Consider the following 144179-nt stretch of genomic DNA (forward strand, 5'->3'; position numbering starts at 1 on the left):
AGCAAAGTCTGGACAAGAGAGAAATTTAGTCTAACCCACATAGGGAAAAATATGCTGCCACTACCACAGGCGCCAAGAATAGGAACTGCAGGTCAATGGCAGCAGCTGGAGGGAGTCTAAAAAGGAGGTGAGAGGATAGGAGTTACTAGCGTGACCACGGGAGAAATGCCTCTGCATCAACTTGTAAACAAGCACTTTAATCACGTTTGCTACTTCGTTAGCATTTGAACAATTCAGATTGAGATATGAAAGATGTTTTTAGCTCCCTTCTCTTATGCAGGTCCTGGATGGCTTTAAGCAAATCACTTCTAGTCTGAATAATGAGGATAAGAATAGTAACATTTCTCTATCTCAAAGGGCTCATTATGAGAATAAATTAGATGCTCAAATGTTGTAGTAATGCATCCCAGTAAATTAAAAAGAATTTTCAAAACAAAATAATCACATTTACATTATCTTTTAGATACCTACAATTCAAAAATCTCTTTTTGGCAATCATAGCTGTTTGTATGTAAGCAAGGAATTTCTGGATGGTTAACCCCAGAAATGTGAAGAACACTTATTGGGAAATACTTCAGCTAGTTGACAGCAGTATAGATGAAGAGGAGACTATTAAATGATTAAATGACCTACACTACAGCTTCTCATATGCAGTTTTGCAGCTGGAAGAGAAGTGACTGCTAGGATGCTTAGTTTGGTCTCTTCAAAATGTCTACAGTGAGGCTCTGGTTTGAAAAGTGATTATGTAAAAATAGCACTTCCTACTCAGCAGATCTGTTCTTGTGTGCTTTAGTGGGGAGAGAGAAAAAAGAAAAAAATCACTGCATGTCTTCACTGCTGAGCCACCATATCTCTGGGGGAAGAAACTGCATTATACTCCAGTTTATGCAACTTCATCAAAATCACCGATTTAAAGCTATAGTGTACCTAAGCAAAACCCATCGTTTCAAAATTGTGCCCTTTGAAATCAGACCTGCATAACCTCATTACCTTCAGCTGAATGGAAATGAATGAAATGAAAGGAAATAAGTCCTTCAGACTGAAAAATCATGATTGGATTTCCTCCAGCTTCCTATCATCACCCAAACTAATCAAGCCATTTCTCCCCCAGGTGGAAAATGAAGAGAAAGGTGATGATGATTCTTTTTTTAAATATTTGGACAGTAGTCTCAGAGCATGGAGCCCATATAAGTTTCAAGAGGTTACATGAGGACTACAGAAGGCTAATAGTATGATAACAGCTGCTAGCACAGGGATGTAAGCAATGCAAAAACCAGAATCGTGCAGTTTGGCCAGCCTGTTGCCAGGGTTGTCAGACTATTGAGTGATGGAGTGGGCTTTGCCACTATGAGCTGCTTCCAAAGGATCAATATATCACAACAAATGTTCCTCTTTCGGCCTTTCAAAAGAAGTCTTCTTGCTTCCCCAAGAAGAGCAGATGAGGAGGATCTTGTAAAAAGGAAAAAAACAAACAAACAAACAAACTACAATTCTTAACACTGGAAAATGCATACTTAGTATCTGTCTAGAGATTTGAAAGGATACTTTCATCATTCTTGCCAATTACATACCTGTTAGAGGCAAGTATATTTACATATTTAACATTCAGCTAATCTCCAAAAACTTCTTTGATCAAATAGACATGCCATTTATCCTCAAATGCTGTGCCAAAATCTCATCTCTAGATAGCCTAATGTGTGAAGTGATGAATTTGTTTTCAAGTCTTTTACAGAATGCCTTCCATTTTTCACTTCAGATTAAAACACCTACGCTTTTAACAAGTGTATTGCCTCTCCTGAATGCTATCTTTAAATATAAAAGAAATCATACCAGAATCGTTCCCTTAGGGTTTTGCCTTTTGACATTTCTCTACTTAGAAAACCTCTGAGAAGGAAAACTAATGGCATTATGCTTGCAGACACAATCCTTTTCTAAATGAACAGAAATGTCTACATATTTCTCCTTCCCATCTGTGACACATTCTAGTGTGCCTTATAGACATAGATGCTGAATGACCTTCACTAAATCCCTGAAGCAGTGGACTTTTAGAAGCTTGACTAGCCCTAGAACTGAAGTTCTGAGTTGGGGCTTCTGCACTCATTGAAAATGGAAAGATTACTTCAAAGTTTGCAGAAAAAAAGCACATAGGTTCTGACAAAAGCAGGTCCAGCAACAGAGGTTTTGCAACAGAATCTGGACTCAGGTCTGTTATGTTAGACATGACAAATCCCAATAAAAAGTGTCATATTTTTGTGATCAAATTGTGTTCTTACAGAATACATGCTTTCCAAGCAAAGTCTAAGCTTGTAATTCTTCTCATCTTCTTCTTCTATACCAAGCTTTTTCTTAAGACTTTTCAAAAAACTCTCCTAAAATGAAAATCCACCCAAGTGTTTTATTCAACAGAGAGATGCAGACACAGCATCACAATTCCTTTATGTATTTAGAATGCAGTGTTTTCTTGAACCTCAGACTGGGTCTTGGAGACCTTTCAAGCATGGTCTACATGTTTACTGAGGAAGTACTGGGTATTCCTTTCCTTACAGTACCAGGCATTCTAACAGGAGAGGGTTAAGACCTCTCACAAGTAAGGCATACAGTCTGATAACTAAACTGTAATATATCTGGAGTCACTGTCAGCAAAGCATTCCTTGTTTACAGTCCTAAAATTGAAGTACCATGATAGAGTCCCTCAGAAAAAAACACACTGTTAGAGGTGCAGTAAGATTTTATTTTCAAGTCATACCAGAATTACTCTAGTATTTTTTCAGAATACTCCTTAGCATTGCCACTTCGGGGAGCAAGTGTATGAGGTTTCGTATGCAGGCAGCTCTGGTCTATCACACCACAGCAGGCTGGGGTCCACCCATCAGCAGCATGCCCCATCAGCGGCACTCAGGACTTGAAGGAATAACTGATTTTGTATAATTGTTTTCATGGTGTGAGATGCAACTGTACTGACTTATTGAAGCACAGACCGCAGAGCTCACTAGCCTATGGGACGCAAAATAGACAATAAAAATATTAAAGAGAAACATTTAATTACAGAACAAAATGCTCTTTCATAGTGTAGCAACTTTTTCATCCTCGTCTATCACAAAATAATTTTGGAGGTTGTAATGCATTTTTTCTTACCAGTGATTAGATCAGTAAACAGTAGAACTTACTACAAGGATACAAATAATATTCTTAAAAATTTACAAAGATAAAATTAAATAGCCTTCAACGAGACAGTTTTTTAAGGCTTTCTTTCCAAATCACTAGGTATTTTTTTTTCCTTTAGTCAGAAGACTCATTTTCTTTGCAAAAATGTTTTTTCTACCTGGGACAAATTTGTAGAAACAGATTTACTGAGAAGAATTCTGACACTTTCCTGGCAACTTGCAGTGATGCCTGGTGAAAGTAGCTAAATTTTGCTGTAGAAGAAATTTGCAAAAACTCATGAAAACAGCTTTTGAACTCATCCAAATGTCATCCCCCTAAAGACAAATCTGAACAGAAATGTCAGGAATGTAATTTTTTGCTCACTTCAGGAACCCCATTTGGTATACTGCCTATACAGTTTAATATTCAAGTATTTTTTTTTCCACAAAAAACCCACTGACTCTAAGTGTTGATTCTGATTTTTCTTTTAAAGCTGCCTAAACTGGATATCCATCATATAATTTTGCCAGGAGACTGTTTTGCTTCTAGCAATTTCACCTTCAAGTCTCCAAAATCTGGTAAGATTTCTATCAAAGAATGAAAAAAATGGTGGGTATCCCTGTTTTGCCCAACTCCCCATAATCAGACACAAACAAGTAAAAAAGGTCCAAAGAAAAGCTAAGAGCTCTGCCCCTGCATGTCATGAATTACAGATCACTCTCCTTTGCCTTGTAAAAAATGTAAGGCTTGTAGTACAAAAGCTACCAGAGGACATCACCAGTATTTCAGGCTCCTCACAGTAGCAGGAAACTTGGTCTGCTTAGAGGAACCCAGCAGTACCACAAGCTGGCTATTTCTCCTACATGACATTTTTGGTTTTGTTTTGGGGAGCATTCCAGTCATGAAAAGAAAGTCCACAAAAAATCTGCATCCAACAAAACAGCATGACAGGGACTTTAAACTGTGTATACCTGACAAAACTCATCTTTAGTGCAATGACTTGATAGTTTGTCTCCTAAATGAACTTTAGAAGCCTTTCAATTAAATTCTTCATGGGTATAACCTGTTAAAAGGTGCTTCAGATGACAACTTAATAAAGGCTGATCTTGTGAAAACAGAACAGAACAAGATTACAAGAAATTAGAGTACTATTTTTGGTTTTCCTTTTTTTTTTTTTCTAATTCTGAGAAATTTGTTTAACCTTGCTGTGCTTCATTGTACTTTCTATAAAATAAGGATAATGATACATGCCTATTCTACAGAGATCTGGGAGAATAATTATCTTTACATTGAAAAGCTATGGGAATGAGAAGTATCATTACTTCACTGTTATTTAATTGTATTAAAAATTATCCTTCAACTTCCATTAAAGTCTTTGGTATTAAATATAACAAAAGTGGGCAGAAGTAATGAATGCCATAGTCCTTTATTTTCTCTATGGGTAAAGGTGTTTACTTATATGAATTGATTGGCAGATCCAAGTCATTTTAGAGAAACAGAGCCTATCTTCTATTTGAAGGAGGAAGAATCCTTATCAAATTCATATCACTGGTTTAGTTTAGGTTCTTCCCAGCCATTTTGTAGTGTTTCAGGTCTGGGAGCTTTTGGGTTTTGCTAGCATTACAATGCTGCTCTAGTAATTACATGGTGAAGAAAAATAATCTAAAAATAAGCTAAAGAAATCAAGCTCTCTGGTGTTAACATCCCAGATGGGAGGAGAACAACAGTAGGATGCTGACTAAACACAAATCTCTCTGCAGCTTTTTAATAAACTTTTGTCAGTACAGTGCTGACATAAACAAGGTGTTTCAGACAATTTTTTGTTAAATGTGTATCTTATTTTAGGACAGATACAAGGTTCCACTGAAAATTTGTAACAATTAGGAGTAGTGCAACATAACTCCCTCCTTCCTTTGTGCTACACAATGACTGTGTTTTTGAAACCAACTCTTGCAAAATCAGAGTTGCCAGCAGAAAGATTACTACATCAATATCATAAGGTCAGAAGCTATTTGATCTATTAAAAGGGAGCACTGTGATAGCTGAGCTACATAGGAGACATGCAGTAATAAAACCATATAATGACATTCCCTGTTCCCAAAGAATTTACATTCTATTATTAGGCAGAGGAAATAATGTAGATATTTTGGATGTTACTGACCTTTGCAGTAACACCACCTTTGGGTGTTACTGACCCCCTGTGACCATTGCAAAAAAAAAAAAAAAAAAAAAGTGTGCAAGAACAACCCTAAGAATATTTAGAGAGTGCTTAAGTAATAACCATCAAGGAAGAAGTTTACTAGAGTTATTTTTTTTTATATTTATATTTAATAAGCTTTTATGGCTTCAGATAAAATGTATGTATTGAATAAGTTCGTTTGAAATTTTGGAAACTGGATACAGCAGGTCAGATTTAAATCCTAGCATGCTGGAAGGTTTACATTATGTCTCACCAAAAAGGTAATTGGCATTATTCGAACACTGGGTCTTTACCTTTCCATGTTTCCATGTCTTTTCCTTTCTGTGACATGAAGAGCATATTTCATCCTCTAACTATAAATGTCTTCAGACATTACGGTCCCCTGCAGCTCTGAGTCACAAATCAGGTACTTATTACAGTCTGGACTCTCAGTATCTGATTGTGTTTTGATTCCCAAGTTCTGACTGCGATGAATGGTGTCGCTCTTCTGCAACAGCTAAATTAGTCTTAAAAAGCCACACAAACACTACAACCATACACTTAGTTTGTTTCTCTTGCAGAAAACTGATTAGCCAGTGATAAAATAAATTAATTTTAATGTTTGAAGGGGGTCAGTGAATGAATTAAATGAAGATTCTGTAAGACTTCGCTTACATTTAATCACGAGAATAAAGAAGAGCTACTGTTATCTTCTGAAAAGATCCTTCCTGGCTGCAGGGTAGAAAGTCAGAATAAAGAAAGGTAATACATTGATGTTATTAATGTGAGTGATAGTAAAGATAGCACCAAATGAAAGGCCACAAAAAAAGCCTCAGGGTCACTTGCCTAGATGAACTTGCAATGGCAGCATACCCACATTAGACAAGGAATTGAAGCTACCCTGACAGTCAAGGTCTAAAGGGCCCAAAAGTTCTAAGCAAGAAATTTCACAGACATTTTTAAGGATCTGGGTTAAAGTTGGATTGAACAACGTCTAAAGCTGCTTCCATGTCCATAACAGAGATGAAAAAATCCTAAACTAGAATCCAAGAAAGTGTGCCATTTATAAAATTATTCAGAACAATTCTTAGATGTCTATGATGCATCTTTCATTGTGGCTTTCCAAAATCTGTTTCTAGTGGATTATTCCAGAAAATAAGATGCTTCTACCCTCTCCTCTTCACAGCTGAGGTTCAGGAAATTACTGCAGTTCCTTTTTCTTTTATATTCCTAAATATTCCCATAAAGATTCTGGAAACTTTTGGAAGGTAGAAGACTGCCATAAAAATTATGAAGAGCTACATGGTAGCCTTCATATATATATATATTTTTTATATTAAAAGATGTGTACGAAAGTGGAGTGTGATTAAATAGCTCTAGTTGTGTGGGATCTTCTTGTTTTGTGTATTTATTTTTTATATAACTGTGTAATTTTACCCTTAATACAGACTTATATGAAGAAACCCCATGAACCCAGTTGGATACCAAATAATTTTATTTGTCATACAAGTTTTAGTTACGTGCTTATTTACATGCTGGGTAGTTTCTAGTGGCTTCTACTGCCCTAGAGACTTGAAACCATTTAGATGCTATTCTATTTGTAGGTCTTAATCACTAACTTTGTGTTCATTATGGGTTCAGTTTGCTATTATATGCCAAAAATACAGGTGGCTTTATTCAGGTGAATTAAAACACATTGAGAAAAAGTATCAGTTACTTTCTTATAGAAAGGAAAGTTCTTGAGCTTCATTTCCCATTCTGCAGCATAAGCCTTCTTTCTAGAGAACAAGAGTGTTAAATCAGCAGCGCTCTGCAATTACCGACTACTTAGAAGCCAAAGTGAGATTTAAGCGTAAACTTTGTTCATTGATCTAAGTTGATCCTGGCACAATCTAAATATGCATGTTTAGCTGCCACAGATAGATTTACCTGAAATCTAGAGTATACTTTGAGTTCTGTTTTTTCAATAGGAAATGGTTATGTGAAGCACTGAAACACCTAAAAATTAGCTAGATACAGACTTTAAAAACAGGAAAGCCAATAGAAATAAGTAGTGGGCATTCTCTAATATTAACACATTGTTGCCTGTACACTGTAAAACATTTTCACGAGTGCAGATTCTGATTGTTTATATCCCAGAAAATGCAAAAAAGCACAGCAATTCAGTTAAATACAGTTCATTCCTTGGGGGAGGAAAAAGAGGTTTGTATTATCCTTTAATTTTTGCCTGCTTCAGTAGCAGGGTATTAAGTCATACAGAGGCAAACTTAGCACATAAAATAAATAATTGTGTTCTTTTTCTTTAATATACTGAGATTTTAATTGTTCCAGGATCAGATTCTGCCATTGCTATAATGTATAGCATAATGTTAGCAGAATACATTTATACTTTTCTATCTCAGAGTCCACTGAAGACTTTCTTGCCACTGAAAGGCTCAACACACACAAGAAGAAATGCCATGTAGGTATAGCCTCACACTTGCATGTAGCTCTGTTGATTTCAGGCTGTTATTTTACTTGAGAAGTTGCAGACTTTAGCAGAGCAATTTTCACACTGTAAAAAAAAGCAATCAAAAAAATCTTCCTCTCTCATACCTGGATTTTCTTCAATGGATTTTTTTCTTTTCATGTAATTGTATGAAAAAGTAGAGATTGACTAAAACAGCTAAAGGCATATAATCCCTATAAAGATTTCTAATTGTTTTATTGCCAAATACTTGATTATTTAGGTTTTTTTATTTCTTTGGGTTAGTAGAAAATGGAGAACTGCCAGGAATCAAGATGAAACAATCTTTAACGTGATTTAACGGGTAGAGGCTTAGGCACTTACTCAGATCTTCTGGAGTACGGATCTTCAGTCCTATAGGTGCATGCAAGAATGAGTTGACTTTAACAAGATCTTCCGCTATTACCAATATGCAGTAAGGGGAAAACATTGGCCTTCGGCATTTACTCAAGGCTTAACACAAGCACTGGTCAGCTTATTTGTCCTTGTCTTGCACATTAAGATATATGCATTATGCCAAATAAAACAAATGAGAAAGATCATAAACCTATTTCTTATCATAACAGTTAGCCATATAATTTCTACAAGAGACCTAATGCCTACTTAAGGTCATCTGAAACAATCAGAAGCTTTTTAACTTGGTGTACCTTAAACATGACTAATCAGTACAATCTTAATCTGCCTATTACACCCTGTACTCATGTATTCACTGCAAAGTTTGGCCTGCCAAGTTATGGCATGAAAGAGCTCCATTTGGGCTTGATCAGTTTAAAAGCTTGATGTCAGGGCTGAGTACACCAATAGGCTGTAATGGCTCTGACCAGCCCCAACCCCTTCCGGTGGCCCCAGAAGATCCATTTAGCCTCAGGCTGCTCTGTCCTGTAGGTGTATCTACCATCCCCATCCCTGCATCGTTGTTTGGATTTCCTGGATTCACCTTAGATCTGGCTTGTTGCCTCGCTTTTGCCTTATAATCCCTGGACTGTTCATAGGATCTGTTGCTGTTACCACCCTGCTTTGCTTATCCAGTTCAGGCGCTATCAGACTGTGGCCCGGCAATGAAGGCACTGCTTGTCCTCTGCTGTGGCTGCTCTCAGCTCCTGGTTCAGCTTTAACTTTAGAGTCCTGCTCTTGCTGCTCCCTGGTACTCAGTGACCACCATTCCTGCCAAAGTGAATCTCTCTTAGAAGTGAGGCACCTGACAGCACTCAGCATATCATGCAAGTAGGTATGTGCGGAGAAGCCCAAATCTACCACTCTCACTATCAGCATACTTCACTTACAAGATCTGCCTTCAATATCTTTTTTCTTTCTTTTCCTTCTTCAGCTGCTCTTGCATTTCAGAACCTTTCCAAAATGTGCTAGTGACACTTCCTCCATGATGCAGACACTAGGGTCTAGCTGTGCTTCCATCTATATGGCTTTGTATGGGAATAGCTGAAGGCAGAAAATGTCTTGCAGTTAGAGCTAGTGGAAACAGCTGCAGAAATGGCCAAAGAGAGACTTGTGTAGCCAAAAAGAAAAAAAAAAAAAAGTTAAAATCTTGAGCTTTGTTTTGCACTAGTCTCATTAGCGATTTTCTGCAGCCTTCTGTAACTTCTCAGATCCAGCTTTCATGTCATACCCTTTTTCTTCTTTCTCTCTCACCCTTTGGTTCCTGCCTTGTCCTTTTATCCATTTTCTTTCCTTCAATCTTCCTTAATCGTCTCCTAACTACCTTTACATGCCATAAAGTTGTGAAACTAACCCAATGCTTGCTATTGCCATATAGTTCACTCAAATGCATATTGTTTCCTATAGTCATATTCAATTAATTAATTTCAATGGCAGTATCTTACCTAGCTAACCTCTCATAATTTTTACCTTTCTCACCATTGCTTCAAGAGCTGGAAGAATAAAACAGGGTAGAATAGTCAGGCCATTTAATTTCTTCTACTATATACCTAAAGGTGTGGTGTACAACCACAGATGAGGGATTCTAGGAAAGCACTCTAATTAACTGCTTGAGAACAGATCTGTTCAGAGATCCTTCACATCTCTCTTAACAATCTAGTTTCATATAACTTAATAAACAATGTGCTCCTCAGACACAGTTATGAAGTTTCACTTTTACTGCCCCAGCCATCAGCACATGTATCAAAGACTTAATAATAGTCAACTGCATCATCCAAAAAGCAAAACTAAGCAAAAAAAAAAGGTGTAAAACCTCTGCCAAATTTGGAGAAAAATATAAATTGGTTTTTTTTTGAAAGCATCAAGAGTTTGGATGAGGCTAAAAGAAAAGATTATGTTCCATTAGAAGACCTTTAAAAAGCAATCTGCATGCTGAATATTAAGAAGAAATCTTCTGGTAAGTCTGTTGGATCTAATGTATTCTTCCTCTGTTTCTCATAAAAAGTACTTAAAATGTAGAATATTATATCCTATGAACTTAAAAAAAAAAAGCACATTAATTTTAATGATCTCTATACAAGAAAAGCTTGTTTCCTTGTCTTTTTGGTAGCCTGTTGGTAAAGGATGGTTTTATACAGTCCACAACAAGACTAAAATTATGTCTGTAACAACTCAATCCTATTGATCAAAAGATTTAAATTCTCTTAGGAAAAAAAATAATATAAAGTTAATCTTCTCACTTTGCCAAAATATTAAATGTGTTAGAAATGAAACTAGAGACATTTGGATTTTTGACATATTTACAACATGCAGATAGCTTTCCTCATCTTTCCTACTTAAAGATAAAAGCAGCATGTAAGAAATAGATACTTAATAGATTGTCAATCTAACTAGATGGTTGCTCTTAAAAGCTTCTGCAATTATTACACATAGGCCAGATGACTAATGATAGTAAGAGGACTAATGACAGTGTATTATCAGCCCATATACAGAAGAGAGGCTCTACAAGTTAAATGTTAATTCATATAAATTAAATTACATATTGTTCCATGTTTGACTAACAAAATCAGGGAAAATTACAGGCAAATTCCCAATATTTATTAATTTCAGAATAAAAGTTTTGTTATTATTTAAGATACATACAGTAGCTTCCTTTTAACATGACTCATTCAAGGGAAGCTCATAGACTGTTTGGCTTCAAACTATTAATAATGGTGGCATATAATTTTTCTCAGTTCGAAGGACTGTGTTGCTTCTAAAGAAAATAGCATTATAAATTTAGCAAAACACCCTATTGATTTAAGCAAAGGATGACACAAAGAGTCTGTTGTTGACTCACTGTCAGTTACAGCCAGAGACAAATCAACATATTTCCATGGAGAATGTCTCGTGCTTGCAGTTTACAATCAATGAGTAGGACAGAGGTGATAATATATGACACTTTCTGCTGACACATTCGTTTCGTATCCTAATATACCTCTGAGACAAGTTACAAATGGTTGAAAGCAGAAGCACCAAAGGAAAACATTTATTTTCTCATCATGGGGAAAAAAAAAAAGTAATGAAAGTAGGTATCCATAACCTTTTGAAAGAGAAGAATGGCTTAATATACTCTATTATTTGTAAAATATCATTACAGATGAATAGCTTACTTCTATACATGAAATCTGAAAGACAAACACTTGTCTTGGTACCAAATTCTAGAAGATTTTTTTTAACATATGATTGCATGACTACATTTTATTTTATAGTATGTCAACCATTACCTGGATGCGATCAGTTTGTTATGTTTATGAACAACATTTGCTTATATACTTATCAGTGACTACAGGCCACTGGAACCCTTCTGTTGCTACGATCTCAGGCTTGTACTTAACAGAAGAAAAAAACATGAAGACGTGAGCAGTAAACTGGAAAAGTAATCTGAAGAGGACCAGACAGCTGATCATGAGAGACACATCCTTGAGGCCAATGTCTATGGCCACAGATTCCATATAACTTCATTTTTCATTTCATTTCAGTCATTTTCATCTTTCAGTTAAAATATATATTTTTTTTCCTAGCATGCGCTTTCAATGTTTTAAACTATGAACTGAGCATAACTTATGTTCTGACAGCTAAAATACTACTTTCGGTTCTGTGCCTTTGCCAGCAGCAACGTGACTGCTCCAGGGATCCTGAGAGCACTACCACCAACCTAGCAGAGGATTTCATGGCAAGGGAAAGCAGGCCTCCTGCACTCTCCCAACCAGATGTATGCAGGTGTACCACTTTTGGTAATTATCACTGCTATTCCTGCTTACTCAGGGCAACAAAAGACGACCTTTCTGCTACTATTGTATCACATTTCCTCTGATAAAGCAGTTAAGAGTTGTGACCACTTAAATGGCGCTTGAGAGCTGGAATGCACAAACAGATTACAGCCATCCCAAATAAATGTACGTGACTCAAATCCGAACACATTTTATTTGGAACTGATTCTGCATGCTTCAGAGGAGCATGATCATGATCCGCACCATGTGTAACGCTGTTCAATTGCTTAATGGAATTAATGTCTAAGAAGAGTGTATTTCAAAATCTACAGCAATGAAAATCTCTATTCCTAAAAATTACAAATGCCTTAGCAAGGTTACAGTACCAACTGCCTCTATGAAGGGTGTGGGAGAGGGACAGAGTGTGCAGTACTAAAAGAAAATTAAAGTGGTAAGTAAGTCTTAAAGACCAGTAAGAACACTCTATGAAGTAACCTGGCACATAGACATGGCCTGGAGTAAATAATGATTTACTCCTTTTAAAGATGCCTTTTTCAATCAACTAGCTCTGGAGCTTTTGGGAGACGTTATTCTGATCTAAAGCTTGATCAGCATATAACCACTTTTATATAAAACAGTTATGCTGTGTTTGTTTACCCAAATTGCAGATTAACAAGGCCAAAGATGCAGAGACACTAAAGCTTGCATATGTAGATCTTACCAGTCTTACAGGTGAAATCTTTTAATTCTCACCTGTCAAAGCAACACCATACAAATGTGACTAAACTACTTCCAGAGCTAGGCCACACCTGAAAGCAGCACAGCTGCATTCCAGTTTCAGAGGTCCACATCAACAGCCTACGGAGCCAGCTTGATGTTTTGCTGCTCATCAGACCTGGGGGTTACAACGTGATATGTGACTGTGCAGTCAGACCAGTCCATTACAGCTTAACTATGAGGGGGTTGGTGCCATATGTGCAACTGAACGGACTCAGCTTGGGTTTGGCACTCTGGAGGAGCTGATCCAGTTCCCTTCCTGGGAATTTGAACGCTACTTACTATAAATCTTTGGAAATGACTTGATGGCTGCTGGGGTACGGATGAGAGCCACAGAAAGTATGCTCCATATCTGGGAGGAAAAAATGCAAAAATAAAACATTTTAAAAGTATGATAGGCAGGCCAAACATAAAGGGTAAGAGAAACTGCTTTCCAGCAGTTATTTCCTTACTTTTCCCCTTGTGTTACCTACAATTTTCTCAATTGTACACTATTTTTTGCTCTGAGACAAGATGTTAATGTGGGAAGACCAGGTCTGCAAGAGAGGAGAAAGCCACTGCAGCACTTCTCCATTTCAGAGCCCTCTTCCTGAAACAGGCTATGCCAATGACAACATATGATACAGTGTGAAGGACGTGCTCACTGTATCCAATTGCCAGAAGTGGTATCTCCTGTAGGGAGCCGAGGACACTGTCTGAAAACTGCAACTGCTACTTACGTAGCACATGCTTTTTGTGTTCTGCACCAGTCAAAGCTTTTGAAGAAAGAAAATCCACCAAAAATAAAAGAAAGGCGGCAAAGAGAAGAAAAATTAAAAAGACAAAGAAAGAGCTCAATGCATATACTGTATGAAGGCAAGAATATCAGGAAGATCTCTATATGAGAAGTCATACAAAACAGACATAGTACATCAACTATAATTTTAAAATGCTTCATAACTAAAGATGACACAAAAGAGCAGAATGAGATTAGATTGGGGGAAGGAAGTCTAATAAGATTGTGGAAACTAGAAAAAAATTAATTACATGTAAAACGAGTAAGAAACAGGATGTTACACAAAGACTCACCAGAAATTGTAAGTTTTAAATATTAATTAAAAGTATATGAGTGTTCAGTGTATTTTCACTATGAAGACACTAGCTGTATGGATCAGGTTATCTATTTACATTTCCATAGTATTTTGATTGTAACATATTCTACATTGGCTCATCTCTATTTTACTACTCTATTGAGGTATTTTTTTACATGGGCTTTCTGGACTACATGCAGACCCACTACATCCTGTTCTATTTTTTTAATTTAATTTTATGGCCTTCAAAAAGCATCAGTTGAAAAACTCAGGCAGAAGTAACTACCAATAAAGAAGGAATCCTGACTGTTTATCTCTCAGGGCCACCATCAATTACTTTGTAATTATTTTTTATTAAGCTGACTGAACCTCTATATAGCTAGATACTAGTTATAACAAATGTTGTTGAAGAAGTTAGGTGCTGACATTCAGAACACTTCTTCAGATGTTTTTCAGCAGGGAAAACAAATGGCAGGTAACCCATGGAACAGTAAATATCAATTTGTTTCTATGTCTTTGCACACAGTGTCTTTTTCACTCATCTAACACGAAAGCCAAGGCAAAAAAGGAAAGATAGGATGAAAAATTACCAGAAAAATCTGGTTTCATTAACTAAAGAAAACAGCAGAATCAGAAAATGATCACTATTTCGAAATAATAGTAAGTTATGAATATTTTCTAAAAAGCTGGGTCAACATTCAAATGAATGTACCACAATGTGAAATAACAAATTAGAAATAGAGCTAAGGTGTAGGTCTCATATCCTTCTCCTTGTATTAGCTCTCCATAGCTAAAAAAGTGAGTAAAGAAATTCTTACTTGGTATGGATAATGCTTAAGAAATCCAAACCTTAAGAAATTATACTGTTATATCTGAATCTGAATTCTCTCAGTGCCAGGAGGCACACAAGGCGCGAACATCGTTCTTCCACTTCGATCGGTCCGCAGCTGCGTGCTCTGGAGTCAAGGGCCACAGCGCAGTCTTCTGTCGGTTTCCCCCTCAGGACACGACTGATCCAGCTCCATCTCCTCCTCCTCACTTCGTTACCGATTTTCTCCCCACCATTTCTGATGCTCATCATTTCTGCAACTTTTTTTTTTTTTTTTTTTTTCCGGGAGAAGGTAGTTGGCCTCCTGCCCAACCCCCATGACTTGGAGGGCCAGTGGTTTTTCTGTCAGGGTGGCCTTCCCTTAGGCTGCGTTGGTTCGCGGCACCTTCTTCAATTTTATCCGGTGCACCGTCCAGAGAGGGATCCCCTATCCACCACCCAGGGGACGCGCCTTCTAGCCGTGCAGCCCCAGCCGAAGGTTATACTGTTATAACTTTATTAAAATTAGACTGTATTGTACAACATCAAAAATATTTTAAACACTGTTAGCTAAAGCGCCATCAAAAATTTTACAAGTTTAAACTTTATTCAATTATCAAAATGGCATCTATCTCTAAAAATAAATTTTCAAGAAAAATACTTATTTTGTATATATTTCCTGTAGCATTTGAAAATATTTTAAAATGGTTATTCAACGACACAGAACATAAAGTTGAAACTGACTCAAATCACGCCAACTTAAATGCAATGGTACCTAAATGGTTCTCATTAACTAAACTGAGATGTGCAAAAACATAAGCAGTGTCAGTTACGCATTATTTGTTAGTTCCATGTTAAGAGGATTACATTCAAGGAATGCAGTTTGCATCACTCTACATTTAAGCTAATGCAGCAAAAAATATTTACGTTTACTATCTGAGGTAAAGGCATATTTCAATATAAAAATGGAATTTATTTGTTTCTCCTCCCCTTCATTTCTCTCATGCAAGGGGGCATCAGTTACAGCAGTAGCAGTATGGCAATTTGTAGGACTATTTGAATCCCTCAGTCCAACTAACAAAAGGCAGAATTATTTCTCAGTCATAGCCTAGCAGAAACTCTCTCCCTTATGCTTACAATTATCTCCACCTCAGTTGTTGCCACCTACAAACACTGTGTGCTGCAGGTATTAACTAATTCTATCCCCCAACAGAGTAATACTCACTCCTGGCCTCTTACCAGCTACATTTTTGTGTACTTCATTTCTCAGGGCTTTTATGTAGAAATCCTGTTCCACCAGTACTCAAACTTTGGCTAAAGCTCAAAACTTTATGCCTCTCAGCTGCATTTTGCAAAACTCTCAATGCTTAAACTGCTCCAGATTATCACTGTAACTGTTACCAAGTTATCTAAATTGCTGTTTTTATTGTAACATCCACTCTACATCTTCAGGCTTTCATATCCAGTAGCCTGAAATCCATAAACACCACATCTTTTGCCTGATCATTTGGTGAATATGAACTTACTGTTCCATAAGTGCATCATCCATTTTCTGATACTGATCTCTGGTGTTTCTCATTCTTTTCCTCAATGGAAAACTGATTAGGCAAGCCAGTGCAAGTCCTGACAGCTGTGTACTTTTAATTCTTGAAAACACCAAAAGCAGCCTATTTTCCCCACTCTCTGACTCCTCAAATCTCACGTCATTCCTCCAGCCTCCTTTGAAACCAAACATCAGGTAATGCCCTAGAAACCTCACTTGAGACCAGAGCTCAGAATGACCCAATACTTCTGATCACCTCGGGCTTCACCAGCCTGCACCAGGGCCCAAGGCCGTCACGACCTTCACCTACCCCCGTCTATTCCCTTCCACAATACTTCCTCCTTTCCCAAATTCCTCTGAGCTTTCCCTGGGATCTCGCTTCCTCCCTGTACTTTTTCAAACTATCTCATCTTTCACAGCATCGCCAACATCAGAGCCCAAAGTCCCTTCTCCCGGAGGGGGGCAGCGCCACTTTCCGACTCCCCTTGTGCGAGACCCGACAGAGGCGGGATCCGAGAAGATGCCGGCCTCCCCCGTACCCCTGCTCGTCGGAGAAAGGCGAAAACGCCATAAAATTAGGCGGCCCAGTGAAAGCAGAGCAATTTCGGATGGGCACCGGGCACCTTGCCCCATTTTTAATCACCGGGCCTGAGAAACTGCCTGTCCTCCTCCGCCTCCGGCGGTGCTGCTGCTCCTCCCCCCGCGGCCGGCCCCGGCCCCCCGCCCGCAACGCGGGGGGTTGTTTCGCCCCGCCTGTCCCTCCAGTGCGAGTAGCCGGTCCTGTTTTCTTCCCTCGGCAGCTCACGGGAGACAAGCGGCCACCTGCCACTGGCGGCGGGGACACGGGCGGCGGGGACACGGGGGTCGCGGCCGGGCCCGCTCCCCGGAGGGGGTTTCCAGCCTGCTGGGGGAGGGGGGAGCCTGCAGCCGCGCGCCACCGCGAGGACGAGGATCCCCACGTCCCCAGGCGACTGGTGACGAGGGCCGTGAACGCCGGCCTCCCATTGGCTGTCGGGCTGGCAAAGCGCGGCCAATCACGGCTCGAAGCGGAGCGGCTCGCCTCCCTCCCCCCCCTCCATCCGACCCCGTGGCGCGGAGGGGGTTCGGCCGCCTGCGGGGGCAGGGTCACGTGACCCTGTGTTTACATCCTCTCAGCTGTTGGGGCCCCTCCTCCCCTCGCCGTCTCTCACCAACACAAACGGCGGCGGTGACCCGCGGACCGGGGGAGGGTGACTGTGACTGCGGGGGGCACGCCGACCTCTGCTTGCGCCGGCTCCCGCTCCTTCGGCGCTCGCCCCCGCTGAGCGCTCGCCCGCCTACGTTCCCCCACAGGCGGGTCTCCCCGCTGCCGCCCCGCGCAGGGTCCGGGGCCCGCTGTAGAACGGGTGAGTGTCCCGCGGGGGGGGGGAAGGAGGGGGCCGGGGCGGGCAGAACTGCGGTACCCCGTTGCGCGGCGCGGAGGCCGCCGTCAAACAACCGGGACGGTGAGTTGCGGAGGGGGGTGAGCGCGGCCCGCCGGCCCCCTCCCCGCGCCTCCCCGGGCGCTCCGGTTCCCATTGTCCGTTGGCCCCGCACGCAGGCGCGCGCCCTTCTGAGGCGCGGGGGGGGGAGGTTGTTTTCGCGCAGCCGGGACAGGGCGAGGGCTTGCTGCCGCTCGCCTCTGCGGGGTGGGGAGGGACGGGACGGGTAGAGTGTGCGTACGCCCTCGGCAGCCCGTTCCTCCTCCTCCTCTTTCGCCCGAGCCACCCCCCGCGTCCTTTCTTCCCCTGCGTAATAAATAATCTCTGGCCCAGAAAGCGTCGGGAGGAGAGGTGTTTGGTGTAGCTGCCGCGGGCCCGGGGCAGGTGTGAGGGGACGGGGACGAGAGAGAAGGTTCCAGCCTTGAGATCCGGGCGGAGGGGGGGCAGAGGCAAGGTGAGGGCAGTGCTCGTCCCCCGCAGCGGCTCTGCGGCCTGCCTCCTCTCCGTGACGGCTAGGTTTTTACCTTTGAGGAAATGCAGTGGGAACGGGAGTTTATATTCCGCCCTTCCCCCCCCTTGTAAGCTCGGGGTCTTGTTGGGGGCTGCATCTTCAAGGCCGAGGCATTTTGGAAGAGGCAAAAGGGAGCGTGAGACAACATTTCGTTTTGTTTCAAAGAAAAACCTATGGGCTAAGGAAGGGTATTGCCTCTTTCGGGAGAGGAGGTGGTGTGGCAGCAGCGAGGGGAAAATACTTTGTTTACATAAATGAAGTGTGTAAAATGCGCGGTAACTTTGCTTTTCGCCCCGTAAGCCGCGGCGGGTAGGCGGCGGTGGGAGTGGGCGAGCGTTCCTGGCGGCAGCCGCGAGGGAGGGCGAAGGCTGCCTCTGCCCCCCGCTTTGCCATAAACGCACATTTTGTGTCTGTTTACATTGTGGCCTCTTGTTTTGGCTGGGAGCAGCGTAAGGGGAGGAGCAGGAACTCGCTCCGGGGCAGCCACCTCCTCCCCTGTCTCTTTTCTTTGTTGTTATCTCTTCGGGGGAGGCGTCCTGGGTCGCGCCTGCCTGTAGCTGAGCCGCGATCTGCGGTTAATGTGATTCTTCTTCGGCCCGAAACCTCGGGCCGCCTTCTTCTGTGCCTGTGCAGGTCTTGTCTTTCCTCCGTCGTCGCCTCCCCCCCCCCCCCCCCCCCGCCTCGGCAGTTGTCAGCGGCTCGCAATGAAGTTGGAGGAAGGGGAAGGGAGGGCGGAGGGGGAAGGAATCTTGGCATTCATTTGATACGCAGTCAGCAGCCTGGGCCTGCTTTGTACAGCTCTGTCGTCTTTGACAGCAAAAGGGGAAAAAAGAAAAACTTACTGTGGTGGAAGGAGGGGGGACTGTTAATTTTTTCTTGTTGGAAGACGAAGGAAAACATCTTCAGGGTCTGTGAGAAGAGAAGAGATGGGAGTGCTGAACTGCTGCAGTGTGTCGAGAATGCTTGTGTCCTTGCAATGCTTACCAGTACCCATGTAGCTACTGTTCCCCTAGTGGGTATTTTTTACTCCTGTCAAGTAAAAGTCAAGCACAGTTGAACTGCAGACTTTAGCAAGGAAGTAAGGTTTCTTCTGATAATGAGCAGTAAACTTTGAGACACACACAAAAAAGAGACACAGGTAAGGATAGTCATCACTTCAGGGAATTAACGAAGATACCTAGTCTCTCTTGACCGTGTGCCCTCTGTATTACAGAGAATGTTTTTAAGATGCAAAAATCTAATGCTTAAAGTTAGTAAATGATGAGAGTGTATTGTGAGAACGCCTTTGTAACCATAATTCATTATTCTTGCATATGAATCATAATGTGTGATACATTTTTTTCCCCACAGGACCTTTACCTTACTCTGGGTGCTGGGCAGACCATCTCTGGAAGGAGTCAGGCTTGGATAAATGGAGCTGTCTTCTGCAGAACTCCTGCCTGATTTGTTGGGAAAGTTTGAAAAATATTTTGGATATGTAGGTGGACAAATGTGTGAAAGATCTTTTGGTATTTTAAGTGACTTTGGGTGAATAAATGTAATGATAGGAATGTAAGAAGTACGTGAGTGAGGTCAGAGAGCCACAATGAGGGCTTTGGAGATGGATGCTTAGCCAGATGTTCTTTACAACGGTCAGTGTCCCACAGAAATGCAACGAAAAACAATTGGATGTTGTTGGGAGGTCTGCCGTGAGGAGAAAGTCATGAAATCACAGAAATGGAAAAAAGTATGTAATACTGGACAGCCCTGGATGGCCAAATGTTATCACTGGGTCTGTGCAGGATTAGGTTCCTGCCCTGCATAATCTCCAGTCTTCATTCCAGAATTCTTGTAAAAATCTTTCTACCTCTCCTAACTGGCTTTCTCTGGGTCTTCTTCCTCCAATCTCGGACTTTGTGTCGTGACCTGCTTTAGATATTTGACAAGCCAGTTTCAGTTTTGCAGTACTCTACAAATTTACGAAATCTTGCCATTTTTATAGTCCTAATCTTGACAATTTGGTGATTTTTATTGTTCAGTCTTCTGTTTGCTTGTCAGTGACTGCCCTGAGCTGCAGCAGCTTCTTTTGAAGAGGCTTCTGCCTAGTAGGAGACTAAGAATAGAACCTAACTGCCAGAAATGTATTGTAGTTTTCCGTGCCTGTGACAGACCATACCAGAGCAGTCACTTGGCTGTGTTTCCGTAAACTTGAAGCGCAGTTGCTTTGAGATGGTGTGTATTCTGAAGCTCAGGGTAGGCTTAGGCATGATACCAGTGCAGGTGGAAGTCTCTAAGGAGTGTGTTGCCTGTGAGCTTTTTTTAGGCAAACTTGAAAGACGAAACAGTAACACAAAAATCAAATTTGAAGTTCCTACTGCAAGACATGGTTAGTAATACTGTTCCCCCCCCCCCCCCCCCCCCCCCCAAAGATACTCCCAAAACTCAATATAGGCAAGATAATTTTTCCATGCAGTGCTCCAGAAAGGTTTATGCCAGGAGTTTTAAGAGTTCCTCAAAACAAATACATTAAAAGCAATTCTGAAATAGGCAGTATGGGAATGCTCATCCCAGTCTTCAGTGCATGGTGCGAAACAACTGAGAATACAGTCATTGTTTCTGGATGAGAAATGTCTTTACACATACCTGTTCTTTTGATTTCCTGCTTTGTTCCCATTTTCATCAGGAACGTCACAGAGATCTGCTGTTTTACCCTGCTGAACTGAAAGTTATGCTCTGTAGCTGATCATTAATTAGCTCTCTGTGTAAGAAAAGTGCTTGCAGCACTTGGCACTCTTGAATGCAAACATCATTGAATATTATCTAATTTATTTTACTTACTTAAAATGTAAATTCCTCAAAGCAAAAGTGGGAAGATATGTGCCATCTTGTTTTGCAAATGGATAGTCAGGTATGTGACTGGCCTAAGGCACTCCAGGAATCTTCCGGTAGGGTCAGCAGTTGATCTGTATGCTTCATCTTCTCCAACCAACGAGTGTGGATTTTTTTTGTTTGAATAGAGAATTCTTTTAATATATCTGCTTTGCAGAACTGTGATCGCACTGTTCCACTTTTCTTTTATGGAGTTCTAGGGAGTAAAGTCAAGTAGTTTATATTAAATATTATGGGCATAATTACATTAAAACATCAGGAAATAACTACTGTGCTTCAGCTCCTTTGGGACTTATTTGTGTGCACTGGGTGTTAATGAGAGCCTTCAGGCTTGCTTAATGCAAGTTCTTAAAGCAGTTGCTGCTGCTATGTTGTTTAAGAAAATTGGGCTGGACTTCTGGGCCTTGAAGAAATGATAGCATCCTAAGCTGCTACAGATCCTGAATATAATTTTTTGCAGGACTGAAAGATTAGCTGGCTGCAATTCAGAACAGTAGTGTTAGTTCTCTGTCATTTTTGTCCTGGTACATCATGCCAACTTCATGTTTCAGAGTTAGTGTTGCTACTGCAAAGTTGGCAGTGATGTTAACTAAACCCAAGGAGCTTGAAATTCTGATGAATGTATGTGTGTGGATTCTTGTTAAATGTGCTTGTGATCAGAAGCTTACTGGAAACGTTGAAAGTAAGAAGTAAAAATAAACTGAAAGTAAAGATGTCTTTGAAAATGGCAGTTAGTCCTAAGAAACTTATTTCTGAAAGCAAGAAGTATTAGAAGTTGTATCTAGAGAGCAACTGTAGTGTCCATCACTTGTACGTTGTGACTGCAGTTGGTATGTGACTTATTTCTCCACAAATTTTATCAGTCCTTTAAATTGAAGCACAAAAATGTAAGTTGTCCTTCATTGTGAGGAGAAAACGCTAGTTTAGAAGTCACCATAGAGCGTTTTTTTTTTTTAAAAAAAAAAGAAACAAAAAAAACCCCAAACAAACCAACAACAGAACAAAAACAAACAAAAAGACAAAACCCCAAACTGCACAGCCCTAAAATAGTTTAGAGGTGACATCAGGAGTCACCATGGTAACTCTCAGGCTACAGATTCTGATGTGTTCTCACATGGAGGAGTTCTAGGGTGGGGAGGTGACCATGGAGCAGGAGTAAACTTCTCCTCTGGTTAGAGGCAGAAAAAGACTTGGAGCCCACTGCTTAGAAGGTGCACTTAATGAAGGCTAATTTTGGAGTTCTGGCTTTTTGTATAGTGTTTAGCAAAGAAAGGATGTAAAGATTTAGTTTGTTACAAGTGCAGAATGCTGAGTTCTAAGAGTTGCATGGAGTTGGAGGTTTAACATACTGTGAGTGTTGTTAAGGTGATGTAAGATACTGAGGCTTAGAATTTCTCTCAAGTATTGCATTTCACTCCAAATATTCTCAAAGTAGCATTTGCTCAGCATACAGTTGCAAAATAAATGCTGAATTTGGATTTGCAGTGTTTCTAAGATGTAAAAGAAGACAAATGGAATTAATGTTTTAAAAACTTGTTTGAGGAAACAATCCAGAACTTGCCAACAAAAACTTAAAATTAGGTTTAAAAACTAATTAAAAACACTAATAGTGCAAGTGGTTTGATAGCGACATGGGGTGTTTAGAATCTTATGTGAAGGACACTTACATGAAGGTGCTATAGGGCATCTGAGTTGTCAGCATGGGAGCTGTTAGATGCAAGATAAGATTTACTGAAAGGCTGCATTCTTCTGAAGTTAAAAAAAAAAAGGGGGGGGGGACGGGGGAGGGGGGACGGGACGGGACACAGGGGGCGGAAAGGTACCAGGCAGGATAGATCTAAGTAGAGGCAGCTGAGCGGTTAGAGAAGGGACAGCCTTTGTCTTGGCTGCTAACATGCATGTTTTACTGGAGATGGTGTGTGTTTATACACACATGTGTACAAAGAATATGTGCACAACTAACCAGTTGTGCAGCAGCATAGTGACTGTGAACAGGATCTCTGTCCTGAGAGTTTTTAGAGCGTCATGAGGACAGACTGCACATTCAGTTCTGGTTACAAGTCAGGGTGTCTTCAGGTTCGTTCTTTTGGTCTCTTCTCTTAACAGTCTTTTGGCCAATGATGCCTTAACTTTTATCTGGTTGCTTTTCTAGTCCCAACCGTTGTGTTCCTTTCAAAGGACGCATCCCTCAGCTTTATGCAGTTTGTGTTCTGTCTAAGAGTCTTAAATCACACAACAGCAGCTCTTCTTGCTTATTTGCGGGGAAGCAAGGACAGGATGTGGGCAGAAGAGTTTTCTGTTGTGTTACTTAACACTAATTGTTGCCATATCATAGGCCAAGTAGCTTACAGTTATCATGGGCACCTAAAATAGCACTGGAGGTCTGCGTTTAAGCACCTGAATTACATAGCAGGTATCAAAGGCTTGCTGTTACTATTAGAAAAACTTTTCTTTGCATGGTTTCTAAATAGATGCTTATTAAAGCTGTCAGTAATCATGATTATTTCTTCCTATTTTTTAGCAATTGGCTTGTTAAAGTCCTAAATGATAGGTGCATATTTCTAATGGCAAATTAAGCAATCTTGAAACCTAGTTTCAGGATGAATAACAACAACTTTGTGGTACTGGATAATGTTCCACCAGGAGGCATCTGACTGTCATTGGGAAGATTTTTTCTTTTTTTTTTTTTTTTTTCCAGCTGATGTCTACAAATGTTTTTATAGATTTAGCGGTAGGAGTTAGAGACAAATCAAAGTTCTTACAGTAGTTTAAGAAGTAGTGAAAGGCAGTATGCAGTAATATAGTAAACACAAAATACACACACTCCTGAATGTAACTATTCAAAGTATGTGTATTGGTACTATCCTTCAAGCAAAATAAATAGCATTTGCTATCAGTTCCTGTTCTCTTCAGGAGTCAAAGGGAACTAAACTTGAAAGAACATCTCGGAGATGACACGTCTTAATTCTTTGTTCATGCTTTTTTTTAAAAATGACAAAAAAAGCTGCTTCTCAAAAAAGAGATACCTGCATCAATGCATGGCTTCTGTAAGTGAAGTGATAGTCATTGGAATTTTTTTGTGGTAATAGTCAGCTAGTGAATCACATCCCGCAGTTGATACGCCTGTGGTGTCCCTGTCCCAAATGAAAGGCTTGATTCCTATAAATGGTTGTTTTAACATTGAAAGAGGAATTAAGACCATGTGGTTGGGAGAAAATGAGAAGTGGTTACTATTCTGAGAATTTATTGGTGTTATTTCTGTAGCAAATGTTTTCAGGGGATATTCAGGAATTACCATGTGGTTTTCTTGACAAATATTTGAAAGAAAAAGCCAAGTAATACTACTCAACCCAGTCAGGACCACTGTGCTATATAATGGTCTATATATTGAAATTAAAAAAAGATAAAGAGAGTTGGAGCTACTATCCTGGTAATCATATTTTCAACACAATTGTTTCTGCTTGATAGGTATGGCTAAAATGTATGCAAGTTAGCATTGCTGAAAGAATGAACTCTGAAGTTCACTAAAGGAGATGCTTAACTTCAGCAAACAAAGCAAAAGGTTAATGTTCCTGCAGTACTGATAATTTCAAGTAATTAGGAATGCTGTGAGTGTTTCTACTAGGGCATCAGTTTGTCATTAAAGGATTTGATTTCCATCTGAAAATCTTTGCCTGATACCCATAAAGTTCTTGTTTAGTCTTGTTGTTCCTGTTGGATTCTGGCAGGTGGGGTTTTGCTGGCTCTTCTGCTGGGCCATGTGATCCTGCTGTTTATTTGCAAAACTCTCCCCTTTACCCTTTTGAGAGTGAACTGTGGTTTTGTTTCCATTCAGTGTAGTCACCTGCTGTCCAGTTTCTTAAGCTTCGCTGTGTTCTTCCTTCAGGTAACTCTAAATTTGGCATTACTGCAGTCAGGAGGTCAGTGAAACTGGAAGGACACAGAAAAGTAGAGTTGCTGAGTTTATAACTTCTGCTGAGCTGACAGTTGCAACATTATAAATCCCATAGGCCTTAGTCTCTGCTTATTTACTTCAGTTAATTCTGCATTCATTATGACTAAGACTCATTACTGCCGAATTTCCTGAGATTCTGTGATGTTTTCTGGAGTAACTTAGTTGTCAGAAACTAAGTCGGTGTAGGATTTGACTTCGCCATTCTGGGATGCTCTGGATAAACTGGAGTTGTTCATGATGTAACTAAGGCAGGTTATGTGACTGTAGCAGCCTCTTGTGTTATATCTGTAAACTACACTTCTCAGGTGAAAACCACTTGCATTGTATGACTGAAAAAACCCTGATGGGGTAGGATTATGGGCATGAAGATACACTTAAGCTGTGCAAGTGCACGGCTTCTACATCAAGCAATGATAAAAGGTTCTCAACTTACATTTCTTCATGAAATATTTGTATGAATATCTTGAAATAGTCATTGAAGCTTTCCCAAATGCTCCAAATCCCCTCCAGACCACATCTGCTGTTGTTTGTACTGTAAGTAAATCATAACTTTGGAGCCATATTTCTAATAGTACTTGATTCACACCTGGAGACAGAGAAAAACAACAGTGCAGAAACATTTTCAGGTTAAAATGTGCTTATATATTTTGGTTCTGGCTTTTAAAGAAGGCCTATAAGAAGGGTTTTTTTCCAAGTATTTCTAGTTCTTAGTTCAGGCATGCATGGCCTCGGGCCCAGCCATCAGTGAGGCTAAGCACATATTCTCAGTGGCACACAGACATGTATTCAGCACATATGTATAAAAACATAGCTGGCCACCAAATTAATGCAGAAAACACAGCACTAATGCAAGCACAGACAGTGCCAGTGGCCTTATCCTGTTGCCCTTTCTGGATGGTCAAGCTGAATGTCTGCTAGTGGCAAACACATGCGTGTGTGGATCCCTTCCAGTTACTGGGTTTAGACACCTGTTCTACCCTGAAACTGGCCCTTGGGTCCATTTATCCCCCATTGCTTCTTGCACACACACACTCACACCCAGCCACCCCGCCCAAACACCGCAGGTTCTCCAACAGCCCACTTGGACCCCCTTTTTCCTCTAGCAGCCAGCTCCTTCAGTTGCCTCACTTGGACAGTCTACCCCGTCCCTGTTTCCCAGGTCACTCTGGCAGCTTCCTGGCCAGTCCAGCTTGGTACTCCCTGTGATTATACCCTGAGCTGCAAAAGCTCGCCCCCTCCTTTGCTGGCACCACAGATCCACAAGCCTCTGTGACCAATGGTCTGACACCACTCATCACGTAGACACACGTGCACACTGGATAGAGCCGCAGGAAGAGTTACAAAAGGAGATTAATGAGCAGACAGGACAGACAGCCATGATTTGGGGGAGAGCACAGCTAGATATGCATGCTGACCTGCAACCTGTTCACAGGTGTCCTGTCCCTCTTGTAACCATAGCCCTCAGTTTTCCTGTGCTTGTTCATCCCCAAGCCACTTTGACCCCTCCCTTTCCCCCACCTTTGGTTCCCCCCTTACATTTCCCATAACAGAACTTGTGCAATCCCCAAGTGCCTTTCCCCTGCATGCCATGATAAATCTGGTAGCCCTGTAAGCAGGCACACCTCTCAATCTGAGAAGTGCCCTGGTGAGGCCCAGTGGTGGTGGGGACGTGGGGAGAGCTATGGTTCTCCTGTGATAGCCCTGGGAGCAGCTGTGTCAGGGTATTTAGGTGGGTTCCCCCACCTGCAAGTGTGCCTCTCTGCTACTTCGTCTGTGTGCAGAATAGCTTTTTATTGCATAACCTAACAGCATTAATTTTGGTATGTGCTGCCAAATAATCTGTTTACCATTTGCAAGCACAGTTGAAAATTTATGGTAGAAGTTAGTGGCTGGCCACTAACAGTAACAGTTGCTGTTACAAAAGCAATACTTTGAAATGTTGCCTCAAAGTGTAGGGTATTTCAATAGCAACAGGAACAGGGAGAATGCTAGAATGATTGCATGAGACTTTGTGGAACAGGCTTTGGTAACAGTACTAATTCTGTACCTTTTAAATTGTAAAATAAGAAGCTGCTTTTTTTTTTTCTGGATGACTTGCATTTGTGTAGAGGCTTTGGCAGATTTTTAAAATATATTTAGCTCATACTTGATTTGTACATTTTGAAAGTTTTGATAAATCATCACTTTCCTTTGGTAAGAACCATTAAGGGATAGTTAATCTCTGCTTTATATAAAGTAGACATTGGATATCTTAAGAAATAGGGGTTTATGGACAAGGTCACGTCATTTTAGAGTATGTTGTTTATGGTATGTCTGGGGAATGAGGCAGATTATGATATGGGCCTTAAAGTGTGAGGCGCTTGGAGATATGCAGGATTTGGGGATTAAAAAGAAGAAAGTTATGTGCAAGCAGATATCCATCACTTTCTTTGACAAGATAAATTAGAAGTAACTGTTAGTGTGCATGTGTCTTAGTAAACAAGTTACACTTAAAAAATGGTGAATCCAGTGTGATGCTTCTGGAAGATTGCATCGGTGAAAGAATTTTGTATCATGGTTCTGAGGAAGAGAAGCAGGAAACAGTAGGCCTTACTCATTCATCCTTCTTGAAGATTATAGGCCTAAGTAATAAAGTAACTTCTCAAAACATACTGTTGTATTGCACTGGACTATTTTAAGAATCTAGTAAACAGGATCAGGACTTGAATTTTTAATTTATTTAGCATCTCATAAGAAGGGGAAACATAATAAATAAAAGTTGAGATTCTCAGGCTGTGAAAGTAAACATTTTAGTCATACAGTATGAAAAGTTGTTTATGCTGTAATTATTGCATGCTCTTTTGATGCTTTTAGATACATTTCTAAAGATCAGAAAATGCAAAGGCTTTAGTGCACTTGGAGCTTGACAAAGTTGATTGATATTTTTGTTTTTTATTTGGGTCTGGGTTTTTTTTTGTAGAGACTGCAGTAAATGCATACCTCTAAGATGAGGTTTCAAGTGTCAGGAATGTAACCATCCTCTATTTTTACACTTGACCTCATTTCTATTTTCTTTTGCTAAAGGCAACAGGCGTATGTTGTTCTGTTGCTGCTGGAAATGAGTTGTTCAAGTAACTTGAAATGTTTATGTGCAATAAGCTTTTGAGCTTTAGCACTGGCTGAAATAGTGCATGTTTTGTTATGGGCCACATTTAGCCTACTCTAAGTTATATAAACTGTGATTTGATCTGCTTAAGACCGTAGCTGCAGAAACAACATTTGTGGTAAAAGACTAGGAAAGCATGTTTCAGTTCTTGTACTAAACCTGATTTGTATTTCATTATAAAAGAGGCTCCCCCCACACTGTTATTGGTTGCTTTCTGAAAGTGATACTGGAAGTAAAGGAGTATCACATTTTACTGTGGTTTGTTACCTTCTGGTCACCACAAACTAAATTATTAAGCATTTCCTTTCATGAAGAGAAACAGGTTTTGTTTTAAAAACGTTGAGTATTTGACTTGTCCTTTATGTCAAGGTGTCTTAGTTGGCTTGTGATCAGGATAATGTTAAAATTTGCAGAAATGTTTGTCACTTGTATGCCTTATGCTTTTTCAGACTAAAAAGGATTACATGTTCCAAAAGTGGTTTTTTTTACACATCTCTACAGCTTTTCTAATTCTTAACATTTGACTCTTACAGGTTATATAAATCTGCTTGAAATGAGTATTCTCTGTTAAATACCCTTGTACAAAGCTGTTCATTGTGGCAACGAGTTTTGCAGGCTGGTCCCTCTGTAGCTCACTAATTCCTGTGAAATATGTGCACAGACAGCAGTTCCTTTTCTGAAAAACAGGTGCATGATACAGACTCGGTGAATATCAGATGTCTGTTTGTATTGAGCATCACTGATTCATATCTGTCTTACTTTAGTCTCGCCAGTGAGCAAGCCTCTATTCCCTGGCACCTCCTGTTTCTGTGGGTCTGTTAGGCCCTCCAGAGAAGCTTCTCTTCTTTCCCCTTTCTCCCAGCCAGTCTGTGATAAAGCAGTACTCTTCACCTAATTTGTACTGGACAGACTTAAAATAGTTGTAGCATGGGAATGGGCGGAGCTGTAGGCACTCCTCTCAGGAGCCGAGACCTTTAAGAGTGTACTATAAGGGGACTGCCGGGTTCTTTCATGGCCATCGCTGTCAGAGGAAGGATAGAGGATTTTCTGTATGTTGGACATTGGGTTAAGCTGATATGCTTTGCTTATGACATCTTTTAGTGGAACTTTGACAGGTCACTAAGCCATCTCAGGCTCCTCAGAGTGAGACCATTTTATGCAGTGTCTAACAAACAAGCAACACCAAACTTATTGGTGTGGGTAGAGAAGCAATATTAATTGTTTTGAAATCTACAGTTGATGGGATACTTATAGGGTGCACAGAATTGGGGCAGAGCTAGTGTTCATTCACTCATAAAGGTATACATACAACCTCTTGAGATGTAATCACCAGTTTGCATATAGCGGACCTCTAATGGTAAGCAACAGACTGGCAGCTATTGTTTTGTTGAGATCTTATCACTGCATACTGCGAAAAAAGCATGCCATGCTGCTCTGATCAACTACTAGTATCAGAAACTGTCTAGTTCCACCACTCAAGCTGCATCTTATGCTGCTGCCATAGATATCTGTTCTTGTCATTGTCAATCAGGTAGTCAGATTTTTGTTAGCAGTTAATGCTGCTCTCTGAAATTATTGAAATAATTTAGGGTTTTTTTAAAAATGTTGTAGACAGTATCACTGGACTGACACATAACAAGTTTTAGTTCTTCATTTTTTCTGATGATGCAGCATCTAGCAGCACCTTGCTGGTTTGGAAAATGGATTTTCAGAGCACTTAAGAGGCTATTTTCTTAGCAGCACTTCTGTTCATCTGCTTAGGAATATGAAGAGGAGCTGGTTCTGGGGGCTGAGCAGCAACTGATTATTAATACTGTCCATCAGTAATGAACAGACTCTTTATACCTGACAGACTAACGTCTTCTGAACAGGTAATAATGTCAGGTGCTTAAAATCTCATGAGACTTTTGCAAAGATGGGCTAATCAGAGAATTCCACTGGAGGTATTTATCATCTCATCAGCCTCTCATCCATGGAGGCTTTTTCGTTTTACAAATAAGAGCATTTCTTAACAAAAGTTTTATGGGAGATACTGGCTACATTAAAACTTACTGTGAAATTACATACTAGCAAATTCTTTTAAGAGAAGGGAGTGTTTCTGTGCTTGTTCTCAATTCAAAGCTGTTGTAACATGAATGACTGGATTGAAAATGGTTGTAGGTATGCAAATGCCAAAGATCCCATGTATTTGAGGTGGGAAGTGGGGGGAAAATAATTTTGTGCAGGTGACCAACAGATAGTCTTTATTAGTGACGGAGTCACTAAACTAGGGCGGTGAGACAGCTTTTCTGTCTCTCAGCAGGGAGTTTTTGTAGGATAATTAAGAAAGGCCAGTTGGTGGCCCAGAGGGCCTTCTAGGATGTGAACACTGAAGCTGGGTCTGTGGTGACCATCATGACAACTATTGGAGAATCAGGAGCATAGCCCTAAATAAAGAGCACAGCTGAGGACTTGCTCTCTGAGGGTATAGGGCTGCTTTAGTACTTCGTGGGTATAGATCTACGCTTTTAGATTTCAGAAACTGTACTCTAGGTTTCACCCCAGTATGGCAAACTACACTGCTAGCTATCTTGAGTGGAAACGGTGAACTCTTTATTTCTCTGTTTTGAAGTAGGCATTCAGAACATGTTTGTGGTGTCACAGGTGGGAGACTGAAGAAGAAACTGCTTCTGAAGCCTGGGAGGCTCAGCTTTGCAAATATTTTTTGGTTGCCCAGATTTTAAGCAGTAAGGAGAACTGAGTCAGGATGTGGTGTTAAGCTGTGCATTAGAAGTTCCATCCAGGAAATACATAGGATTCTTCGCTTTGCTTTGTAATAAAAGATAATGAATTTTAAAGTCATTATCAACATACCTGAAAACAGGTCTGGCATATAGAACTGGTATATAGAAAATATTCATTTCAGCATTCGATCCTTGCTGTCGTGTGAAGAGGGTAGATAGAATTTCAGATGAGAAAAACAAATCCAGTACAGAAGAAAACATAGACTGAGAAAGGAATGTATCCCAGTGCAAAGAAGGAGAAAAAATAAAAGTGTTATTTTTCCTGGGTGGACAACCAACAAAACTCTGTGTTGTTTTATTATTTTTTACTTTAAGTTCCTGTGAACTGTCTCTGTTAAAAAAAAAAAAAAAAGTCAAAGGTTCAGTAGACATTCAGCAAGGTTGGTCCAAAAATTATTCTCTTGTGTAACTACCAAGATTAAAGTAATTTGATCGTGAAATCTGCACTGATGTGCTTGTGTCGTGGTTTAACCCCATCTGGCAATGAAGCACCATAGAAGTGCTCACTCACCCTCCCCTCCTCTGGTGAGATGGGGGAGAGAATCTGAAGGGTAAAAGTGAGAAAACTCATGGGTTGAGATAAGAACAGTTTAATGATTGAAATAAAATAAGATAATAATAAAAAATTGTGATGAAAACAACAAAAAGAGGGAGAGAAACAAAACCTAGGAAAAACAAGTGATGTAACTGCTCAACACCCACTGACCAATGCCCAGCCCGTCCCTGAGCAGCCATTGCTGCCCCCCGGCCACCTCCCCCCAGTTTATACACTGAGCATGATGTCATATGGTATGGCATAGCCCTTTGGCCAGTCTGGGTCAGCTGTCCTGGCTGTGCCCCCTCCCAGCTTCTTCTGCACCTTCTTGCTGGCAGAGCATGGGAAGCTGAAAAGTCCTTGACTTAGGATAAGGACTGCTTAGACTAAACCATCAGTGTGTTATCACATTATTCTCATGCTAAATCCAAAACACAGCACTATACCAGCTACTAAGAAGAAAATTAACTCTATCCCAGCCTAAACCAGGACAGGTTGTCACTGTTAATACACTTGTGGAGTGCTGTAAGCTTCAGTGCATCTTCTGAGAGAAATGCAGTACCATGTGTGCTGTTTGTGTGTTCAGGTGACTGGAGCTGGAGGAAGAGTGAGAGCAAGCACACACCTGGAATCTTGAATAAACAGCTGTTGAAGGCCTAAACAGGAGGATCAGGACTTTAAGCTTATGTCAGACTTGACAAACATTTTCTGCCCAAGTAGGTCAATGCAATTCAGGTTAAGTCAGTAGTTGTAGCTGTTTACATTCATTTGGCTTAACTTTAATCCTGTGGTCTGTTCCTTGTTCCATTGCTGTATTACAAAGAACCTTGAAGTATGCTTTGTGGAGTGCATTACATTGGAGGGCTGACTGTACTTGTTTCTGTTTAACTTGAAAAGCTTCTTGAAATGATCTACTGAACAATAGGTTAGGAGTGAGTGTTTTTGAGTGAGATGAGTCTATAGACTTCAAAAATGTGCAGTGTTTCCAATAGAGTTTTCCTTAATGCACCAAGTAGTATGTTACTATACCCTGAAAACAACAGTTTTCCTTCTTGTTAAACTATTCGGAGTGACAAAACAAACAGCTGTGGAAGATAAGGCAGTTCAAGTAGCACCTACTTTTCCAAAGCATTTAGACTTTTTCTTACCTTTAGTAGCAGTTTAGCAGCAAGGCATATGTGTAAAAGTTTAAAAAATGTCTGTAAAGACTTCATTTTGAAATACCTCTGTGTCCCACAGTTTATTCTGATTTTTGTAGTCACCTACTACAATTACCTCCAGCACACAGTTCATATTTTGGTTTTCTCCAGCCTTTGCTTGGTGAAGCTAATGTTACAATTTCTCTTGTCCTTTCAGATTGTAATCAGTCATTCTGTTTATTCAAAAGGTCCTGCTGAAATCTTAGACTCAGATCTGTAGTTTGGAGTTGAATTTCCTCTTGTGCGGTGCTGTTACAATACTTGGGAGGAAAGGGGAAGCTAAACTGAAAATGGAGTCCTTTTGTTGTAGGAGTCGCTGGACGGGACAAGGACAGGCAAAACATGATCTTGAGTTCGTTATGGCTGCAGGAGTGGCACAAATTGAATCTGAACAGAAGTAGGTCCAATGCTTAGTTGGTGGCCTGGGAAACTTTAAACCTCTACTGATGAGAGTTGCTGACTTCTACCATGAGTAAACTGAAACTGTTAAATGGACTGAAGTGTTTCAAGCCTTTGTGTGCATTTGTGGTTAATTCCTTCCTATCGCTAGTCACAGGATATTCCTTTTTGGGGAAACTTAACAGCTGACTCCTGATGAAGAATTAAAATGCACTCAAATTGTCAGCACTTCTTAGATTCACATAGCCCAAACCCACCTGTTCAACTAATGTGACAATATTTTAAAAAAGTCAGAAATTATTTATGATAAGGAATTCCAGCAAAATTGGTTACAAGTTATGTCAGAAACAGGTCAGAGGTTTTGTGATACGGTTGTGTGGATTTTTACAGAAATTGGAAAGTGTGTTGACGTTTTATTTTTATTGAGAATATAAGTAATGTGAATTTAAGATAAAGTGTTTTAACATCTAAAAATAAATTTATCAATAGTGTGGAATGAGAAACAGGTTTGTTTTTTTTTAATTGTAGCTGGTTTTAGTCAGTGAATGACCTTTCTTATTCAAGACTATATTGAACTTTTAAATCCTAAACTACAAATTCTGGTGGCTTCTGTATTCCAAAGATTACTAAGGCTAAAGGCAATTGCTGCATTTTGTTACTGTAATGCACCCTTCCGCTTTCTTCTGAAAATTCTATGCCTCTTGGTGTGATGGGCATCAGAATGCTGCTTGTGCTCTTTGTGAACTGTGTGTGTTTCAGTTTAGGTATTGGTGTGCTTCATGGAATGCTTTCTGTGAGCTTTGCAGCTATGTAGAAAGTTTCATCATAATATGCTCTACTGTCTCTATCTTGATCCTGGGTCAGCTGCCACAAGGAAGCTTTGACTATCGCCCTTTTTCTCCAGATGTGCTGAAAGAGCTTGTGAGGTGTTTTCTTTTGTGTGTTATGTATCTGACTTCACACATCTATTGCCTCAGTTAGAAGCAAGTCATTTTACTTTCATAAGATAAAAGCTTGCAAACATAAAAGCATTGGAGGGAAATTGGAGGGAAAATATTTTTCAGCAGTGCAAGAGTTCACTCTTCATGAAAAGATTACTTCTTTAACTTCCTAGGATGTTTTTTGTTTTTTAACAAAAATACTTTCCACTTGAGTAGCATTTTTGCTTACCTATAGCTGTAGAGGCTGGAGTAGAGCACCATAGTTGATTAATGAAAGCAAACAAAAAGCAAGATATCTAAAAAGCAAACAATATCACTGTCTCTACCTAATGTCACTTTCTTCATCCGGGGCAATGTATCTAGAATAAGACACAACCTTCAACCACACTTCCAGCCAGCCTCTCTGTTCTGCTGTGTAAGCATCCCATTCTCTCCCCTGCTCTCTCCAGACTCTCCCATTTTCTCCCCTGCTTCCCACAATGTCATGGTGTGTACCAGACCTTTTCTGTTCTTGCCTTTGAGATTCTGCGTGATAATGAAGGTGAAACACTTAGTGGGTGTTATCAGTAGAAAAATCTTGTGATACTACAGTAACTTTAGCTGTTAGATAATACCAAGAATATGAAATTACAAATGCCTGAAGAAATTAATTCTGTTTTAGCATAATGATTATATTGAAATTAGCAAATGTTATTTACGGGAAAGAAATTTTATGTGAAACTAGTAAAGACTTCTTAAGGGAAACGATAAAGCTTTAGGTTGGAAGAATAGCCTTTTTTCCATCTGAGCAGTTTGTTTATTTGCCTGCTCGCCAGTTGAGTGTAGATAGTTGAAGTTCGCCATCTGCTGGTGCGAGGTGGTGAATGCACTCTGCAAGTAGGGCTGGAAGTGCTAGTTCTGTTTCGTGAATGTAGCAGCTGCATTAGTCTTCAAGAAACCCAGTTCTTATGTTTACTTTGTAGTTAAAATTATTTCCAAACATATCTCAAGACAATAATGAACGTTTTAGGATGAAGGGATGGCAAAAACTATTGGTTTAGTCACTGTAGATTATTGAACTTAGTTAACTGTCATTTGATTCAGTAGTTCATTGAACTTCTAGGTGTGATGCAAGTGCAGATGAGCAAGCAGGGCTGGAATATTTTTACAAACTATTTTTTACTTAAATAAAAAATCCTCCCTCAAGTGCCACATTTCCTGTCTAAATTGTCCCTTAGTTTTTTCACAAATAGAAAGGGATGTTCCTGTGCTATTTAGCACACACAGCTCTATTTACTTAGCTCTGGAACACTAGGATGTTGAAGTGCAATTTTTCTACTTCTGCCAAAGGTTTTCCTGCTGATAATTGTGCCTGGTGACTTTTTACCTCTTTCTACCCCAGGATGTCGGTGAGAATTGGTTTTGCTTCAGACAGAAGTACACAGCTGAGTGGTGAACAATCATCATTTCACCCATGATTTTACCAGGGCTCTAGCAGCCCTGAGCATTCTATCCCCCCTCCTCCTTTTTTTAAGTATATTTGTAGTTAAGGAGAAGCATTGTTACTGTATTATCTGGTAATTTGAGCTTGTGTGCTTGAAATCTTGAACCTAGCTGTATATATTTGCACTGGTGCTATATGGTTATTCATCTTTATTAGTGATCTGGTGTTTTATGTAAATTAATGCAAGGCAAAGATAAGGAAACACTTCTGTCAGTCAGAATTGCAAATAGAAATGAGGTTTCCTTTGTTGGAAGACTGTTTTGCAATGGCCATCTAGACAGGGGAGGGATAAGAATTGTACAATTTTGGTGTTGGATACTGTAGAAACTTTTAAAGCAAGAAGAAAATAGCAGGCCAAAACAAATTTCGAAGTTTAATTGTAGTTTTCCCTTATTTAGTATTATGTGCATCTTTATAGATGCCCTTCCTGGTCAGAACTGATACTTAATAGCTTTAGTACTCTCTTGATTCTGAGCTTGGTGTTCAGAAAAGTGAATCTACTCATTGGACTACAGTCCAGCACGTGAGCACGTTTTTTTGCATTTGCAAGGATGTTTCAGTGCTTTAGTTCAGAATCATTGCTGTCTGCAGTTTAATCCTTCAGGAAAATGGTTCAAGCTCCAAAAGTCTTTGTTTAATGGTGCAATGGGGGGGGAAAATGCAAAGCATAAAGTTGTAGTTTCTGGACATTTCCATTTGGTTTTATGGAAAGGTTTACTAGTATTGTTTTGATAGAGACCCGTTAAACATATGGAAACGGATTCATTAGTGTTCTAAGAAGGTTCTTCATTTGAAGTGTTTAACCATAAAAATTGTGTTGCAGTGATCCCACAATGTGAACTTAGGAACCAGCTTCATTCTGATAACTTAAATGACCTTGGGCATCTGGATTGTGTTTGTGAATTCCTGACTCACGAATTTGCACAAATAGGCATGTACAAAACAGGAATTTGCTGGATTGTGTTGGAGTATTCTCAGATAAAAGATTACATTCATAATTTTGAAAAGAATACCCAATGAAATATGCTTGTTTGAAGAGGCAGGTGGAATTTTTTAAAAGGTGATACTCAGCAATGCAATTAAGTCAGGAGTGAGTGTGTTGTTTTTTTTTTTTCCTTCCCCCTCTGTTAACTAGGTTACCTAGAACGTGCACCAGGATACATGATGGTCTTTTTCTTCTTTTGGCTATCTAATTACAAAGTCAGCTTAATGTTAATAACTAGCTCATTATGGGTACTCTAGTCATCTGAAGTAGTGGATTAAACGTTTTTGTTTTCCTTTCTTCCAGTCTTCTGTTGCTATTTTACTGGTAATTCATGCAACATTAAAAATGTTAACATACGGATTTCATGAGTTTAGCGATTAATAATGTAATAACTGCAGATAAAATACAGATCTGACAGAATTATCTTGAAGTGAATACGCTGTGTAGAATTCATGAAACTTGCTAGTCACTTAAGAGCCAGCAAGCTGTTGAAAACTTCTAGGTGCTTAAGGAATTCATACTCTAGTGAATATGGGAGGCATTAGGAGGAGCTCAGATGCTCAGAGGGGTTTCCTGTACTGAATTCAGAACAGAGCAATGTGTGGTTGTGTCTGCACTGGTATTTTGGTTCAACTCAATAGTGAACATCTGAGAAGCATCTCCTGGACATCACCACTCACCTGGCTTTGTCTCTCACTGCGGGGTGATTTCGGAGCATGTAAATCCGGTTCCTTTCAAATGTAACTAACTTCGTACATGCTCCAACTGTTCTTGGTCATTTAGTTCTCAGAATGGGACTAGAGCTAGTCCAAAGGCAGTTGCTGTCCCCCCAAAGATATATGATTCTTAGCACTGTTTTCACTGTCTGTGTAAACCCTTAAGCTGTATTGCTTGCTAATGTAGGCAGCCCGTGTTGACGTATTAAAGCTAAGCTGAAAAACATTGGATTGAGTTAAAATCTGAAGGGCAGAATTTTGATTAAATACTAGCTGTCCTGTGTCTTAATAGTTCTGCTTTGTAAAGTGATCCAATACTAACAGTATTTCATCACCCTCTAATAGTTGTTGATGTGTTTCTCTTTTGAAACTCAAGTTATGTAAACATATCTATTTTCCAGGATTCGTTTGTGATGTGCTTCTGAAAGAAGAACTGAGAAACTATTACATACTTACACTTTTGGGAAAATTCTCCTCCTAATGTATTTTGCAAACTAATTGAATTATCATAGAAATTCAGCATGGGAGGAGCTGTGAGTGCTGGAGAAGACAACGATGACTTAATTGATAACTTGAAAGAAGCTCAGTACATTCGCACTGAGAGTGTGGAGCAAGCCTTCAGAGCAATTGATCGTGGTGATTATTATCTGGAAGGATACAGGGACAATGCTTATAAAGACTTGGCATGGAAGCATGGAAATATACACTTGTCAGCACCTTGCATTTATTCTGAAGTCATGGAAGCACTGAAGCTTCAGCCTGGATTATCTTTTCTAAATCTGGGTAGTGGAACCGGATACTTGAGTACAATGGTGGGACTAATATTAGGTAACTTGAACGTTTTTATTTTAATGTAGTGTTTCTGCATATTTTTAGAAGATTATGCAAGCCCTGTAAAACTTTACTTCTTTAAAAATGACAGTACTATACTTAAGACTGGGTGTTTGAGATGTGTTGTTAAAATATTGTATGTTATCTACAAGCTGTTCACTGACATTGCTGTTCAGTGACATTTCATGGAGTGTTTTGGAAGAGGCAATTGTTCCTGCTTGCCTTTCTGTAGTCTAAAATTCTCATTTGAAAGGAAACAGTCCTTTTGTTCCTCAAAAGGAAAAGGGATAGAGGAACAATTTTTGAGGGCTAAAATTTTAGTCTGCATTTGGACCATGTTTATGCCCTTACTCTAGGTTACTGTTTTGATCTTCAGTTTATGGGAAGAAAAATTTAAATTGTAAAGGCTAATGACTCTTGAAGAAACTTAATTGAAAAATAAATCTCTATCAGCGTGCAAACAATTATTTTAAAATACATTTATTTCATCATTTTAGTAGTGAGAAAGTTTTGGGATGTAGACTGAAGAGATTGTTAAAGTACTGCAGGTCTGTAGGTTTTTAAAATTATTGTAACAGGTTAGCACTGCTTTTTCGTCTGTTTTCAAATGCATTTCCTGTATGGAAGAAAGATGGAATGAAATACTGCTGTCTACATTTAAATTTTAAAACCTACCTTAGAGAGAAAAATGCTTTAATTCTCCCTTCCTTCCCAATATTTAGAATACAGAGCATGTGTACCAACAAATAATTTTTTTTTGCAAATGAATTTCATTATGTGAAATAACTTCAATTGTTTTAGTATGTAGTTTTAATAGATATAATTTTATTGACTGTATTACATGGAGTTTTCATATTTCCTTGGTTGCAGAAACCTTGCTGACAGGTAATATACAGATTTTTGCATTTATTTATTTACATACGCAACAGAGGTATGAAGAATTGGTTTGTTAATTTTCAATTAGTTTAGTTACTTTCTGTCATCTCTTCTTATTTATTAAAGAGCAGAAATTATCCCTAATAATACATAACAAACGTCATTTGTTGGCATCTCCAGCAGTGTCTTTTGTTCCAGTTAATACCAATAAATTCAACAAATTCCACTGTTCTCCTGTGGAAACAGGAATTAATGTTCATTCACGGGTAAAAATAGAAAAAATATCTACTCTAATAGAGTGTTGCTTTGCCCTTTTCAAGAATGTTTCTGTTTAAGAGAGTAGATACTTTTAATTGGATTGTAATATTTTACGTTCAGCATTCTATTTCAGTATTAAAACAATTAGTAAATATTGCAGCATTTTTTCTCTAAAATGTTTGCTCAGGGTAGTGAGTAATGGTATTTATTTATTTCTCTGCCTTGTGGAAAGCTTTGTTATTACATTACTCTTTCTTAACTATAATGTTTAAAAAAGAAATAGTGGCTTATGTATATTGCACTTGTATCTGTGTATTTATCTAATCTATTTTGGTGGCTGTTGGTTGGCTGTTGAATGCTCCTTAGAGAACGCTCTCCTTATCAAGCAGAATTCCTATCCTTCAGAATATTATATGTGAAGTTGAAGACACTGAAGAGGAAAAGACTTGTCCTCTACAGAGGGTGAGATTGGCTGATAGCCCCTGTGAGGAGCATGGTTACAGTGCAGATGTTCCCACAGAGCCAGCTCAGGTGCTGATACTTCTCTAGCAGGGCTGAGGAGCCTGGAGCAGTGACTGCTCAGCTACTGACAGAAGCAGACTTTCTGTGTTTCTGTAGTGCTGTACCCAGTCTCTGAAGTCTGCTTAGAGTTGTAGTGTGGTTTGAGTGCTAGCTGAGGCATGGAAGGTATAAATACAATTTGTGTGCCTTTATTTTCTTACCCTGCTCCCTTTGATAAAATTGCTAGTTACATCTAATCATCCTTCTTTATTTTAGTGTTTGCTTTAAACCAGGGAATAGCTGCTTTAACAAAGAAAAATAAACAGAAGTAATTTTCTGACAAATAAACCATATATATTTTTAAAAGCTCACTTTTTTTTAAAACTAATTTCAGTGTGCACTGCAATTAGTAACAGAGAACCAGTGTTTTTTGACAGTAGCTGAATATCTTTCAATTTGACAATGCAGTGAGTAGTATTTCTGCTGCATTGGCAGTGTAAAAATGACTAGATTAAATTAGCAAGTAATTTGAAACTGGTAAACACTTGTAAGTATAGCAACATACAAAAAAAAAGAAAAAAAACCACACACTAAAAAAAACCCCACTCCATAGAGATTAAATTAACTGTTGTTGGTACCATTAAAAGGTAAATGTAGTTCAGACTAGGTGGTGGAGTTGCTAGCTCATAATACTGAAAGAGGCCTGTTGACTTTGGAGAGTAAGAGAGAGATTGGTTTCACATTTTTAGAATGGCTAACTCTTTGCTTAAATGTACAGCTGTGACTTTCCTGACGAAAGAATAGAATGTTTCTCGTATTTCTGTTCAAATTATGAATACTGTGGTGTATCATGATGTGGTGTCTTGCATTCGTAGATTTAATTTCAAGCTGTTGGAACAATTGACGCAGGTTTTTTTAGTTCTTTGTTTTTCAAAATTGAGTGTTGAAAGAAATGTGTATGTGAATTTTGGGACAGATGATGTCAATGCATTTTTAATTTACTTTAAATTATGAGGTTAAAGGAATGGCAATTAATTTTTAATTAAAACATACCTTGGATGCTGCTGCATGCTGTAGAACTGTAACTACACTGCTTAGAAACATCATAGCATATTACTGCGCAAGGGAACATTAAATAATTAAACAACTAGGAAGGGATTGCCTATGCTAATGCTTTTCTTAATGTGATAGGTAATAAACTAAATTTACAGTAGGTATGAGTTGTCAACAGGAGGTACGTATTTTCACAAGTTGTAAGAACATCCCTTGGATGATTTACCTGCCTCTTGCCTGCCATCAGAGAGGTCTTACAAGCACTACCTATGGTAAACTATTGAATTGGCTTTATTTCACCTAGTAGAAAATGTTCTAAACTATGTTAAGAATTGCAATTATTAATCAGCTTAGTGGCATATACTATTTTTTTTTCTTGCAGTAAAACGAAACCTTTTTCCGTAGGTCTGTTTTGTTAATTGATGTCCTAGAAAAGACAAATTGAATTCTGTTTCATTGGAGTAACATCTTTGAGCTAAATATTTAGGAAAGATTTAGAATGCAGTAGAGGATATAAATATAAGTTTTGTCTAATCTTATTGATGTTTACTTTCCCTTCTTCCCCTTCCCTCTCCCTTTTCCAATTCTATGCTCCAATGACTAAAGTCCCTGGGCTATGAGTGCATGTTAAATATAGAATCCCCATAGCAAATGTGACTATCTGATTCAGATTCCTTCCTGATGTGGATAATCCTCATAATACTGTCTCATGATTTCTTCTTGTTCCTGAAAAATAGCATTAACTTTTGGCACACAAATTGACTTGGAAATATACTTGGATTTGATTACAGGAAAGCAGTGTTGCAACTGTGATGGGGTTGTGATGAGTGAACATAACATGTGGTCAGTTTCAATGTTCTGGATGGAAATTAATTATTACATAAGTAAATCAGGAGCAGACTTCTGATTTTGGAACCTGCAAAATAGAAGAGCAGATGTGGCTAAGGGATATAATACCCAATTTCTGAATTGTCAAAAGCCGACAATTTTGCTATAAGAAAACTTTTCAAAATTTAAGTAACAAAATACAGACTAAATCGTAATTTGAAATTATTGTATTCCAACTAGATACTGTGTTGAAAAAGGAGTTGCTCAGACTGACTTAAGTGTAGTCAGATTAATTTTTTTCTGCATGCCTGTGAAGAAAATTCGTTCTATAAAATTGTTTTGCCACAGATCTGTCTCTGTTCTTCCATTGATCCTTTGGCCTTTTACCTTAAGCATTGGTAATGCAGATGCAAAAAAATAACTTTGTCTAGCAGTGTTGGGAGGGAGACTTCTGTGTTTTATATGATGTTAGTGCTTTCACAGATGAAAGGTATAATGCTGTTCCACATGGTTGTGCTGTGCGTACAGAAAAAAAAAAACCACCCTGCTCTTTTTATTTACAGGACCTTTTGGGATAAATCATGGAATAGAGCTTCATTCAGATGTGGTAGAATATGCCAAGGAAAAATTGGAAAGCTTCATAAAATATAGTGATAGCTTTGATAAGTAAGTATCTCATTTGTCTAGTTCACTTTGCAGCATTTTGTTTTTAAATTGAGCGTGTCTTTGCTTACAAGTTTAGGGAGGGGAGAAGAATGGCATCACACAACCAAAACATAAAACTGCCAGTTTGTGACACTAGTTCATGAGGTAAGTTAAGGCTTAAGAAAGCACGCTTTAAAACTGTGGCGATACTTACCAAAGTTGATTTCCCTGCATTTTGGCGGTGTGTATACGTACACACGCACATGTATGTATGTGCGTGTATGTGCATATATACATATGTACTTAGAGAATGACATGATATCCATGTGTCTTGTCTGCATGTATAGAGTAATTTGTATCCATTTAGTCAGTTTTTGTTATATAACTGGACATCATCTTTCTGTACAGCATTAACTTTTTTCAAATGTACCACTGTTGATCTGTACATGACTAAATTTATCTGATTGTCCTCATGTTTGTTACCTGAAGAGATGGACTTAAGAGTATTCATCCGTGCTCATACAGCACTCATTTTTACTGGTATACTTCTGGGTTACAGGGCTTTGAACCTTATTGGTTCTACCTACTCAAGTTTTTTATTACTAGTTTTAAGTTGGCCCATAAGAATCTGGATCTTGGACCTGCCTGCCTCATGAAAGTGAAAACAAGGTTCTAGCTAGGGCTAGTCTCTGTACAGGCTTTTTTCCTTACAGGCAATGAGTTCTCCAACAGTGGTTACAAGGTAGCTTCTGGAAATGCAGAAAAGCTTTTGAATTGTAAGAGTAGCCTAAGAATTGCACGTCGTATGCCTCTTCTCTTCCCCAGCGGGCAGCAGAGAAAATTCTTTCTATTCTTTACCTTTGTTGTAATGTGCCTTATGAACTGCCGTGCTCTTGGTTATGATGGCTGGAGCTCAATCCACTTTTTTCCATACCCCAAACTTCTGGAGCTCTGGTCTGGTCACAGGCCTTCCTCCTTCTGCTCCTAAGTAACAGAAGGCTCTTGGAGTATAAAGTTAAGTTTAAGGTATCATCCTAGTGTTACCTGTATCTGAATTCAATTCTGTACTTATATTGACTAGATGATTTTTTTAGTACTATGTTCCCCCATTAGAATAAATAGAATTATGTAAGAAGAAATATGTATGTTTCATTACTGCTGTCTTAATTTTAATACAAGAACTTAATGTTAGCTGAGGTTAATAGATACAGAAGCCAGGACAAATAAAAATAGATTCCATCTAGAACTTTATGGTGCACTTTATATAATCTGTCTCAAAAAATGTGTGTGAAATGTGGTCACTTGTGATCATTACTAATATTGCATTAGTGGTTCTATTAAGTTAGATGTACCTGCCAGCTAATCAATTCCTGCGCATACCTGTATTCCTTCATTCCTGTAGGTGTGTGTACTCAGACATACAAAAAGCTGGTTTTGATTGAAATATCTTTCCAATCTGGTGATATGTTTATGTACAGAAATTAAGAGAAATTGAGTGAAAGGGTAGCAAGGAAGTGTTTTTATCATTTAAACAAAATCTGATTAGGATATTTATGTAAATGAATATCAGAACACTGGGCTTTACACTTTAAAACATGCAAGAACTGGGGAAAAAAAAGTTGCTAAACTTGGCATAAGTGAATGTGAGCGTTGTATGTATATTGTGTTTGAAGGAGATAAGTAATCATATGTAGTAAGTGACCTAAATATTCTTAAAGAAGAGGAGGTGTATTTTCCTGTAATTCAGCAAAGATCAACTCTGGGAACAGTGTTATAACTGCTGTGTGCTATTTACAATGATAGTTAAATTGATCTTTAGTTATACAGTGTTATTCCAATGAGGGGGAAAAAGTAAGTTGGTGAATTATGATCTAAACTTTATCACTAACTTGTATACTATATCTTGGCATATGCTGTTTAACAATCCAGCTTTTCCTCACAACAGTAAAATGCTAAGCAGTGACTACAGAAAAGCCCTCCTCACCAACCTAACAAAAATAACACTTCTGTGAAAGTCCTTTTTGATACAAATATACTTAGTAATAGCTGCACTGCAGCTGACATGATACCGATTGGCTGGTTAGATTTTGTGTTTTATGGGGGGGTTTGTAACTTGTCTGCATAGCTCATTCTGGTTATCTGCTTTCTTTGTAAATACTCTGTATTTTAATGTAGTTAATGAAGATGGTGCGTGCGGTTTTCTGTGATGGGATCCTTCGATATTCTTTTTTCTAATATAAGTGAATTTATACAGCTTGTCTTGAATTTTGATCTGCCTCTCAAAGTAATTGCTCTGGGACAGTAAGTCTGGTTTTGATTCTTGTTTCAGTAATTTTTTCCTGCATCTTCATTTATCAGTGAAATGTATTTACCCAAAATTGTGCGGACTGTGGCATCTGAACTTAACTACTGATTTGGTCAGCTTAGTATTCAGATGAAAGACCACTGAAGAAACAGGTGTGCGGTGTCTGTACTGTTGAACACTGGGGTCTACCTAGCAGGCATCCTTACTGTTGGAAAATAGATTTTATGTGGCAGACTGGTATGAATGAACCTAATTGAGTGGATGTGTGCATGTTACCGGGGAACAATACCTTACACTTGCCAGCAGCCTCTAACAAGGCATGCAGGGACCAGAAGGAGCACAGAGACCACGATCCGTTTTCCTGGCAGTAACGGAGTTATGCGGATGGGGAATTCTGTGAAACTTTGCATTGCCACTTCCTTGTGTTTTTTTCTGTAGTGTATAATGTTCTTCGGTCTAAATATTTTAAGCACTCTCCTTCTGAAACAAAAAGCAGGGGTTTAACCTTACGGGTAGGTACTTGGAGAGCTTCAGCCTGGATCCTAAATAAACACTTCGTAACTTTGTGGTGTTCTTCGCTTGGAGCAATTGGCCATAGTCTTTGCATCGGACTTTTGCATGGAGATGGGTCATGATGATTTAGGTGGGGTTTTGCCTGGTAAAGCAAGATGGGATATTTCTTTGATGTCATTTTTATGGGGGAATGATCCAGTGTTGTGTGGTATAATATAACTTTTTTTCTTGATTCCTGATAAGGATGTTGTTGAAATATAATTAAAACCTTACTCTTCTATGATTGGGGTAGATGCTTGACCAAAGACTGGAAGCAATGTAAAAATAGCATGTCCAGAAGGATTTGAGACACTCTGCCTAAAGGGAGGGTTGTCTGTCTCTGGTAGATGGGCTTCTCTTCAATTTTGGCCTCTTGAACTGTTCATCAGAGGAAAAGCTTTTCAGGTATCTGTTTCAGAAAGAAATAATTCCAGTAATGACTTGTATCTGTATCCATATCCCACCAATCTATAAAAATAGTTTTCATCTAAGTAGAGGTGGAGTTGTTCCTTCTGAGAGGTAAAATGGTGCCTTGGTTTTGCTTGACAACATATGTTTGCTAGTAGAAGCAAAGAAGTGCCATCTGAAAGCATCTAAAAGTGTTGTCATGGTTGAGGTGCAAAGATTTTAGGTATAGACTAAAAGTTCTTTGAGTCAGAAATATGTGTAAGGCTCTCTCATTCTTAAAACCTTCAGGGAATGCATGCCAATTAAGGGGAAAAATCATTCCTTAAGAAGGCTCTATCTAAAACACATATGTGCAAGTACCAGGCCCCGCTTCACCTGTTTATTGAAGGGGAATGTGTTGTCTTTTCTGCTCCCAGTCAACTTCTAGACCTAGAATATCCAGCTCGGAGAGAGAGCCACAGGGCAAGGCTAGGTTGCCCATCTTCTAGCACCCTATCAAAAACCAAACCTGGGTAAGCTGGTGAAGTCCCTGCTGTGAAAGAAAATCACCAACCCTTCTCAGGATCAAAAGAAACCACTTCAATGGTAAGTGACAAGAACCCTAGTACTACTTCTGAGATAACTGTTACGGGTGAAACTTCTTCCTGAAGTCCTGTAGTAGATTGTGTTGGCATTGAAAAATAGCAAGCTTAATCTTCCAACAGAATATTTATTTGTCTTCATTGAAATTCAGTGTTCCTGCTAGGACTCTGAAGGCTCACTTTCTTTTCATTAAAGCAGATTTGAAATGGAAAGTTCCTTGTATATGCACAAAGAAAATAAACTCCTTCCTGCCTGTGCAGCTGGTCAATGATTGCAGTAAAAATCTAGAGCAGGAAAAGCAAACTGTCTCAAAAACTCACTGGTGGCTTTCTCAGTTTAAATCTTACTGATTACTTAACCCATCATGTACACTATTTGAAATTAAGACTTTTTTAGTGGTGAATGAATTCTCGTTGAGGTTTAGTCTAACCAGAACAACACAGGGACTGCAAGAATTCCAGTGGGATTCTTTGATGTCAGAGGTTATGTTAAACAAAAAGGAAAGGAAAATAGGCTTTTGGAATAGCCCTTTTTCGTTTAGAGATATTGGAGAAATACCATTTCTAATCCTACATCTCATAAACCAGAAGGCTTCAAAAATGAGAACTGAATCTACGCTTACCTAGGTACAAACTAAACTTGCATTTTTCAAGTATTTGATAGTTGCAGAAATACATATTCTTGCCCTCTCAGAACCACATAAAGTATCTTTTAGAAATAAATAAATAAATAAATCCCATGGTGGACACTGCCTTTCTTTGGAAATCTCCTATTGCTTCAAGTTCAGAACGTTTGCGCTCAGTGCATGGTTCCTATAAAATCTGTTGCTTCACAAACACCCGCAGTATAAAATATGACAATTTCAGCCTATAAAAGCATTTTTGTGCTTCAGTAAAAAAAGAAAGCAAATACTCTTCTGTTTTTGTAAACAGATAAGTTCTTTTCCAGACTTCTATCCATGGATGTATTAGGGTCCTGACAATAAACTGAAGTGACAGGAATTTTTTCTCGCCTCGCTATTCCTGTCCACTTTTCTTAAAACTCACTGTGGAACTCATAATAAGTATTCCCTCAATATAATTCTTCATTTTACCTCCAAAGTTTAAAAATAGTACATAATGAAGTTTAAATTTTGTGAACCAGTGTTGAAGGGAGAGTGAGGTTAGTCAAACGTATTTTTAAGAACCAGTGTTTGGATTTTTCTTCAGAAATAATTGAGTAATGTGTTTTTGCCTACTTCAGTGAAACTGATGAGATGGATATCAGAAATTATAAACAAGATACCGAAGGCCATATAATAGAAGAACCAAGACAAGTTTATTAAAAAATGGAGATGATAAATACAAGCAAAGTAGAAACAGAGGTTTCTCACTGTCCCACAGCATTGCCTGGAAGCTGAAAAAATGTTCAAGACAAAATTACAGAATAGAAATTCTACCAGCATCACTTCTGGCTGTTACTCTAATGCTGATTAAAATTACTATTACTGTAACTGGATGCAAGGGACTTAAAAGTTGTCATTGTAGATTTTATTTTCAAGGATTTAATATTTTTATTTGTTTGTTTATTCTAATGTTTATAATGTACATACAGAAGGTCTCACAAATAATACTAATAGCAGGGAAAGTGTGTGTAACTTTTCAACAAAAAATGCTAACAATCAATGAATATGCACTTATACATGAACCAAAGACTAGTACAGAGACCTTGAAAAAATGCTTAAACGAGATGGAATGAACAATGGAGAAAAAATACAAAAAAAAAAAAAGTGGAAAGATCTTGGCATCTTGCTGCCCTGCTCTGGCATACTTAATAGGAAAAGAATTAACATTCTTTAAAAATTGTTTTCCTATATTAACCGATGCAGGTTTTAAGTTTCTTAGCTAGTGATTTAATCTTAAATGGACATCACTGACAAGATACAACATGGGAAGTATTTCTTGAGAAACAAATGGGAAAACTTCTTCCTGCAATATATAAGTACCTTTAAATCTGATTGATACTACTTCTAAAGCACTTTTGCAGTCAAGTCAAAGGAGAAAAGCTAATGAGGCACAGAAATCGGAAAGTATTTCATTATTCTGTTGCATGTTTTTGTGTTGTGTTATATCACAAAAAGCCATGTGAGTGTCGTCCTTCATCTGTGGTTTTCAAAGAAGATAAGTTTTATGTCAGTTGAAAACTTGAAAAATTGACTAAATGATCTGAAAGCTTCTTCAAGGTTTCTTTCAGTGAATGCGGTGGTGTTTAAACAGGTTCTAGGAGTGCTTGGAATAAGATTACTGATTTATGAAATTCTTATGTTTGACATAGGAGAAGCTCCGAGTATTGTCTTTTTAATGCGAATAGGCAAAGGAGCCAGAACTTCCTAGATTAAATTATTTGTAGCTTTGCAGTCTGTGTCTTAAAATAACCACAGTAAGCACTTCTTTTTCAGTTGCTGTAGCTGTGTTTTGAAAAGATAGGCCTGGGTTTTTTTTGTTGGTGAAAAGAGTAAGAAACTTCTAAACCAATCTGCCAGAACAGATTTTTTTTTTTTTTTTTTTAACTGATCTCCCCCTGTCTCCCCTCCCTGTTTTTTTTTCCCCCATCCTGAGGGGTCCTTCTGCTGAAAATATGGTCAGCAGTAGATTAGAATTAGGACAGCAGTATATTAGTGTAGGACAAAAGTGAGCGTTATTTCCTTGTCACAGTAGTAAAAATAGTTTAATGCTTTATCATATGTTTTCAGAGTCTACGCATTTTGCAGATTGATTTCAATGTCTGGTTATTAACATACTTGTTTAAGGGAAGTTGAATACAAAGCTAATTTCATGAGTTCTTATGCTGGATTTACTATTCTGTTTGGAATATGTATTAAAACATGGGTTGGTTTTTTTTGTTTTTTTTTTTTGTTTTGTTTATGAAGAGTTATACATGAAATTTGCCTTGCAATGCTTTTGAATTCTTTGTTCAAATGTAGCATCACTGCAAGTGTTAACAACTTGCCAACCTTTTCTTACACATCATTAAAGTTGAAGAGTAGTCTTTTGTGTCCTAAATTTAAATAAATTTCCTACTAGAGGGGAATTACTTGGAGCAGCTTGATGGTACTGAATGAGATTTCAGACTTTTTGGAGAGTTTGAGTTGACTAAAGGAAATGGGTGTGGATGGGAAAACAGTGTACTAAATTCACACTGAAATGGGTTTTCTTTCTGTAGGGGCTGTGAACAGCAAGTGGAGATATGAGTGTTGTTAGTAAATACAGGGATAGGCAGAAGTGTACTGTTAGATGATATCCTGGTATCAGTGTAGTAGTTGAGAGGTATAAAATGTGGCTGGAGTGTTGCTGGGTTTAAGAACTAACTAATTTTTCTCCTGATGAAAGAGAGGTGTAAGTAGTTTAAGTGGTTCCTCCGTATTGCTTTTTCTAAAGCATGTTGTAACATGTTTTACTGTTTCCTTCAAACACAAGGCTGTGGATGTTGAAAGTTGCTTTTCTTTCAAATTACTCGATTTTTCTCCCCAATTTTATTGAACTTGTTCCTTTTTAAAGAATCAAGTATGTATACCACTTTAAAAAAAAATCATGCCTGCTTGCACCTAGTTTCATCTTCAAGAGACATCAAGATAACATCCTGCATTCATGAAAGTTGTATAGGTAGACGAGCTTAGCCTAAGAAGCATCCTGTACATCTTCAGAGTTGGAAGTAATTAAAGGGTAGGTTCTGTGGGTGGGTGTTATGGTAGGACCAACTGATGAATCCCGTTGTTAAAAAAAAACAAAAAAAAAACCAAAAAAACAACAAACCAAAACCTTGCTATTAGAGTAGGTTATTGTACTATGCTCTCTTATTTTTTAATTAATATCTTGCTATCACACAAATACTAGATTGGTGGATATGGATACAAGAGCAACAAACTTTAATATTAGTTCTTTGCTATAAATTTTTTTAATGGATATTCATTTTATTACAATAGTAATACTTCATTGTGTTGATAGCTATGGGGCATTTTACTTAAAAGAACATGGGCACTAATTGATAGTTTTCATGGGCAGTACTTGATAATTTTCTTAAGTTGCTGCAGCAAAGACAGAAATGCACTTTAAATTCTACAGAATTTTTTTTTATGTTCAGCTGGAAGAAAAGTACTGTGGCTGTGTTGAGGATGAACTTGAAACACCCATCCTTGAGGGACAGATGACAAAAATGCAAAAGATGGAAGGGCAGAATCAGGTCAACAGATGTTTTACGTGCTTGAAACTGCTTGATTATCTTGGGCCATTGCTAAAAATGATCTGTGTGCTTAAATTTATCCTATGACAAGTGCTCGTTTTAAACAGAAATTTTCTGTTGCTATGTTATCTATAATGGGAACTCTTAATTTGTGTTCTTTTGGCTGTTGGTTCTTGTAATCAAGATACGAGATTCAGCTGAAGAGCTGAATGTGATTAAAACTTCTCCAGATTGTTACAGCACTTTATTTTATCCCTTTTTTTGGCAACTGATGTATGAAATAAGAGGTGTTTTTTCCATGCTACCTATATAATGCTCTGTAAGGCCACTCTGGCCATTTGGTAGAGGTGAACACTTGGCATTTCTTAGTTCCATTTCAACTCAGTAACTAAAAAAAAAAAAGAAATTAAGTGAAATACTACCTCATCTTGATAACTAGCTTATGTGATTGTCAGTACTGCATGTTAAAGCAATAAACCATTTATTTTCAGCAGTGTCATTAAAAAAGGCTCTGTGTAATACAGAAGGAAATTGAATATCTGATATATTTTGATATCCCAAAGGCAACAGGAATAAAATCAACATATTGGATATAGTGACAATTAGGACTAAAAGAATTTGGGTTTGATGAGGTCAAGTTCCATTGTAAAACAATGTGGTTGATACTACTTTCATGCTGTTAAGACTCACAAGCTTGTTATGCTGTTGGTAGGTATTCTTAAAATCGCGTACACCCTTGTATTTGCAGAACCTTTGTATTTAAGTTTTAGATCATTTCCTTATCAAATGATGGAGTCTTTTGTACTTCAGTAAAACTGTACTTTGCTTATTTTGAAAATTATTTCGGCAAGTTAGTAGAACAAATTCTCAAAGTTGTACCTTAGTCTCTTTTAGAAAGTCATCACAAATTACTGGATTAGATAAATAAAAGAAAGTGGTACATGCATTTATCAGCTCTTTCTGATTCAGAAGTGCATGTATCTTTTTATGAAAATGGAATCAGATGAAGATTCAGGGAGTGGGGAAGGAGTCTTGTTGCATCACTGGGGAGGCTTACTTTACATGGGAGTGTGGAGGAGTAAGTTTCACTGTTGTACAACTTAACTAGGTTTGAAAAGCCCATAATACTCTATGAACTCTGTATGCCTCTATTTCTGGTATTTTTGCTCAAACCATAACACAGGAAGCCAGTTGGTTCGGTGGGAAGCACGAATGAAGAGGGTTGGCCTTTGAACTTGCATGTTGCCGTGACCAGAGACAGTTCATAACCTTTTCCTCCCATTTCTTCTACCTATTTTTATTTAGCTTCGTGGGTAACAGGAAGCCAAATGTGGCAGTTCTTGAACTGCCTATGTTGGAGTGGGCAGCTAGCATACCGGTGCAGGCCAGCTGGGTGTTACCATTGCATGGCCAGGTGAGCTGAGTAGACCCCCTTGTTTTTCATCTGACATGGACTACAGAGATGTCTTAAGGAATTACATGTACCCTAATCCATACAGTGTTTAGGTTTGCTGTGGGAAATTAGCCTTTCCGGAAACTCCTGCTGTTGACAAATTGGGTCGAAACTAACTGAAGTTATGTGGAGGAAGAAGATATTTTCTGAAGTAAATGGACTAACAAATAACTAGCTGTTCTGGTCATAAGCCTCGTGTCTCCATGAAACTGTGCTAATAATGTAGAGCACAGTCCAGCCAATTTAAAGTGCCTGTAGACAGAGTTGGTCTCTAGTGCTTAACCCATCTCATTCTTAGAGGTGTAACAGGAGATTGCTTTTGTGTCTTCATTGTGCACTTTGTGCCCTCCTAGTTGCAAGCTGTGGAGCTAAATGAGACATTCTTTTCAGCTTTTGCTATATTTGTAAGACCATTGTGGATTTTCATCCACAGCTCATGTATAGAGTATTTTGTGTCTGCGGAATGTTTTGTGGGGTTTTTTTGTCTTGTATTTTTGCTTCCTTGGAGAGTTTGGTGTTCCCACTTGTTTTAAGAGGGTGTGACCAGTGGCTTCATGAGCCTTAGGGTGGTTTCTAGTGGAGGAAGCAGTTTAGGAGTATCTGGCAATAAGCTTGTCAGCTTTTAGAGGAGTATTCTGAGAAGATTGAAGACATTGTGAAAGTTGCCAGGTTAGGCAGGCAAGCCATCTTCATTTTTGTAAAACTAACCAGGGACTGTCTCAAGATTTAAAACTACATTTTAGAAAAGTACCATATTCCCTCTCTCCCTGCCCGCCCACCACCCCTTCCTGTTGTACTTTTGAAGCCCACAAAGGTACTTTGCTCAAACTTTCAAATTAAATTGATGTGGTGATGCTTGACTTAAACTGTAGGCAACATGAAACTAAAACTATAGTGTGAACTGCCTGATTGACCTTCACTGAATGTAGAAAAATACATGATAGTCCAAGTGCTTATGAAGTGAGATCGCTTCTTCACCAAAGTGGTTAGTGCCTTGGGTTTAATTTTCTTCCCAGCATTAAACCTTGCTTAATGTATTTCTAGATACTTCTGTGTTAATCTGAAGTTATTTCAACCACAGTTTGGGCTGGGCTAGCTAACCAGGTGTGTGCAACAAGGCAGTTGTTCCCCACTCCCCCTCCATCTTCCTTTTTTCTTTTTAATCTACCAGTCTTGTTTGTAGCTTTCAGTTTTTCCTCTGGATTTGGATGAGGAAACAACATTATGGACTATTGGCCACATACAGCATGAGAGCATTATGCAGTAGTTGGTAGAGGATTCTGGGATATGTCTGTGGCTAGTCAAAGAAGGAAGCATTGCGTTATTTTCAAGATCAATTGTCCCATCTTGGGGAAAAAAATATGAAGCAAAAACTTCAGTTTAATAGAATTCTGATTTGTTAATGGCAGTGCTGTAGATGGGAAAGTCAGCCAGGCCTTACAGGCAGCATCCCTAAGCAGTGAAAGCTGCCAAGCTTCACTGTAACTGAAGAAATACTGATTTGAATGTTGTCAGGTGTTGTACTGGGATTTGCTACTGCTAGCCAAGTGAAAAAAAAAAAAAATTCTTTTCCAATGACAGTTAGCTGTAAAGTTCATAAAATGGCTGCATGTATTTGAAGAAGTTTTTAGAAAAATTCATTCCTTCTGGATGAACTTTGAGATGCATTGGATTTTAATACTGCTGGATGGAGTTTATGAACTACTTCATGCAACAAGGTGTTGGGCTTTAATTTTTTTTTTTTCAAAGGAAATCATAAATCCTTTCTATGAGCAACTGTGTAACCTCTCTTAATTTTAAAGTGCTTGGGGAAAATGTAAAGTTATTTGCTGAAGGAATTTTTTACAGAAAGGTAAACTACATTTATTTTGGCATTAACAGCTGAAACACTGAGGTGCTGCAGAGATGTGAAAAAATGTCAGAAAATATTAGTGTCATGGAGAATATACGCAGCTTTGGTAATAAAGCTCTATCCTGTACGTCTTTCATTCAGTATTTTATGTAGTGACAAAGAGTACTTAACAGTCCTTGCAACTTCTGTTGTAAATTTAGGTCCACTTAAAAGCAGTTGTATAACTTTCATTTGCTGATGAAAATTAGAACAGATGCTTCTGAGATAATCTTTTTTTTCCCTTGCTTTGTGTGGTCAAAAAATAAGAGACATTTCCATTAAATTCCTTTTTTGGGGAAAAGTGGATTGAGCTCAAGGTGGAAAATTGGGAGGTAGAGGAAAATAGATCTTTTAAAAGCTTAATTTTTAAAAAAAAATGGAGGAAGGCTATCAGGAAATGAACTGTTTCAATATTTATTCAACAGCCTGGGTATCACATGTTGTTGATTAAATATACTATTTTAAAGGCACTTCTGTTGTATGGCTCATAAGGTTTCTTTAGACAAATCTATTTGCTTGCAGTTAGGAAGTCTGATGCTTTGAGGCCTTTTACAGTTTTGCATAATACATAATTATAACTGCTTAAGAATTTTTCTTTGGTGGTCCCTGATGTGACAGAAAAAAAACAGATTATTTTTTGAAGTAGTATTGTCATAATACAGACTTTTAAAGTATGTATGCTAATCTTTTTTTATTACCTAAGCAAAGATATGAAAAACGTTTTTCTGTCTTTATCTGGACTGGCTTTTCTTAAAAGTCCTGATTTGAAATGTGTCTTCTCTTTTTTCTTTTCCTTCCCCTTAGATTTGAGTTCTGTGAACCTGCCTTTGTGGTTGGTAATTGTTTGGAAATAGCCTCAGACAGTCATCAATATGACCGGATTTACTGTGGAGCTGGAGTCCAGAAAGACCATGAAAACTACATGAAAATTTTATTGAAAGTTGGAGGCATTTTAGTAATGCCTATAGAAGATCAGGTGACTTAGTGACAATTTCCCCTTTTTATCTTTTAGTATGAGAAGTATATAATTTAAGGAATGCTTTTAAATGTATATTTGACTAAGTTAATGTTTCAGTAATGATATCTTGATTCAGTGTATTGCTGCAGTTAAGCAGATATTAATCTTTCTAATGAAGTCTTGAACTTTTTTCCCTTAAGCTTGTAGGAAGGCATCAGTATCCTGCTTCCAACAAAGTCTGCGGCAAAACTGTGTCTTCAGTGAAACTAGAAATCCATTCATAGTATTTTCAGCATATTATACCAGTCCCAGAGCTGCTTTGAAATCTCCCTGCCACACAGTCGTTTTCAGTCAGTACTTCAAAACAAAGAAACCACTCTCTAAACCAAGAGAATTTATTTCAGGGAAATATGAAATAGCTGTGATTAGTGGGGCGTTATAAGGGGAGGAAAAAACTGAAGGAAAAAAAATACTACTTATTTCCAGTAGTTTTCAGTGTTGCTTTTCCATGTTAGATTAAAAGTTTTCCAGACAGGTGTATTATTTTAATAATACTTGGCACTTTTATCACTTTTCATCCTTAGATCTCAAAAGGCTTTACAAAGGTAAGTATTATTCTCCCTGTTTTACTACTAGGGAAATTGAGAAAGATTATGTGACTTAAGTTGATGTCCTCGTAAATACAGATAATTACTAAAATGCTTATTGATAAACATGCTAATTACTTTATCTTCTAAAAAGAATGATCACTTTATGTATCTGTGTTACCAAAGTGATTTAAACATAGCCAGCATGAATCAGTTCCATAAATATTTTTTTCAGTATTTATTGGACTAAGATACTGTCAGTTGAAATTGATGGAATCCAACTTAAAAGTAGTCACGATTTGAAAGCAACATTAAAACCATGAATAGTTCTACCTTTATATACAAATGGTTAGGGGGCTAGAGCACTTAAAGTATAAGGAGCAGCTGAAAGATCTGGGTTAATCTAGCCTGCAAAGGAGCAGCTAAGGGAACATTTAATTCCTGACGTGGCTTCCTAAGGGGATAGAGAATTTACCTAGTAGACAGGAGTCCAGTTCTCCTTACAGGTGAACAGCAACCTGAAAGAAGAATGCTACAAATAGCAGCAAGGGAGCATTCTGCCTACATATAGGGAAAACAATTTTCATAATGAAAGTGGTGGAACACTACAGCAGGTTGCCTAGTCAGGTTGGGAAATCTCAGTCCTAGGAGATCTTTCTTTAACTTCATTGGAAAAGCTTCTGAGTTGCCTGATTTAACTTTGAAGTTGGTTTTGTTCAAGCAGGAGGTAGGACTCCAGAGGTTGCTTCCAATCTAAAGTATTCTGTGATCTCTTGGAAAAATCAGAAAAAGCAAAACTTGCCTTGGGCCTTAGTTTTCCAGCTGCATCTCTTCCCATTGCCAAAGACCCTTATTCTGTACTCTAGTGACCAAGTAATACTTCAAGGAATGTGAAAGTCCTTTCTGTTCGTAAAACAGCCTTTATAAATTAATTTTGAAGCAAATCAAAATAGCAGTGTGTTTGAACAGAAATCTGAATAGTATTGAGTATGACAAAACTGTAACCACCAGTTTATTTTGGTTTTGTTTTTATGCAGCTAACGCAAATCTTGAGAACGGGACAGAACACGTGGGAAAGTAAAAATATCCTTGCTGTTTCATTTGCTCCACTAGTGCAACCAAACAGAAATGATAATGGCAAACATGACACGGTGGGACTGCGTAAGTGTCATTTGTGCTTGCTCCGTTTGGCTTGATGGGTTGTTACAGTGCCTGCTGGTGGTGGTCTGGAAGTCAGGAGGCTATGCTATACAGACATAACACAATAGAGCAGAAATACACAGTTTAGCAAAGTAGTAGCTCACTGATACGTTTTTGTGCTCCTGGTGCATGTTCTGTGTTGCTAAACAATTAATATCCTGAATTAAAATGATACGGTATTTCCATCTTATTTTTCCAGACTTCTTCTCCTTTTAGGTTCAGCTTCTCTCTTTCTAGTGAGGGATAGATAAAATAGCAGTCCTGACAGACAGCTTGCTGCCTTTCTGATGGTCTTCTAGAGAAAAATATTTATTCTCTTCCCCCTCAAATGGAAGGAACAGTTCTAAACTGCAGCCGTGGTACTGTAGGATATTAATAGCTGAGTGTGCTTGTGTCTGCCTGCAACTGATACAGTCAGGCCTAGCTGTTTTTTAGTAGTCATCAGGGTTGGCTTTCTACCTGCAATGCTTTGAGTTATGTTGGTAAAGGTGTTTAGAAAGTCTCTGAAAGTACATCTGTTGCCAAGATAAGATAGCATGATAAGGGGAAGGGGAAAAAAGTGGCGGAGAAAGGTATAGAGTTAAAACTTTCTGTCAGGGTAGCCAGGGCTGGGAGTAGAGTAATACATAGAGCTTCAGTAACGTGGTAACTCAAATAAACCCAACGAAGAGCCTAGAAGATAACTGCTTTTCTCTCCTGTTTTGTTCTGTTAACATATAACCAAAGGGAACTAATCCTCCTGTCCTCTTCACATGTTTCTTGCCTCCATGCACATTTTTTAACTGTGAAACAGGTATAAACTCTTCAGGAGTCCAGGATGTCCTATCAGATTGCATTGCCTATAACTACTGATCTGGTTATTAATTTCAAGAGTGTGTGTAACTTGCCAAGGGTAGTTCCTTATTATAGTTACCTTTACTTTATGTAATCAGTTCTTTTGCAGAAATAATTGATGTTGGTTGCTTTAATACTTCCTTTTGAGACCTCAGAAGTTATTTCCTGAAATTAATTTAAAATCATAGAATAGTTTGGGTCGGAAGGGACCTTTAAAGGTCATCTCTAGTCCATCCCCCCTGCAATTGGCAGGGACATCTACAACTAGATCAGGTTGCTCAGAGCTCCATCCAGCCTGACCTTGAATGTTTCCAGGGATGGGGCATCTACCACCTCTCTGGGCAACCCATTACAGTGTTTCACCACCCTCATTGTAAAACAGTCCTTCCTTATATCTAGTCTGAATCTACCTTCTTTTAGTTTAAAACCATTACCCCTTGTCCTGTCGCTTCTGGCCCTGTTAAAAAGTCTGTCCCCATATGTCTTATAAGCCTCCTTTACGTACTGAAAGGCCACAATAAGGTCTCCCTGGAGCCTTCTCTTCTCCAGGTTAAACAACCCAACTCTCTCAGCCTGTCCTCATAGGAGAGGTGTTCCATCCCTCTGATCATTTTTGTGGCCCTCCTCTGGACCCACTCCAACAGGTCCATGTCTTCCCTGTGCTGAGGGCTCCAGAGCTGGGTGCAGTACTCCAGGTGGGGTTTCACCAGAGCAGAGTAGAGGGGCAGGATCACCTTCCTCAACCTGCTGGCCACGCTGCTTTTGATGCAGACCAGGATACGGCTGGCCTTCTGGGCTGCGAGGGCACATTGCCAGCTCATGTCCAGCTTTTCATCTACCAGTACCCCCAAGTCATTCTCAGCAGGGCTGCTCTCAATCCCTTCATCGCCCAGCCTGTATTGATACTGCAAGTTGCCCCGATGCAGGTGCAGGATCTTTTACATGTGTTTTGGATGGTTAGATAGGGTTTTGTTCTTGAATTTTGAGTTGGTTTTATGTTAAATAAATGGGCGTTTTCAGTTTTTTTATTATTTCTGTTGGCATTAGCTGGCATTGCTAGTCATAAACATCCTTTCTATCTCAAATATGAGTAACTAGCATGCAACTGAAGTCAGTGTATGAAACAATAGATTTTTTGAAATACATTGAGTGTTTTTTAAGGTGAATGCAATATTGGAAGTGCAATTATCAAAATTTATGTCTTCACTAACTTCTTCCTTGCTGTAGTCCCCATTAATTTTATGCTACTTTGTATAGGAAGAAAAATGACAAGCAAGAAAGGTGAACAGGCTGCAGTTTTGGTTGGTGTGCTTTTTGGTTTTGTTTTCCTTGGAATTAGCCAGCTGTAGCTCACCTAGGGCAGGCATCCACCAGCCTAGCAATACTAAGTCATCACCTACCTGTCTGTCACTGGAAAATATGTGGCTTTTGGTTTTTTGTTACTTGCTTTTTTTTTTTCTTCAGGACTTCAGTAATTTTGATTCCTTTTCTGCTGCAAAGATATGGGTGACTTACCTGGTTGGTCAGCTGTGAAGTTGACATGGCCCTCCCTCATCAGTTGGGTTCAGTAGGAAGTAGGGAAAAGCATAGTGAGTAGAAGAGGGAGGCAGAAGGAAGGCACTTGCCTAAACAAATGTGGTATAGGGGTAGAAATTGTTTCCCAGCAGCAGGATCTTAAAACAGTGCCAGCAGTAGGTCCCAAGACTTGCCAGGTGCTAAAAGGTAACAGTATTTGTTGTATGCTTTCTTAAATTTATTTTAATAATCTGTTCATGCTTTCTATTTCTTTTGCACATCTGTCAAAAGACCTCTTAATTTCTTGGAATGAGAGTTTGGCAAGGTGACTATCTACCCTTGTTTCATTTGCATATTGTATCATGTACTAAAATTTCAATTATTGTTGAAAATTAGTCTTACTGCCTTGCAGCTGATTTTTTTTTTTTTTTTTTTTGCTAGAGGGAAATTTCACTTAGTATAACTTACCTTTTTTCATTTTTAGCTCCATGTGCTGTTAGGAATCTCCAAGACCTAGCTCGAATATATATCAGACGCACCCTTAGAAACTTCATAAACGAGGAGATGAAAGCCAAGGGTATTGCTCAGAAGGCTCCTCCGAAACGGAAACGCAGGAGATGTCGTAGACGCAGGATTAACACCTATGTGTTTGTTGGTAATCAGCTCATTCCTCAGCCTCTAGATAGTGAAGAAGATGAAAGAATGGAAGATGATAACAAAGAGGAGGAGGATAAAGATCACAGTGAGGCCTTGAAGCCAGAAGAGCCTCCTCGAAATCTGTTGAGAGAGAAAATTATGAGTCTACCATTACCTGAATCTTTAAAAGCATACTTGACCTATTACAGAGAGAAATAACTTGTTTTAAGTAGAAATAATGCCTACTGATAGTTCCTTTATTCTTGAAAATGTAGCATTTATTAAGAAGTAGGTGGACAAATTATTATTAGTCTCTCATCAAGACTGAAGTACAGCGATAAATTGTAACTTGTTTCTATCTTGTCTTTGCTACAAGGAAGACTTGCATTCAGCAGTAGAATCCCTTTTTAAAAATATATTTTTCTTTAAATTTTGAAAATGATGTTTTAACTCTGATAGAAATATATATTCCATTATGCAGCACTAATCAATATTTTGCATGGTAAGTCTCTTTTGATCCCTAACAGATTTGTATTGATAAAAGGATGAGTGAAATTTTATATATGCTAAATAATTGTTAAACATGTGCATCTGACTTGATGAGCAATTTGTCTGTATTTATTATTATTAGGGGAACATTTTAAACATGCAGACACTTATCCTCTAATGTCGGAATCAGACCCTTTTAAATTTTATTTTACTATGGCTTTGTTGCAATCATTATTACTATGTTGGTATAGATGTATTCCAACAACACAAGTGCAATAAATGTATACAGACACTGAATGAGCTGGCTTTAATGAAATATGAAAATACAAGTTCTGAAATGTCAGATGACCCTGCTACTTCTGCATTTATATCTTTTGCCAAAAGATCTTGAGAAAAGTAACAGCTTCTCTCAGAGCCTTAAAGAAACATCATATTGAGTAAGAAGCAAAGCAATGCTTACTTCAGCTCTGCTTATATTTAACTCCATTCTACACTTTCAGTATTTCTAACTAGAGATACTTCCCCATTTGTGGGAAGTTTAGGACAGTACATTTTGTTTATTTCTACAGCTCACAGCATTGAGTCAAAATGTTTGGTAATACAAGATTGTAATTTAAATATCAGTCATCTATATTTACTGCTTTTAAGTAGAGGTAGAATTTCAGCAAAGTTTAGTTTGTATTGCTTATTGGGATAGCTATAATAGTAGAAGTTAGAATTTGTTCAGCAAATGCACTTTAGTAAGCGAATTTTATACTTAACGTGCATCTCCAAGAAGGTAGACTTGTGCTAGCCTATATTTTGTTTCTGAGCATGGCTCTTAGCACAAAAATATTTATAAAATCATATGCGTCTTTTGGAAACCTAAGAGTAGCAGTGCAACTGTGGGGACCCACAATAGTACTGAGTTAAATCCTTCTATGATTTTTCCTCTTCTAGTTGTGACGTTACTTGCAGTTCTCATTTTTAACTTTGTTTGCTTTTACCATCTTAATTTCTTCATTCTCTGTTGTAACATAACCATGAGGGAAAACACTGTTTATTAAGAACTTGGCATGATATGCATTAAAAGCCACAGTCATTGGAAACATCTGCCTGTTGGACCCAGTGAAAAACATTCCTCTTGAAGTATCCTGCACGATACATTTTATAATATTGGTAACATTTTTTTGTGTAATAACAATAAAACAAAATAATTGCATCTTTCTGAAACAGTAAATATTCCAAGTATTTCTAACTGGCCTATAGTCATGTGGTCTAACAGTCCAATATTGACTTCAAAATACATGAGCATTTTGTTGCATCTGAGAAGGAAGATAATACATAATCCCATGACACTGACTCTTTACGATGCATTTAATGCTTTAGTCCCTGTTTTGTAAGGTACATCACAGTAATGTTTAAGTGGAATTTCATGAAGGCCTGTTGTACCAGCATGTGGAGTTACTTTCCGCAATATATTTACAGTGTAAGTAAACAAAACTATTTGAAATAAGTATTCTGACTTTATTTTAAAAGAAGGAAAAACTAATAAGAAATAGTTTTCAAAAATAATGATACTAATTAATTGTGATGCTTCAGCTGTAAGAATTGAACATAATCTTGTTTTAAATGGATTATTTTAGATGGAGTTTAAATAATCTGAGGTTTGAGATGTTTTTTGTCTCTCCTTTTCTTGGAATCTACATCCATAAGCTCAAGAGTATGAGATTAGTAGATATTTCTTAACTACTTTAAGGACTTTATACAGGATGCTTTTGGAGAATAAATTTCTGCATTCTTTCATGCCTGTATACTTGGAAAAATGGACAGCGGATGACTTGTCATGATTCTTCAGTGTGTAAGGTTTTTTTTTGGAGTCACTGAAAGAGAATGTTTCTTCTGTGTTTTATATGTGGATTTATTTTACACTCTTGAATTTATATTTACATAAATAAAAAGGTAGAAACGCAAAATGAATTAAAACTTAATTTTTGCCATCTCAGTTGATGATGGGGACATTGTTGCAATAAAATGGTTTTTTTTGGTGGTTTCTGCTTGCTTGAATTTCTGTGTTTCTGTGCAAGTATTTTCAGTGATTTGGAAATTCAGATACCAGTTTGTTCATAGTTAGGTCAGTATCTTCTTAATAAAGGCTATTCTTGAATTTCAGAAATAGAGTAATACACCTTCTTGCTAAATTTTGAATTTTTGCAAAGGTTAGAAGATGAGATGTTATTCATGACATGGGAAAGCTATTTGGGTCCAGCACTACTTTTGAAGTACTCGTGTAGAGAGTTTTTTCTGGAGAACCCAGAAGCTATACTTCAGCTATATACTCAAGAACAGTTTCATGGTTTTTCTTTCTAAATATTGAGATTGTTTTCACCCTCAGCAGAGCAACTATCTAGGTCAAAATAAATAAGGAAAACTTTGAGGTAAGAATAGCAAGGGTGGTGAGCAACTACCAAGTCACGCTTCCTATTGAAACTCCCTCTTGATGCAGCCTTATTTTGTTAGCAGTTAGAGGAAAAATAACAGGGTGGGTAGGCAGGCTAAGCTGGATGCCAATACTGTAATTGTGGTCACTGTGAGGAAGGATGTGATGAGTTGGAACTTCCAGGGTGTTTTATCTTCTTTGGTCTGGAGGAGGTCTTGAGACCAGTGCAGTTTTTTCAGAAGACCTGGAGTTTTTATTCCCATGTTCAGGAAGAACTGAACAGCTGCCTCCCAAAACGTTGGGAAACAGTGTTTGTTGAAATGAACCTGAACAGCTCTGTTCAGCTGAGCATTCTCTCTTGCTTGTTTAGATACTAGCAACTTAGTTTATTTTCTTTCTTTTTATTAAGTCCTGTCATTTTTTCTCTAAACTACTTTTACAAATGTATCTTTACGTGTCAGTTTGAAAACAAATTGGGATGTAATCAAATGTACTGTGTCCTGATTAAAACTGTTTTAACTCATTAAATATTAATCCCTATCTCCTCAAGAGTGCCTCCTTCCATCATTCATGTGATTGAGTAAAACTGAAAGCTTCTACCTTTGTGTGATTTCCTAATCACACTAAAAGATAAAGGAGTTGTGTGCTGTGTTCTTAGAGGTGTATACAGTACTCCACCTTAATGAGCTGCTAATTGTTTTGACAACACTTGAATCATATATGAGATCCTTTCCATAAACTTGTTTTGCAAAGGTCATTGGAGTGTTAGTGGAGCAGTGAAGCTTTAAAGTTGTGTGTTCTGTGATACCCTTTCAGTAAAATCTAGATGGTTGACTTGGTAAGTGCTTGTCTTTTTTGCTTCTGCAGCTTCACCGTCTACATGTCAACTTCTTGAATTACTCTGTTCAAATAAAGCTGGCCTGTTTAGCCACAGGCTTGCACCATGTTTATGGTGAGTATGGAACCAAGAATCTAACACTGGTTTATCAATGCTTTTTAACATGGTAACATTTTCTTTCTAGTCTTCTGATTGTCATCCTTTGTATTCTGTGATACTTCTCAGAGATTTGTTAGTGGAGCTAAGGGAACTTACACTTCCCTGTTACAGCTCCATTCTCTGTTGCTTTGAACTAGGAATCTGTGTAGCACCTTGCTGGGATGTTTTGCAAAATACTTCAGTGCTGGAGAGAAGCAAAAGCACTGCAGAAAGCACTGAATTGTTTTCTCTCCATCTTCCTTCATGCATTCACAAGTAGCCATGATGATTGTAGGCTGGAAGGGGAGGAAACAGAAGGCAAAAGTGTATCAATACATGCTAAATGCTTTTTTTCTTTTTATGAGCATTTCCGTGCCATTTTGCTAGCATCTTCCTCCTGACTGAAAAATAATTTATTAGGGTTTCCTGATTTAGGACAATACCTGAATCATGCTACTGCTCTGCTCTTTACTTGACTGCCCTGCTTCAAATATCTTTAGTACACGTGGATGATCTGCACAAACTGAGAAATGTTCCTTGCAGGCAAATAGGCCTACAGGGTTTTTTTGTTGATATATGCTTTGTCTGTTAGGTTTTTTTTTTTTGTCATGAATGGATGATTTAGAATGCTTAAAGAATCACCGACAAAGGTATTAGCAGAAGTGGGTTTAATATTATGTAAAAGCGTGACTTAACAAAGTTTGATGGCAAGGTTCACTTTTATTAATTACTGCATGGAAGAATCATACAAAGGAAAATTGAGTTACACTCGAGTAAGAACGATTCACAGAGAGACTGGAGATGCAAAGAGTAAGGAAGACCCTCCCATTGAGTCACGAGGTTCAGAGTAGACCCCCTTGCTTTCTAAACTCCTGATGGAGCTTAGGTGTGGCTAGGTCCAATCTTAGTTTCAGACTTGGATAATGGTTTATGTCTAATGGAAGATACACAAAGAGTAAGGAAGACCTTCCCATTGAGTCACGAGGTTCAGAAAGGACCCCCTTGCTTTCTAAACTCCTTCCTTAGAGAGGAGTCTAGGTGTGGCTGGATCCAATCCAAACAATAATCTTTGTATGTTAGCTTGAAAGGAGATTTTGCTCAGTAAGTGTTTTAACTAGTTTAAATACCTGGTTTTAATCTTTCTAACTTAAATCAGTTTTTGTCCTGGGCTCCAGTTTGTACTAAATAGAATCATTAAGGTTGGAAAAGACCCTTAAGATCATCGAGTCCAACCATTAACCTAGCACTGCCCAGTCCACCACTAAACCATGTTCTCAAGCACCACATCTACACAGCTTTTAAATACCTCCAGGGATGGAGACTCAACCATTTCCCTGGGCAGCCTGTTCCAATGTCTAACTGCCCTTTTGGTGAAGAAGTTTTTCCTAATATCCAACATAAACTTCCCCCGGTGCAGCTTGAGGCTGTTTCCTCTCATCCTATCGCTTGTTACTAGGGAGAAGAGACTGACCCCCACCTCACTACAACCTCCTTTCAGGTAGTTGTAGAGAGCAATAAGGTCTCCCCTCAGCCTCCTCTTCTCCAGGCTAAACAACCCCAGCTCCCTCAGCTGCTCCTCATAACACTTGTTCTCTAGACCCTTCACCAGCTTCATTGCCCTTCTTTGGACACACTCCAGCACCTCCATGTCCTTCTTGTAGTGAGGGGCCCAAAACTGAACACAGTACTTGAGGTGCTGCCTCACCAGTGTCGAGTACAAAGGGACAATCACTTCCTTTGTCCTGCTGGCTACACCGTTTCTGATATAAGCCAGGATGCCATTGGCCCTCTTGGCCACCTGGACACACTGCTGGCTCATATTCAGCCAGCTGTCAACTAACACCCCCAGGTCCTTTTCCGCCAGGCAGCTCTCCAGCCACTCTTCCCCAAGCCTGTAGCGCTGCATGGGGGTGTTGCAATGTAGGACCTGGCACTTAACTTTTTTGAATCTCATCCACAGCTTTCCCCTCATCCACTAAGCGGGTCACCTTGTCATAGAAGGAGACCAGGTTAGTGAAGCAGGACCTCCCTTTCATAAACGCATGCTGGCTGGGCCTGATCCCCGGGTTGTCCCGCATGTGCTGTGTAATGGCACTCAAGATGATCTGCTCCATGACCTTTCCCGGCACCAAGGTCAGGCTGACAGGCCTGTAGTTCCCCGGATCCTCCTTCTGACCCTTCTTGTAGAGAGACGTCAGATTTGCTAACTTCCAGTCATCTGGGACCTCCCTGGTTGACCAGGACTACTGATAAATAATGGAGAGAGGCTTGGCAAGCTCCTCTGCCAGCTCCCTCAGTATCCTCGGGTGGATCCCATCTGGCCCCATGGACTTGTGGGCATCCAGGTGGAGGAGCAGGTCGGTGACTGCCACCTCTTTGACAACTGGGGCTTCATGCTGCATCCTATCTCCATCTCCCAGCTCAGGGGCCAGAAAAACCTGAGGATGACTAGCTTGACTATTAAAGACTGAGGCAAAGGCGGCATTAAGTACCTCAGCCTTCTCTTCAGCCTTTGTGGCAAAGTTTCCCTCCACACCCAACAAAGGAGGGAGATTCTCCCTGGACCTCCTTTTGTTGCTGATATAGTTGTAAAAACATTTTTTGTTATCTTTAATGGTGGTGGCCAGTTTAAGTTCTAGCTGGGCCTTCACCTGTCTAATCTTCTCCCTGCATAACCTCACAACATCCTTGTAGTCCTCCTGAGTCACCTGCCCTTTCTTCCAAAGGTGATAAGCTCTCCTTTTTTTCCTGAGTTCCAGCCAAAGCTCTCTGTTCAGCCAGGCCGGTCTTCTCCCCTGCCTGCTCGACTTACAGCACATGAGGACGGCCTGCTCCTGCGCCTTTGAGACTTCCTCCTTGAATAACGTCCGGCCTTCCTGGACTCCTTTGCCCTTCAGGACTGCCTCCCAAGGGACTCTGTTAACCAGACTCCTAAACAAGCCAAAGTCTACCCTTCTGAAGTTCAGGGTAGCGGTTTTGCTGACCCCCTTCCTTACTTCTCCTAGAATCGAAAATTGTCATTTCATGGTCGCTGAGCCCAAGACAGCCTCCGACCACCACATCGCCCACCAGACCCTCTCTGTTCGTAAACAGCAGGTCCAGCAGGGCACCTCCCCTGGTTGGCTCGCTTACCAGCTGCGTCAGGAAGTTATCTTCCACACACTCCAGGAACCTCCGAGACTGCTTTCTCTCTGCTGTGTTGTATTTCCAGCAGAGATCTGGTAAGTTGAAGTCTCCCACGAGAACAAGGGCTAGGGATTGTGAGACTTCAGCCAACCGCTTGTAGAATACTTCATCTGTTTCCTCCTCCTGGTTGGGTGGTCTATGAGACTCCCACCAGGATGTCTGCCTTATTAACCTTCCCTCTGATCTTTACCCATAAGCACTCAACCTTATCATTACTGTCGTTGATCTCTAGACAGACAAAACACTCTCTAACGTACAAGACTACCCCACCACCTCTCCTTCCTTGCCTATCCCTTCTAAAGAGCTTGCAGCCATCCATTGCAGCACTCCAGTTATGTGAGTCATCCCACCATGTTTCCATGATGGCGACCACATCATAGTTTTCCTGCCGCACAGTGGCTTCCAGCTCCTCCTGTTTATTGCCCATGCTGCGGGCATTGGTGTAAATGGACTTCAGTTGGGCTATAGATCTCTTCTCCAACACAGGCATGCCACCCCTAGGCTCATCCCTAGCAAGCCTGGTTTTGTCCCCTTCCCCCTTCACATCTAGTTTAAAGCTCTCTCAACGAGGCCTGCTAACTCCTGAGCCAGAATCCTTTTCCCCCTTTGCGACAGGTGAACCCCATCTGTCTCCAGCAGGCCTGGTGCCATGTAAACTGCCCCATGACTGAAAAACCCAAAATTCCGCCGCTGGCACCATCCTCCGAGCCACATGTTGATGAGATGGGTCTTCCTGTTCCTTTCCATATGCCTCCTGGCTACTGATGGGATGGAGGAAAACACTACCTGCGCTCCTGATCCTTCAAGTAATCGCCCTAGTTCTCTAAAGTCCCTTTTGATTGTCTTGATGCCTGTATCAGCTACCTCATCACTGCCAACCTGAACAACCAATAGTGGGTAATAATTGGACGCTTTTACCAGCCTGGGGAGCTTCCTGGTAATGTCTCTTATCCTTGCCCCAGGGAGGCAGCAGACTTCCCTATGGGATGGGTCTGGTCAGCATATCGGGCCCTCTGTTCCCCTCAGAAGGGAGTCGCCTATGACAATTACCTTTCTTTTTTTCTTACCAGTGGCCGTTGTAATGCGTGGGTTCCCCCTAGTCAACCCCTTGGATGGATCACTGTCCGTATCTTCATCCTCCTGGCCCTCGAGTTCCAGAGCCTCATACATGTTGTGTAAGGGCACCTGGGAGGGTGAGGTAGGCTGAGAGAGGATTTGCCTGCTGCGCCGAGCAGGGATCTGTTTCGATCCTCCTCCTTCTCTTAGGTCCCCTCCTTCTGCCTGATGGCAAGAGGGGTAGGGGAGCCTCTCCTTCTCTTGATGCTTCCGTCTGGTGTGCTCATCTCAGGGATGGTAGGAAGTGGCTCCACCAGTCTATATCCCTCTTGCACTTCCTGATACTCCTCAGTCTTGCTACTTCTTTCAGCTCTGCCACCATGCTGAGCAGATCCTTCACCTGCTTGCACCTCACGCAGGTGTTATCTCGGCAGCCCCCCATCACCAGAGCAAGGCTCTGGCACTCCCTGCAGCCAGAGACCTGGGTGGCTGCATGTTTTAGTAGGATCTCCATCTGCGTCGCCACATCCCTTCTGGCGATGGCTTTTGTCCGAGTGGAAACCATGGCTAAGTCTCTTCCAGGAGGGCATAGACCACAAGGAGAGCTCGCCAGCTGCCTGCGCGAACTGCTATGCGAACTGCCGTGCAAACTGCCACGCCACGCCCTGGTCGCCGTACTCCTGGTCACTCGCGCTCCCTAGGGGCCCGTTTAAATCTCCCGCGGTTGCCCCAGCAATGCCCAAGCCCCGTCTGCCTCGCTCGTGAGAGCAGCCGGTTTTCCTTTGGCGTGAGGGCCCCACCAGGCTCTTTATCGGGTTCCCTGGCACAGGAAACCCCCTTTTCCACCCCAATCTAGCATCCAGTCACAGGACTTACACGATACAGTGATACAAATCACAGTGATACAAATGATACAGTGCATATTTGTACTGAAATCAGTAAGAGCAAACATACAATGCATTGTTTGTGTACTGTTTGCTCCACATCTAACATTCTCTAACATTGGCTTCAGTAATGTTAAAAGTAGCGACCTTTTCAGATCAACATCCTACAAAACTAAGTCTGTTATTTGTAATATTTCGTTTGTTTTAGTTTGTGTGTTCTCAAAACTCAATGGGTTGATTTTCTACAAAAATAAAAGAAAGTGCTTCCCTAAAAAATGCTTTCTAATCTTGCTGAGGAATTGTATCAAAAGCATTGTGCATAATAAATTACGCCAAAAGAGGGCAGTATGGCCTTACGGGAAACTTAAAGTTTGTGTGCTGACACAACTGGTAGAAAAGACAATAAAGTAATAGTAATAAAATCGTATCTACATTGATGTTTATAACGAAATATTTCTTTTAGTAGTTTGCTTAGATACATATCTGAAAGATGTAGAATCCTAGTCTGAGTCCTTTCATCATTTTTCTAAATACTTCTCTGAAATTTCTTTTTTAAGGATATAGTATAATACGCTTATTTTAGGGCATGCTTTAATGCAGTCTGAGACCTTTCCAGAGTTGCTGGTGTGGATAAAGCCATCCATTCATAGAAATTTAAGGTAGCACACTGTAGAAGGGTCTGTAAGGGCTCGAATAGCTGTGTAATTGGGCATTAGATGGCTTCAGCTGCCAGAGATGTTTTGGATTTCATACTAATGCTTACTTGAGACCGTATGTGAGGACTGGACATCTGGCCATGTGAGGAAAGCATGGCTGTGTAGAAAACTGCCATGCATGATATCATTCATACCTGTTGATGACTCTTACAGACCTATATAATGCAGTAGCTGACTGCTGCTGTGCCTGGTGTACCTAGCTGCCACACAGTGCTGCCGCTTGTCTCCCGAGTTGGAGAGCAGTGTGTTTTGCAGAGGCATTGGCCAGAAGGGAGGCAGTAGTTGTGAAGCGAATGTAATCTTTAATAGTTGGACCAGTTGTTCTTGGGGTACTCAGCCCCCTGAGTTGGAAGACAGGGACAGGGACCGGAATGAAGCCCCCATAATCCAAGGGGAAATGGCTAGCGACCTGCTACACCACTTAGACATGCACAGGTCTATGGGGCTGGAAGGGATCCTCCCAACAGTAGTGAGGGAGCTGGCAGAAGTGCTCACCAAGCCAGTTTCCATCATCTATCAGCAGTCCTGGCTAACCAGGGAGGTCCCAGTTGACTGGTTAGCAAATCTAACACCCATCTACAAGAAGAGCCGGAAGGAGGATCTGGGGAACTACAGGCCTGGCAGTCTGACCTCAGTGCCAGGGAAGGTTATGAGGCAGATCATCTTGAGTGACATCACACAGCACGTACGGGACAACCAGGGGATCAGACCCAGTCAGCATGGGTTTATGAAAGGGAGGTCCTGCTTGGCTAACCTGATCTCCTTCTATGACAAGGTGACCTGCTTAGGGGATGAGGGAAAGGCTGTGGATTTTGTCTACCTGGACTTCAGTAAAGCTTTTGACATGGTTTCCCACAGCATTCTCCTGGAGAAACTGCCTGCTCATGGCTTGGATGGGCATACTCTTTTATGGGTAAAAACCTGGCTGGATGGCTGGGCCCAAAAATGTTGTGGTGAATGGAGTCAAATCCAGTTGGCAGCTGGTCACGAGTCGTGTTCCTCAGGGTTCAGTATTGGGGCCAGTTCTGTTCAATATCTTTATCAATGATCTGGACGAGGGGATCGAGTGCCCCCTCAGTAAGTTTGCAGATGACACCAAGTTGGGCGGGACTTTTGATCTGCTGGAGGGTAGGAAGGTTCTACAGAGGGATCTGGACAGGCTGGATTGATGGGCCGAGGCCAACTGTATGAGATTCATAAGGCTCAGTGCTGGGTCCTGCAGTTGGGTCACAACAACCCCATGCAGCGCTACAGGCTTGGGGAAGAGTGGCTGGAGAGCTGCCTGGCGGAAAAGGACCTGGGGGTGTTAGTTGACAGCTGGCTGAATATGAGCCAGCAGTGTGTCCAGGTGGCCAAGAGGGCCAATGGCATCCTGGCTTATATCAGAAACGGTGTAGCCAGCAGGACAAAGGAAGTGATTGTCCCTTTGTACTCGACACTGGTGAGGCAGCACCTCAAGTACTGTGTTCAGTTTTGGGCCCCTCACTACAAGAAGGACATGGAGGTGCTGGAGTGTGTCCAGAGGAGGGCAATGAAGCTGGTGAAGGGTCTAGAGAACAAGTGTTATGAGGAGCAGCTGAGGGAGCTGGGGTTGTTTAGCCTGGAGAAGAGGAGGCTGAGGGGAGACCTTATTGCTCTCTACAACTACCTGAAAGGAGGTTGTAGTGAGGTGGGGGTCAGTGTCTTCTCCCTAGTAACAAGCGATAGGATGAGAGGAAACGGCCTCAAGTTGTGCCAGGGAAGGCTTAGGTTGGATATTAGGAAAAACTTCTTCACCGAAAGTGTAGTCAGGCATTGGAACAGGCTGCCCAGGGAAGTGGTTGAGTGTCCATCCCTGGAGGTATTTAAAAGCTGTGTAGATGTGGTGCTTATGGACATGGTTTAGTGGTGGACTTGGCAGTGCTAGGTTAACAGTTGGACTTGATCTTAAGGGTCTTTTCCAACCTAAACGATTATATGATTCCATAAATATGCATTAAATGTTATGAAGCATGTGACACTAAAGCCTGGCCCCAGTGGAACGTTTCCTAGTGAAAGAGGTGTAACCTGAGGGGGAGCGCCTTGGAACACTGTTGGTTGCTCTGCTGCTGAGGGCGCCAACAAGAGTTTTGTCCATCCCGATGTTCTAGCTATGCGGCAAACAGATCCTGGACCTACCTTCAGTGTTTGCAGCAACAACCAAGCTAGCTGTCCAAGCCTCTGGATTATACAAACTGGCAGTTTTGCAGTCCTGAGCGTTTACAGTCTCTGGCAGTTGCTGATTTACTTCTGAAAATTGGGAAAAATATGAAATGGGGGCCAAAAAAGTAAGTGTCATATTTAAAGCATGAGACAAACAGATCTGTCATACTATTTCCACAGCATGATCTCAGCTTCGCTAATGATGCCAGTGCTGAGATGAGCATTGGCAACAATCTTACTCGGATGCAGTTTCAACTTCTCTTGAAAAACAGAACACATTTCTAAACTATTGTGATAGCAGAGGGAGGACATGAATGCTCGATGTTCAAAGGCCAGAGTGAGGTTTTGCATGGATGCAGAGGTTGGCAGGCTCAAATAGCACAAAGCACACAAAGTGCTACTAAGCAGCTTTCAGACCAGAGTTTGTACATGCTGAGATGTGGGAAAGGGATAACAAGAGCCATCTCCTTATGAAAACCTCTAGTGCTTCGTTCCACAGCTCTTCTTTTCTACTCTCAGACACTTTCTAAAATAGGGATTTGTGTGATTATGTTGTAGAAAGCTGTTACAGATCATCATCTTAAGTACATGCACTCAGTGACTTCTCTCATATCCAGAAATTGGGATTTTAGGTTTTCTTTAACCCTTACTAAACCTTTTTAATAATGACATGCATCTCCATGACCTTATCTTACTTCAAGAAATTGGGTTTAAAAATTAATCAGACTATTTTTTTCCCCTCTTGAGCACAAAAATATATCTCAATTTTTTTGTGAGAAGAGGAGGTAACTGACATTCTGGGGAGCAATAATGATGTGATGCTAGCTTGAGATTAATAATAAATTCTGATGTAACTATTTTCCTGTAAACATAATATCTCCTTTTACAGCTATTAAAATAATCACAGGAATATTCTTTTTCTCTGCAATGGTGGTAGCAATTGTGGTGAGACAGATTTAATTCTGTCACAGTAACCTTGCTTTTTTTACCCACTACTGATCTTTCACCTTGTATCTAATCCATGGACTCCAGTGGTCACTAATTGCAAGCCACTACCTGTATAAGATGCTGGGAGGAGAACTTTTTCTTCAGGAACTGATCACAGATGAAACATTGAACGCCAGTGGATAATGGAGTTACGAGATCCTTTTCAGGCAAATAAAAAAAAAAAAAAAAATCAAAGGACTTGCAAATCATATAGGCAAAGGTCCACAAAAGAGTTCAAGTGTCCAGCTGCCACCTGAGGCATCTAAAATAAAAGTTTGTGTGTCCTTAGCTTCTCAGCTCAACTGCTGCCTCCAATTCCAACCTGCCTGCCATGGAGTTTGATATAACTTGGTCGTCACCTAAGTCCCAACAAGGATCACAGAGCAGGTATTCCCCAGTTCAGTTTGTCCTGAAAGCTCAAAACACTCCTGCTGAATTAGGCCTCAGAGAAGGTGAATGATGCTATTGCAGACGGCAAGAGATACTGATGCAAGTGCTCTCTCAAAACCAGAAAGACAAAGGTTTTCAATGAAAGTTCCCCTGTGACAGGTAAGAGATCTAATTTCCATGTTGGGAGAATTTATGGAAGTGAATCACAGCCATCTTTTCCTCTCTTAGGCTTCAATATTTGTGGCTGGTTGAATTCGTTCCCATGTCATGCTGCTGGATGTGAATCCCATGCTGTTCCCCACAAGTTATCTCTGATGTGTGGCTTCTGCAAAATAGCAAGATACTAGGTCTCGCTTATCTGTTTAACTCTTTTGGGAAGAAAAAGCCCCACTATGGTCTTAGCACCATAGAGCTAAATGTTTATTTGCTTTCATGTGCTTTATGCTAGGTTCAAATATTTTTTTTTTCTCCCCCCACTCCCACACCCCATCCCAGGGATGATGATAGCTTTTGTAAGTCAATTACCTTTAATGATGCAGCCTTGCTTTGCTGCTAAGTTGCTTGGAGATTTCAGAATCAATATTAAAAAAGGAAGCTTGAAAAGGCCATTGAAAGTGTTTGGTCACAAACAAGAATGGAAAAAATGCCAGCTATGCTTCTTTGACAATTTTTAAAGCTCTGTGTCAAAGCAATTTCCTAATTAGTGCTTGGGGATATGGCTAAGAACAAACAATAAAATCATTAATGAAAACAGCTGAACAGTAAGCTTCTCTCTGTATTGTTCTCTGACATACTAGAAATAAATATCTAGAAACTTTACCTCTGTAAACAGAATATGAATTTCTGGCCAGGATTTTACCTATAACATCAATGTGCTAGCAGTTGCAAATATAACTCTAATGTATTTTGATAAAGAACAGCAGTCTACTCAGGAGTAACTGTGGAAAAGATGAAATCCTGATTCCATTAAAGTCAATAGGAGTTCTGCTATCGCCTCCAATAAATACTGGATTTCACTGTTCCAAAAAAATGTCCTGTCTCTGAAGAGTTTATAGTGTAAGACAGGAGAGGAAGTGTGTAGGAAAGTAATATGGTATGCAAGTAGTGTGTAACCAGTTTCATGTTGCATTAGTTTTCACATTTTGTTTTTTCTTAAAAGAATTTGTTCAAACTTAAAGTGATGCTTTTTCTGGATTGGTCTGAAGATGTGAAATTAAGCCTTCATAGGAGCATTAAGGTTTTGCTAGGATGTGAGGAGGAAGGTTGGAAGGTGAGAAGGAACTGTGAATAACAGGCGCAAAGGAGATGTACCTGGTTTGCTCTGGGTTTCTGCTAGTAGGAGAGGGTGAGAGGGACTAACAAACAGCAATGAAAGAGAAGATGCAAAATGGTTTTGATAGTATTGTAGCTTGGAAGAGCAAGCTGCTGATTTTTGTACCCTGCATGGGAAACTCTCGAGGTTTTTTTAAGCCTCCAAAGCTCCAGTGGGACCTGTTGGGTCTGGCAGGTGGTGGTTGGGCTGCTATTGCACAGCCTTGCTTGACTTCTGACCTAGTCTGACTAAAAGGGATACCGATTCATTCTCACAGATCTGTCCAAATAACTCCGAGGATGCAAGAAAATGAATTCAGATGCTTATAACATTTCACTGACACAAGTCCTTATGTCTAAATTGGGTTGGTCTCATTCATATTGAAACCCCTTGGTTCTGCAAATTTTATTTTCTCCAACTCTCTTGCTTTTGGGATCTAATCTAAAATGTATGTAAAGCCTCAAAGAAAAAAACACTAAACAATAACCCACTGAATGTATGTGATACGCCCTTGCACTTCTGTGCTAGATCAGAGTGTTTGAAAATCCCCTTTGTCTTTCGAATGTGCCAGCTTTTGACCTGTGGATTATTCTGTGTGGAAGATGAAAGGAAATGTGATTTTTCTGAGTCTCTTCAGCTGAAACTATTTTCATTTTAATGGAATAATTCAGTAAACATTAAGTTAGAGACAACTAAAAAAAATGGTTTTGGTGGATAGGGTCCCCACTGGGGAGAGAAGGGATTTGAATTTCAACCTGCTATCCAATGTGTGTTTAAATATTTTATTTTAAGCACCCTCACAAGCAACAAACTAAATCCAGAAAAAGACAGGTAGGTTTTCTATCCAAAAAGGGGAGAATGAGTGATGGAGAGACAAGGGTTTGGCTGAGACATCTCTAAATGCAGTTCCCAGGGGGGGAGGAAGGGACAGGGAGATGGAGGGCAGAGGAGGGGAACATGGTGGGAACTGAGCAGGGGCAACAAAAGAGCAACAAAAATGGGGACAGTTTTGACTGTAAACAGGTAAAAGCAGATGTGCAGAGATCAGGGGAAGGGGGGTGGGTGGGCTGTGGCTGCCCCCGAAAAGGGAGTGGGATGATCTCACTGGCAGCCACAGGGTGCTGATTTGGGCACCAGCTCCCTCTCCCTGTGGGGTCTGGCTGGCCCTTCCCCAGCCAGGGCTTGCCATGACCGCCCCATCTCCCACCAGCACAGCATGTTTCCTTCAAGGGAGCAGAGAAAGTATTAGAAAACCATTCCTGTAGTAATTCAACTACTAAGGAAAGAAAGAGCTGACATAGGCATTTTTTTCATGAGAAAGGAGCAGCACAGGCATCTATCAGGTGAATGCTCAGCCTTTTCAGTCTTGATGAAGATAAATGGTAGGACTCAGTGAAATACCCTGTTCCTAAAACTGTAAAATTTCAGACTCACCTTCCAGTCCCACCTTTTCTTCAGCATTTCCTTTTAGCTGAATGCTTTGCCTGACCTTTGCTGTTCCCCTGTCGCCTGGCCCCAGCCTTGGTTTTGGGGCCTCACAGACATAGAGGGAGGGAGAGCACTTAATGCAGGGTACCACATGTACCTTTAAATCTGCAGTTAAACAAGGGTCTGACTGGAGGTGGGGAGAGGGCTGTTGTGGAATATCTCTGGTATGGGGCCCAACAGGAGACTATGAATAAATATAGATGCTCTACACTGTGGTCCAAGGGAACATTATTAATTTCCTCTGAAGATGCCAGTCTATTTCCATCAAAATGAAAAGCTGAAAACAAAGAGCCTGTGTCGAAAATTTTCTTCTTAAAACTTTTAAAGTGTTGCCTGGCGATAGGAGCATTTATAGTCTATAGGCAACATGTCCAAAAGTTAGGGAATACCACGCAATGTTAATGCTAAAACTATGAGATAGAAGCTGTTTAGTGGATCTAGCCAGAAACTTCAAATTCTGCCAGCAGATCTGAGCAAACAGCCTTTCTTGGTAATAAGGATGCAAGAAATCTGGGGAGAATTGGAGGCTTGTTCAGTGGTCTATTGGTAACTGTACATGTCAGTAGCCCATGCCACAGTTTGCCTGTAGGGAAAATATGCTTTGTGTCACCGAACCCCTTTGGCAAATGCTTTTACAAGAAGGACTACTTCACTACAAGAAGCACTTTATATGTGACCTTATGCAGCTGGGCCTAGATCCTTATGCAGGACAAACCAAGTCAGCGAGCTGCTTTCCTCCTAGTTTCTTCTTATTGAAAGGAATGGGGAAAGACAGCAATGAAAGGCAGAAGAAGGAGCAAGAGCAAAAGAGAGTGAGTTTGCCTGCCCAGGCTGCAGAGAATGTGATGTAGCTTTTACACTCTGCATCTAAATAGCTTATTGCTGGTCCCATCCTGAGATTAGCATTATCTCTGAGGAACTTTGGAAGTGGACTGTGTTTGGCAGCTCTGCTTTTGCAAGACAGTTTGGCATCAGCAACATTTGTCCCATTGCCCTGTAGACACATGCGTAGCTGAGTTGTCCAGCCTGGTTTTCATTACTTTTCAGGTGAGGAGAAGCTCTTCCTCTGTCTCTCCTTTCCCTTTTGAAAAGTCTCTGCACTCACTGGTATGCAGACACCTTCCTCAGACGTTAACCCAGGCCACAGGGTAACAGCCTTGCTCTGACTGGTTTCAGGAGAGCTCTGGTGAAGGGTCAGACCATAGGTGATTGCCTGGGTTGGAAGAATTTGAGTGGCAAGGAAAGATTGGGTTGGGGTCAGTGGGAAGGGGGAAACTGTCCCAGTGCATGAGCAGAACCTCAAAATTATTTGAATTTCTGGAAATATTGAAGGTGACAGTGCAGCAGCTCCAAAGATCCTAGTTCTGGCAGGACCTCTGAGCAGAATAAAAGGCAGCGGCAGCAGCAGGACAGAAAATTGCTTAAATGAGAAGTGTTCATTTCCCGCACTGTGTGGCTACATCACATGATGCTCAGGTGTCCTGACTGAATAAAAAAGCTGCTGGATACTGTGGTAATATAAATAGTAGGAAATGCCTTCATACACATGGACGCTGAAGCATATTGCATGGCAGGTCCATCCAACGAGGCCACACAGTGCGATCACTGGTGGAGGAATCTGCTGTGCATTTGAAGGTTTGGGCTTTGCTGGCTCTTGCTGCTAAGCCAGGATACCTTTCTCTGTGCTCATGAAATGAGCCTCCCACACTGTAGTTTTTAAAGCAACCTTCACTACGTAGCCAGTAATGGCAGATGTTTTTCAGCTTGATTACTTCTACTGTCATTTAGTTAAGGTTCCTACATGTAATTTTTGCTCTCCTTATGTTTGTTCATCATAAGGGAACGCTTGGAAATGCTTGTTTTGTGGGAGTGTAATATGAACAAGGAACACTGGCTAATGATTACAGCAGCATGGGATTATCAAATGACTATTATTTCAGAGTATGTGCTTGTAAGTGATTAAGTTTTTGAGCCTGCCACTTTGTGAATGAACTGTTTAAAATCAAAATTAGTTTGATAGTAACTGATTAAAATTGCTGTGAACAAATGCGCTCTGTTTGCCTGTCCAGTTCTGTGTGTGTGGATGGGATGACCTGAGTCAGGAGAAAAACTTGTACTAGTTTGCTTTCAGGAAAGAGTTACAACAATGTTGAGAACTATGTAATCATTGTTTTTGTCTTTGTAGCCCTGATAGTGATTTGCCTGATGCTTTTTTGGAGCCTGAGAAGCAAGTGGCAGTTTTTTAAATGGGTGAACAATGGATGACTGGAAATTACAGGGGAATGAAAGAAGTTTGGGTTGTATTTGATCACAATTGAATTAATCTTCTCAAATACATTACCTGAAGCTGCTAAGCAGTAAGTTTTATAGCCTCAACACTGTGTGTTGTTCCTTCAAATTCTCTTTCCTGAAGCTCAGATGAATGAAAATTTCACCCTAGCTCACCCACTTATTTCTTCTAAAGAAAAAAAGAGCAATTTACAGTCACAGCACCTACCTACAGCTGAATGCTGGAGGCCTTAGTTAAGAACTTAAGTCATCTGTAGATTACATTGAAATTAATTGATGAATTACAAGAAGATTATAAAAAACATTGCTATTGTGGTTTGTACTGTTCAAGTCACTAATCATTCATGAAGGGCCCAGATGTCAAGCTCGTTGCACAGCCCACGCACCAGTTTACAGTCTAAGGTTGGATCCTCCCTATCACTCCTCCACATGGGTGCCTCTTCTGTGGAAGGCAGTGAGGTCCTATGTAAATGCTGCCAGTTTCCTGAGCGGCGCGGCTTGCCCAGTGAAAGCCAGGGACCTGATGAGATGCTGCCCAGCGTTGAAAGAAATGTGGAAACGTGTAGTGGAGGGCGTGGAATAGCACTGGGAAAACATTATATACACAGTATAGAAGAGAGCAGGTGAAAAGTCTGTAGAGAAAATCACTGAAACCTCCGTTTTCCTCAATGGATGTGTTTTGCAATTCTGGTTTATCTGGAGAAGATGTAACTTGCCAAAATGTTGTTTAGGACCATCAGTGTCCAAGTGCAATTTCTTTTGTGTCATAGGTGATGCAAAAAAAACCTATGAGGTGGGGGGGGTTTGTTTTGTTTTGTTTTGTTTTTCAAAAGCTGTGTCATTTGGGAGGGCACCGGTCCCCTTCAGGCTGCTGCATGTGGGGAATCTACCATCTACCATAATAATCATCACTGTTGCATACCTTCCACAACATGGAGCGTGGTTTTATCTTGGTAGTTTTCTTTACCATTGGTGCTGTATAATTAATCAGTGTTTTGCACAGCACTAATATGGGATCTTAAAAGAGAATTAAGACTGCATGGTCCACAGAAGGTGAAATATACATAGAAAATGAAAACCTCTGGGAGCAGAGAGATTTATTTTAAAGTATTTAAATTAATTTAATCGTAACAAAGGTTTGCAATGTATTATAAGCAATGCCTTGAACTCCCACAGTGTACCATTTTTCAGGCATGTGACCTGAAAAAAGATACAAGTGATAAAAGCTCTGCTCTGGAACAGATCTGCTTACTTACCGTAAGAAAAAAAATTACCCAGCACTACAAATGTACCCACAAACACACTGGGGAAAGGTTTCTATGCATTTGATTGACCCTCTTTACTTTATTTATTAATTTAAGCTATAACCTTATTCTGTCAAAGTGTACAAAACTAGGGCTGTTTAAGCATAAGCCAAATAAACTTAAGCTAAATACAGAACTATATCTGCTTGAAATCTTATCCTATATCTTCAATACGAACCTGGTTATACATGCACGTGACATACCATTAAAGTCCCTCAAAGAGCACAAATTCCCTTATCAACGTACAGGGTGGAAAATACAAAATTTCCTGCTTTTTGAAATGGATCAGAACATTGGAAGATTTTAAAAATCCTGATAATGAATATAGCTTTTTTTTTAGATGCAAACTGACTGCTTGCTAACAAAGGGTCTAACATTGTCTTAACTGTTTCAGCTGAGTGCTGTGCATTGTTGCAATATGTTGTGCAATTCTCTGGTGGATTGTATGGGTATGTATATAAAATATAAACATCAACTAAAGAAAAAGTTGAACAAATAAGTGCAATACTTGGTTGTCATTTGAAGATAGGCTATGTTTTCTCAGACGTAAATTTTAAATACCTGTTTAAAATTTTTTTTTTTTTCTATTTTAGCATTCCTTTCATATATTGTAGGATGCACTTCTCTCTCCTGGATTGTGTCAAATCTATATTTGATCTATTTATGGCATTTTTTGCTTGGTGTAGAAATGAAAATTTTATCTATTTCTGTGAAGAAATGAAACAAACTGTAAAAAGAATAATGTTAGTCAAAAAGATACTTTTCCATCTTGGAGAAATAATTTCTGCTTTGTCAAGGACAAAGGAGGATTTTGCTTGAGATTTGGCAGTTCTCATTCCAGCTGTTAACCTGTGCATTTTATTGGATCAAAAGAAGTTCATTTTTCGTTAGCCGGAATGGTGATCAAATACAGCTTTGTTTTTCACGTCTTGGATGATATGCCTAAAGCTGTAATCAAGGGTGGGGGGGTTCTTTTCGCTTTGTTTTGTTGCTCTTTGAGCTGGAAACCCTTTCAGTATGGCCAAAAAAACCCCATTTTTTTGTGAGATGTTTATGAAAGCACTCAGTTGTAGAAATGTTGTGAGCTTGGACCCGATTTGATACCTGGCTTCCTGAACAGAGTCTGCATTCTTCATCTACCCCTCTCCACCTGATGTCTTGGCAAACCTGCCACTCACTGATAGCCATTCAAGAATGATTTTTTTTTTTTTTTTTAGTTAATTAATTATGTCTAATTATGAGTCTCCTAGTAACCGAGCAATCTCTTGTCACAAGCTTATCTGAACTGATTTTAGAGACAAAGGAAGTGTGGATGGTGTCTATCCAGCCTATAGTCTTCTGTTTTTCAGTTTGAAGTTTGTTATGAACATTTCTGGTGTCTTACCTCTCCAAAATTGAAAGGAAGAAGTAAAGAAGACATAAGAATTTTATAGTGGGGGTGGCAGATGTTCAGGTTTGAGGTCCTTCAGAAAGATCAAGTGATGTCCAGATTCCAATCATTTCTTTGATGGAGCATACTAACAAAACTGGCATGCTCCTGTTCATTACATGTGTATTTTGATGTATGGTACCATGTGGCTGCACAAATTTGCTTTAATATTGTCAGCGTCCTGGATTGTGGGGGAGGTTGTCAGATATATCTCAGGAGAAGCAGGATGCTTTGGCAAATGCATACAGAAACCGGTCATGTTTATGCTTAAAACGTCTGTATGCACCTGTTTACATCTCATTCTGTAGTCTTCAGCAGTCTGATTTGGCAGAAGGGAAGTTTGTTCTCCCCTCCAACACCCTAACCCGATTCTAAGAGTTTCTGAAAGTATTAATGAGTTCACATTTAAACTTGACAAATCGGTTTTAGAGAACTAATAGAGCATTTTGTAAAACATTCCCCTCTACCTTTTAAAAAGGTTTTGTCCAGGTTTTTTTGGTAAGGACTATCCTATCCTTTACTGTAAGGATAACTAATCTTTACAATGGTTATACCTAAACAAGACCTAAGAGACTCCTGCTCTAGTCTTTCCCCATCTATGCTTGCAAAATATTGGGGTGCATGCAAGACTTTAATCTACTCATTACATTTCCATTCATGAAAATCTAGTCATAGAGCAAACCATTAGAGGAAACTGAGCTACTGGTAATGCAATGAACCCACTGCATACATTAATAACCAGGTTTATAGAAAAGCTGCCTGAATTAGTAATTACAAGTCAAATTTAAAGTGTATATGTATGAATACATTTAAGGAAATTTCAAGTATACTTCCTGCAAGCAAAGTGTCTCTGTGTACCCTTTCCAGATATTGGATGCTCCTGAGCCTGTGTTAGATTTTCCTAAAACTCTCCACAAATTAAGAAGCAAAGCATCAAGGAAAAATAGAGGAATTTGCCAGAACAATTTCCAGCAAACAATTTCCCACTGTCCATTTTGCCCTGTTTAGAAAATTTTCTTGTAAATGTCTCCATGTCTCTTATAAATCTATTTTTCATTCTTCTTTTTCTTGGCTGACAACTTGTTTTCTAAAAAATAAAAAGCCAAAGTTTGTGACTGTAGGAATCATCTTTTCCTCAGTCAGTGAAAGCTGTGTGGTTATTGCTGCTTTTGAAGAGCCCTGTAAAACAGTTATCTGATTTGCTGTGATTGTAGCACTAATGAACTGCGCACAGCTGATGTCTGGGATGTGCAGCCTGTCGTTCACGAAGAGCACAGAAATACTTCCAACACGCTCAGCAATGTCACTTTGAAAATAATTTAATGACACATTTCCTTTTGCAGTATGCTGCTAGAAATGTCTTATGTAAAATATGGAAGGAGAGATGGATAGCAGAGGAATCTCAGGACTTTGCAAGAGAATGCTTTCAGTGGAGAAAGGAAAATATTTTAGCAAAACTTTCCAATTCAACTATGCTTGTAGGACAATATATTGCATTTTTACACTCCTTTTATTTTATGTATATTTGTGTTCCACAAAATTAAACTGAGAACAGATTTTATTGTATAGAATAGGGATAAGTGCAGTTTATTTTCATTTTTATGTAGTTCACTGGAAATTACTTAAAGAATCTTATTTCAGAGCATCATTCAAAAATTGTCAGTTACCATGCTAGCTGGTAATGATCTATAAAACTATAAACTTCTCAGTTTCTGGGTATCAATGTTATGTTGTTATGAATTCACTATTTAATAAATTCCTTTATCCATACATTTCTTGGTACTGACTTTGTTACTGGGGAGAGATGAAGACAGGGTCATGGAATATATAAATGACATAAATGCTCTTGGAATAATTTGTATAGTCTTTTTGAGGTAGGCAAGCTGCTTTTTGGTATAAGAAGGGGAAGAAAGCTTTGTGTATCAGGCTGTTATCCAGTTTTTAAGTATTGATAGATGGGTTATCCCATCTGTCTATTATTATTCTTTTTTTTTTGTAATACTGATCCAGTTGTAGACAAATCCTATACTGATTGCACTGTCGGTCTAATCCTACAGGACTTCCCATTTCATATTTCTCAGCTACCTTCTAGCCTTTACTGATGACTGAGTAGTCATCACCCACTACAGTCGATAGTGAATGGCTATATATGCACACCTCTTCCTCTGCAAAATTGAGATTAAGTAAGTGGTTTATTTTAAAGTTTTTTATTGAAATTTATTGAACAGAAGGCACCATGGAAGGTGCTGGTGCTGTCTTGGTGGCTACAAACGCATTGGAGAGTCGGGGTCAGAGGTGCTGCAGATGGGCTCCTGGGTGACTGAACGCACAGGTTCTGGTAGGGACATTCACCAGGGGGTTACTGGTGAGTCCATAGAATCACAGAATCATTTAGGTGGGAAAAGACCCTGAAGATCATTGAATCCAACCATAAACCTAACACTGTCAAGTCCACCACTAAACCATGTCCTTAAGAACCACATCTACATGTCTTTGAAATACCTCGAGGGATGGGGACTCAACCACCTCCCTGGGGAGCCTATTCCAGCACTTGACAACCCTTTTGGTGAAGAAATTTTTCCTAATATCCAATCTAAACCTCCCCTGGCTCAACTTAAGGCCATTTCCTCTTGTCCTATCGCTTGTTACTTGGAAGAAGAGGACGACCCCCACCTCGCTACAACCTCCTTTCAGGTAGTTGTAGAGAGCAATAAGGTCTCCCTTGAGCCTCCTTTTCTCCAGGCTAATCAACCCCAGTTCCCTCAGCCGCTCCTCATAAGACTTGGGGTAAATGTTCCTCTGAGGCTCAACAAAAGACTCGAGAAGTTATTTTGAGAATTACCTTATCATAAAGGGATGGACTGGGATAGTAGTTGTGAATGGATCATATTCTTGGGGTTTTTTTTAGACATAATATAAGCTTTTTAATTTTTTTTTTTATTTAAAGGTAAGATTTCTGAACATATGAAGCAAGTATCAGTAGAGGTTTTTCAATGGTTTACAAGGAACAGTGTTAATAAGTTCACTGTCAATAATGGAAAAAGAAATGACTATAAAACTATTAGAAAGGTGTGCTTTCAAATTTTTAATGGGTTCACCAGCTTATAAAATATTTGCAGTTTTGTTTTGTTTTGTTTTTTTTTTAAATAATAATGGAAAAAAAATCACATACATATTTTCCTAGGTTCATGTCTTTCACTTAATGGGAGGACATCAAAACAGATTTAGTGTAAGTACAGACCTCATTAGTGTATGCTACTGTAATGGTGTTAATGCCTGATAATTCATTCCAGCTTTGAGTAACAGTGTAGCTTACAGCTTGAGGTAATAACCAGCATATTCACAAATCACAGGCAAGTTTGGGTAGGGCTTGTGGCAATTGCCTCCAAATTAATTTTTTTTTTCTAGAAAATGTGAGAGTTTTTTAGGCAGTTTCTCCTGATAGGCTGGAATTTCTAACGACTGCCATGCTTACTGTTTTGTATTTGTTCATGCCTTAAGCTTTATGGGTAAGTAAGTCTGGAAGAAAATTCCTGGTTAAAATAAAGTTCACATGGTGAAAAGTGGGACAGAAAGGTACAGAAAAAGCAAAGGAAGGACATGCAGAGGACACTGCTGGTTCTGTTCCTTTGATTTCTGTAAAGGGGTAAGCTCCAACACCCACCATATCAGTGCTGCTCTGTGCAAAATTGCCTTGTATTTCAGAGTTTTCTTTCAAAAAATACTGCCTAATTACTTTTGAAGTGGGGAATCTTTTGTTACTGGCTCCACTATGCTCCTGTTGCTTTTCAGCAAAGCCAAATGCAACATGCCTTTGCTGTTGTTCTTTCTCTTTATTTATTCCTTGTGACTTTTTTGACCATCTTTTTAGAGCCTGATGCAGATTTTGGGACAGTAAATATGATATTAGGCTCCTAAAATCTGCATACCAAAGTGCAAATGCCTGCCTTGTGTACATGTGCAATGCCAAGGGCCACATCTCTCCGTCTGCAATTACAGTTACTCTATCAGTCTTGAAGGTTCGTGTTCTTAAAACAGACTCAGCTACCAGTTCTGTAGGGGAGGAGTGTGGAAGTAAAATAAGAGAGACACTTAAGTTTACTATAGAGAATTTTACCCGGAGACCTCTTGGACTGAAATCTGTAATTTCAGTAACCACAAGTGTAGGTTCTAATTTGTGTGTTTAGACTAACAGTGGGAAATATCTAATGATAGGAGCCTATAAAAACGGAAGGTTCACTTTTCCTGAATGTCCCTTCATGGGAAAATTGTGTTTTAATAACAAAGGCTAAATTTATTACTTTATGACTAGAAACACTAAGTTTCAGAAAGAAATGGTTGGATCTTTAAAAACAAAGAGAAAGAAAGAAAAATTTATCTAATGACTATTTGGACTGAAGAGAAAAAAGTCAAAGGCTGTGGGTCTGCATGAAATTAGCACTGCTGCAACGATTGTCTTAATTGTTAATAGCGGTCCATCAGGGAGAAGTGAATTACTGTACTGAATTGATGAATATGGACAAGGAATTAAAAAGTAGATTTTCAGGGCTTCAGCATGGACTGTTTTCTCAGATTATTTAGGAAGACCTTGTACATAACACACCCCTAGCAACAAATATCTCTCTTGTACTTTTGACAAGAGATACAGAATATTTGGCTTCTATGATACAAGAAGTTGTCTCATTTGATGTCCAATTTTTAAAAAAAGTTTTAATTTAGTAGAGGGAAAAGAATTGCTTTTCCTTTCAACTTGAATTTTTTTAAAAAAAATATAGGACTCTGACTTAACAACTAGTTTGCTAAATCAGTATTCTTGCATAGCCCTGTGCAAGAGATGCAGTTTCTTAAGGGTGTTTAAAAATTACTGCCTATTCCCCCCCCCCCCAAAAAAAAAAAAGAAAAAAAATAAGCCACTTATAGGATGCAAGCCTGTTCTGTTGAGTCAAATGGAAACTTTATCAGAGACTAGTAGAAGTCATACTGGATCCCAAATAAAAATATATGATAACTTTTACCTGTTCTACATAAAATATAGTCCTATTAGTAAAAATGATGTTTAAAAATAAAATATTAACAATCTCTGAGGAACTCTTACATCTTCCTCTTTTTATTTAATCTGTTGACAGCAGCCATGATTAACATGTCACAGTCTACTAAAATGTAAGGTCCAGAAAAGTGCTGTGTGTGCCTCCACAGCAGACAATGTCTCCAGAGGTTTGATCAGCAAAGGTCCAGGTCCCTCACAGACAACATCTGATTGATTGAGCTATGGCAGCTTGAACTCACCAAAGTGGACATCTCTATACCGCAGTCTCACCTGCTGATGGCCCAGCAAAACCCTTTTTTGACTGTTTGCCTTAAATGTCAGTCTAGCAATTGGGGTAGCTGAGGTGTAGCTGGTCATCTCTAGCACAAACCTGATGTCTGTCAGATATCTGGAGAAAATAAAATCTTAAATCACCAGAACAAGAGTCATCAGAGGAGCTGCTGGAGCCTGAGTACCTCTGAGCAAAAGCTTTATGTCAACGAGTAACACTATCCAGGAATGAAGTGTTCCACTTGCTGGTTCCTACATGGTGTTTGAATGTTAGCTGCTGGTACTAGCATAATTCCTATAGAACTACATCTGTCCGACTTTTCTGATAATTAGTTGGAGGCAGCATGCTATCAAATTAAATAGTACAAAGAATAATTGGATTACTTCAGCAAAATTTGCTTTGCATGTAGCCAATGATATGGAAACAGACTCCATTATTCTTTTTTATTTTAAATTAACTGACTGATTTGGAACTGCATTGCAATTTAAACTGTAAAAGAGCAAGGTACGCTGCATTTATCCAATTTAAATACAACATTTGCTTCTCTCCAGACATATTTTAATATACTTCGTGGCATGCATTTTGTGCAATTTCAATTACTTTTCCTTTCTTAGGAGTATTTCTGCTACTTTTACAAAGGCTGCTAATGGTAATTCTTGTTCCTTTCTATTCATGAAATTCAACATCACAAAGAAGACCACAGCTTATCCCCTGGCTTACTTAAATTGTCTCATTACATTTGTGGTCTCAAGTAGGATTAGCAGCATCAGTCCATATGGTAGTTCTTTGCAATGTTGCAGAGACCTAAAAATGCATATTATGCAGATTACCTGACTGGTAAGATTTTGATTTTTTCAAATTATTTTTCTTTTTGCTCATTAGGGTGCTAAATGAGAAACTTAGTTCAGTATCCACACAGAACCCATTTTCACAGAGCAATTTAACATTTGCTGATGTTGTGGTTTAACCCCAGTCAGCAACCCAGCACCACACAACCACTTGCTCACCCTCCCCCCCGGTGGGATGGAGAAGAGAATCAGAAGAGCAAAACTAAGAAAACTCATGGGTTGAGATAAGAACAGTTTAATAACTGAAATAAAATAATAAAACTAAAAATTGTAATGAAAAGGAAAACAAGGAGAGCAAGAAAGAGAAACAAACCCCAGGAAAAACAAGTGATGCAACTGCTCACCACTTGCTCAGTGATGCCCAGCCAGTCCCCAAGCAGCCATCACTGCCCCCCCGGCCACCTCCCTCCAGTTTATATACTGAGCATGACAGCATAAGGTATGGCATAACCCCTTGGCCAGTCTGGGTCAGCTGTCCTGGCTGTGCCCCCTCCCAGCTTCTTGTGCACCTGGCAGAGCATGGGAAGCTGAAAAGTCCTTGACCAGTGTAAGCACTACTCAGCAACAACTAAACCATCAGTGTGTTATCACATCATTCTCATCCTAAATCCAAAACACAGCACTATACCAGCTACTAGGAAGAAAATTAACTCTATCCCAGCTGAAACCAGGACAGTTATTCTTTTTCTGTCTCTGCTTAGCTGTTACGGTCAGTGTGAGAAATCTAGTGGGTTTTTACACCACTCAAAAGGCTTACACTTATATAACTTGTCAGTTCTCTTAATCAATCAAAAAGTGGGGAAAGAAAATAGAAGCAGTTTAGAAACGATACCTAAATAAAACAGATGCAACTTCTATCAGGGTATTATTATGTGAGAATATGAAAACATAGCTTTTATTTATATATCTTCAAATTATTAATGAAGTGACTAGTCTTGGTTTATACTGTTAAAAGCAGCTTCCAAGTAAAGGCTAAAAAAATGTTGTTAACTACATTTTAAAATTCTGTGTTGCTGATCATGTTGAACATGTTTTAATGTAGTAATGGCAAAGGAAAAAGAATTTGGAGCGTTTCTTCTATTATTGCAGATTCTCATTGGATAGATCTGAAACTGTGGGTGAACCAGCATGCATCGTGCAGCTGGGTGCCAGAAAGAAACAAAACTACGAAACTACCTGAATGAAAGAATGAGGTGTTAACAATAAAAACAGCAAAAAAGATTTCCAGGGTTATTTGATTGCTTTCTTTTTATTTAACTGGGCAAGGGAGATTTGAGTAAGATAAACTGAGTAAGATTTCAAAAACTACAGGAAGAAAAAAAAAACAAACACACACTCCAATCCCCAAAGCACATGAAAGCAAGATTTATAAAGAGCTTCAGAAAGAGGTAGAAAACATAGAAGATTTTGAGAGTGAGCTGAAGTTGTTGAAGAGAATCTTATGTTATTGAAGACAACAACACAAATAGATGTGCAGCAAATCCGCAGTGGTAGATTCCCTTGGTATCCAGAGTTAAGGCTTGACAAAGCAAGCAATTAAATTTTGGTAAGAAAACCAGGTTAGGCTACACTGAAGCATTTGGATACTGGAGGCACGATAGTGAAGAACTAGAGCCTAGAAGCAGAAAAGCATAAGGAGATTATTATCAGAGGACACAAAAATAGTGTTTGTGGTTGCAAGTGGCAAATTTATTTCAGAAATGATTGGAGCAAAAGAGGAAAAATGCAGCCTGAACAGTTTATCAGTATGGTTGAATAAACTGTGTGTCTGTATTTGACTTGTTTTATGCTCATATAATTGTACTTGCTGTGACTGTTGTCACTGGTGTATCAGCACTAGAACTGTGTCCCAAGTTACTTGCACTTCTCTTGTGTCATTTTAAATACATGAAGGGAAAACAGCTTTTTTAGAGATGCAGAAAACATGTTTTTATGTATTCAATGACGTTATAGAACTGCTGAATATGAAACAAATAGATACGTAACTAGGAGAAAAAAGTTTATGCCCCTGATGTACTTTTTATGCTTTCAAAGTTTTAAGTAATGCAGAGGAAGCACCATGTTGTTATTGTTCCAAGAGAGAGCATCTTAAATATTATAGTTATTACCAACTATTTGTTTGGGTATGACTGAATCCACAAACCTTTTCATTCTACTTCATTTGTAATTCTGTCTCTTACTTTCTTTCTTATTACAAGTTTCAAATCATGTTCTTTCTTTGAAAGCAACAAGACCGTTGCCATGGGTGAATTCCATGTAGTGTCTGTACTTAGTGGAAAGAGGCACTATTAGACATGCTTTAGCCCTTTGCCTAAGTCATACTGGTGTGAGTAATTCAAACAGCTCTTGCTTGCACTTCCATAAATTTCAGATTTGATTTTATCAGTTATTTGTCCTGTTATTTTCTCGGCATTTCTGATATTTCAACTGCAGGCTCCAACTTTAAAACTATCTGCTATGATTTAAAATAAATAATGTATTTTTGTCTATTTACATATGTTTCTGGTTAATATTTTCTTGCTTGTTGATGGAAAAACACCATTGCTTAACTCCTGCCTGTGGTGTTTGCCCCTATCCCTGCTCTCTGCTGAGGTGCCATGAAGGAACTGCATCCTTAATGTGTCACGGTAAGAGTGGCAAAGACTCTTTTCTCCAGATGAAGGGAATTTTCTGTTTGTAGAAGAAAGTCTGTCAGTCTGTGTGTTTCTTCTTTAGTCTCCTTTTCATGTCAAAATGGGGAACAGTGTTGGTGAAAACATGAATGCGGTAGACTGAGTATCTCTGCTCTGCTCGTGAGCAGCTTACAAGATTAAGACAGGGCTTATTCGTATCCCTTTACCAAATGTACCAGTACAAGATGTGTTATGGGTTACTTCAGAGGCAAAGCATCATTTCTGCTCAGAGAGGAGAGGACTTGCATTTTTCTGTGAGTTCAGATTTGGGGGACCGGAGATGCAGAGATGGGGGGAAGGCGAGGGAACTCTAGCCCCTCTGTACCTCCTCCCCCTGGCAGCATCTCACAGCACTGGTGGTCGTGGAGGAGTCTCCTCGCCAGGAGGTGTTGGGGGGGAAGAAACAGAGACCTTGATCATACTGGGTAGGGACACAGAATCATGTGGCAGCTAGCCTAGGGAACCTGAGAACAGCTTTCCTGGTCCTGTTTCTGGCAGCAGTACATTTGGTATGGTTGGTAGAGCATACACTTTAAACACTGTTTATTTCTTTCCAGAGCGAAGGAGATGATAGAAAGACAGAAATCAGATTTGTTAACTGTCCAACAGGCTTGACAGTGAAGTTTCACAAATTGCATTCGTTCAAGGTACTTGCCAGTGGCCATTTGCACTCTGTCTTAGTAACCAAGGTTGAAACAACATCTTTGGGAAATTTAATCGCAGTAATACCAAGGCTCTGGGCAGTGAGACTGGCTTGACATTTATGTATTACCTTCTTTGTTACAAAGTAATATGTTATTCCATATCATTGCCAAATTTCTGGCTTGAATTTTATACTCTCTATTTTCTCTCAAAAAACCCTAAGTAAGTGTCTAAATCTGTGTAACACTGTTTAAAAGAATGCAATTACCTACAATTGTCCCACCTACAATTAGCATGGTAATTTTTTACTGTAATATGGAACTGAATTGATTGAAGTTGCAAAATTTTGTAATGTTGTAAAAAGGAAGGGAAGAAACACTGTCTAAAATAGGTTCACTTCTAAACAGAAAATATTTTAGTACTTCTCAGAATACATTAGTACTTCTTTAATTCCTTGTGTGTGTTTGGATTTGAAACATCAGATGTAGGATGGAGTACTGAGAGAGTTTAGGAATAATTCATTATCATCTCTGACTTTTTAATATAGATGTCTAATTTAGTCTTGTGCAAGTTTCAGTTTTCCTGACCTCCCTCTTTTTTTTTTTTTTTTTCTCTCCCAGATGGATACTCTGTATTAGATAATGTGGTTTTATTTTTATAAGTTTAAATGCTTTCAAGTTTCTTTGTTTACAAAAGTACTTCTCAGGGACAGAGCCTTTCCTTGTCTTATACACACAAGTACCCTCCCCTCCACCTGCTCATTTACAGAAACATAAATGCATGCTGCTACACTGAGGCGCAGGAGAGCTCCCATCAGCAGTAATTGTTGACCTACCACAGTTCCAGCCAGTGATCAATAGATACTACTTTGCTGCACAGCAACAGCGCAGAGAAATTGCAGAACCCACTGAGAATTTGTTTTCGACATGCAAACCCAGCTGATGGCCTTCAACTGTAACAGATGTCAGAGAGTGACAGGCACCCCGGGGCACTGTTAAAGTACTGCTAGAACTTGACTGGGGAAAAAAGAACGCTATCAAATTACTAAGCACATTCTAACAAATCACATCAAAGTGTAGAAAAAGCCAGAGCAAAAGAAAATTACTACTTTCATTTTCTTTCTTATCTTCTGCTCCGACACAGTATGTGTTCTGCCTTATGCAATGCTATCAACTACTGTACTAATGAGCAGTTCAGCTGCATGAAACCACAACGTTTTTACGGTACTGGCCAAGGGGCTGTGTTGCAGGAGAAATTGGAGAGATTAGGAAGAACATGTACTCCTACGAATGCATTAGCTAACTTTTTTACTTCTGCGTATGTAGATTCATAAGTGTGAATATTTGCTAACATTTTATCCTTAGATGACTATGTGAATTCAATCCAATCCAATGCAGAGGAGAAAACTAAATTAAATATGACAATTTTTTCCCCCTTCTTGTGTTGATCTTCCATGTGTACAATATTTAGCCCAGCTGTTCTGCTTACATACAATACCTTCATTCGTGGAGATGTTAATTCAGAGTCAGCACTAGGCTGGATAGTGTGTTTTTAATTTTTTGATAGCTTTGGCCATCACTGCGTGGTCATGATCAGCAGAATTGATCAGACTGAACATACATGTAACTACAAAACTACACGTGTGGGGTCCATTTATTCCCAGAAAATACTTGAAGTTCAGTGAGCCAAAAAGTATATTAATACTTAGAGAAATTCTGTTTGTATTTTTTTTCTGGATCTTGAAATGGATTACTATCTTTTTACCAAATACAAAGAGGAAATATTATAAAAATGTTAGTGAGGTGTATCTTCAAGTTTTCTTATCTTTGAAATACAAAGCCCCTAATGTTGCTAATATTTGTTCATAATCTATGAACGCTTCTCACACATGAAAGGTCTCATTACAGACAATGGAACTAACATAGTGCTTCAAAGGAATACTACACCTTTGACAGCAAAACAAAAAATACATCTAGGAAGATGGTGCAGTCCTCTACATTTGCACCCTACCATAGCCTGGGGACCATGAAAGAGGCCATCTCCCAAAAGCAGCTTTCCTAACAGAGATTTAGAATGGAGTTACATGCTGCACAACTGATCCTCACGGCTGGGTTTAGAACATGCAGAGCTCGCCATCGCCCTGGGCTTGGAGTGATCTTTCCTCTGAGCAAAATGAAGGGCATCTCTTGTCCAGCATAAATTTTGTGTATGCGGTGGGCCTGAGGAGAGGATGTACTCACTGTGCTCCTGGACTGGGCAGGGCTGGCGCCTCTTTGCTCTGCACAGGACATTCAGAAGTTCTGCAGAAACAAAAGCAAAACATAAAGCTGGACTGAATTCTGGGGAGGAAAGTTCCTGTGTGCTTAGAAGAATATGAGCAGATAATGTGGTGTAAAATTAAGCTTATATTTTAGACTGTAGTCCCATACGAGCTCATATCATATTATATCTAGATTTTCATTACGATACGACAAGCAGACTGCTTGTTTTCTTTTTGAAAATAGTCATATTCTCAGAGGAAATGGTATTCTGTCTTGCTCTTTAGTAAAGAGTTTTGTGGATGATTTCTGCTAATACTTTTCTTATAACTCCTCTCCAATATTTCTAAGTATGAACTTACAAGAGGCAGACAGTGCCAGCCTTGAATAACTGCTGCAAGCCCTCCCTGACTAGACAGCCCTTACACTCTGTGTTCCTGGATCTCTTTGCAGCAGGTCAGAAGGGCAAGACATCCATTTTGGATGGTCAGAAAGGCAAGATGTCCAAGACTGCAACAATAATCTAGACATAATGTTGTTAAGAATTGGCTGATTTGAACTATCATGAGGTGTGTTGTGAAGCAAACAACTATCAGTAAGGAATTCAGCTATAGTGTTTTAATAAGCTATGAAGTGTTATGTTCAGAATCTTGTTTATGGGGAATGGAAGCATGCCTTATATATATAAATAAATATAAAAATAAATATATATATATGGCATACACATATATTTGTATCTATATATCTATCTGTAAAGCCAAGAGCATAGTATAGGTATAGTGGAAATAGTAGCAGTCTAATTCAAGCACCACCGTTAGCCTGTATCTAATTGTACAGAAAAACAAAGAATAGTGTAATCAGAATACTGATACATAAATTGTCACAATAATAGTAATAATACTATTAAAATTGCAACATACACTTCTACCCCTTTTCCTGGGGTTATGCTCACCCTTCCCCTACTCCATTGGGTCCAAAGATCAGTGGCTTCAGTCTAGTGTTTCATGTGTGGAGGGGTGTTATGGCTTGTCACCAGTATCTGGAGTCCTTCACTAGGAGGAATATGATGTTCATGGAACTCATTTTCTCTCCCATCACCCACTTGGGATCCACCATTTATATGTTTGCTAACACTTCAGTATTGTTCTTTTTCTTCATTGCTCTGAAGCTCCAGTTTATATCTGGATTTACTATATCTGGTACTCTTTGCATATGTTAGATGCTATTTCTTTATTCTCTTTCTTACCCCAAAGACTGCTTCTGTCCAGCTCCAGGTCTTCTTTTTTTGTTTGTTTGTTTTGTTTTTGTTTTTTAACTGACAATTATAGAGACCTGTGCACAGCTGTGGGGTCTCCAGTACCAAACACTGGACCCATCTCTTTCTTACCCTCTCATGTCAGTACTCACCTATGCCACCTCCTGCGTCCTCGCTTCCCAGGCCTCTGCTCTCATACCAGGCCTGCATTTCTCTGCATTACAGCATTGTGTGAGAATCATAAATATCTCATTCTGCCAACAATAACTGCTTGTTACTGATATCTATATAAAACTAGGGTTATACCATACAACAAACATAAGTAAAACAGGGTAGCTGTAGGCACCAAGTCAGCCAGAGAGAGACTGCTGTCACAGCTAAACTGAGTAAAACAAAGCTATGGGTAGGTGAAGGGAATCTCAGATGTAGCAGTCCAGAGACCTTGCAAACTCAGCACAAGAATGTGATCTGTTACTGGTAGTGGCAATACCCTATTACAGGGCTACACAGTTAAAGAAGTAAAAGGTGCTTTTGAATACATGGCCATTATTAATATGGTGCTTATGTTTCTCAAAAATTCTCCATGTCATCAACCCATCTTGAACATTTGGATTGCTTAAAAAACCCCTTTGTTTTGGATGTAAAAAAATGCTTTTTTCCAAAGAACTTCAATTTACAATACATAGCAAGAACACTGCAACCCTATTTAAATGTCTTAGCTCAAGGAGAGCTATTCTGTTTGTATTTTAACACCCTCCACCCCCACACACACTGATAAACTTTAGCTTTTAAGACTCTCCAGCTGTGCCTCCAGCAGTAATTGGGGTCATTAGTCTTTGCCTCCCCAGGCTAATTACCAGCACAATCCAAATGTCATCCCCTAAAGAAATGGAGCTTGAACAGGTTAAGGCTGCAGCCACATGCAGGTAGAAATAAAGGGGAAGAGAAAAGATAAGTCAAGATTCTTTTCTGTGTCTGTATTTTATCCCCTATCTTAAACAGCCAGTTGTCCTTGCTTCTACAGGCACTGTTTATTTTAACAGGCTCCTAAATCTTAATTTTAAGTGAGGCAAGCACAAAAGAGATGCTTGTGTCTTGATTGTGTTCATACTTAAATTGTGTGCCTCTTAAGAAATCAAGTCCTTTATATTTTAGTCTGAAGGGTGCACTGCATTCAAATTCTAATATCTAGTACCTTTGGTTCTGGCATGGTGGAAAACTAAGGGACTTTTTCTAAGTTTGACCAAAATAAAAATTTTAATCATGGGCTGGAAAAGCCACAAGAATGGCTAATGCACTGTAGTATTAATTCTTTTTTTTTTACAGTAAAATTTTGAAGTCAATCTATGAGGTGTTGTACGTAAAAATAAAAATGAGGAGAGAGATGTAAAAAGTATCTTTCTTATACAGCAAAGATTCGAATTTGACCTTAAAGTATAACATGAACATTAAAATTTTATAGATGAATCTGTGAAGTCATACTAACATATATAAAGCATTTGTTGACAAGCTTTGCTTTGGTAAGTATACTCTATTTGTGACCTGGGAAAAAGTGTATGTTGAAGTGCATTCCTTTGATTAATGGAGGAAAAATAAGTTTTCACCTCAGATCCAGAATTTTGCTCTAAATTGTTAGTTGTGGTTGGCATACTAGGTACTTAGTGACAGGGTAAATCAAGGGTTCTGCCAATTTCTAAAAGCAATTCTGAAGAAGAGTTCACCATATCACCTCATGTTTCAGATAACTTACAGTCATGCTGATAAGTCAAAATGATTCTATGAGGAAAAAATGCAAATTCGTGGGTCTCTAGGGTAGGATTGCAGCTATATTTGCATTCCTTTAATAAGAGCATGAGACAGGAATGTGCACTATGCAATATGCTTTCCCTAGATAAGTATACAGGGTTCTACTGCGTAGTTGTTCCTGGGGACTGAATTTTAGGGCAAGCTTTTGGTCACTGAAGAGCGGATTTAGCGAAGCTGCTTTAGGACCGTTGGCTATTTGCTGCATTTGATTATTCAGAGCTACAGCTTTTGGAGTATGGGTAGGTTTTGTATTGCTCTGTAAGTGAAGGAATATGGAAAATGGATCCTGCTTTTATGCAGAATATCTGAGTTTTTCTTTATGTGCTGTGTAAGCAATAAAAAGAGATCTGAGAGTTAGCTTTAAGCCTGCTGTTTAGGCTTGCGAGTTTATGCAAGTTTATGCTTTGCAAGAATGAGTTCTCGGTAAATGAAGGAGTTGTGCTCACCTAACCACTTCTCCATTTGTGTTTACAGCCCTCTTCCAAGTTTTGGATATTTTCAGTTTGCATGGTTTTGAACATCCTTCAGGCTGTCTTTGGAGGAAAAGTCAAATTTTGTGAATAAAATGGTTACGCAGTGTGGGAAAATAATGGAAGATTGGTGAGGATGATTGTAAACACGCTCAAGTGACTTGCAGCTGGGGTGTCAAACAACATATATATCATGCTAATTGTTGTTTGGCCTTGTGTGTTGGACAATTATAACATCTGTGTTTAGATAACATAGGTCTGTGATAGACTTAGAGGCACCCTATCAAACATGCTTGAGATTCCTGCCCTGCTGTGGGAAAGATCAAAGCACAGTTCTAAATTACGCCTGCACAAATCCCTGAAATACAGGCAAAACCAGCAGGTTTGGTGATCCTCTAGCATGGACTGAGCTCTGCGGGGCCTGCGTTCCTGCCTGTGTGCCTCTGCCCGGGTGCTGCTTCAGGGATGCCTTGGTTGGCAATGTAATGAAAACAAATTTACTCTTTGCATTTCATCTGTGGTTTTGTGGTTTTTCCTGCATCCTGCCTGTGCCAGCTCGCACATGCAGTTATATGAGAGATGTGACAAAGTCCATCTCTAGTGAATGCCAGAGGGGGAATGTATGTAGATTTGCAGTCATTTGTAGCTAGTGTTGCATATTCACAACTTGACTGAGTCCTTTATTACAGATTTATGATTACAGCTGAAGCAAACTGATCTCCTTTGTGATACAGAGAAAGTATTACGTATAACCGAAAATATAGATGGTATGGATAGCAAAGACCTATTTAGGTCCCATCACTGGGAAAGTGAAGTGGCTGAATGTTAAGGCTTTTTTGCTGTAAAATTTCTCTAGAAAATGGCTTCTCAATAGTGAAAAGGTTTCATTTGTGACTTGACCTGTAGCTGAAGAAGAACAAAAATGTGGGAATGGAACAATCACTAAGGGGCAAGAAAGGGATGGGAGATTTGCAGGCAGAAGAGGTGGAGTAAAATATATTGTGAACAAGGGCCTCATGTATTCCTACTGCTGCAGATCATGGGTCTAGGGATAAAAGTTAAGGGAGCAGTTTCAGAGTCCAGGAATTCCTGATAAACCAAGAATGTTTTGCAAAGATGAGGGTTGCAGTCCATGTAGAAAGATGGCAACAGGTTGAGGGGACCCTTCCTTCTCTGGCCTTGGTGTCTGCAGGGCTGTTTCTCTCACTTCTCTCTCACAGATGCAGTGCAGCATTTTTTACCCTGTCTTAAATATGTTACCACAGAAGAAACACCAGCGTTGCCGATGTGCTCAGCTGCGCCCTGCAGTAGGTGCACTGGAGCTGGCTGTGCCTGGCATGGGACAGCCCCGGCCTCTCCTCATAGAGGCTGCCCCTGCAGCCCCCAACTGCCAGCACCTGGGCACCTGTACCCAGTACAAGAAGCAGCATGGAGCACATCTGGGATGCACTGGAAATGGTCTCCAGATGCTCAGTGGCTCCTCTGCCCAGGGTGTCAGGAACATGTCAGGCCCTCCCCTACTGATGCAGCCTGGGCTTCTCCTTGAGATAAAATTCAGCTGTTTTCATCCAGCTATTTGAAGAAAATGATAATGGCCTTTTTAATGCAGCTCATACCTTGAGGAAGTTGCATTGCTTTTTCTTGGAAGCTCACAAGTTCTTAAGATCACTTGGACATATGAAGAGGTTTGTCAATAAAAGGAGAAGAAGCTGGACATTTAACAAGGATAAAAAAAATCAGATCCATTCCCTTTCTCTGTTCTATTCTAAAATGGATTAAAAACATCACTTTTTTTCATTCTTTAAAAGACCATAAAAAGAACAAGCAGATCTGTACTACTGCTCTGTAACTAAAATTCTGTTTTCTTTCTTCCAGTAGTGCTATGTGAAAAAGCCAAAAAACATACGGTATCTTTCCTCTTCAATTCATTTTAAGGTCCTCTTTGGTGCATTAGTGGCAATGGTTTAAATGTAATTTTACTCGTGTCTTTCATTTCAGAAGTAATTGTTTATAAAGTAACCACTAATAAGAGTGTATTTCTGGTGAATGTGATTGCTCATTAAGTAGGCCTTCCCAAGATGCCTCTACTGAAAACATGTTATTGATCGCTGAACTCAAATTAGGAAAATTTATCAAGACTTCTGGAAGCTGTTCTTTGTTTAAGGCATAAATGCTTTCTTAAATCCCAGTGTTCATGGGCAAAATATATGTGCTGCTTTTTAAAGCTGTCAGCATGTAACAATTTTAATTATTATTGACAGAGCTTTATTCTTGTGTAGATATCTTCTTGTTGCTTATGAAATTTCTGAGCAAATCTTTCAATTCTCAGTGTCGTGCTTGTGGGCAAGCTGTGCTTCTAATCTTTTCCTTGTAAAGGGGTGGAGGAGCTTTCTCATTGCACAGAGATGTGTATACAGGTATAAGCCCTGTGAAGAGAAGCCATAGACTTATTTTTTTAAGGAACTTGGAAAAAAATATGTTTATTGAAAAGAAAGTCATTTTGGGATGCCAGATACTCTTTTCTTCTCCCATAGCTGGAAACAGAAACATTTACTACTTCAGAAAGAAGAAAAAGACCAGCATGGCATTTAAACTTTCTCTATTCTTTACCTAGCTATGTATGACAAACTCAAGCTCCAGAAAATTTTAGTACAATTAATTTGCATGACAAACGTTCATCTCATAGGAGAGAAAATGTGTAATCTGCATTTAATATTCTTTCTAAACATGTTACATTTTGGGAAACTGTTATTTTAGACTATGCTAAAAGACTTTCTAAACACACACGAGAGAAATGAGATAAAGATGGCCTACACAAAACAATGAGACAAAATTGATACATGGTGGGACACCGTATAGACCTTTTTAAGTAAGCTTCTCATGCTAGCCTCCTGCTGCAGTTGACAGAAGTAAAAACCCTCCTAGCCTGCAGTTCTGACCTATTTTTAGTTGTCTGCTTTAGGATGAGATGAATCGCGTGTTAGAAGCAATGTATTCACAACACGGGCTTGAAAGGAAGCCTTGGGTGGTGAGCTCAGATTTAACTGTCTGTGCTATAAGATTAGAGAGGGGAAATCCCGGTCCACTTACTTACCTTATTTTTTCTTGATGCATGATGGGAAAATTTGACAGGTAGGTGATTCTGTGGGTAGCTGTTGAAAATACCACATTTTGAGGCATAAATGCCTTGATTCTATTATCAGTAATATTTAACAAACTGCAAATAGAAATCGGTAGCTTACAGAGAATGCCTATGTTCCTGACAAGTCACCTTCAGGGGAATGATCTTACTTATAACCTTGGAAAGAAGGACAGTTTAGTGATATACTTCTGCTTGACTGATTTAATATCCTTGCTTTAAAAGAATGAGTATCATCATGCTCATTTTCTTGAGGCTATTGTTCAGACTCTAGTTTACATTCTTACATGGCACTTGTAAGTACCACATATTTATCCACACAAAATCCCTGGAAGAAATGAAAAAGCTACTTTTCCGTTTTCTAGAAATGGGAATCTTAAGCACAGACAGACTTTGTTGTTGGCCAAGTCCCACAGCAAATCTATCCCAGATGAGGAGACTTGAATGTGTCTCTCCCAGGTCTTCAGCTTTAATTAGATCAATCCTTTTTTCTCTATGGCAGACATTGACAGGAAAAGTCATCTATATCAAGTACAAGTACATGATGGTCATAAAAAACTGTGTTCCTCCTATCAGGAGTTTGATTGTACTTACCATTGATCCAAGACCTTGCTGATGAAGTTGCGTTTCTTCTTGAATGGGACTCAGTTTATCACTGTGTAAAACTGTGCTATGCCTATAGAAACATACTTTGCTTCAGAAGTAGCTCAGACATCCCTAATATAGCATTGAACTGTGAAGTGAGTCCTACAAGTAATAGCAGGGTAATGCTTAGTCTTTGTCTTCTCAAAGAATCTGTATTTATAGGAGACCTTGGTTTCCTCTGGTTGTGAAGAGACCCTTCAACTTTAATAAGTTAAACCGTAAGAAATATTCAAAGATGAGTATAACTACTAGAAAACCCCAACTCTACTAAGCAGTATCTTCCTGCATGGGTGGATAACTCAAGAAAAAAAACAAAGCTATGTTACTAGTCTGTATGTGTATATACATGTATATATGCACACATGTAGGACTTAATATTGGAGCTTTCTTGTTTTTAATCTAGCTGGCTTGGGCACTGGTAGTACACTATCTTAGAGACCTGGATTAGCGCAGGCTGCAGGACTTGCTGGAGCAGCAGACAAAACTTTTGGATTTTTGACATGCTCTCAGTGCTGTGGCTGGACCTGCAAACGTGCTTGAATAAATTAGGTTACATCTGGCTTGTCAATGCTGTGCTGCATCTCAGACTAAACATGCTTTGGACTGGTGCATGATAAGAGTAGATAAAGTTGTCTGACAGCACATGGTAATTCATTATTAAGTTGGATTTTTCTCTGGTTCACCATTACAGTTACAGTCTTACAGCATGTCTTTGTGTTGGTTATGCATGAAGCTGGCTTTGCAGGCAAATGGGAGATTAAATCCCAAGCAGTTTAGTGGCAAACAGTGAAGAACAAAGGTCTGTTTATGTGATTATAGTCAAATACTAAATATCACCATCCTTTCAAGCAAGGATTGAGAACTTGTAAGCAGGAGACAAAGAAATGCACAGACTTGGGCTTGTCAATGAAAAGGTATCTATCTATCTCAGACATTGCAAAGAACCTGCTGCTGGAGGGTGGTGATCTGGCATTAGGTGCCTGCCACAAAGGCATGGACAAGCGTAGTGCTAGTGCTGATTTAACAGAATGACCAGAGCAGGAATGGGTTAACATGGAGGAAATGGGGTATTTTGCTCTTCACCATAACTTTGAAATTTTTTTCTGGAGCAAGCAGAACTTGTAATGACAAATGTGAATGTCCTAATCTTGCCTCTATTGAAATGGCATGTAACTGTAGTTTTCCCAGGGCAGCAGCGCTAGCCCCAAGAGTAGACCTTTGCTGGACTGTGTGCCCTGTGAGTGCAAGACAAAAGCTGTCCTTCAAGCCCAAGCCTCTGTGGGCAAAGCTGTGTGGAAAATCCCTTTCCAAATCTGTGAAAGAATCAGATACCAGCCAAAACACTCCTCCCCTTAGAAAATGTACTTTTATTTTTATTTTTTTTTTTTATATGGGAGAAGCCAGGTTGTGACTGAGCCTCTGCTAAAGATTTTTGCCACTTGCCAGACAAGTTCTTTAATTTCTAGACTAGAAATTAGATGTGAGTTGAAGTTGCCCCTCTCAGGCCTTCCTCCCTATCCAACTGCTTTAGCATGTATAGAGGTATGTGTTGTCTGGATATCTCAGATTGGGACACTGGCATCTCAGACATGCATCCTGACTGCTCCATCTCTTTTTCTCCAGCCCTGTGTATAACAGTGTTTTACAAAAGGCAGAACGCTTCAGCTGAAAGCCTGAAGGGGAAATGCCTCAGACAAGTACTGCTGTGTGTGTTCCTGAGCACAGTCAAGTTCCTAACTCCAGTTCTTGGTTTCTTCTAGCCTGGCCAGTAAAGAGATAACTTACTTACTGAAAGTTCAATGTATAAAACTCATATATTTCCGCAAAAGTTGCAGTATCTGTGCAAAAATTGTTTCCAGGGGAAAAGAAAGAAAGAAAGAAAAAAAAAAAAATTCCCAGCCAGCTCTAATTCTTATGCACACAAGCATTTTCATTAGCTTCACAGGGATGACTTGTGAGTAAGATCCACTCCTACAATTAACAGTCTTGCAGAACTGAGTTTTAAATCAACGTTTTTTCTTTTCCAACAGCCAGACACCCTGAGGAGTGAGAAAACAGAGCCTCTAGGACAAATTGATAGGATAGATTTCTGCACTAGAAACAAATACCTTAATTTGTGTTTGTAGCAAAAACATTATGTTGTCTAATGCAAAATGGGCTTATTCATTAATGCTATATTCTATGACAAATACTCTCCACTAAATAAAGAGCAGGTTTCCTTTTATTTCAAAGTGCTTTCAGGCTATAGTTCTCTTTTTATTTTTTTTTTCCCTTTCCTAGTAACTATTAGTACTAGAATTTATTGCCGAAATTAAAACAAGGTAAATTCTGTAAACCATGAGTTTATACAGTTTTCTTGTCATGAGTTTAATTTGATGGTGCTAATATATGAAAAATAGAATGTAATAAATATAGTATGTTTTGCAATGTAAATAATTTTTTAATGCTTTTTTTCAGCATTTTTTTCTGTTTATTCTTTTTAGTTTCAGACAAAGCCTCAAGAAATACCTGGATGAGTTTGGGTTCTGTTTTCCCCTCTGAGCTTTATGGATAACATCCCATTTTTCTTATTAACTTTGACTTTTTTTTTTTTTTTTTTTTTTTTTTTTTACAAAAGATTGTTGAGACTGTGCTGGGTTTCCTCTTTTTGAGGAGAGGAGATAATCACACAGCACTCAGTGCTCTGAGGTAAAACATACTGTGTCTGTTTTAATTCTTGTCCTGAAACCAGGCTGAGGAGCTGAAAAACTTGGGTAGATAGCCAATCATCTTAAAGTTGAGGAGGAAAGCTGAAAAGTGGGAAACTACAGTAATCCTAAATGTGTGTCTTGGATGACTTGAACAGATCCTGAGGGACAGTGTCTCACTGATAATTGCTTGAAGTTTTGTACCTGGGGGCCATAACCTGCTATGCTGAAACTGGAGCCCTAAAATCCTGGATCACAAAGGAGTGCTCAGATAGCTGCCATTGGAAGGATTGCTCTTTTTCTTCTCAAAGTACAAGCGCCTGCTATAAAGTTGTAGTCAATATTAATCTCTGGTGTTTCAGAAATGGAGCTAAGGAGTGGTTAACATAAATAATACCTCTTCTTGTTCTTTTTTTTTCTTGTTTCTTTTTCTTCCCCTCTCAAAGTAAAATTAACAAAGTCTGGGTCCAAATAACATTGGGACAACTTGAGTCTGAACCCAAACAGGCAAGTGGGGCCTTGGGACCATGATCTAACAATACTCTTTGATGAACAGAGTGCCTGGATTCTCTCCCTGCAATGAAATGTCCCTTAAACACTTACAGATGTCCTGGTAGCAAAGGTAGCCTTGCTGCCTAAAGAAATAGAGAAAGGTAATCACTCTCTGCTAGCTCATACTGAAAAATATTAATCAGGGAAATGTTGCAGCTCAGCAGGAGCACAGCAGAGATCCTTGAATTAGCTCCTAATAAGTATGGGGACAGCTGAGCTTATTAGCTTATACACATCACCTTAAAAACATCGTCGTACTTCTTTGGGATGTGTGTGTGGCTACCTTCATGGGGCTGAGTTGCATGGTCTGCATCAGCATAAGTTTGGGGATTTCTGCATTCTGCCCTTTTATGTGGAATAAAATCCCTAGAGAAATCATCTGCTTTCAATGATTCTGTCCCACTGTCCAGCTGAGTCACCAAACCAGTTTGAAACAAAAAATTTGGGATGAGGATAGTTGTGCGTATACAAGGGGATTGGAGCAGGCATTAGGAAGATAAATGTTGTTTTGCTCCCTTATCCCCAGAGGAAACCCGTTCCTTTTGTCTTGTGGCAAAGTATACAGGGAGATGAAAAATAAATGCATGTATGCTGGCTTTCACACTAGTGTTGCTTCTTTTAAAAATTACTTGTTCCAGTTGTAGAACAAGCCTGCTGGTCTTGGCCACCAATCCCAAATTCTCAAAGGGAAAAATGCTTTTGACTAGCAAGCCATAAGGAGGGCCTGGTGAATGCAGGAGGGTAGCTTGTCCCCAGTGTAAGAATGAAGGACTGCTGAGATTCTCCAGGAGACAGGGTTCTTGCTGAAGGAGAAGAACATAGGCTTATAGCTGAGGATTTAAATGGTTAATCTCATCTGTTGAAATTTAGGTCAGTGAGTGTTTTAGGAACCTATTTTCCAAGCAGCTGGTTTTTGAGCAGTGTTTTGCTCAGATGCAAAACTGGTGGGGGCAATTTTAGGAGACACAAGACTGTCTTGGCAGAGGTGAACGATCCCATCCCGAAAGGCACTCTTGCAGCTGTGTGGTGCAGGCAGCTGCACAGTGCCAGCTCCAGCTACTCACCGCAGACTTTGGGGATTAGGGTCACACCCCTTCCTGAGGTCACCACATGCATGATTAGGATTTATAAAGAACCTGTACTCTACGGGCACCAGGGGATGTTTTCTAAGGTCCCCTTTCAATTTTAATATAGTTTATTGCTCCTATAAGAAGCATCCCATCCTTGTGACTGAGCATGTTTGTGAACACTGTCTTTGCAATATTTGTTTACTGTTATACTCTTATTTATGTACTCAGTTTTGCCCATGTGTTGAAAATGCGCAGCTATACTCCACAGAATGGCTTAAAGACCATTGAGGAAATAATCAAGGAGATGAAGAATTCTTGTTCTGTCCATTCAGTCTGCGCAGCAGCTCAGTGGCAATTGAAATGCCACTTGAAATATAGATTTAAATGTTTTACGGGAAATACCAAAGCTACTCTCATTCCTAGCAATTTGAGAAGTTGTTCAACATGGCAGGCTCAAACCTGCTGTGCTGCTTCAAAATATGAAGTCCTCTGCCTTTACTGCTAGCGTGAGGCTTCAGAAGGGATACCAATACAGACTATAAAAAATTTAATGTTGTAAAACCTATGGAGATTCATTAGCATTTGTTGACTTTTTGCCCTGTTTCACGGTAAATGACTCCATATTATTCAGCTTATCTAAGTACAATGAAAGAAGGATCTCAGCTATTCCTTTTTTATTTCATTTCCTTGACTTTCTTCCTGTATTTTAAATGAATAGAGACAGGAAAAATGTCAACAGTGACATGTTCAGTTCCATTATGAACCTTCCCGTAAACAGTCATGAATCCCATGCAGTCTTCCTTTGTATTCCTCATTCACAGAGTACCTTGCTCATAAAGCTTTGAAAAGAAGACCTGTACAAATAAAAATGAGAAACCAATTCTCTTAAAATATTTTCCTGAGATGCCTCTTGTCTGCAGCGATTTAAAACTGTATACTGTTGGGGAGGGTTCCTTCACAGTAAGGATACATCCATCCAAACATGTCATGTTTTTTTGTTGGAACTGTAGGAAAAAAATCAGACAAGGATGGATTTGAAGCCCTCTGACCTTGTATGTACTGTTTTTGAGCTGGTGTGAGTGCTTAAATTCAGGGATGGATCCTGTTGAGCTGTGGATCAGAGGGCTGCCTGCAGCCACCACCTACCTCCCTGGCAAGGTCAGCCTTTGTCTGCCTTCCTTAATGAAGTTTCCTTCTGTAGTTTGTGCTCCTTTCCATATGCATAAGGGAAGTTGTGGCCACTTTTGAGGTTAAGCAAAAGTAATTAAGATTTATGTTGGGAAAAACTTGCTGTCACTCTAATTCCCTTTGAGTTTTGCGTTTTGGGTTTTGGTTTGGTTTTTTGTTTGTTTGGTTGGTTTTTTTTTTCAGTACAATATAAATCCAAGAAGTTTCCAGATCTGTTTTCAGTGAATAAGTTCCTAGTTGTATTAAAGAAACTCACAAAATTAAGAGTTCTACACTTCTGTTGCCAACCAAATGATTTCTCCATTGCAGCTGTATCATGTCTACAAGAAAAACAAAGAAGTGAGTCTGATTCCCTAATCTTAAAAAACAAAAACAAGCCCTCAAAACCTAGACTGGTTATTTAATTATTTGCAGGTGTTTATTCAAAGGCCTGAGATTTGTTCTTGGTCTTTCTTTTTCAAGTATGAGGTAATGCCACCTTCTGATAATGTGTATGATGGCAATCCAAGTTTTAAATCCTATATTCTTATGTCTTCCTTGCACATTTTAGAACCACAAAAAACATCTTTATGAGGCTTTTATTATCCAAGCTACCTCTCTTCCAGCACATTTTACAAACATTGCAGTCTCTACCCACTGCAGACAATGATGGGGTAACAGATCCTAATGCCAGTCCTCAGGAAGCCATGGGCTCTCTAAAATTGATGCTGTTCAACCTGAGACCTAGATTGCAAAATCCCTTTACCAGGGAGTTCAGGAGTTATCCTAGGCAAGGGTGACCAAGGACTGCTAGGGATCCCTTCAGCCAGGCCAGAGCTGTGTGGTTTGGATGACACCAAATGTAGCTGGGGAGCTAACTGGGACTATACTGACCAGGCGTTTCAATTCCTCCTTTTCATGTGGTTGTAGTGTGGGGAGGCAATGGAAGCACTCATAGCCACATTTTTCTGTGTTTCTTGCTCTTGTTTGTACTGACCACACAACACATGTAAGATGTACTTTTGAAACAACAGAACATACTATGGAGGTGACTGGAGATATACAAAGAGAAAATAGGGGTTAGAAAACAGTTGCTATTTGCAGACTGAGTTCTGCTGCTGAGAAAATCTGTCTAAGCAGTGTTCTCTGACCCTTGTTGCTTGAGAGATCAAGAGTGAGCTGTCTCCTTCCCAGGAACCTTTTGGCTACGCTCCTGCTGCTCCCTGCAGAGCAAGGTTTGTGTTCTGCATTTCCATTAGCAAGGAAGCATTTTCTCTCCCTGCTGATAATCATGTTGCTTTTCTAAGTCACAAGATTGAAAATTTGCCTCTTTTCTTTGACAGTGTCAAAAATGTTGGGAAAGCCAGTGGATTTTTCTCTTTGCTGTCAAAAGGCATGAGTACCTGTGTGGGGTGATTTTGAGCTCAAGACTTCAAACCTGTTTGAAACTTCTCAGCAGTGTCATTTCTGTGACCGGCCTCTTTCAAATGGGACTGGCAGGAATGAACAAGAAGCTGTCCAGGTAGCAAAATTCTTTTTACTGCCATTTTCTCTCTTTCAGGTATACCCTGTACCTGTGTCTAGCAGTGCCCATTCTGGTTTAGCCAAGGTTCTCAGTTTTGAATATAATATTTATTTCTGTTTTATTCCATCTTTCTATGCTGCAATCCCAGTGGGACAAAAAATGCCTTTCAGGCTTTCTCGCAGAAGATGTCTGTGAATGAAGCAGTTGGCATAAAATGCTCATGTGTTGAACAAATGCCATTTTCCCCTTTTCAGAGCCAAGTGTGTCACCTGTGATGTGTCTAATTGCACTGAAGTCCAGGCTTTACACCCTTTGGCAGAGCATCTGCAATGAAACTCTTGTTTTCATGAGCTGAGGCAACTGTGTTATATAGTGCCATATGTGTCAGTTGGTAGAGAATAAACACTTTCCTAGGAGTTAGAGAGAGACCAAAATATGGCTCCAAATGAAGGGAAGTATGCCTGGAAGAGTCAGTTGGGATAAATATTCTATTTCCATTTCAGAAGATTCATATTTTTTTCTGTTTTTGTGTTCTCTGTGTGCGTCAGTGCATTGCTTATCTACTACAGAAAGTTAAAAGTAGTTTATGACTTCTTGTGATCCATGTAAAAATGACTGTAGCTGAATCAGTTCTGGCTTCCAACCCTACCTTACTAGTTGACTTGCTAACCTTAAGCATCCAAGAACTACATTAAAATGTGTGATTTAAGTTATCTGGCTGTCAAAGAACATATTTTGGATGAACTTACTGGTTTTCTAATTCTTGAGATTAGGATATGTCTGTATAATGGTATATCTGAATTATGTTTTCAGGTTTTAATTTATAAACAAGAAAAAGTTTTAAGTAACACTAAAGAAATTATAAATTGTTCGTGCATTAATGTGGTCGCATAATAGGGAATATAAGAAAATTGTATGAATAATAATAATAATAACGATTGGCATGTTGATATTGCTGGGACAAATGAATGATATAGTAGCTACTATGAGCCTTAGTGCAGGTAGACTCCAAGGTAGTGACTTCAACCATGTGTATTGCGTATTTAAATGAAGTCAGTGCAAAAGTCTCTCTTGCATGTCTGGTCCATAGCAGGTGTAACAGCTGCAGAAATGCTTCCTATTGAATCAAAAGTTATACTAATACTTTGCCAAAGCCCTGCCAGCTTCTTTGTTTTTATCTTTACTTGAAAATAATCACAATGCAAAGTAGTTTGAACACAAGCCTACAGTAAAGTATACAAGCCCCATTAAAAAATACCTGAAATTATATTCATTCTATTAATGGTATATTTCTCTCTCTTTTCTGCTGATATGTACTTTAACTTCTACTTACTACCTCTATTTTGGGCTTTTTCCTTTAGTGTCTGTTGATCTAGGAAAAGAAGTCTTAATAGAAAACAGAAATTTGTGTGTATATTCTGAACTGGACCAAAACTAAAATATTTCAAAATTTTTTGCAAAGACAAAACCTCTAAAGAGAACCCAAACCCACAGACCAGTAGATTAAGATGAACAGTGTGTTTCAGTTTCACTTGGACAATATTTTTTAATATGAATGAAGAGTTGGAGAAAAGTTGTGGGGTATAGAATTGTCTTTTCTCTGTTTTTTTTTTGTTTGGTTGGTTTGTTTTGTGCAGTGACCACCAAAATGTTCACAGCCTCTGCAGTATTCCTCTTGACTTATTTGGATTTCAAAAGGCTCTTTAGTCTTTTTTAAAAATTAAATTATGTGACCTGGGCATGAAAAATCTACTGAGACTGTCATTTATTGCTACTGTCTGAAAGTTGTGTTTCTTCAAAAACTGCTTTCTCCTGCTTGTTTCAGGTAATGAATCAGGATATTAAACTAGGTGCTACTTGAAGGGTTAAGATACTACTGAAACTTGGAATAAATTTACACAGCCACCATGGTGAGAATATTTGGCAAATTTAGAGCTCCTCATGTATTCCTGTTATCTTCACGGATAATTCCCAAATTCAACTATTCAGGCAGAGAAAGCAGGAGCCTCTGCTCTAATGATACACTTATATATGTGTGAATGAGTGCTTCCAGGACCCCAGGAACACTTACTTGTCAGCTTTCTGCATGGACACAGAAGTGTTAAGATGGTAGGAAATGCACAGGTGCATGATCTTTGTTAACAATTAACACTGGGACATTAGGCGACGTGGTTTTTTTCTTAATCTCTAAGGAATACGTTGTTCTTTCAGGATCTGAAAGCAAGCTAACAGCATAAGCCCTGAACTTTGGCCAGGCTAATGTACCTTATAGCTAGACCAGTTGCAGCTAAACTGTTTCCTTTACATTCATCAGGTATTCTATGTTTTCTTTCCTTACTTAACCCTTCTCAGAGCACTCTTCACCCTGATTTTAATATTGCTACTGCCTGCTTTATTCCACACTTGTTTGTTTTCTTCCCTTCATTTCTGTTTCTCTCTGCCTCCTAAGGAAATGACAAACCTGAAACAGTTGAGTGGTCAAGTGCATCTGAAATAAAGCAAACTGATGCATATGGCATGGTTCAGTGGATGAAGCATTTCATTCTGCGTCAGAAAAAAGTCCTTTCTCTGCCACTCATCTTTTTTGCAGTGCTGAACAAGCTATTCCATCTTAATTTAGGCAGCGGTAAGACAGGAACAATGCTATATGCCTTCTTTTGTGCACTTTGAAATTCAGGTTTGTAACATACTTTTTGGTATAGGGGTACCTTTTACTAATGGTGGGAGGAGAACTGAGTAGGTCTGTTTATGTGTGGCTGGCACAAAATAGAAAGAACAGCTAACAAGGTAGTCTTTTTTTGGAACCACTTGCCTATGGAATGTGTTCTTGTCTTTCATCTGTAATAGTTCAAGTTTGTCATCTTTTTCAGATCATCTCCCAAAGAACGTCTTAAAATACATGATAGGTGAGCATGGAGGTCGCGGAGAGTGCAGAACCTGTGCATCTCTCTGCAGGAATGCTGTGTTAGTCATGTCCTGTTTCCTACTGTCATAAGGGCAAACCCATGAGACAAGTGTGCTCTACAGGACAGCGCTGAAGAACAGGGACAGCACTGGTGCATCTTCAGCATGCACCAGTCCTGCTGGAGCTGCAGGCATCTCACCAACTTCAGGCAACGCACGATCTCACAGGCAGTGGGCAGAGTGATGCAGACACATCCAAGTGCCTCTACATGGAGCCAGTGCAGGTCTGGCTGGGCTTATTCGGCCTGGCCTGGCCCAGCACCTGTTGGGCTGGATCTGAGCTGGTTTGTGCAGAGCCACTTGTGCTCTTGTACTGCCTGGCCTAGTAGTCCTAAGAGAAATAGAGTGAAGCTCTAAAGTAATCTGCAGGCTGCCAGTATGTGTCCAGCAGGGCTTGATGATTGCAGCAGTTTTGGGATTGCAATAACTGCACTGGCACTGTGTTCCACCTGATCTGATAAATCCAGCTGGACTGGAGCACCTGAGCCTGTTTTGTTTTGCAGCAAGGGCTGCAGGCAATGAAGCTGCTATACAGGAGACTGTCATCTGCCACTGCTTTAAGCTGTCATCACAGGAGTTGTGACATTGAGAGTGCCAAATAGCCTAAGTTTGGGGAGGGTTTAGTTTATTTTTTATTGACCAGATGCTTGGCTTGGGAAAAAGAAAGCAAGCAAGAGAGAAGCTTTGGGCCAGGAGCTGTTCCTCTCCCCTTTCCTTAACAAAAAACAAAAACAAAACAAAAAAAAAAACCCAGACCCAAACCATGCCTGTCAAGAAATCCAAAATAAAATCTGCTAAGGCAAAAAAATATTATGCTGATAAAGCAGAGTGCTTGAAAGAAAAGAATATTCATTATCTTTGGAACAGATGGAGATCAGCAAGAAAGTTGTAATGGACTACAAAACCTGTGAGGTTTTTGAGTTCATGATTATACTGTCTTGTAGAACTCATAATTGCCACAAAGAGTAATGAGTGGGCCTCAAATACATTCACATTGGTAGAAATTTTTGCACTGAATATAATAGACCCTGAGTCAGAAATAACTTGATATGTTGACTTTTAATGTTATACAACGATACTTCTCATAAAACATTTCAAAAGCAGGTATAGAAAGTTAAAGTCTGAAGGGTCAAAGGAAGAGAAACAAAGCAAGTCTCTGGCAGTTATTAATTTGTGAGATAGCACTTGAAGAATACTTCCTTGTAGACTCACCATGAAAAGAAAGTGAAAAAAATGGACTAAAAATTGCAGCACCACAGTGTAATGTGCACTATGATTCATATGTATTGTTATGAAGGTGCTGGAATAAAATAAAGGAACTGAATGTTCTCATTGGAATTCCCTTGATAAATGAACAGGCAAACGATTGTCTGAGTAAAGGATGGTATCAGAAAAGAAATGCAATAAAGCATCAGATCTTTTTCAACTGAGCCACCTTTTTATCTGCAGATAGTTACAAAAAAAAGTGAGGTCATACATTAGAAATGTGTTTTTTCTCCCTTTGGGCTAAAGGAGATATTGGCAGATATAAAATCTAGAAAAGTTGTTAAATTCTTTTTGTTCTGTCTCTTAGCGGCTATTAGGAGGCATTCATCTTATGAAGGATTTTTTTTGTTTCTTGTATGATAATACCTGGCTTGGGACTTCAGTGCTCTGGCACAATTCATTTTACAGATATGCATGAACAAAGGATTTAAGACTTTATTAGCAAGTCCTGCTCTTGTCTGAGCAAAGGCAGTGATGGTGTTTTGTCTTGGTGATAGCTGTGCTTGGAGCAGTGAAAGGGTTTAGGAAAGATGTATACCTAAAGCTGCTCAATGGTGCAGAGTGAGATATCTCTGGCCACCTGCACACCATTAGGTGAGGGGTGAATTTTCCTCTTGGAAAACTGGACCATTAGCTGTTGGGAGATGCTTTGCTTACTCTTCTGGTGTCTGTTGGGTTCTGCCAGGGCTCCTGAGCACTGTTTCTGTGGCTCTGTCTGAAGTTGTTGCTCCTGGCTGTGTTCTAGGTTGAAAAAGTGTGAGCATACCCTAGCCCTCTCTGCTCCCTGCTTTGTTGGCTGTTAATCAAGGAATCATCAAAAACATTCTGATATGTCTGTATGAGTGAATATCTAAAAAACAAAGGGGAGTTGTCTACAGAGAGGATGATAATTAATTAGCCTTAGCAAAACTGTACCTACCTGAACACTCCATGTGTATTTTTTAACTTTCTGATTTTTATAGAGGTGAAAATATACTAAACTATACAAAAGAAATTCCATGAATTTGATGATGTCTTGTTTTCTTCATGTATATATTTCATTGAATGTGTTCCAACCTATCAGTTGTCATTTACCTATGTGTATTGGGTCTGGCTGCGATGGAGCTAGTTTTCCCCATAGCACCCCTCAGTGCTGTGCTTTGTATTGATAGCTGGAAGGGTGTTGATAACACACCAGTTTTTTGGCTGTTGCTGAGTGGTGCCCACACAGCATCAAGACTGTCTCTTGGGAGGGGACATAGTCAGGACAGCTGACCCAGACTGACCAAAGGGATATTCCATACCATATTATGTCCACTCAGTAATAAAACCCAGGAGAAAGGAGGAGGAGGTGGGGGGCATTCATTGTTTATGGCATTTTTCCTCCAGAGCAAATGCTATGTGTGCTGGGCCCCTGCTTCCCTTGGGGTGGCTGGACATCACTGCTGATGGGAAATAGAGAATAAAATCTTTTTGTTTTCCTTTTGCTTTTCCATGCACAACCTTTGCTTCTGCTTACATTAAACTGTCCTTGTCTTGGCCCACAAGCCTTTCATTATATTTTCTCTCCCCTGTCCAGCCTAGGAGGGGGAGTGATAGAGCGGCTTTGGTGGGCATCTGGCGTCTAGCCAGGGTCAACCCATCACACTATGTAAACCTTTAAGTTAATTATGCAAAGTTGTAATCGTTCAAGTATTTAAAAAAATGAAAGTACATTCAAAAGGTTAAAGAAATGTTTCATTTTAATGTATTTATGCAGAACAGCTTGTGGAGAAACTTTGGTTTAGCAATTCACTTTCCTAGTATGTCACTTACTAAGACTTACAAAACTACATTTATTTTGATAATTCTGTGTTTCTTGGATTGCAGAGAAGCACAAAACTGCTCTTTTTTTAAAGCAAAAATAATCTCCTTTAGAAAATCTGTGAAATAATTTTCAAATTTCTTAGAGAAACAGATAACTGCAAGTCCATAGGAAGCTGTGTAATTGGACACAAAAAGCAGGGTCCTTGAAGAACTACTCCTAATATGCAGAAAAAGTAGAACAGAGCTGCAAATGCTGATTGATAGGAGGAGGAATTCCATAAAGTTCCTAAAGCAAAAATAAATGCATCTTCTGCAAAAAAATCCTTTGGCAATAACATATAAAGATAGCTGTTCCATTACAAGGGAAAGCGATTTGGATATGAGGGAGAGAGACACGGAAACATTAGAGTGGTTCCTCTCATCAGGAATTCTTAATGTTTTACATTGAGCATTACCCTAAAAATCCTTTAAACAGCTGTAGAATGAGGTTAACAGTGGAGTTAATCTGAGTAGTGTAAATTTCTGCTTTTTAAAAAAGGAAGTTCTACAGCTGCTGAAAGTCCCTGGCCTCCATCAGTATTTAATTTCCATTGGTTTTGTCATTACCACCATGGATCACAACTTTTCTGGAAGGGCTTATGGCTTAGATTGCCTCTATCTTAGATCCCACTTTAGCTCCTCTAAGAGTTTAGAAGATCAAACTATGAACTTAGTATTTATTTGGTATTCAGTATATAAAACCCAAAAGTATTAATGCAGACTGCTTTGTATATATGTCGTAGTATGTGTTGGGATTCTTTTATTCTTAAGTGTGCTGCAATAATTAGGCCAAGAAAACACAAACTGATTGTGGCCATTTAATTTCCTAACAGAAGAGAAAGTAATTCTGAATTTTTGGTATCTTATTTAATGCTGAAAAGATTAGCGATAATATCCTGGGCCTGCTATTGTGGAGTAGGCTCTTTCTGTGGGCAACAGGACAGTTTTTTGGTGGAGCTAGTGGCTGGAAGAAACACCTCTGCCTTTCCTCTTTGTAGTGTCAAATGGCTTCTCAGTCCAGCAGTTGCTCTTACTCCGCCCTTTTGAGATCTGGGGTGTGCAGTGATGCACCTGATATTTAATAGCAGCCTACCTTGGGGGCACTTGTGCAATTCAGGTAGCAGCATCAGGAATTTTTCCCTTGGGAGAGTGAAGAACTACTAAACAGGATGTAGCAAGAATAGAGCTTTGTGGAGCTCACTTGAGACCCTATGCAGCATGTGTATGCTACAAGATGCATGTGATGAGTGGTGACCCAAAACCATGTTTCTTCCCTCTTGCCTTAGGGGAAAAAAACATAAACAAACACCTTGACATGCTTGCTTGTTAGGTCATTTTTATTTGCTCCAGGGATTCAGCCTGCAGCATGTGGGCTAAAGCGTGGGCTAAAGCATGGGCTAAAGCATGAGCTAAAGCATTTGAAAAAACACAGTTCAATAAACTTTGAACAGACTTTTGAAATCAAAACTTACTAAGTCGATTAGATCTAAGAGGAGCGACATAAAATGCAGCCCATTGAAGAGAAAAGGATCCTCTGTTTTCCACAAGCTTTATCATGATATCTTCAAGAATATATTAATATGAGGCAGCAGTAGTGCTGCTAGGATCCCAAGATGCAGCTGTCAAGTAACATCTGCCAAAAAGGGACTTGCTTCATTACCTTCAAACCTCTCCATTGCTCATTAGGTCTCACCAGATGGGGATTCAGTATTTTGAAGTCAGTCATCCTGTATGAAGTAGTTTGTTCATGACACTGATGAACAATTACCTACCCATACAGTTGGGACTTTTATGCTGTTTATTCCAACTGACTGTCAATACAGGGCACAACTTTAACATTTGATGGTAAGAATAATTGAAATACAAAAGGCCAGTTTGGCTGACTACATGAATGAGATTAAAAGTTTTCTATAATAATCTGTTGTTAATTTCCTTGTAACAGAATCTATTATTATAACCCCTCATAAGGTTTTGCTACACATTTTTATTTATTTTATTTTTTCAAGTACTGAAAAATACTAATTATAAATTCAAAAATATTGTTCCAACCCATCCAGTGGAAGATAAACTGCTGTGCATGATAACTGTTGTATTTCTGTCAGCTGATAAATGTTTAATGGTTTGTTAGAAAACTAATTGTCAGTTTAATCAGGAGAGTGACAATAGTAACTCACTTAAATATTTGCATTGTAACCTGCAAAAGCAACTGTAAACACCATCCATTCTAAATCCTGCATATAATCTATGGGTTTGGATATACAGCTATCCACTTGAAACAAATTCCCAATTCTATTGAAATGTTTCTGTTCTATTTTCTGTTCTTCCCAATCCTTATTATTAACAGAATAAAACAAAGCATTGTCCCCTGGATCATGTGAATCATCCATCTGTGAGGTATTTTATTGATGACTTTATGCAGTATCTGAATTTAAAAGTGATTAAAACCCTTGAACAATAATTTAAGCCATCTTTTTTTTTCCACATCTTTCAATTAAATCAAACCACATAGGCAAATATGGGAAAGATACATGTCTGTGCAAACACACACACACGTATATATACATATATATATTCATATACACACACTAGAAACTCACAGTGGAAATTATTTTAAAAAAACCCAAAGTAAACCAAGTTAGTTAAAATAATTTCCTCTAAAATTAATAATATTTGTATTTCATGACCAGATGCTGTCTTGCTGTCTCTGCTGAATTCTCAGTGAACTATATTTTCATTGACTTCAACAGGAAAATGCCTCTAAGAAGAGGAATATAACCTTGAGGTGTCTGAGTTACCGTGGACAGCAGGGGGCAAACTTTTTCATGGAAAATGTAGGTATGACATAATTGTAAATTTCATTTTGGGAAATATACTGGTGTACCTAATTAACTGCAGCAGTACATTGACATTTTTAAGGTCTTTTCTTGGCCATAGTGAAGGAAGTGGAGAAGAAGGCTGTGCCAAAAGTGTTCTTATCCCTTCATTGCGTGACTGACAGGTGGTTTCTTTAATAGCAGAGGAATTTGTGTGCTCATTTATGCACCTTTTCAGGAACTTTTCAATTGACTGCATAGAGAAAAGTAGGGTAAGGCTTCCCTTCTCTTACAGTATGATGACAATTGAGGCCAATTTATGAAAAATGAGGGTGCCAGCTTCGTCTCCTGTTTTCCAAGTTGCTTGGGCAACCTACAGTAAAGATCTTGCTTTGCAGTTCTAGTCTAAACACATGTTCAATATAAAGAAACTATTTTTAATTTCTTTTTTTTCCCCTTATATCGTCTTTTAACTAACCCTGATGCTTCTGTTATTGAAGAATGAATTTTGTGGTCTGAGCAAAAAAAAAAAAAGCAAAATCTCTATTTAGGCTTCTGGAAGTAAATAAGTCCTTACAAATCTTGGTAAGGTAAGAGTAAGTAAGTAAGTAAGTAAATAAATAAATAAGCCAGGGGAGGTTTAGGTTGGATATTAGGAAAAACTTCTTCACCAAAAGGGTAGTCAAGCACTGGAACAGGCTGCCCAGGGAAGTGGTTGAGTGTCCATCCCTGGAGGTATTTAAAAGACAGGTAGACGTGGTCCTTAAGGACATGGTTTAGTGGTGGACTTGGCAGTGCTAGGTTAACGGTTGGACTCAATGATCTTAAGGGCCTTCCAACCTTAATTATTCTCTGATTCTATGATTCTATGAATTGAGGCTCTGCAGATTAGACATACTGCCTTAAGAGGACAGAAGGATTTAGTTTCATTACCAGTAAAACGTTATAGCTATGCCATTTTGAGGGTGGCAGTACAAGCCATAACCTGACTTCCACAAGCATCAAGAAGCAGGGCGTATTTTTCCTGGCAAGAAGTGCGTGGTAGTGTACTGGCAAGGTTTGTCATTTTGGTTTCTTCTGCACTAGTATGCTTTATTGTTCCATATGCTGAAGGACGGGATGTTGCCAGACCTGACTGAAAGACCGAGGTCGAATATAAGGGCTAAATTCAACATTTCTTCAGGACAGTGAAAGGGTGTGAATTTCAGTGGATTCTGGTGGTTTCTGCTGCAAAATAATGAGAGTGCATTCCATCACCTTTTCTAAAAAAGTTTATGCCTGTAATGGTAGTAGAATATTTTTAATGTGTGTGCTACATCTCTTCAGAAGTCATTTAAAATATATATGAGGTATTTATGCACATTTGAAAACTGACCCTCATGAATACCAGAGACATATTATGCATACTTGCAAAAAAGTGGAACATCAATATTTCTGCGCTTAGTTTACTTTTGTTGAAAAACCTTATCTAAAATTCAATACTTATTTGGTAGCTCTCAGCTGCTGTTTCCCTAAAGATAGATAAGAGGTTGCTGAGCACTCTCAGTTTAAAACATGGTCTTCTCTGGCAAAGGTGAAGCAGAAAAGCTATTCTTATTTCCCATCTGCATGCCAAAAGTAATTTATAGCATCAGTTTTAAATTTTTTTAAACATTTAGTTAAATGTTTTTAATCAATTTTTATTATGAAATAAGATATATTTTGATTAAAATGCAGGCTGTGAGCTCTGGCAGTTTTACTAGCAATTTGTGACACTTGCCTTTTTTTCCTTCCATGGCTAGACTGTTTCATGTATAATTTACTGTGACAAAACACTGGCCCTACTTATTGTCTATAAATACCAGCCCATTAGAAATGTGTCTGAGGTGTAGCTTTTTAATGGTTGCATAATGTTCTTGGACCTGGAGTTAATGGAATAGTAAACAACTTTTTGGTTGCAAAAGCAGTGAAGCGGAAGTGTTCCTCCATAAAATCAGTTTATTGTAGATGTATGGATATTTCATGACAAGCACAATAATTTGTATCTACTTACAGACAAATATGAATTCTTCTCAACTCTGTCATATGAATATTTTTGAAGGTGTTAAGCTCATCTTATGATGAGCATGATATGGCTGTGTGCACTTGCTGCATAAAGAAGAGTAAAAATTGTCACTGCAGCGAGCCTTTTTAAGAAACTACAACTAGTGACAGTTGAGATGTGAATTAGATTTTGATAAATATGGATGGCTTCCTTCTCATACACAGAGTATGGAAAAAACCACCTACAGCATATGAGGAGGTAGATAAGTATGCAGTACTCGAGAAAAATCCATAGTTTATAAAAAGAACCCAATGTCATTTACTGGCATTGTGCCGTGTCTTAATTATAGAGCTGCAAAGTTAAGAAGAACTGTAAAATGAGCACAGTGAAAAGTCAAGTATGCTAAAGAGATTACTCCAGCTGAGGTAGCAGTTAAAAGGAAGAAAGAGTGGGCTTACTTGTCTTTTAAAAATTATTATAACCAAAACAAAAGAAAAAAAAATTAGAACAACTTCCATTTCTCTCAAGCAGAAATCCCATCAGAAAGATGTTCACAAACTCTGTGTATTTCTCTGTGAAATACCAACCTTGGACTAGTCAAAAACAGTTAACCAAGGCCATATACCCAGGCAATGAGTCTTGATAAATTATTAATTTGAATAGGAAATCTGTATACTTAATCTGAGTACTGGTTATGTAAACTAGTCCTGTATAATAAGACACAACCTTATTAAATACAGAAACCAGGAAAATATATATGGAGAGGAATTTAAAAGGATAAACAGCCGGGCAAATCATAAACGACAAATATTTTGGTGATTTGGTATCTATTTACTTTTAATGTTTGTACTTCTTTGACCTGGAAACCAGTCCAACTCTCTCTGAAGTTTAACTCCAGTGCTTTGAAAACCACTTTATCTGGTCTAGATCATCTCGAATACATATTCATCTCATGTTTTGTTTTTATAGAATCACAGAATTACAGAATCACAGAATGGCTGAGGTTGAAAGGGACCTCTGCAGGACATCTAGTCAATACCCCCTGCTCAAGCAGGGCCACCTAGAGCTGCTTACCCAGGACCGTGTCCAGATGGCTTTTGAACATCTCCAAGTATGGAGACTCTACAACCTCCATGGCCAACCTGTGCCAGTGCTTGGTTACCCTCACAGTCAAAGAGTGTTTCCTGATGTTCAGATGGAACCTCATGAGTTTCACTTTGTGCCTGCTGCCTCTGGTCTTGTCACTGGGCATCAGTGAAAAGAGCCTGGCTCTGTCTTCTTTGCAGCTAAATATCTTCAGGTATTTATATACATGGGTGAGATTCCCTCTGAGCCTTCTTTTCTCTACCAGTCCCAGTTCTCTCAGCCTTTCTTCACAGGAGAGATGCTCCAGCCCTTTAATCATCTTTGTGACCCTTTATTGGACTCTCTTCAGTAGCTCCATATCCCTTTTGTGCTGGAGAGCCCAGAACTGGACAGAGAAATGCTCCAGGTGTGGCCTCTCCAGTGCTGAGGAGGGGGGAAGGATCACCTCCCTCAACCTGCTGGCAGTATTTGTCTAATGCAGCCTAGGACACCTTTAGTCTTCTTTGCTGCAAGGGCACATTGCCGGCTCATGTTCAACTTGGTGTCCAACAGGACCCCCAGGTATCTTTCTGCAAGGCTGCTTTCCAGCTTCTCAGCCCCCAGCATGTACTGGTGAATGCAGAGGTTTCAGCCTTTAGCAATAAATATTCCACAAGCCTGTCAAACAATCTATTCCAGAAGATCCTTAAGATTAGATGGTGTTTTCTTATTCCCATGTAAATTATTCTTGCTGCATTTTGTAATTTTTTAAATGCTTTCTCATATTTTGGGATGGAATTTATTTCTCTTCACATTTTAGCAGTAATTTTAAATATTTCTCTGTTTATCACATCTTTTCTCAAGCTTCTCTTCAATTAAATAATCCTAATTTTCCCAGTATTTTCTTATGGGTTATATTTACTAGATAACGATCTACATAATTTTCTGACCATTTTTGTGGTTTTTTTTCCTCTTGACTTTCTCTCTTGGACCACACCTTTCTTGACGTTTTAGCGTTATCAGTTGAACCTGTAGTTGTTGCAGAGTGAAGAATTAACTTCCATGCCTTGCATAACACATTCCAGTTTAGATATCTCAGTGTGACATTTATTTACTTATCTATCTATCTATCTATCTATCTATTTATTTATTTTTAACAATAATACAATGCCTTGATTCATTTCTAGTTTGTGATCTGTTATCTCTGTGGATTTGTGTTAAAAGCGACAGCTGTTTGGTTTGGTTTTGTACTTAATAAAGTTCCTAATAAATTTAGTATTCTACACCCCAGCTGCAGGTCCAAAAGTTGAGAAACTTCTTGTCAAAATCATTAAGCCACTTGCTACATCTCCCTACACAGACAATATCGCTAAAATTGTCATCGGAAATTCTTCTGTTTTCACATCCAGTTCATGCTAATTTAATTTAATCCTAAACTTGCCTTATCAGACTTTGTACCATTTCAGAAGTTTTTCCTCCTTGCATCCTTCAGCCCTACATTAGAGATGAGCAGCAATTCACAAAGGAGATGATTACTGCCTACTGAGTTGGTGAAACTACACAGCTACTGAATCAACCTTTAGAAGGGCTGTTATTTACAAGACTCCTGCTTTTGGGCCATCCGTGAGACTTTGAAAAAGTCCTCCTTTCTCTGTTCATTGGAATTTAAAGAGGTTGCGATACATAAATATGTCTAATGCTGCAGTGAAATAGTTTAGTGGCCTGAACAAAGCAGAGCCCAAGCAAGATAGGGATCAAATTATTCAGTAAAGGAAGTAACATATTGGCTGCCAAGTTTTAGCAATCTCACCATCTCTTTCTAAGTCTTCAAGAAGCACTTGAAAATGTACTTATGTTGGGAAACTTCATGAAATAATCGCTGTCAGTGCAACCAACTTCCTTAGCTGACAGCATCACATTCAATGTTAAAAGTCTTTAGTGCAGTTAATGAAAGTGAGCTGCAGGAGTTACTTCTAAATTAAGGGCCTCATCAGTTCTGCCAGTTCACTATCTGGTTATTGAAGAAGAGAACCTTTTTTCTGTGTGACAATACAAATTTAAGGTGAAAAAATCCGTATGAAACGTTGTACCTTTTCTACAGAGAAGTTTGCATTGGTTTCATAAACATGTTTTTGTTACAACTCTGAAGCTAGATGCTGATATATAAAAGTATTAGTTGGGCGGGAATGGAAGATAATCCTGTTAGATCTCTGTATTAGAGACAATCACAGAACTGATATTCTTGATCAGACAAGATCATATTTTTGTAAGTGTTCTGAGATCTAAAAAAATGCAAGACTTGTTTTGGACTTAGGAATGTTATTTTAAACACTAAAAGCTTTATGCTGACATGAATTTTGTAATTTTTATTTACTATGTGTTAGGAGCATGCCTGTCTTTGAAATGGCAATGAAAAAATTAATTGAGATAAGCAAATCAAATTTAGTAAGAATGAATTTTCAAAGGAATTGAGGACTTTTCATGTTCAGTTGGGAATACTCAAAGAAATACTTTGAGGAGAAAGAAGAGTGGAAGGAGAATGAAATAGAATTGCAGAGAACTTCATGTACATGAATTACAGGTGCTGCAATGGAAAAAGGACAAATAACTGAACTACAAAATTGGCAGATTCATCAAGTAATATCCCTTTCAAGCTATTTTTTCAGATTTTATTTAGTCTCATGAAATGTAAAATTTTCTTTTGTTGGCAATAAAAGCCCTTGGTGCTTGGAAATACAGTTAAGTGCAAAAAAAACACACTAAGGTGAATTTAATTTATGGTGTGTTTACTTTATTGGTACTACAATAGCAGCAGAGTGAAAAACTAAGAATTTTCTTGGCAGTCTAAAAGGTTTAATGGAGTAAAATCAGGAGGACAGGGCTCTTTTTTATTTTTTCTTCCTCTTTTTTTTTTTTTTTTCCTTTTTTTCCCCTTATTCCTCTTCTTTCATCTGTTGTAAAGTATATTTGGCTCTAGTAAGACTTGCATCCAGACCAGGTACACGACAGTGATATAGATAGAAACATCATCCTATTGTGAAAGAGGTGCTGTTACTGAAAGCCATCTGTGTAATTATCTACTGAAAAAACCTCTATGAAAGAGATTTGTTCCTCAAAATAACATGCTATACAGCATTAAAGTATCAGTTAAAATGTATTAATAAAACAGTTTGCTATAAAAGAAGCTGTTGCATTGCACTGAGTGAAATATTTTCAAACACATTGTTTAAATTTTTATACTACTATTTTTTCTGAAAATGTATGTCAGTTAACAAAGATATGAGGAATGCAACTCCCGTTTATATTACATTACAGTCTAGTTTAGTACTTCTGTTCCTTTATTCTCTAGCCTTTGAATCATTGTGGTTACAGTCAGAGAATATCATGGTCTGATAACTTAATTGAACTAAAAGTTACCACTTTTAGTTGTACCACCATTTTAGTTTACCACTATTAATGGTTTTATATTAACAAGCAGATTTAATATTTTGTTGTAGTCAGTTTGAAAACTGTGTAAATAATGTAAAGATATTTTCCCAGTTCCACATGCATAATTCCTGGTGATGCCAAGGACATGCATGGAATTCAGAATATATACTTTAACCTCTACTGACTCTCTTAGTTTTCACTGTAACGTTAGACATATTTCGACTGATCCTAATGTATTTTAAAAGACCATATAATGCCTTCTGATCTCTGCTGGATCACAAAGCAAACCCTGGAATAGTCTCTTGTAACAGAAACATTAATCGATGCAAGTTGTCTGAACTGATGCATCAGGGCTGGCAGCTTTCCAAAGCACTAACTTTTCTACAGTTTCGGCTATGATAACTTTTGGTTTATCATATGTTTATTGCTTATTGAGATGTTTCAGGAGAAAATTATCTCTGAGGATGAAAACCAAGATGGTGCAAATAAAATGGTTATAAAGCACATATGAATTCTTAACAGAGAGGCTATAAATCACTTGTCGTAAGAAATTAGTTACTGCATAGTATTCTCCAGTTCATTTTACCACAGTCGTGCTTTCTATATAGTGCTTTGTTAACTGCATCTTAAACAAAATTCCTTTCCATTTCCTGTTTTTACTTTGTTGGGGAAATATTTAACTAATGTACAAGCTTGTGTTTATTTCCAAAATTGTTAATGGACCTGAAAAACACTACTAGTTTTCTAAGTACCTCTAAACTGAGGAACTGCCTGGTTGCAAAGATGTTACATGATGTTACTGGAGCTATGCAAGAAAGAGACTTTATTGTTTCCTGGAAGCGGGGCTAATGAAAGTCCAGTCTGCTATCAGTCTCTCAGGCATGTCTTGTTGGATCCTTTTCTTCAGGTTGGGATGAATTAGAGTAGGAGCGTGCTCTGGCAAGGTGGGTCCATGTATGCTAACTACCTGACTGCCATAAACTCAGAATAATTAATTCCTGTTGTAGTGAACTAATTGATTTACGCTGTGTAGATGTTCCATAAATAGAGCTGAATCAGTTTCTAATGAAACATACAAGAATCCCTTCTTACATGCTTGAAATCTTTTCTGAAAAGTTTTAATGAAGCTTTTGCTTACAAACTGTGTGTGTTTTTAAAAAAAACATTTATATTTAGTATACAGAAAGTGGGATGCAGCTTGTTGTTACCTCTTATTAAAGAAAACTTATTGCTCTCTTTAAAGCAAATATTAGATGGAACATTTACACTTTGTTGTGTATGGTTAGGTATGAGAATCACACTTTGGCTATATGGGGAAGAACATACCTTCAGTGGGTGTATGTAACAAGTTTTATAAGAGAAGAGGGGCAATATTAGGACCCAGCACTATGAGGAACCTCCCAGAGGGTTTAGTACCTGAGCTCTCAGGTTCTTCCCTCTGTTGGGAAAGAACAGTCCCATGAGTTGCTCTTGTGAGAGCAGCCAGCTGTAAAATGCTGATCTCTTTATGAGAAAAAATGATAATAATTATAAATAAAAGAAGTAAAAGGCATCTAAATACCAGGAAATGTTCAGTTAGAAATTTTCACTCAAACACTTTTGCTTTTCAACTTCCCAGGGAAAACTAAAAAATTTTTAATGAAAGTAGGCTCTTTACAGCAATAACAACCTCCCTCCACCCCTTTTTTCCCTAGTGAAAAACAGCACTGAGAAGAAAAAAATAATCCATTTTTGTGACATGACCACTAAATGTATTTTAATATTTCTCTATACCATGCACACATTTATTTTTCAGCTGTTTACACTATATTTCTCTTTCATATACTTATTAACTACAGACAGCAAATAGTGTATTTTCTCCCTCTATAGGAATGCTTTGTTCCAATACAGCAGTAATTTCTCTATCTTATTTTTATGTTTTATTGATCCCTGCCTTCATCGTACTTTACCTGCTCTAACCTTATTGCTGCTCCTGAGGTCCTAAATGTGTCACTCTGGACTGCAAAGGTTCATTTTTCTTCCAAGTTATGACCCTGTCTAGAATTTAGCTGTAACTTTTATTTGTCTTTAAATTAGTGCTTTCAGTTAAAGAATACATCCATGAAAAGCAGATGATACTTTCCAAAACTGTGGAGGGTTACACATGGCTCAGTGTAGGTGCTTAGAAGAAACTCGAAAAAAACCCCCAACAATTAGAAAGATCTCTAGTACAAGCATAAATGACATCTCCAATGCCCTTTGGAACTAACAAACAGAAAACCAGTAAATTAAATTACTTAAGATTGCCAAGTATTCCTTCAAATTTAACTTAATTGAAATGTGTGTGTGTGTGTGTATGTAATTAAGTCTAACAAACGTAGAAGAAAATACACCAAAGGCAGAGTAGAGGTCTGGGATTGAAATCCTGCCTCTGTCAAAATCAGTAAGAAACTCACTTTTGATTTTAACCAGGCTAGGACTTAATTTCATTTCTTCTTCCTGGTTTTCCTTTAATGTTTCCAAGAATGCATCAGCAAGTATCCCATGGCCCATAAAAATCAAGATTCAATATTACATATTGGCTTGAATTTGGTAGGAAATGTGTTATGGCTGTTTCCCATACAATCTCAAAGACTTGCTTTAAAGGGAAGACCCTTTCTTCCAACAAAACAACACAATGCTCTTGCACAGAGAATAAAAGCACCTTTTAAAAGATTTTCTGCCTGTCCTGCACTATCTTCCAGAATTCTGTTATGATCATCATACAGACTGCTGGAGAGGACTAATGGGGTTTTACTTATTTTGTCTTTGCCCTTCCCAGGATGTTAATAGCTTGTGTGCGTTTGTCTAGGCTAAACAAGGCTTTATTGTTAACTATATACTAGCAGAAGCAGAGCACTTTCCTTCTTTCTTGCTTGCTTGCTTGCTTGCTTGCTTGCTTGCTTTCTTAGGCCAGCTGGAAAAAGTGGGCAAGGTACTAAATTTGGGCCAAAATTACATGAGCCGTCTTTTGCTGACAACTGATTTCTATTTTCATCACCTCCTGCAGGGTATGAGCACAAGTATCCCATGGCTGGGTGGGGATTCTGACAATCATACCCTGGACTATAATTTAGGTCCATTCCCCAGGTTCAAAGCCTTGTATTATCCTTCTTCTTGTGGTAATATAAAAAGTAACAAGAAAGAACAAAATCTTCCTAAAAATATTGTGGGCTACAGTTACTTTGTCAGAAATTAAATTGTGCCCTCCTAACCTGTCTTATCAGTTTAGATTAGTATTGCTGGACAGTAAGCTAGTGCTCAGTAACATGGTAGTGATCCTGCAACCTGGGCCCAGCTGCTGGAGGACTGAGTGATGAAAAATAGTCTTATATGGGTAGCAGTGTTCATCTGTCCTTTAGCAGCTGAGGAATACCTGTCCAGATATGTACTGGAAGTTTTTTTCCCTATCTTGAGTCTCTGTGAGAGCACTTGGTACACTACAAGAAGTAGAATACATTTTGTGATGAGAATTTCCATGAGGTTGATTTGTGTTATGTATCCCTCAGGCATTTTCTTAAAACCTTATGTTGCTACTTCAATATTTACAGCCTCAGTTCCTCTGTCTCAAAACTAATTATTTTGCTTGTTGCTCATGATGAATACTTCTAACACGATGCTAAAACTATACATAACAGTAACCTAACATCCCTATGCTCAAAAGCTAAACTACAGAAAAATCAATGGTATCATTAATTACACAAATATGTGCCATTAGATTTGTTTATTACCACACTTTTCTGCGAATTGCATTCTTAATTAGCCATGTAGCCTCAGTGTTCTAACAACATTAAACATGATCACTTCTTCAAACTAAAAGCATATTGTGTTATAAAATTCTATGAAAATGATAATTAGTGCTAGAGAGTTAAGAAATTTCTCAAAATGTTGACATCTAGATCAATTTTTTAAATATTGATCTCTAGGTTGAATTATATCCTCCATAAATATATTTCTGATGGATCTATTCTTCTTTCTGATAGGAATTGTACTGGAGATATCCCTTGTCTTTTAAACTGTAAAAGACATTGTAAATCAGAGAATCAAAGAATGACTGAGGTTGGAAGGGACCTCTGCAGGACATCTGGTCAATGCCCCCTGCTCAAGCAGGGCCACCTAGAGCTAGTTGCCCTGTCTAGAGAGCTTTTGAATATCTCCAAGGATGGAGACTCCACAACCTCCATGGCCAACCTTTGTTACTTCTTGGTCACCCTCACAGTCAAAGAGTGTTTCCTGATGTTCAGAGGAAACCTCATGAGTTTCACTTTGTGCCTGCTGCCTCTGGTCCTGTCACTGGGCATCAGTAAAAAGAGCCTGGCTCTGTCTTCTTTGCAGCTAAATATCTTCAGGTATTTATACACATTGATAAGATCCTCCCTTGAGCTTTCTCTTCTCCAGGCTAAACTCTCCCAGTAAATCACAGCTGCTTAAATGTAATTGAATTTCAATGGCTAGTTGTTGCATAGGGACTATACATAACTGTTGTATATATATATATATATATGTAGGTATAATTATATATATGTGTATATAAATGCACTTTTAATATAGCTATATATAATATGTATATATAGATATGCGGATTTGCAGTTGCTTCTTTACATGGAACAATAAAGTATGGCCAGAGTTGAGCTTAGAAATCACCTATTTTCCAGAATTCTTGATAAACAAATATTTGATTCAGAGGCGTTTCATATGATTCTGACTGCATTTCTTTAAAGATTTACAGCTTTGTTTTTTCTCAACAAATCTTTGGGATGTTATCCTATATTTGTTTCAAATTTATCCTAATGGAATAGCATAATTCTTTTTGTTCTTTTTTATATTTTTATGTTTCACATATAACTCCTTACAATATCTGATCAGTCAATAAATACTTTAATCAAATTATTAGCAAGCATTTGTATTATTTTATACTCCAAATGCGGAGTGTGCTGTCATTTTCAACTGTAGTGTATTTTGCTGTTGTAGGCTCTTAAGTACAAGAATCACTTCTGAAAAACAAATAATTGTTGTTGGGTAAAATATCCACGATGACTGTAGTCACTGGGTAGCCTACCTCTAAGTTATGGAGATGTTTCTAAATGCCCAAGGTACTTTTGAAAGTGGAATTGTTATTCTGAATTAATCCAGAAAACTACTTGCTCTCATATGTGCTGAGGAACATACTCCAAAGCATAAAAAAATGTTAAACCAAAATTGGTTACTGAGAAAATGGATATTACTTTAATGATGGCCATTTTGAGTATGATACTGATATTTTATCATACTCTTGCTTTTTCAGACCAAAAACTAATCTATGAAGGAAAGAGAAATTGTCTGAGACCTATTTTTCATTTTGTTTTGTTTTGCTGGGTGGTTATGACTGGCCTTACTATGGTGAGATGGTGCTCCTGAGAAAGAAAGGAGAAAACACAGTGGTTATGTATCTTTTATTGCTTAAAATGCAGATATAAAATTACTGTCTATTAGATAATATTTTCAGTGTTCAAGTAATCTTTTAGTGATAAGAAAGCCTTTTAAAATTGAGATTATTATTTAACATTTCTTAACTGTTAAAAGGAGGTTAAAGGTTAGGTTCTGTGACAATATTTTCAATTTTTTTTGTCCTTCTGATCTCCTGCAAATTGAATAAAATTGTGAAATACACACAGTCCACACATACACAGAAACTTTAGTGGCCTGACTCCAGTAATGGCAAAATCTGTCCTGGCTGTCAACATGCTAAAACATTAGCATCAGAATAACCACACTAAATACCATGGAACAAGACTGGTCACAAAATGCATACAGCAAAGTGTAGCTATGTAATCTTTTCTATATCTGATAAATATTTTAAATGAAGACTGTTTACCTCACATTAGTTTGGACCAACTGCATATCTCATTTAATGTAAGTACTTTGTTTTCACCATATAGTGGTGTCACATCTATTGCTTTGAAAAATTGATGCTCGCTTTTACATAATTCATAATATCATGCCTGCTGAGATGAGTGAAAAATGCTTAATATATTCATGGCATTACTTCTGTAACATTTTCAAGGTCAGACATTTAATTGATGCTTGATTCTAATTCTATCAATGTCAGTATGTTCATTGTAAAAAAGGGAAATGACAAAGAGAATGTTTTTTTAAAATAACTTTTCTTATCTGAAGTATATACAGAAAATATTGTGAAGGCCTTACACCTGATTAATGTTGACTCTTCTACATGATGAGAACTGTTTATCATATAGCCTGTATTTTATTTTTGGGAAGTGGCATAATTATTGAGCATTTTCAAGGCTGTGGCCAAGGGATCTAAAATCTTTCCAAGAACAATACTGTATATACATTTGTTTTTATGTTGACTTAAGTTTTTCTTTGGAGAGGATTTTATTTGGCCATATTCAAAAACCTTACAGCCTTTGAAAGTCGGTTTACGAAGTTTCTACTCTTGTGGGAGCAGTCAGGCTGCTGGCCAAAGAAAAATGGTTACATGAAGGGTGTTGGTAACACCAGTCTGGTCATGCAGCCTGGTCCCTCGATTTTCCAAGCCTATGGGTCGCTGGTTCTTCTCAGGTGTTCTCAGCTTCCCTTCAACCCCTTGGTATGCTTGGATGGAATATCCTTAGCTCAGTCCACAATTCATGAAGCTGCTAGGCAGCTGGAACTGAGATATGTTCACCTTCAACCAGATACACTTCATTTATCCCTTGTCTTTTGCATCAGTGTAAAAATGATAGAGCTGGGAAATTTTGGGAACTCATGTTCACCAAGGGATTCATCCAACTTTCAAGCACAGAAAAGGGTGGGACATAAGGGCACTCAATTAAACTGATGTATAACTCCTTCTTAGATCATTACAGTATCTTATTTTTGGGGATTACTATGCAAACAGGAGTGGAATGCCTTAGTTTTAACCAGTTACCCTAAAGCTACCCTAATACAGCACTGCAGATGTCAATCGTAGGAAATTCACTTTGCAGACCAGCTCTGTGGTTAGAAATAACATAAATTTCTACAAAATGGACAAGGTCAAGCAAGCTCAGCTGGGAAAACTTCTGGTGACCTAAAGACTTGCAAAAAAGTGAAGAAGTGTGTAGAAGAAACAAGACTGGCCCAGTTCAGCAAGGGTATGTATTGTCGTTAGGGAATATGGAGAAGATGGAGCTAGAAATGGAGACAGGAGTTACACAGAAATACAAATAATAAGATGTGTCTTTTGGCATTTTTGCTCTATTATACCCTCACCAAAACTTCAAATGTACTTGGAAAATTTTCCTGATGGTATTTTTCTTGTTTGTTTAATCCTTGTTTCAACACACACTTGGTCCCTCTAAGACTTGGGAGTAAAAAAAAAATGAGGTAACTCATTTTGTTTATTCAGCTTTGTTGAAAAGGGATGATACTGTAAGGGTGATATGCGCTGCCAGTGTTGGACAGATGGTTTGTCTCCTGAGAGGTCTGTGTCCCTAAACTACAAAAAAGTATTAAAAAACTTAAATGAAGTTAACTTTCTTTAAAAAAAAAAAAAAACAACCAAACGGTGTTACTGCATTATTAAAAGAAAAAAGTAGTTGCATTTTTGTTTTCTTCGTTTCTTGCTACATACTTAGGAGTCCTACCTCCAAATGAAATAAGGGAAAATTATGTAGAGGTATAGATTTTTTTTGCTTTGCAGTGACATTAACTGTATCTTTTCTGCACTGTTATCTATAAGAACCTAGGGGAAAAAAGCACAAAGTAGATCATAAGAAACAGGGGTGGAGTAGGTCTGAAGAAGATAGTCTGGTCCGTTTGTCTGCAGGTAACACTGACCCTACCTAAACCATTGCCAATAAATGTATGCCTAATCTTATTTACAAACCTCTAGTGATGGATTTTCATCCATCAAGAGATTTGCTGTCTAAGCAAGTGTTTAGCAATCTTCCTCTTTTTAGAATTCTTCTGTTGTTTAAGGTCTAGCTTAAATATCTTCTATGTCAGAAATTACAGCTACTACTTACTGACCTATCCATAGAAGTGCAACATAATTTGCTTGTGTCAATCTTGAAAGTTACAGTGATGTCTTCTTTTAGATTTTTCTAGCCTAGACACTTTAAATATCTGTTCATGGACTGTGTTCTTGAAATCTGGTTGCACTTACTGCCCTTCTCAGACCTTGTTCTGCTGCTCTACCACTTTCTCAAGAGCAAAGCCCAAAAGGGAAATGGTGCTCCAGATCAGCTAATCCCAGAAACCATGTGTAGAAGGTCCTTTTTTAGTGTGGTGATCTGCCCTGTGAAAACAGTGACCAGGGTCATTCCTGACTGTACTTCTGAACTGTTTAAACTAGTCTTCTCAAAAACAATTCTTCAGTGTATGGTTCAGCAGTTAAAATGTTCCAGGGACAATTCCTGGTGGGAATGGAGTAGTCATTAAGCCACTTACTTTTGGATGCTAAGGCAGCTCACAAGCATAGATTCAGGCTGCTCCAGACCATTTGGCCTCAGTGTCTGGGATTGCTTCCAAGATCACTTAATTTGCTAGTATGAATGTTATGATTGTCATTGAAGAATTGCTCTTTATAGTAGCAACATATATTCTGTTTTCATTGAAGTTTTCTAGTTTCTTATCAGATTGTTTTGTGGTGAAAACACAGTTGACAGATGTCTTCCTGAAAAAAATTGTAGAACTTTTTTTAAGTTACTGGTATCCCAAGGAGAAGTATTCTATTTTGTGCAACTGATTGGGCATTCATGTTTTTTTTTTTCTTTGTTTGTTTGTTTTAATCTTGTGATTAAAGAAATGTTTTTCTGGCATAGGCTTTTCATGAGAGGGGCTGGAGAGACCGGGAGAGACATTTCACATGCCAGAATGGACAAAGTCAGGAGAGGAATTGGAGCACAGACCTCTATTTCTGAGGTTAGTGTCCAGATTAATGTGCTGTTGGATATCGGAGAAATATCTACCTCTCAAAATTTAAGGGCCAAAATATTTTGAGTTAGCTTATTCACAATATCCTTCAAATACTTGTTCGAGGAAGATGTCTTATTATCCTCTTTTTGAAAAATATGCATAAGTTTAGAGTCTTGTCTCCTCCTTGCCCTCATATTTGAGTATTTCTCTCTGTTACTGTGGGGAGGGAAAGGCTAAATGATTTACGCTCACGACATTAAACATATTTTTTCCATAGATTAATGATTATAGCTTCAACTCGAAGTGGCTCAGTTTTACTCTGGACATTATTTTTTAAGATGGGTTGTGTCTCCTGAGTTTTTATACTGAGCATTTATACTCTAACACTTGGTTGGACTAGGGTTTTGAATTTTGTTGCTTAATTGAGGATTTGGTTGGATTAAACGTACACATGACTGGAATCCTTTGGGTGAGCAAAGAAACAAGAGGCAATTGTCACCACGCCTTGTTCTTTAAAAAGGGCAATTATGGTCTTTATTGAAGTCCCAGTTCCCAGACTCTCCTTTCTGAGATTTTAAAACAAAGCCCTTGTGTCTATATGTAAAACCTAAGACATTTGAACTTGAAAGGCATGACAGATCACAAGCACATAGAAGGAATTTAGAATTAATTTATTTTCAAAATAATTGTTTTTAAAGTGACTTTAGGAGTGTGGGGATTTGGCTAATGGTTTTTAAATGACTGAGATAAGAAATATGAAAAATAAAGACTGTGATGCATAACATAACCGACTATTCTGTAAAATTGAAAAGCATACAACGACTAGACCATTGTACTTTGTCAGTAAGTGATGACACGACATTTATTGTATTATTCTTCACTGTATGCTTTGTCCGGATGTAAGCTGAAGGTTGAAAGCATTCAGCCATCAAAATTGATAATGAATTCCAGTCCTCAGGGAACTCCTACTCAGGAAACTGAAGCAGAAACGATCTTATTAGAGTATGTATGATAGCAAATGAAAAATGATGCAAATTGAACAGCGGTGCACAATAGTGAGATTTTCTGGCATCCATGAATCACATTGCTCTGATCAGACATAGACATAGATTTGCTGTCCTGCAATACATTTTCAATGCTTTGTATTAGCAGAAATCAAAAGCTTTGAAATTAGGAGTTGCCCTTTTTGCAGAGTATGAAATACTACAGGGCTCAGCGGACCTGACCTGCCTCATCTAGTCCAGGGACTGGAGACTGAACTGGTTACCACAGTTTGGTGTCTGTCAGGAAGTGGATACTGCTCATTCCTGGAAGGCATTTCAGGGATGAGAACTACTTTTTTCCTTGAAGATAATGTCTGCAGTGTTTGTTTAGGGTGCTCTGTTCCATATTCCTTTCTATAAATTTGCAAATAAACACCCTTATTGTTAATTTGTAGGATGTTCTGATGTGGGTATCCCTCAGTTGCTGTAGTTAACACAGTTCCCTTTGTATAAGTAAGTCATACAAATAAGGTAAATATGGGTGGTACTCCCAGGTGTTCCAGGAGAACAAGTGATTATTCTGTTCAATGACTGTCTTTCTACTTCTAAGGATTTATCCTTGTGCAAAGTATGAAATTTTATGTGTGTGTGTGTGTGCGCAAATCCAGGCAAAAAAATAAAAATAAGAACCCCCACCAGGTATTCATATATTCTAGTATATTTTTACCAGTCAATGATCTCTGGTCAAGGAAAACATGTACAAAATCTGCCTGGCTGTCTTTATTTTTGACCATTAATTTCTCTTGGCTTTGTGCTGCTGCTACTTCTTTCTGATCACAGTTGTCAGAATAACTGAGAGCGGATGTAAAGATACTAGCATTTTCTGATCTCCTTCATTAACAGACACCACACAAGTATTTTCTTTCTCTCCACTACTTAGCTACTGACACTGTAGTGCTGCCAACACTGCTAAACTAGGGTGCTTCTTCACTGTTACTCCTTGGAGGAGGATGTATCCGAGCAGATGCAATCCCTACCCTCATGGCCTTTAAGTGGAGGAGTCTGCTCTGCCTGAGATGTATAGAAAATCCAATATGACAATATACAAAGAGGAAGAGGGGGAAAAGTCTCATCTTCGTTTCTAGTCCTTCCTGAATATATATTTGCTTCTGGTTATATATAGAATAAGTTGTACTTGAGGACTTAAGAGGGCAAAAAGCAAGAGCAGTTTTTACTCATTGCATGCCAAGCACGTTCACTTCATATTTTTTCTGCTTATCAACAGGTTGTCTGGAAATTTTGACCAAGTATAAGCTCTTTTCATGACTTGTAATCCAGTTCGTTTTTGAGAAAGTTTTGGGTTTCTCGTTTTGTTTCTCAGGTGTGATTAGCAAGAAGGTTCCACAGGTAAGACTTCACTCTGCTTCTTTATCTATGCTTAGAAGTCATTTGGAGGAACTTTTGGGATTGACTGTCATCTTGCTAATTACTGACAACTTCAGAAGAGTTGGCCTAGGCTGTGTGTTGCAGCATTTAGTGAAACCAAACAAGATAGAGCAAATGTTGAGTCACCACCTGTCAGTTCTGTGAAGTAAATGTCTGTTTGTCTCTTCTTTTCCTTATGTGTGGCATAAGACAGTTATCTTTCAGTGAGAGATAACCATCCCTGAACTGCCTGATGTTTACTGTAGGGTGACCCACAGAAGATCATGCGTGTGGAGAGTTAACCTGGAGCAGACAATGTGCAGTAGTGGCCATCTCCACTAGGACACCTTCCAGGCACCAGAATTTTGCTTCTGCTCAGCAGAAGGGTGAAGTTGTCTCAGGAGGTGGCCACAAGTGTTGGGGAAAAAAAAAACAAACCTGCTCTGCATAGGTCGAGAAAACACTCAGTGCAATCTGTCCCCAAAACAAGAGTCAAAGAATTTTATCTTATTCTATATGGCTAAACTGTTGTATTATAAATTGTTGATAGCATTACTTTATAAAATTGAGGAATATATTTGTAATAAATACTTTGTGTATGCTTAGTGAATGTCGCTTGGTGCATCTCATGTTGGAATATTTCATTTTTAGTTTTCGTAAAATTTTCATCAGATTAGTTTTATGTGGCAAATGATACATGTAACTCTAAACACTTGCTGTAGTCTTCTAAATGTTACATGTAGTGCTCCATGGTAAGTAGTGTCCTTTATCTTTTTAAGATGTTTTTTTCATAGTTGAATAGGTAGGTAGTTGGTCTGTTAGTACCCAAATACTGAGCAAAACTCTTCAACTTGAGCTAAAACTCATTAGCTGATAAGGAAAAAATTGAGATGCTTTTTGAGAGGTGATTCTCCTGATCTTTTTGTGTCAGTCAAACATGCATGACATACTGACTGCTCTTGCTATTAAGCTCTGACTATTTGGTCTGCCTGGCTAGTCCTATTTAACTGTGTCACACAGTTCCACACAGCCTGGAGAAAAGACTCTATGCCATATATATTTAGCAGTATACAATTGAAGGTATAAATAAAAGAAAGACAGGAGTTTAGATATTTGTATGAGTTTATTTGTATAAAATAAGATGTATAGATCAGAGTGAGCACTAAGTATGTTAAATTGGAATAATCAATCATCTTTTTATGATCTCAAAGTACCTCTCAAATGGTTACTTCACTTCCCAGCACCTTTGGGAGATGAGTCAACAATGACTTATTAATATTCTTGTTGAAATAAATAGCAGATGAGTTTCATGAGGCAAAGTGGCATCTCTGTAAGTGGAAATGTTGAACAGATCCAGCCTGGACTCAGAGTCAAGAGTTGGATTTAACCTCTGATTTTGCTGAGCTGAGTTAGTGTAATTTATTTTAAATGGTTTCTATAGAATAGTACTACTGATGAGAGCCTTAATTTACTAGCTCTCTTGGTTATTATAATTATTAAAATACTAATAGATAATCTCTTTATGCAGTAAGGTGGCTGGATAGTGTGAAGTAACTGTGAAGGTCATGCAATTTTTAAGAAGTTCCATATATATTACTCCAATGATCTTATTGCAGAGTTATTCACAGTTGGGTCTGTTCCGCACAGAGGGCTCTCCTGGGAGTCTTGAGGCAGGTCCTGAAGGTTGTGATCGCAGCTGGAGCTGGCTGCCTTGCTGGGATCTCACCTGGGGCTTCTACTGCCCAGTCCCTGGGAGGCTGTAGCACAGTATTTTTGTTTTAGCCTCTGCCCAAGGGAAGGGGAGGATGGTGGTTGGAGATGGGAAATATGTCCCTGATCCCAATCAGGTTTCTTATTAGGCTCATGGTGCGAAAACTCAAGTCACTGATGGAGGACTCCGTGTTTCACCCATACTGCAGGATCAGGCATTGAGAACTGTGCTAACTTCTCCTGAAAAGGGGAGAAAGGAAGCTATTTACTGCAATAGATCTTTACAATATTTTTCCCTTGACAGTTTACTGGTACCTGGCTTAGGTGAAGTTGCTTTTGCTTAAAATTTATAGTATTGAAATCTGACAAGAATAGGGCAGTTTAGTTCCTTTTCTTCTTTCGCAATTGTGGCACCAAATTTATTATTTTTTTTCCTGCTTGTTTCCATCGGGCAGTGCAGAGGGAGTGCAACTCCCACTGCTGCAGATCTTCACATTCATCTCCAGCATTCATGCAGAGCTCTATGCACCATTGACAAATTACATAAAGACACAGTGCAATTTCTTAACAGTTTCTTATATACCATATGGAATTTTTCTAAAGGCTATAAGATGAAAAGTATCTAAGAATTATATTCAAAACTTAGTTTTGTCTTTATTAGATGTAAAACCTTTTGATATATTGGCTCTTTTTCTGTATTTGGTGTTGGAAGCTAAGAGACCATTCCTTTGTGATCTGATCATGTAAGCACTGCAAATTTTTGTGGAAGGGTAGTAGTGGAATCGTGCAAGAACCTGAAATGACTACTGAAGTAATTACTGTCAGTTGGATAAAAATATACTTTGTGCCAGCTTCAGTAATGTGATAAAGCTGCTGAGCTTTTAAACTCCTGATATTTCTTTAATTCCTTTGCTTTATAGCTGGGCAAAAAACCAGTTACAGTAACTGCTGTAGTTTTATTCTTTTAACTAAATGATGGGATTATTTCAACTTTTGTATAAAAAAAAAGCATTAAATGAATTGCATTAAAGAAAAGTGACATGTTAATAACTCAGAGGTAGTGATTTCATTTCCCAGTGCCTACTTTGGGTCCTCATGGTCTAATACATCTTAACTTCAAAGCAATTTCTTCAGGATCCAAGAATGGAGCTTGAGTGTGACTTTAGCATTAAAGATTGCTTCTGACGTTGATAATTCCTTATATATGTAGGGACAGTTCTCTCTGCCTCTGCCTCTGCCTCTGTCTCTCTTCCTTTTTTTTTTTTTTTTTTTTTTCTTCCCCTTTTTTTCTTAAAGCTTTATAGTTGAACTGATTGCATGGACTGATTTTGTGGGTGGTGATATGAAAATAAATTCTTTGTTAGAACATTACATTTGCTCAAAAATATTTCTATTTCTCAAAGCAACATACAGGATAAAGGATAAGCATAATTTCTGTATCAGGTAATGATCTAATAGTATTAACTTAAAACAAAATAGTGCTAAGCTCTCCATCTCATAATGAAAGGAGCTAACTTTTTATTAGTAGAAGTGTTGGTAGGGTATTCCTTTTACCTGAAATAGGAGTGGTTCACATGTATTTTGCCCTGTTGCAAAAGTGAAGAAAAGGGTAGCCTTTGTTATTAGTGATATAGCTGGATGTACCTATAATGGCTAAAATTTGTATACTGGCCTTCAGCTTTTCTTCACAACTATTAATGAACATTTGAAGACTGGCTTGAGACTAAAGATCATAGAAAATCCCATTCCAAGTTAATGATGTGGATTTCCAGCATTAAAGTCAGAAAACTTCATCCATTTACTGTATTGATTTCCTAATGACAGTACTTCTGTGTTCTCCTGTGTATGCTACTTGTTTTGTACATTGACAGAGCTCAGGACCCAACATGATCTGGAAGTGATAGCTACTTTCAACAGGACTAATTTTTAATGTCTGAAATTCCATGTCTGGGTTTGTCTGGAATATTCTTTTTTTCTGAAGAATCCCCATTTTCTCAGCTTTCTCTGCTTTTTAATAAGGAAGAAGTTATGTTGAAAGAAAACATGGAATTGTTTGCAGAACATCAGTTCTGCAGTTAGGAAAATACAGCTTCTGTGAAGCTCCATTTGTCAACAAGACAATGCACATCAAATTAGTGTCCACTTAGCACAAATCATTTTAAGATTTCTGCCTTTCAAGTCTAGTAATGCCTACAAACCTCTGAAATTGTATTTTATGCAAAGAAAGCAGCTCTTGTCTCTTCATCCCTTCACCTTTAGGAAAGCACTCTGTGATAGTCTTTGACACCCTTTATTATTATTAAGACGATGCTGTGGCTAAAATGCCTGTACAAGAAGGGAGATCTTTGAGGCAGTGAGTTATGGACAATAAACCTTGTGATAGAGAGGGGTGTTGCAAACCTCTGCTTGCACAAATTGAGTTGAGGCTTCTATGTTTTCTGAAGAAAATATATTTTTTAAACCAAATCTATTTGTATACCTTTCTTTTCTTTTGACTATACTTAACTTTTTTTTTTTTAATAAAACAATTGCAGAGTTAACAACATCCATGGAAAATTGAAAATTATAAACAGAAGGTTTTTCTGTGATTTCTCTGACGGCTGATCATCATCTCTTACTGCCTAAGGAAGAAACAAGGACACTGCATTTTGTTGTGTTCCTATTTCCAGATTTCTAAGTGGAGAGAAGGGAAGATAATTTCCCACATTATTGGATATAGGACAGAGACTAAGAAAAAACTGTTTGATAAAAATGTAAAGGAAGAACTTTCTTTAAAATACAGCAACCGTCAAAAGTCTGTCTTAGACATCCACAGTTTTTTTCTTCCTCATATCATTCATATTTTCTGTGCATATGACAGCATTGTCAGCTACTTCCTTCTTTATCTCTTCCTGGAAGTAGGTGTACATTCCCTGTGCATTCCCTTGCTTTTTCCAAGTGGGGACAGCCATAGGAACAGCAATTGCCCCTAGTTCCTGAAAAAAAAAAAGCTTACTAAAACTTACTTCTCCCCTTTTGAAGACATCCCTCAGACTGTATTGGAATTAGTCATTATTGCATAGTAATGACATTTTTGTACTACCTGGATGTACTTTTTCTACAGCCTTCTTCCCTCTGAGACATCTCTGCTGTAAAGCGTTTAAAGAGACAATGCAGTACAACTGAAACAAATATTTATGTGGGGAATTTAGTACCCATTTATCATGTCTGACCTTCCTGGGATGGGACAGCAGTGCTTGCCATTGCTTTTGCATTCTTTCATAGCCAATGCATTTTAATAGTCCTGTAGCCAGCAGGCTTCTAAATTATCAAATTATACATACATATTTCTAAAAAAAAAAATAATGTAGATTGAAGTATTGTTTTCTGCAAGAGGAAACAGATAAGATAAAAAAGTTAGGAGACGGTGGTAGTACACGGGGGTCAGGGAATTACAAAAATAGAGATGTCTCAGAGCAGTCTTCTAGAATTATGGAAAGAAAGAGAAGTGGTCTTTTCTCTGCCTCTGAATGCTGTGGGAGCATGTGTTGGAATTTTAGTAAGATTCAGGCCCCACCCCTGCTTTAAAATTTATTCAAAGTATACTCTTTAACTGTGAACACTTATTAAAGCTCAAGAGGGTTCAAATTCCACAGTATTTTACCTGCTCCTGCTTATGCCATAAGCTTTGCTGAGTAATGAACCATCTCTCTCATCTGCCACAGACAGAGTATTTGGGCAATTAGGCAAGGCTGAAGTGGCCTTAATAACTTTAAAAAGGAGTAACTTTTCTTTAATATTTGCAATAAATGCTTTTGCTACATTGTTGCCTTGTGACCTTTTCTTAGCTGTTTTATTACCCTACATGCACATTTTTCTTCTCTCTCTTTTTTTATGCATGCACCTCTGCATCTTTGTGGGTAGCTATTTCAACAAGTTGTGGATTCCATATAATGGGTTTTGGAATCCTAATCTTTTCTTTTTTTCTAAGTATACTCAAAATCTAACTATGTAAATTACTAAGATCACTCCCTTGTGCCTCTATGTATTGTTTTCTAAATGTGCTACTTGATGGAAATTCCACTCTCTGTGATGCTCCTATTTCTTCTACACCAACAGAAGGTGGTGATTTATTTATGAGTTCGTCCTCTAGCATAGCATGGTCAGTTTGAGTTTCTCATACAGCTGGACAAAAGAAGGTGCTGTTATCTGAAAAGGAACTGATATGTGCCCATAGCTGAAATGCTGGTGGCATGGTGATAGTACATATATCAAACTTCCCTTTTACCTGCAAGTGTGAAGCAGGCAAAGCTATCCAGTTATTTTTTCTTTTTAATCAAACAAGCAAGTATTTTTCTCATAGCTGAATCTAAAGGCAAAGGAAAATATTTGTTGAAGTAGTTTACATTAAGCCACAAGTTGCTGGAAGTTGGTTTTTTTTTTTTTTTTTTTGGTCTAATTATGAAAGTAAGTCCAGAATAAAAAATAACATGGAAAAAAGAGAGATAAACACCTTTTATACAGTTGCCTGGAAAGTTATTTTACTCTATTTTTTAAAGCTTTTTGCTTTTTTTCCCATTGATAGTAACCTTCATGGGAAGAAAAACACCTCAGTGGTGCCACAGTTCTGTTACTTGTCTGACTACTAGAGTGAAGAAGCCCCCTCCAAACATAATGCTAGCATTTTCCCAGCAATTACTTTTTCCATAGGGAAAATGATTTCATCTGCCACCTGAACTTGCATCTTTCAGGGGATAAGTTCGTGTAGCCATGCAGAATTTTTTTTTTTTTTTTTTTTTTTTTTTTTTTTTTTCACAAGTTTTGCATTATCACTGAAACTATCTGGTAGCTTACTGCTGTCAAAAGTGAGCATGTCCCTGTGATTTATACATCAAAATTTCATCCAATAATAGTGAAGTTAGAACTAAGGAATCTTTACTTTCCACATTGTATTCTGAACCTTTCAAAAAACTTTCATCCAGATTAATGACGTTGTGCTGTGATTTGATCTTACACTTTAATCGACACTTCACTAGCTACTCAGATGTATTGCCATTAGGAAAAAGACAAACCAAATAACACCTGAATGAATCTTATAATCCATTCAATATGAAGCAATACAATGTCTGGGTGTAGGTAAGGATAAACATATGTACAAGCATATGGATAAATGTATGTACATTTTGATTAGGTCATTAAGCCATGCCAGGTCAGTTTTATTATAACAGATGAATTATTTGCAGAACTGGTAAAATTTTAATTAATTTTAACTTATGTTTTCTCTAAAATAAGACTTTATTATGTAAATAAAAGAATTTTGAAACACACCTTCTTATGGTTTTACTGATTTCTCAGCCCCTGCATCCCCTTCTTTGATTTTTTAGCAGCAAAACATGAAAAGGGAACAAGGAGTTAGGGAATAACAAAGGAATTAGTAAATTCCAAATAATTTTCCCATTAGAAAAAACAGGTCAGCTTTGGTTGCTTTTTTTTTGTTTCTTTTTTTACTCTAAACTAGTTTTTTCTAAGACATATGCAAAAATGAAAAGTTTTTATAGAAAGTTTTAATTTTCCTACCAAAAGAGTTGGCTGGTTTGCTCAGGTTTGAAAATGGCCAAACCAGGAATAAATTTGAAGATCATCTTGGTTGTACTAAATGCTTCCTTGGATGTGGGCCATACATCTGCTCTGCTGGAGCATGGTCATTCTGTTTACAAATTTACCTACCAAATTGCTTGTGCTGAAATCATGCTTATTTGGTGCAGTGGTATTGACAGGATTAGTAGTTCTTCAGGCTTGCTTTTATCAAGGTGAGTACTGGCTTTGAATGTGAAGTAGCTTAGGAAATTAGTTCTGTCTCTTTCACACTTGTATTTGCTCATATGCAGAGTAAGTACGTAGTATCTGGTGTAGAATTCTGTCAGATGCCTGGGATGAAGAAGAGGAAGCTTTGAGGACACCTTATTGCAGCCTTTCAATACTTAAAGGGGGCTTATAAGAAAGATGGGGACAAACTTCTTAGCAGGGACTGCAGCGATAGGAGAAGGGGTAATGGTTTTAAACTAAAGGAGGGTGAATTCAGATATAAGGAAGACATTTTTTACAATGAGGGTGGTGAAACACTGCAACAGGTTGCCCAGAGAGGTTGTGGATGCCCTGTCCCTGGAAACGTTCAAGGTCAGGTTGGATGGGGTTTTGAACAACCTGATCTAGCTGAAGTTGTCCCTGGGGGTTGGCCTACATGACCTTTAAAGGTGCCTTCCCACGGAAACCACTCTATGATTCTATGAAATGGTTCAAAACATACCTGCGTAACTTCTCTCAGATGACCATCGCAGCAGTTCATGGGTTAATCTGTGACTGACTGTTTGTGATCCAATGGTACGGGTAGACGTGGTCACCAGAATGTGTCACAGGAATGCATTTTTCTCTTTTTCTTGGAGTCCAGGTCACATATGAATAGTGGCCCTTCTTTTATCCTTCATATTGGGCATTTCTCCTGTCTGCCAGTTTGCATACATGACAGGTATGCTGTGGTTGCCCTCAGGCTGTTTGTATTCCCTGCTATAGTTTTGGCATCTCTCCAGTGGCTGACATCAAACACTGGCAGGCTTGGTGGTGTTAGCAGTCCTGTGACCCTAAAACATCTGTTAGTTGTGGCTTGATTATCTTACTTGGTCTCACCACTACGAATACTTTTAAAAGTGATAAGTCACGTTAGATTGCAACTTCTCTGACACATTGCAATCCCTTATGCTGCTAAGTGTTCCTGTATAATTTTGGCATAAAATCTAATGTTGTCAGAGGAAGTACACAGCTTTAGCAGATTTTTTCCCATATACTTATTTTTCTTTGAAATAGGAGGAGAATGTGTGTTTTGTAAATATTTCAGAACAGAAGGATAAAATATTCATCAAATATACTGGCAATTTTTTCACATAACTTTCTTTTTTTGCTCACCAGACTTAAAGCCAGCATGCTTTCTTCACCTGGCAGTTCTCTTATTTACATGAGAGAAAAATACATACCTCTTCTGATCTCTGTTGCAAATCTGAAGGTTGCCTAAAATGCTCCATATTGCATCTGACCCAGCCATCACCAGTCTTGCAAATAAGTTGTCCTGGTCTAGATCAGTGATAGGCAGACTTGTGGCCAGTCCTCACATAAAGCATCCCTCACGTATTGTACTGAGCATGCGGTGATAATTCGCAGAGAGTCTATGGTCCTGATGACTTGTCAACATGGAGAGTTTTGGATTGTCTAAATAAGAACTATTAGCACTTTTGGATTCTGAATATGTCCTAATAAAATAAAATTAAATGTTCCCAAGAAAAGCCTTTCCTTCTACTCCTTTTCCTGTCAAGGCTCTGATATACTAGAGGTTTGAAATCTAAAGTACTCTTGTTTTTGTGTGCATAAATATGCTACTGCAGTGCTCTTCTGCTGACTGCTTGATGATGTGATGTTAGTATCTTTCTAATTCCAGTCACTAAGTGAATTTCACATCTGAAAGAGTTAGTTTGATTTGCTAGTAGGAAAAATATATACAGATTGTTCAACACTGGTTATAAGCGTATATCACAGGTGTTCAATACCACACCATAGTTATGTTCTTCAAGTTTGAATATTTTTCTCACTGTGGCTCTACTGTGATACAGATATAAGATATGGAAAGAATAAATAATATGTAAATGGTCAGGCAACAAAAGCTGAGAAAAAAAGAAATTTCATCTAAGAAGCTGACATTCCAAGCCAATTCCCTAACAGTTGGATAATTGAAATGTAAGTAGTTTAACAAGTACTCCATGCAAAGGCTGTTTTAAAACATCAGAGAAATTATTATGTGGTACTTATAGATAGTTTGCAAATACACAGATGGCCCAAAATATATACGCTACTTATCCAGAGATGCACAGTAGTCACAGAAGACTTCGGGTTTCTTTCTAGAAAGATAGACAGGCCCGAGTTTAGAAGACTGCTTAAAGCAACTGTAATGATTTTTATAACTATAAAATAAATAGATATTTATATCAAAGTTATTCTAGATATCATACACATTTTTATATTGTATATGTAAAGTATAAGTATTATTTGCATAAAAGGAGTACCTTTCATAATTCTGATATTATTAACTGCTCTTTCTTTATTTGAATTGCTAATTAAAAAAAACCACAAACCAAATGAAAACAAAACCACCAACACATGAGAAAGGACAATGAAGCTGTCAGTTAAGCTGGTAGCATCTGGACACTGACCTTGCAGCTCTGTTCGTAGTAGTTATCATATATGACTAGATCGGGTGTTTGAAAATTAGGGTTGTCAAAAGCAGTTATGAGTTATCTCTCTATTTGCTACTTTCATTCATTACTCTAAATGCTGTGGAAGGGCAAGCACAGACTGCTTAAAAATTAATGCAGAACTGACTGTCTGACTTATGAAATATAGATGTGACAAAAGCCTTTGTGAAGCCTTTTTTTGTTGTTGTTGACATCACCACTTCTGTACAACCACACTGCATGATTCAGGTTATCATCTCAGTTGTTCCTTGTAGCTCTAGTTAAAGGTGATATAAGGTAGGGTTAATATTGTTCAGCCTCACAGCTGTTTTGAATTGCTTCTAATCTTTCATTAATAGATACTTTCATAACTACAGAAAGGACCCAACTATGTTTCGGCAACTACCAAGTTTCTTATTGGAAGGCAAAATTTATCTGGGGTGCTATGCACAGGAAATGCTGTCAGGAAAGATTGGGAGTACAGCCTGGGTTATATGTCTAGTAGCTTTATTTCCTCAAGGGAAAAACCCTGAAGCAACAAAATGGAAAAACTTTTATTCTGCAAACACCAACTACTTCTTTATTGCTAGCAAATATTCATCGATTACATTTGAGTAAGTTGGGAGGGCTTCCTTATATATATTATTTTTATTTGTTTGTTTAGTTTAGGTTTGTTTCTTTGTTTTTGTTTGTTTGGTTGGTTGTTTTTTTTTTTTTTAAAAAAAAGGCCTAAGGTTTATGGCTTCAAACTTCAACACAACCTTATTATTCCCTGCTACAAAAATTCCAACTGACCAGTGACTTCCTTCTGACCTATACAGCAACCTATTTCTCATCAAACCCCTCTGGATTTCTGATTGTCTTGAGGGAATTTTATATTTCATGCTATTCTGATTGTACGTTAGGCTCTTCTTTTCAGACTCTTGTATGCTGTGAGGCTGTACTATCTCATGCCTTTAAGCTAGACAAATATGTTGTCTTGAAACTAAGAGTCAGCTGACATCCTAGTTCAAGAATATTTCAGTGAGACAGCTCTCAGCTCTTGCTATTTGAATAATAATGAAAATGAAAGAATGGTATC

At 38.8% G+C, this 144179-nt stretch overlaps 1 protein-coding gene across 5 annotated transcripts; it reads left to right on the forward strand.

The window, feature by feature from the left end:
- Positions 1-17312: 17312 nt before the first annotated feature.
- PCMTD1 (protein-L-isoaspartate (D-aspartate) O-methyltransferase domain containing 1) lies at positions 17313-61818 on the forward strand. Of its 5 annotated transcripts, none has more exons than XM_082313649.1 (7): positions 17425-17557; positions 37554-37980; positions 42063-42165; positions 54358-54529; positions 55096-55116; positions 56136-56259; positions 59132-61818. In XM_082313649.1, the coding sequence occupies exons 2-7, from the start codon at positions 37674-37676 to the stop codon at positions 59500-59502; spliced, it is 1098 nt and encodes a 365-aa protein (XP_082169775.1). In that variant the 5' UTR covers positions 17425-17557; positions 37554-37673; the 3' UTR covers positions 59503-61818. The 5 variants fall into 5 exon arrangements, with proteins under 5 accessions (XP_082169778.1, XP_082169779.1, XP_082169775.1 ...); XM_082313650.1 differs by lacking the exon at positions 17425-17557 and adding an exon at positions 19507-19620; XM_082313652.1 differs by lacking the exons at positions 37554-37980; positions 42063-42165 and adding an exon at positions 19494-19620 and having other exon boundaries at positions 17313-17557.
- Positions 61819-144179: the final 82361 nt, after the last annotated feature.

The sequence above is a fragment of the Platalea leucorodia genome (assembly GCF_965183815.1).
Source record: "Platalea leucorodia genome assembly, chromosome: 1".
Lineage (NCBI taxonomy): Eukaryota > Metazoa > Chordata > Aves > Pelecaniformes > Threskiornithidae > Platalea > Platalea leucorodia.

Excerpts from the sequence above, each read along its gene's own strand:
- PCMTD1 (XM_082313649.1), top strand. The coding sequence starts at position 37,674 with ATGGGAGGAGCTGTGAGTGCTGGAGAAGACAACGATGACTTAATTGAT. Across the intron at positions 54,530-55,095 it reads TAATGCCTATAGAAGATCAG|ATCTCAAAAGGCTTTACAAA; the intron begins GTGACTTAGTGA and ends TTTCATCCTTAG. Across the intron at positions 56,260-59,131 it reads ACATGACACGGTGGGACTGC|CTCCATGTGCTGTTAGGAAT; the intron begins GTAAGTGTCATT and ends TTTCATTTTTAG.